Consider the following 121,896-nt stretch of genomic DNA (forward strand, 5'->3'; position numbering starts at 1 on the left):
CTATTAAAATTTTTTGCTTTAGTTGTATTTTAAGCTTTGAAGAGCTTTCTTCTCTGACTGTTCTTTTTTCTATCATATTGTCCCAAGATTACCATTTATGGCTTTTTTGTTTTTTAAATGTTCTTCTACTTGCTGTGTATTGTCGGTGTCTGATTCCTCTGAGTCCTTTTTTTTTTTTTCTGTTGGTTTTGACCTGTCTCTTTCATTTCAAATATCTGATGATCCTTCATATTTAACAGCAAGGAAGTCTTATAGGTTAGTGAGCATTATAGTAGGATGACTAGATGGCTAGAAGGTTGTTTTACTGAGGATCTTCAAGCAACATTTTGTGGAGATCTTTTCCTAGGAGTGGAGGATGTGGGTAAGGAAGAAGCTCAATCTCTCTAGAGAAGAATCTTCCAATTACCTGCCTGGAAAGGCAGTGACACTCAGTTGTTAAGTGTTCTGGGAGCAGCCAAAGAATCTGGGAGTCCATAGTTTATAATTTTAAAGTTACTCTCCCATTTTTCAAACCCTGCCTCACTGTCATGCTGTGCTGTGACTAGTGTCCTGGAGTTCCAGACCTGACTCAGAGCATCTCCAGGTCAACTTCTCCAGATAATAAATTTCTGGCCTCTTCCATGCAAAAAGAGAGGAGAGGGTGGCTTCCTATTGCTTAGCCCTGGGTCTCACCCCTGCTTTCTGTGTTACCTGGTGCCTTTAAGCATCAATTTTTGGAGATTCCATGGAGCACCCTGGTTCTCCCTTCTCATCCTACAGTTCTCTTGAATGCATGTGGGGTGTGACTTCCTCAGCTCTGTGCAGAGACTGCTCCTCTACCTACCTGCCCATCTATAAAAATGTTTGGAAGTCTTTCCTCCCCAGTGGTTGTCTTCTTATCCTTTTGACTCAACAGCTTTGTAATTCCATTATTAGTGGGTTTTTTTGTTTTGTTTTGCAGGAGGGTGAGTGAGGTGGGATTTGCAAAAATGTTATTCATTGTTACATAATATATCACGCCAAACTTAGTGGCTTAAAGCAACAATAATTTATGATTTCTCATGATTCTGGGAACTGACTGGGTGACTTTTGCTGTTTTCACCTGAGTTCACTCATGCAATTGCATTCAGTTAGCGTTGGCTGGCCTGGAAGATACAAGCTGGTCTTGTTCACATGACTGGTGATTGGTGCTGGCTGGTGGCTGGGTTCCTCAGCTCTCCTCCCTTGGCCCCTCATCTTCTAATATGCTCGACTAGCTTATTTAAAGGGTGGTCTCAGGGCCGTGTTCCAGAAAGTTAAAAGCAATATTACTTCCACTGAATTCTGTTTGTCAAAGCAAGTCAGATCAGATTCAAGACTTTTTCTCTTAATGGGAGAACTGACGAAATCACATTGTAAAGAGGCTTGTTTCAGGAATAGGAGAAATGATTGCAGTTATCTTTATGAAAAAATGTATAAGAAAGTGAGAAAAAATGGCCAGGCACGGTGGCTCATGTCTGTAATCCCAGCACTTTGGGTGGCCCAGGCGGGTGGATCACCTGAGGTCAGGAGTTTGAGACCAGACTGACCAACATGGAGAAACCCATCACTACTAAATATACAAAAATTAGCTGCATGTTGTGGTACATACTTGTAATCCCCGCTACTGGGGAGGCTGAGGCAAGAGTCACTTGAACCTGGGAGGCGGAGGTTGCGGTGAGCCGAGATCGTGCCATTGCACTCCAGCCTGGGCAACAAGAGCAAAACTGCATCTCAAAAAAGAAAAAAAAAAAGAAAGTGAAAAAAATAAATGCAGAATGCTAATTCACCACGTTTAGCAGGAGGTCTTCCCAGGCTCTTTGTATTGCCCCACACCACCAGGGTCTGTGTCCTGGACATTCATATAAGACCTTTTCCAGAATTTTGTTAACCAAACCCTCATGGCTTTAGGTAGTTACAAGCACATATACCATAACCTCATACTGGAGAAAGAAGCAGAGCACATTAATTCTCATTAAAGGATTTGGAATTGGAGAAACCTGGGTTCGGCTCCCAGTTTCACTACTTTTTAGCCCTATTACCTTGGGTAAGTCGTCTCTCTGAGCCTCAACTTCCTTAGCTATAAAATGTGTTTTTGCAGCTGGGCACAGTGGCTCACACCTGTAATCCCAGCACTTTGGGAGGCTGAGGTAAGTGGAATGCTTGAGCCCAGGAGTTTGAGACCAGCCTGGGAAACATGGTGAAACCCCATCTCTTCTAAAAATACAAAAATTTAGCTGGGTGTGGTGGTGTCCTAGCTACTCAGGAGGCTCAGATGTGAGGATCGATTGAGCCTAGGAGGTTGAGGCTGCAGTGAGCTGCCATCAAGCCACTATCTCTATCCTGGGTGACAGAGGGAAGCCCTGTCTCAAAAAAAAAAAAAAGTGGTTTTGCATATAATAAGCGAATTAACATATGTAAAACTCATACTTAGCACACTGGCACAGGGAAAGGAAACAAATAATAGTACCATTAAGTGTTTTATGGGGGGAAAATTCACATCTCCAATAATGTAACCATGGAGATGGAATTTGAGAGTCTAATTTAAATCCAGGCTCCGCCACATAATACCTTACAGGACTGCTGTGACAATCAAATGAATTCAAGCAGAAAACGCACGTAGAAGCACGCCTGGCACATCACAAATGCTCGGGAAGTACTTTGTGTGCATCCTTGATTTCTCAGGTCATGGCACCACACATGAGTTCGGCTCCAACAGGGCCATTGTGGTGAATAGCACCGGTCAGGTATGGCCCACAGGGACTGGCCGCAGTGTGAAAAACCATTTTGTCTTTTCTCTAGGGTTCTTCTACCCTTTCGCACACTGTCAGGCGGTCAGCTCCCAGGTGTGCCTGTCTCTCTACATCTACAGCTCTGGTTCTTAACCTGTGTCCCATGGGTGAGCTTCATGGGGCTAAGATTCAAGCAGGAGTCAATAGGATCTGAGAAAGCCAGAGGGGCTCTCCTGCCAGGGAGGTGGGTGTGCTTCACAGTGAATGACATGATGGACCCCATTTTACTGCCTAGCCACCTGCTTTTGCAGCCTAGAAAGGCAACCACCAGTGAAGGAGGCTGGTTCTCACCTTGTCTATGCTATAGATAATGAAATGTCTATCTGGCAGTCTGTGTGTCCTGAGCCCCATGTGAATTGCTGCATCTTAACCTCTGGGTTTGGGTATATCAAAGAAATCCCTCATATTGTCCCCGGGAGCAGATGGGGAAGGATCATATTTGTTTGACAAGTTGCAGTGACATCTGTCTAAGGAGATCACCTGCAATTCCGGAAGGCATTTTCTTACACTGGTTCTTCTCATACAGTCACATTTATGACCCACTTCTAAGGCTGGAGATTTTCTCATGAACATAGTGTTTTTTTTTTTTTTTTTTTTTTTTTGAGACGGAGTTTCGCTCTTGTTACCCAGGCTGGAGTGCAATGGCGCGATCTCGGCTCACCGCAACCTCCGCCTCCTGGGCTCAGGCAATTCTCCTGCCTCAGCCTCCTAAGTAGCTGGGATTACAAGCATGCACCACCACGCCCAGCTAGTTTTTTGTATTTTTAGTAGAGACGGGGTTTCACCATGTTGACCAGGATGGTCTCGATCTCTTGACCTCGTGATCCACCCGCCTCGGCCTCCCAAAGTGCTGGGATTACAGGCTTGAGCCACCGCGCCCGGCCGAACATAGTGTTTTATAGCTTTTAAGCGGGGGGAAAATATCAGTCCCAGCAGAACTGCAACATGTAAGCTAAATCTTCTTGCCCCTGAAGTTTAGTTCTGTATCATCATCCTTTCTTGTGACTCAAAGGCAGAAAGAAGAGGGTTCACTCAAACACTTTGAAATATCTGTTGGCTGACCCAGTCCTAGGGCGGGCTGAGAAAATGCGGTGGAAAGGGGCAGAAGAGGGGCCTGGAGCCTCACTTGAGCATCCTGGGACACTTGGTGGCAAGCAGAAAGGTAATTCTGGAGGCTGTGGCGCGCTGTGTGAGGTCTAAGCAGATTCACCACAGGCAGTACCTCCTCCCCTACTGGAGGCTGCCTGCCCTCCCCAACTATCCTCACCTACTCACGTCACTGGCCACTGTTGACCCTCTGGTGGGGAGGTAACCAGACCCAAGGCAGCTGGGGCCAGGGTTCCCCAGTTAGCTGGTGCCCCTCACCGCAGGGATTCAGTGACTCACTTTGAATGAAGCATCATAAATTTCTTCCTAATAGCACACTTGTCACTGAACCATTCCAACAATTTGGCAGGGCGAGCCATTTGGCTCAAGGCAGCAGAGGTAATTCTCTGTTTATAAAGTGTCTCCTGCCGAGCGCTGCAGAGGGCTGAGGACCACCAAGTTAATGTCACAATATCCATTTGGAGCTTGCATGATTATGCCCACTTTACAGATGATGGAGTGGAGTCCCAGGGAGATCATATGGGAAGAATTAGTGACTCAGCCCCTCAGGCCCATCTGGGACAGACCCTGGCAGCACTGTGGAGCGACTGGCAGCAGGGGCCTTTGCAGCAGACAGCTAGGGTTTGAACCTTGGTGCTGCCACTTCCAAGCTGGGTGACCTCAGGCAGGTTCCTTAGTCTCTCTAGTGTCTCCTTCCCTCATGTGTGCAATGGGGATAATGCTTAACTCATGGGGTTTGCGTAGAGATTAAGCACAGTGCCATGGCCCAGCAAGTGCCCCTGTGTGGCTGTTTGCTGGTGTACAGTCTCCAGGCAAGCATCAGGTGCCTCCCGGTGGCTGACTCGGCACCATTACTGGGTGCCCTGTGTCTTTCCTATGGCACTCTATCCTCTCATTGTTCTGAGTAAAGAAAGGTGGCCATCGACATTATATTATATAATACTCCCAGCTGGCATTTGTGGGAGGTATTGTTAGCCCTAGCTGATGGGTGGAAACTGAGGCTGACAGTTTGGGTGACTTCTCCAAGCCCACCAACACAACAGCTCCCAGGGGAAGCCCATGGTCGTGGACCAGCTGCCGCCAGCGAAATTCCGGATGCGGCCAAGTATTTCTGTCGCTGCATTCTTCCCAGGCAGCTTACTCCTTGGACTCTGGACAGTTGCCAAGGAGGTGTGAAGGGGAAGGCAGAAGGACTTCCTGTGGAGGGCGCAGGCCAGGCAGTGAGGGAGCTGAACTGTTGCTTCCAGAGCTGACATTGGACATCTTGTTCATGCATGCTGAGGGGCCCAGGGGCTCCCCAGGCGGCCTCCTGTGCAGGGCTCTGGAGAGCACCCGCTCCAGCGGCGGCGGGCCCCGGAGGCCACAGACCGCCCAGGGAGCCACAGTTGGGCTGTCCAACACTGCCCTGCGGCATCCCGGCCTATGTCACAGGATTTCAGAGCTGCTAAGGTTCTGGCCTCCTCTGCCATCACCGACAGCCCAGAGGGAGCCCCGCGGATAGGTGAAAGGTGTAAGCTTGGGGTTCCAGAAGCTAGTGTGGAATGACACGCCCTCCCCTGCACGCGGGCCGTGTCTTCCCTCCAAGGGTGACCCTGGGGAAGTCCTTTCACCTGTGGGCTGTCTCCTCACAGCTTCAGGACTTGTGACATGGAGGCCATGTCCCCCTCCCAGGGCTGCTGTAGAGGAAGGAGCCTAGAACTTGCTAGGCCTTCACGCACACGGGCCTGGCCTGGGAGCCTGGCCTCCCTGCGGTGCAGTCCCTGACACAGAAAAGGAAGGAATTAGCATAATCACCAATTACGCTCTCTCCACTAGCTTCCCTGTGAAAGTAATTTGCAGGTGCCCAGAGGCAGGGCTCCTCTAAACAGCCACCAGGTCGGGCGATGTGAGCCTCAGGGAATTGTGGAATCAAGCTAATTAAGTGGAAGCCGTGCTCCTGGGGCTGTGTGTTCCTGCAACTCTGAAAGCATCTTCTTACACACAAAAGCAGCTCTAGAAAATGCGGAGAAGGCAGGGAGGGATGCCAATGACAAAGATGATTAGAGGGTTGGAAAATGAGACGGATGTGAGGTTAAAGGTTAAGTAACCAGCAGTGTTTAGCCGGAAGGAGGAAAGAATGAGGATCGGCAACTTCATGTTTCATGAAGAAGATATCCCTCTGCTTCCCTCCCGAGGCTGTGCTCTCCCACCCTCACTCTCTGTATCTTTATCTTATGCATCTTTGTGTTCTATTCACTTTTCTTTGTTTTTTCTTCTTTTTTTTTGAGACAGAGCATCGCACTGTCACCCAGGCTGGAGTGCAGTGTCTCGATCTGGGCTCACTGGTTCAAGAGATTCTCCTGACTCAGCCTCCCGAGTAGCTGAGGTTACAGGCACAAGCCACCATGCTCGGCTGATTTTTGTATTTCTAGTAGAGACGTGGTTTCACCATGTTGGTTAGGCTGATCTCGAACTCCTGACCTTGTGATCCACCCGCCCCGGCCTCCCAAAGTGCTGGGATTACAGGCATGGGCCACTGTGCCCGGCCTTTGTTTTTTTTTTTTTTTTTCCCAAGACCAGATCTCACTCTCCTAGATTAGAGTTCAGTGGCATGACCATCACTGCTGCCTCTAACTCCTGGGCTCAAGTGATCTCACCTTAGCCTTTTGAGTAGTGAGGGCTATGGGCATGTGCCACCACACCTGGCTAATTTTTAAATATTTAGTGGAGATGGGGTCTTGCTGTGTTGCCCAGGCTGGTCTTGAACTCCTGGCCTCAGGTGATCCTCCTGCCTTGGCCTCCCAAAGCTCTATTTACTTTTCAATTCATTTTGACCTTATGGAGGATCTACTCTGTGCCAGACGCTTTGCAGGATTCTGGAGATAACAATGAGGAAAAGACAGGGTCTCTACCTTGCTGGTCAAGTAGAGAAATGAGTCCATAACCTCAAACTCCTCATACTGTAGGACCGTAGTGCTTCAGGTGCTGTGGGAGCTCTGGAGAAGTATGGGTTGTTCAGCCCTGTCTGGGCTTCAGGGGAATTTGATGAGATGATGCCCAAGTGGAGACTTGAAGAATGAATCTGGGAGCCAGTTGAGGACAGGTGGGAAGAGCATTCCAGACAGCAGAAGTCGCCTGAGCCCAGAACGCCAAACACAGTGTTTGGAGGCAACTACGGTTGGCCTTTACTGAAGCCAAAAGTAGAGAAGCAAAAGTGGGGTTCAGGGTGTGGCCAGAGGGCCAGGCAGGGCCCAGATCCCAAGGTTTTGCACCCTGGGCTAGGGAACATGGGCTTTCTCTGGAACCCAGCACTTCCCAGTGTTGAGTATAACATAAGTTACATCAGTGTTAATAAAGTTTCCAAAATAAATAAAAGGTGCTTCTTGGTAAAATAAGTTGAATTGACCTTGAGTTAAACCAGTGGTTCTCAACTCAGGGCTGATTTTGTTTCCTGCCCTCACCCAACCCAGGGGACATTTGGCATTGTCTGGAGATATTTTTGGTTGTTCCAATTTGGGGGTGGGTGCTATTGGCATCCAGTGGGAAGAGACCAGGGATGCTGGTTATCATCCTACAGTGCACAGGGTAGAACCCTACAGAAACTGCTTCTACCTCCTCGGGGCTCCCACAGCCCCTGCACAGGCCCTGCAGGTTGTTTGTCGCTGTACTGTCATGGTCTTTTCACTGGTTGGTCTCCCTGCTGGACTGTGCAGGTCCTAATGGCTGGGTTCAGGTAGCCAGGATTTGGAGGAGGGCGGAGGACATGTGGGAGAGAGTACATCCTGGCAGGGCTGGATGGAGGCCACACTGGGTAGAATCTGGCTCTTTGGGGATACTCCTGCCATCAGTGTTGGTGGTTGATTCTGGGGCTCTTTCCATCCTAGCAGTCCTTCACCAGCTGTGCCTCGGGTGTGGGGAAATTAGACCTGACCCCGAGGAGCTGGCCAGGTCAGTTAGAGTCAGGGACCTGCTCTGTCCTGGGCACTGTGTGGGTGCTTGGAAGACCATACTCTATGGCCAGGTTCTCTTCTGTTTAATTTTTCTTCCCAGAATCTTGTAACGTACCTATCTTTTAGTTGGTTTGACTGTCTCTTCTCTTTACTCCCCTCTCCACCTCCGAATGTCAGCCCCATGAGGGCAAGGCTATTAATTTTTTGTTCATGGCAGATTCCCAGTGTCTAGAGCAGTGCCTGGCATGTAGATTGTGCTCAACTAAAATTTGTTGAATGGACCAAACACAGTGACTCATACCTGTAATCTCAGCACTTTGGGAGGCCAAGGAGGGAGACTCACTTGAGGCTAGGAGTTTGAGACTAGCCTGGGCAACATAGTGAGACTCTGTCTCTATGAAAAATTTAAAAATTGGTTGGGCATGGTGGTATATGCCTGTGGTCCTACCTACTTGGGAGGCTAAGGTGAGACAATCTCTTGAGCCGAGGAGGCAGAGGTTATAGTGAGCTATGATTGTACCACTGTGCTCCAGCCTGGGTGACAGAGCAAGATTCTGTCTCAAAAAATAAAAATAAAAATGGTTGAATGAACAAATGTCTGAATCCCTATCCTTCTCTATGGCTGGCTCAGAGTGCCTGGTGCTGGGGTTAAAAGTCAACCACGGCAGGAACAGAAAATTCCCAGGAAGTTTCCTGCCTAAAAACATGTAGCACTTTTTCATTATCTGGAGTGATCATTCTGAAATTGCTTTAGGGGGAAAACATGGGAACTTCACACTCCCAACCAGGGTGCCCCTCAACAGTCTGGAATGAGGGACTAACCATTAGCTGAGGGAGGAGGGGGCAGGACAGGATGATGCAAAAGGCCAAGCCAGCCGACCGCCAAATGAAACTGTAGTCACTTGACAGGACAATGGCATGAGCAAAGGTCTCCTGCCTCCTGGAACTGTTGCCAAGCATTGTGACACACGGGCCTAACAGCATGAATACGGCACTGCAGAGGAGTGGCCCACGCGGCTGGCAGGGCTTCAGTCACTGCCTGCTCGCCTGAGGAAGCCCATGCATCACCATGAGGGCCAGCAGGGCTCCCCAGTTACACACAGGGAGTGAGGACCAAAGTGGGAGAGCAAGTGCCTACTGGTCCCCTTGGAAGCAACACAAGACAATAAACACATGTGGGTAGGAGCAGGTGTCCAGGCCTAATCAGGGTTGCCAGGGAATTTTGTGCTAATGGGGGTTCTGTTTACCCCTAAGGCAGCAGCTTGGGCTATGAGTGGAGCCAGGCTGTTAGAAGTCTGGGTTCAAATCTCAGCTGACCCTCCAAGCTGTGGGTTCTGAGCTGCAGAGGCTAAAGATGTCGAGCTGCTCTTTTGAGCTTTGTGGCCCCAGGAAAATAATCTATAAAAAGTCTGTGTAGATGAAGGCAGAGCGTGCTGTCTGCTCTGCTAAACTACAGGTTTATTGGGAGGATCAAAAAGATAAGGAAGGGTGGGTGTGATGGCTCACGCCTATAATTCCAGCACCTGGGAAGGCCAAGGTGGGAGGATCGCTTGAGGCCAGGAGTTCCAAACTAGCCTGGGTGACACAGCAAGACCCCCCCGCCACCCATCTGTACAATACATGAAAATATTAACCAGGCACGGTGGCACATGCCTGTGGTCCCAGCTACATGAGAGGCTGAGGTGGGAAGATCACTTGAGCCTAGGACTTTGAGGTTATAGTGAGCCATGATCACACCACTGCACTCCAGCCTGGGCAGAGTAAGACCCTGTCCCCAGAATTAAAAAACAAAAATCAAACATAAACAAAATAAATTGGAAAAAAGATAGAGCAAGAGGAAGGGCCTTAAACCCTAAAGTGTGAGGTGTAGGTAGGAATGGGGGGGATACAGCAGTGTCCCCCAGGACGGGGATGTGCATCAGAAACAATGGCAAGCTCCCCGGGGGTGGCCTTTGAGTTATGGGTGGAAACCAGCTGGCTTTCATGCACACTCTTCACCTGCAGGAGATACCTTCTCAGTCCCTGGGGTTGCTGGAATTCCACTTAAGGCCTCTTAATGAACAACTGCATGGAGGCCCAAAGATATCCAGGTCATATGGGCTGTCTGAATGATTGCATTATTAAAGTAATTTATTTAGTATACAATTTACAGTCAGCCTATAGCCATATAGCACTTTCAATTTGCCAAACTCTTTTCTACAAATGTAATTCTTTTTGTTTTTTTGAGACGGAGTTTCGCTCATTTGCTGGAGTGCAGTGGCGCGATCTCAGCTCACCGCAACCTCCGCCTCCTGGGTTCAAGCAATTCTCCTGCCTCAGCCTCCTGAGTAGCTGGGATTACAGGCATGTGCCACCATGCCCAGCTAATTTTTTGTATTTTTAGTAGAGATGGGGTTTCACCATGTTGACCAGGATGGTTTTGATCTCTTGACCTTGTGATCCACCCGCCTCGGCCTCCCAAACAAATGTAATTCTTAACACCAAAAGCTAGGAATTATTATGCCCATTTTACAGAGCACAGTTTTACAGAGGCTCAGAAAGGATGGGTGAATTTCCCAAAGTCACACAGCCAGTTAGTATTGGAGACAGGCTTTGAATCCGGGCATCTGACTGTAGGTTAGCTTGGTGTTTGCTGTGTATATAAGACTGTTCTCTCCTTCCATAGTTTCCTCCTCACCTCTTTTTTTTAGAGTCTTTGGTTTGGGGCCCACCTTTTTATTTGTGTTGTTTAACCACCCTCCCCTGAAAAATCTAAGTAGAACCCTCTTTCTGACGAGGGCAGCCTGGAATACAGAATTCTCTCTGGGACAGGCTACCGTTCCAAGAGCTTAGCCTGGGCAGCTTGCTCAGCTGGTGCCATGCCCTTAGGGTAGTGCACCTGGCTCCTTACCTAGTCTGTGCTCCCCCTGCCCAGAGGAGCTGCGATCTTCAGTAAGGCAGACATGATCATTCTAACCTGTATAGGTCTCCTGAGAAGGTGATTTCTGAGATCTGCCAGATATGAGACGATGAACACTCTCCCTCCTTAAAATAAGTACAGTTCACTCACTTCCCTGTGGAAAGGGAATTTTGCACTGGGATTCTAAATGCTAGGAATAAAACAAAGAAAAGAGAACGTTAGTTTACAATGAAGATTAAAATACTCTCTGATGTTTAAAATAATACTTCATATGCTACCAATTAATTTCATATCCATTACGACATTTATTCCTTACAATAGCCCTGTGAGGTATTATTAGCCCAATTTGAAAGATAGGAGAAGCTTTGGTTTAAAAGATCATAGATGACTTGTCCAAGGTCACAAGGCGGACACACAAGAGAGATGGAACAAAGACTTGGTTCTTCTAAGAGTCCAGGGCTTCACAGATGGCAACAGCTGTTACTTTCCATGGGTGAAAAGTTAAATCAACAATAAATTCAGGCTGGGTGTGGTGGCTCAAGCCTGTAATCCCAGCGCTTTGCAAGGCTGATCCCAGGAGTTCAAGACCAGCCTGGGCAACATAGTGTGACCCCATCTCTACAAAAAATTTAAAAATTAGCTGGGTGCATACCTGTGTTTCCAGCTCAGGAGGCTGAGGCAGGAGGATCATTTGAACCCAGGAGGTCGAGGCTGCAGTAAGCCATGTTCACACCACTGCACTCCAGCCTGAGGAAGAGAGTGAGACCCTGTCACAAAAAAACAAAAGACAAAAATCAAATGTTGATGAAAGGTAAGGACTTCTAATAAGAATTCCTTTAAATTCCATAACAATGTTACTTATTTCTTCTCCAAGAATAAGAAAATCAGGCTAAGGCATCTAATTGATGCTCACCACAAACCTATGATCCATATCATATCATGAAGTCGGACAGGAGGTACGTATTAAGAGACTCGTCAGCCACTGCTTGATGTTGGGTCCATGGGCATTGTCCAGGACTTTGACTTTAAGAGATTCCAGGCTGGTGTTGCCTCTATAAGTAGTTACAGAGCAATACTCTGTTTCTTACCCAGATACTCAAAGAAATATAAGAATAAGAGTAAATTGGCCAGGCGTGGTGGCTCATGCCTATAATCCCAGCCCTTTGGGAGGCTGAGGCGGGCAGATCATGAGGTCCAGAGATTGAGACCATCTGTCTAACATGGTGAAACCCTGTCTCTACTAAAAATACAAAAATTAGCTGGGCATGGTGACACACGCCTGTAGTCCCAACTAGTCGGGAAGCTGCGGCAGGAGAATTGCTTGAACCTGGGATGCAGAGGCTGCAGTGAGCTGAGATTGCGCCACTGCACTCCAGCCTGGCCACAGAACGAGATTCTGTCACAAGAAAAGAAAAAAAGGAGTAAGTGTAAATCACCACCTTTAAGGAGTTTATAGTTTGGCAGGAAGGTAAGATTTATTATGAAATCTTTGAATGGTCATGTACAAACCAGAATGGAATTGAATGCTCATCAGTTTCGCACCTAGTGTGAGGCGGCTTCATGAAGGAAACAGGTCTTGAGAATGGGGAAGACTTGGAGGGAGAGGAAGGAGAAAGTGTTTCCAACGTGGTGGAGGTTGTGGTACCAAGCAGCAGTAGAGTGTTGGGGATGCATGGCACCCAGTGCCATCCTGCCCACACTCCTGGCACTCTGGTCATTCTGCGTACATTACTTGGGTGCATGTACAAGCCAGGTTTTAACTCTCAGCCTGTGTATCTGCTATTTCCTTTTGGAAAGAGCTTCCTTCCCTTGTGTTTTTGTCCGCTATCTCTCATGCCTCATTTACCTGTTAAACACCTCTCGCGTGCCACTTCAACTTCAGTTCTACCATGATGAGACTGTCTCTGATCTCCTGTGGTGCTTTGTCTTCCTCCTTGTGGCACTAACTGTGTGGTGTGATGTTATGTTAATGAACCTGTGTCCTCTACCAGATCATGCCCTTGAGAACAGGGACTCCTTTCTCTTAATTTTTGTATGGCATTTGTTGAATAAATATAAATAAAAGATGAAAATATTGAATGAATGAATGAGTCTGCAAAAAGATACTCCTACTATAGGTTCACCTAGAACCAGTGGTGCCCTGGGCCACTGGATGAAGTATGCCTAATAAATCTGAACAGAGTTAATGATTCTGCAATGAAATATTGATGAGTTGACTGAGTTATATATACATGAGAGTGAAAACACATCATTGCTATTTAGCTGACTTGGTTGACATTTTGTTTTAGCCTTTTTCCTTGAAGTCAGTGAGGCTGAGACCTGGAGGATCAGGAGGAGTTCACTGAGGGTAGGGTGCAGAGCATGCTGAATGGCCTTGTGCAGAGCCTGGAGGAGAGAGCGTGGGCTCAATGCAAGTGGTTCAGCAGCAGCTCACAGGCTATGAGCAGAATCTGGAAAGGTGAGAGAGGAGGTCAGGGAAGGGAGCAGGGGCCAGAACTCTAAGCAAGTTTAACTGCTTCCTGAGGACAGTAGGATGTAGTTAGAACTTTCAATTTAAGCAGAGTGTGTTGCAAGACTTTTTGTTTCTTTAAAGAAAGAGAACCTTGACTGAAATGTAAAGAATGGTTGGATCAGAGTAATACCTGAGGCTGGGAGACTGGTTTTAAGGCTGTTGCAGAAACGTGGGCATGGGGTGGTGGGGGCTGGACTAGGGTGGCAGCTGTGGGGATGGAGAGGTTAAGGAGGTAGAATGGACACGCCTTAGTGACGGGATTGGTGGGTGGTGAGAGCTGCTGGTGCTGGGAGTGTAAGGAAAGGGGTCGACGATGATAATGCGAAGGGCTCTGGCTTGGGAAACTGGGCAGATTTCAACTGAGATGAGGGAATCTGTGGCAAGAGGTACAGTTGGGCTGAGAGGGAGGAAAGAATAAATTATTTCCAGGAATTTGTCTATAATAGGTTTTGTTGAGGGTCTTAATTATATGATATATAGACATATATATACATCTAGAGGCTTTCCCAATTAGTATAATTGCAGCAATTCAATTAAGTAATTTGGTTACTTAATGCAATTGAAATAGTATGCTTTTTCAATTAATGTAATGACTATCTTTCCATGCTATTATAAATTATATGCTCTTACAGAATCTTCACAAACATTAAAGGGCAACATGTAAATAAATATGTAAACTGTAAGAGAAAATTTGGGTCAGGTATGCTGATTGAAGGAGTTACCCCGCTGCCCTCCTGCAAGAGCAGAGCAGCCTCGGCAACTCACCCCCAGCATCTCCTGGGAGAGGCCTGTTCTCATTGCAGGCAGTGGGAAGAGCCTACAGCTGTACCCAGGAAGCCCCAGGAGCATCACTACAAAACGGACAGGGGACCCGGGGGACGTGAACCTCGGGAGTGAGGGACGAAGGGGCTCAGGGGAAGATCTGTGACTATGAAGGGGTTCTGAAGAAAATTTCCCCAACCAACTGGTGAGAGAAAATGACAGTGTCTTTGAAAGTATTCTGTAATCTCAAAAATGGAATATAAATTTAAGGAATTATCACTGTTATCCACAATCAAAACTATCCATTTAAAACTGATGGAAGTTTTCCCAGCATTCATCTGTAAAATAACAGGCGTTGTGAAGGAGACTTTTTTTTAAACTACCTTCTCCTTTGCACCTTTTGAATCATTTTATATATATATATATATATATATATATATATATATATATATATATATATATATATTTGCAACAGAGTTTCACTCTGTTGCCCAGGTTACTAGAGTGCAGTGGCCCAATCTCAGCTCACTGCAATCTCCACCTCCTGGGTTCAAGCCATCCACCCACCTCAGCCTCCAGAGTAGCTGGAACAGGTGTGTGCCACCATGCCTAGCTAATTTTTGTGCTTCTAGTAGAGTCGGGGTTTCACCATATTGGCCGGGTGGTCTTGAACTTGTGGCCTCAAGTGATCTGCCCACTTCCATCTCCCAAAGTCCTGGGATTATAGGGGTAAGCCACTGCTCCTGGCCATAACTATATATATTTTAAAATTCTGTAAATTGATGTAAACCAGTTCTCATATGCACTTAGGCATTATTATCCAATCTTATAAAGACAAGTCAGATCACTAGGATTTTTTGGCATCAAAAAATCATAGAAAAATCATAATTGTGTCTCACATTAACTTTACTCAATAGAAAAGCATGAGGCCCATGCCTAGGATAACATTAGATGATCACATATTACACTAAAAGTACATGAGTCAGAGTGGCTTTGCAAAGGGAGAGGGCATGGCATAAAATGTATGGGCTTTAGATTCTAGTTGGGCTAACCGTCTTGGTGCCTCAATTATTTTCACCTGTGAAATTAGTATAATGAAACTTTTATAAAGAATCATTATTGGACTCACCCGGGTTAACCTGTGAAAAGGCAGCTGGCCCCTGTGACCTACACCTCTCTATGGGTTTGTTTTGTTGAATCTTAGAAATATCAACTTCCATGTGCAGGAATTCTTTTGACTATGAATAATGAATAAACCTGACTAGATGGCTGTGATAAAGGTGGGCTTATTTTTCTCCCTGTATGACATGTTTCTTGAGTCAGTAAGTCCAGGGCTGGGTAGGGTGACCAATAACCAGATTTGCCCAGGACGATTTTTCTTTTAGCATCTTGGGAAACCTCCACACGGTCAGTCAGCCTAGCAGTAATGGTCATCAGTTCACCATCAGGAACCAAGGTACTTTATTCTTTCTCCCTGGACCAGTCTGAGTGTGGCTTGCTGCCTCGTGGTTGCAAGATAGCTGTTGTACCTTCCAGCATCATGTCTGCATTCCAGGTGGGAAGAAGGGGGATGGCAAAGGCGTCCAAGGTGTTCTCTTAGAGAAGTTTACCTCTTATTCTGGAAAGAAAGTGTTCCTTGAAGACCTGCACTTACAGCTTATTGGCCAGAACTTTCTCATTAGCTGCAAGAGAAGCTGAGAAATCGAGGTTTTGTGTCCACACCGGTAGAAGAATTCTAGGCGAGAAGTCTGGGAGATGCTTTTAGGTGGCCCCTCTGCAGTGTCTGGCCCAGCCCCTCCTCTTTCTTGCACCCAGCCACGGTGTGCTGAGTACCTGCTATGGGACAGGCACCGAGCTAGAATCTGTGATGGACAGAAAGAAGAATAAATGCAACCCCCAGCCCAAGTAAGCACACGGCTTGGTACAGAGGTGACTGTGGTCAGAGGGCAGCTGGGAGAGGGTGGGAGGCACTGTGCTGCCAAATTTCCTTGAGATGCAAGTGTGAATACAGGCTTGGAGGATTAGCTGGATAATAATGAACATGATGTACTTTCCAAGTAAAGATGAACCCCAAGATTTGAGGACAGGACTTGGCAATGAGAAAGCTCCAGAGAGGACAGCCAGGTGGGTGTGAGAAGGAGGAATGCATGTGTAGGGGTAAGTACCTCTCGCTCCTGAAAACGACCAGGCTGAGGGGCCTGCCATGGCATTAGGGAGCCATTGTGAATACAACAGAGTGAGGATGGAGATCTGGGTGACCGTGGAGAACGTCGGCAAAGAGCCGCAAGGCCTCCTTGTGGAGATGAGTCACCACACACAAATGAAGAGTCCAAACCTGCCCTTGAGAAAAAGAAGACCAAACCTTTATCCCCTGCCTGAGGATCCTGCTGAGTGCTCAAGCCTCACCCAGCCTGGTTTCCTATCCTTTTGGCCTCTGACGCCAGCCGCCTCCTCGCTTTTCAACCTCTCTCTACTTCCCCAGCTCAGTTGCTAAATCCACCGCAAGGCCCAGGTCTGGCCAGCCTCTGAGCCAGGCAGGCCAGAGGCAGCAGCCTCAGTTGCCAGCCAGGGTTGGTGCCTGATGCCAGCGACCTGCCTGGGTTCCTAAGCGAGCGGTAGCATGCTCTGCCTCCCCTGCACTGGTACTGGCTGGGTCATAGCACAGCTGCAGCTCTAACCCCCTCCCAGCAGCCTTAGAGCCTTGGGAGCAGACCTGGAATTGTCCTGCAGATGCTTCATGCAAACTCACGGAAGCAGAAAAAAAATCCTGCAAGGTGGGATAGTTACTCTCATGTTGCCCATGATGAAATGAGGCCCAAGGAGGCCAGGTGAGTGGCTAGAGGTTATCTGGACACTCAGAGGTCAAGGTGGGTGGTAAGGTAAAGCCCCAGGACTCCAGACTTGACCCTGTGGTTAAAGCAAACTCAAGAGCTGCCCCCTTTTTATTTTTTCTGAGAATGGGGAAAGATTTACTCAGAGCAAACCTGTCCCCTTCTACATCTCCATTGGTTCCTAAATTCTAGATCTGGACCGTATGAAAAACGCAAGTTCTTGAAAAATAAAAATCAATGCATATTACCTTTGGACATACACAGCTGTAAAAGCATTTTTTTTAAGATGGCCTCTCAGCCGGTTGCCGAGACTGGAGTACGGTGGTGCAATCTCAGCTCACTGCAACCTCTGCCTCCCAGGTTCAAGCAATTCTCCTGCCTCAGCCTTCCAAGTAGCTGGGATTATAGGCATACACCACCACATCCGGCTAGTTTTTGTATTTTAAATAGAGATGGGGTTTCACCATGTTGGTCAGGCTGGTCTTGAACTCCTGACCTTGTGATCCGCCTGCCTCAGCCCTCCAAAGTGCTGGGATTACAGGCGTGAGCCACTGCGCCTGGCTGTAAAAGCATTTTTTCAAAGGACTATGAGACTATGTACAAAGCTGATCGTATGTGGCACTTTTGGAGAAGGCCTTCTTCTCAGGGCCTTCTTCTGGGAACAGAGTCAATTCGCACAGCCAGACGTTCCTCTTTGATTTGATACCCAGCTGCTGGGCAATGGTTAGAAGTCTCTTCCCATTTCAGGCCACTAGTTCAGAAGGGCTCCTCCATTCCAGGGTACCCATCAAGTAGAGATTGTAAGGACATCCCAGAAACCACAGCTCTCTGCAAGGTTATGGCCAGCAGGGAAGAAGGGCCGGGTCCCAGGCATTGGGTTGCTCAGAAGCTCATCAGACAGAGACCCCAAGAGGCAGCCAGCAGGAAAGACCTTATTGTCCACTGGGAAGCCACGTTCTGATGACAATAAAAGACCACCCATGTGAGGGCCTGTAAGACTATAAGAGAAGAAGAATCAACACTGACTGTGCTCCGACTTATGCCAGGCACCAGTGGTACCAGGATGCCATGGCTGAGGAGGGGTGGTTTGAGGAGTAACAGCCTTCTATTACTTGGCAAACGATGGAAGCGGTGCGAACTCTTTGTTCACTGACAGCTGTTCCCCGGTCGCCATGTCTCACTGTGTGTGCACTTGATGGTCTCTGTGTCTTCACGTTGCATTCTGTGAAGAAACCTCTATTAAAGCATTTTTATAGTAAAAAAAAAGTTTATGTTGATCATCTGGTTTAATTTTCCCTAAAAACCTGCAGAGATGGGTACTATTATCCTCATAATAGAGATGAAGAAACTGGGCTGGGAAGATGGCCGCCTAAGAACAGCTCAGGACTTCAGCTCCCAGTGAAAGTGCAGAGGGTGAGTGAACGCCGCATTTACAGACGAACTCTTATTGCCCACAGACCAGGAGATACCCAGGCAGAGGGGTCGCCAGTGTCGCAGTCCCAGCCGGTGCGGCTGTTTTGGCCCCTGTGGGGCTGATTCCGTCCGCGCGGCTGCTGTGACCACTCCCTGTTGCTGCGGTTCTCCATACAAAAGCCACTGGTCTGGGAGCCCTCTTAGCTGGCGAGCAGAGCCCTGAGACGGCAGAGTGGGCCATTCATCTGAAATAGCGAGTCAGGCCAGGAGATTCATAGGCAAAAAATCCGCCAGGAGCCGGCGCCGCAGTTCGAGCCAACTCCGTGAGTCGCAGTACGGGAGATCCCGGCGCCTTTTCAACAAGCGACCGGAACGCGGGGTCGTTCAACTTAAAAGACTCTGAGTCAGGGAGCCAGGTGATCAGGCTCGGTTGGTCCCAGCCTTCCACCCCCAACAACAACGAAAACAAAAACAGTAATTGGAAACCCTCTGGGTTGAGCCCTTCAAACCAAGCACAGCTGAACCTGGACGGCCCGGCTCGGTGGGGGAGGGGCTTCCGCCATTACTGAGACTCTCCACCGCTAGGGAGGCAGGCCCCCGTTGCCGAGGCAACCCGCCGTTGCCGAGGCAACCTCCCACAACAGAGAGAGTCCGCCATAACAGAGGCGGGGCCACCGTTGCCGAGACAGTTCTAACTACGCCCATATAAAAAGGACTACAGGGAAGAGCTCAGGGCAGCTGGGCGGAGCCCACAGCAGCTCAGCAAAGCCCCTGCTGGCAGGCAGTGGCTAGGCGTGCTGCTAGCTGGGCGGGTCAGACCTGAAAGAAAAATCAAAAAAGGCAGTAGTGCAACGGAAACTCATAAAGCTCCAACTCCCTGGGACAGAGACAGACAACAGGTGGATAAACCCACAAAAATGGGAAGAAACCAGCGTAAAAAGGATGAAAACTCCCGAAACCAGAACACCTCTCCTCCTAAAAGGGATCACAACTCCTCACCAGCAAGGGAACCAGACTGGATGGAGAAGGAGAGTGATGAAATGACAGAATCAGACTTCAGAAGGTGCGTAGTAAGAAACTACAGCGAGCTAAAAGAACATGTTCTAACCGCACGCAAAGAAAATAGGAACCTTGAAAAAAGATTGGACGAACTGCTGACGAGAATGGACAGCATAGAGAGGAGTATAAGTGAATTGATGGAGCTGAAAAACGCAACGCGAGAACTTCGTGAAGCATGCACAAGCTTCAACAGCCGAATTGACCAAGCAGAAGAAAGGATATCAGAGGTCGAAGATCAACTCAATGAAATAAAAAGAGAAGGCAAGAACAGAGAAAAAAGCACAAAAAGGAATGAACAAAATCTTCAAGAAATGTGGGACTATGTGAAAAGACCTAATCTACGTCTGATAGGTGTACCTGAATGTGATGAAGAGAATGAATCCAAGCTGGAAAATACTCTTCAGGATATTATCCGGGAAAACTTCCCCAACCTAGCAAGGCAGACCAATATTCAAATCCAGGAAATACAGAGAACACCACAAAGATATTCCGCAAGAAGAGCAACCCCAAGGCACATAATTGTCAGATTCACCAAGGTTGAAATGAAAGAGAAAATGCTAAGGGCAGCCAGAGAGAAAGGTCAGGTTACCCACAAAGGGAAGCCCATTAGACTCACAGCAGATCTCTCAGCAGAAACCCTACAAGCCAGAAGAGATTGGGGGCCAATATTCAACATCCTTAAAGAAAACAACTTTCAACCCAGAATCTCCTATCCAGCCAAACTAAGCTTCATAAGCGAAGGAAAAATAAAATCCTTTGTGAACAAGCAAGCGCTCAGAGATTTCATCACCACCAAACCTGCTCTACAAGAACTCCTGAAAGAGGCTCTACACTTATAAAGGAACAACCAGTACCAGGCACTCCAAAAACACACCAAATGGTAAAAGAGCATCAACACAATCAAGAATCTGCATCAACTAACCAACAAAACAGCTAGGTAGCATCAAAATGACAGTATCAAAATCACACATAACAATACTATCCCTAAATGTCAATGGACTAAATGCCCCAATCAAAAGACACAGACTGGCAAACTGGATAAAAAGCCAAAACCCATCAGTGTGCTGTATCCAGGAAACCCATCTTACATGCAAGGATACACAAAGGCTCAAAATAAAGGGATGGAGGAAGATCTACCAAGCAAATGGAGAGCAAAAAAAGGCAGGAGTTGCAATTCTCATCTCTGATAAAATAGACTTTAAAGCAACAAAGATCAAAAGAGACAAAGAAGGACATTACATAATGGTAAAAGGATCACTGCAACAAGAAGAGCTAACGATCCTAAATATATACGCACCCAATACAGGAGCACCCAGATACATAAGGCAAGTTCTTAATGACCTACAAAGAGACTTAGACTCCCCACACAATAATAGTGGGAGACTTTAACACCCCACTGTCAATATTAGACAGATCATCCAGACAGAAAATCAACAAGGATATCCAGGACCTGAATACAGACCTGGAACAAGCAAACCTAATAGACATTTACAGAACTCTCCACCCCAAATCCACAGAATATACATTCTTCTCAGCACCACATCACACCTACTCTAAAATTGACCACATAATTGGCAGTAAATCACTCCTCAGCAAATGCAAAAGAACAGAAATCATAACAAACAGTCTCTCAGACCACAGTGCAATCGAGTTAGAACTCAGAATGCAGAAACTAACTCAGAATCACACAGCTTCATGGAAACTGAACAACTTGCTCTTGAATGTTGACTGGATAAACAATGAAATGAAGGCAGAAATAAAGATGTTCTTAGAAACCAATGAGAACGAAGACACAACATACCAGAATCTCTGGGACACATTTAAAGCAGTCTCTAGAGGAAAATATATAGCAATGAGTGCCCACATGAGAAGAAAGGAGAGGTCGAAAATTGACACCCTATCATCAAAATTGAAAGAGCTAGAGGAGCAAGATCAAAAAAACTCAAAACCTAGCAGAAGACAGGAAATATCTAAGATCAGAGCAGAACTGAAGGAAATAGAGACACAAAAAACTCTTCAAAAAATCAATAAATCCAGGAGCTGGTTTTTTGAAAAGATCAACAAAATAGACAGACCACTAGCCAGATTAATAAAAAAGAAAAGAGAGAATAACCAAATTGATGCAATAAAAAACAATAAAGGGGATATCACCACAGATTCCACAGAAATCCAAACCATCATCAGAGATTATTACAAACAACTCTATGCACATAAATTAGTAAACCTGGAAGAAATGGATAAATTCCTGGACACCTGCACCCTCCCAAGCCTAAACCTGGAAGAAGCCGAAACCCTGAATAGACCAATAACATGGTCTGAAGTCGAGGCAGCAATAAAGAGCCTACCACCCAAAAAAAGCCCAGGTCCAGATGGGTTCACAGCGGAATTCTACCAGACATACAAAGAGGAGCTGATACCATTCCTTCTGAAACTATTCCAGACAATCCAAAAAGAGGGAATCCTTCCCAAATCATTTTACGAGACAAACATCATCCTGATACCAAAACCCGGCAGAGACTCAACAAGAAAAGAGAATTTCAGGCCAATATCCATGATGAACATAGATGCAAAAATCTTCAATAAAATACTGGCAAACCGATTGCAACAGCATATCAAAAAGCTCATCCACCATGATCAAGTAGGATTCATCCCGGGGATGCAAGGCTGGTTCAACATACGCAAGTCCATAAACGTAATTCACCGCATAAACAGAACCAAAGACAAAAACCACATGATTATCTCAATTGATGCAGAGAAGGCTTTTGACAAAATTCAACAACCCTTTATGCTAAAAACCCTCAATAAACTAGGTATTGATGGAACGTATCTCAAAACAATAAAAGCTATTTATGACAAACCAACAGCCAATATCATACTGAATGGGCAAAAACTGGAAGCATTCCCTTTGAAATCTGGCACTAGACAAGGATGCCCTCTCTCACCACTCCTATTCAATATAGTACTGGAAGTTCTAGCCAGAGCAATCAGGCAAGAAAAAGAAATAAAGGCTATTCAAATTGGAAAGGAGGAAATCAAATTGTCTCTATTTGCAGATGACATGATTGTATATCTGGAAGACCCCATCATCTCAGCCCAAAATCTCCTGAAACTGATAAACAACTTCAGCAAAGTCTCAGGATACAAAATCAACGTGCAAAAATCACAAGCATTCCTGTACACCAGTAATAGACTTCAAGAGAGCCAAATCAAGAACGAACTGCCATTCACAATTGCTACAAAGAGAATAAAGTACCTAGGAATACAACTAACAAGGAAAGTAAAGGACCTCTTCAAGGAGAACTACAAGTCATTGCTCAATGAAATAAGAGAGGAAACAAACAGATGGAGAAACATTCCATGTTCATGGTTAGGAAGAATCAACATTGTGAAAATGGCCATACTGCCCAAAGTAATTTACAGATTCAACGCTATTCCCATCAAGCTACCAATGACCTTCTTCACAGAACTGGAAAAAAACACCTTAAACTTCATATGGAACCAAAAGAGAGCCCGCATAGCCAAGTCAACTCTAAGCAAAAAGAACAAAGCAGGAGGCATCACACTACCGGACTTCAAACTATACTACAAGGCTACAGTAATCAAAACAGCATGGTACTGGTACCAAAACAGAGATATAGACCAATGGAACAGAACAGAGGCCTCACAGGAAATACAACATACCCACAACCATCTGATCTTCGACAAACCTGACAAAAACAAGCAATGGGGAAAGGACTCCCTGTTTAATAAATGGTGTTGGGAAAACTGGCTAGCCATGTGCAGAAAGCAGAAACAGGACCCCTTCCTGACACCTTACACCAAAATTAACTCCAGATGGATTAAAGACTTAAACATCAGACCTAACACCATAAAAACCTTAGAGGAAAATCTAGGCAAAACCATTCAGGACATAGGTGTAGGCAAGGACTTCATGACCAAAACGCCAAAAGCAATGGCAACAAAAGCCAAAATAGACAAATGGGACCTAATCAAACTCCACAGCTTCTGCACGGCAAAAGAAACAGTCAGTAGAGTGAATCGGCAACCAACAGAATGGGAAAAAATTTTTGCAGCCTACCCATCTGACAAGGGGCTGATATCCAGAATTTACAAAGAACTAAAGCAGATCTACAAGAAAAAAACAAACAAGCCTATTCAAAAATGGGCAAAGGACATGAACAGATACTTTACAAAAGAAGACATACAGGAGGCCAACAAACATATGAAAAAATGCTCATCATCACTGGTCATCAGAGAAATGCAAATCAAAACCACATTGAGATACCATCTCACACCAGTTAGAATGGCGATCATTAAAAAATCGGGAAACAACAGATGCTGGAGAGGATGTGGAGAAATAGGAACACTTCTACACTGTTGGTGGGAATGTAAATTAGTTCAACCATTGTGGAAGACAGTGTGGCGATTCCTCAAGGACCTAAAAATAGAAATCCCATTTGACCCAGCAATCCCATTACTGGGTATATATCCAAAGGATTATAAATCATTCTACTACAAGGACACGTGCACACGAATGTTCATTGCAGCACTCTTTACAATAGCAAAGACCTGGAACCAACCCAAATGCCCAACGATGATAGACTGGATAGGGAAAATGTGGTACATATACACCATGGAATATTACGCAGCCATCAAAAAGGATGAGTTCACGTCCTTTGTAGGGACATGGATGAACCTGGAAACCATCATTCTCAGCAAACTGACACAAGAGCAGAAAATCAAACACCATATATTCTCACTCATAGGCGGGTGCTGAACAATGAGAATACAAGGACACAGGGAGGGGAGCACTACACACTGGGGTCCGTTGGGGGGAAATGGGGGAGGGGCGGGGGTGGGGAAGTGGGAAGAGATAGCATGGGGAGAAATGACAGATACAGGTGAGGGGACGGAAGGCAGCAAACCACACTGCCATGTGTGTACCTATGCAACAATCTTGCATGTTCATCACCTGTACCCCGAAACCTAAAATGCAATAAAATAAAATAAAATTAAATTAAAAAAAAAAAAAAAAAAAAAAAACCAAAAAAAAAAAACTGAGACACAGAGAGACTAGGTTATTTGCTCAAGTTCACCTAAACTCTTAACCACTACTCTATAGTTGCCCTGGAGAGAAACCAGAAAACCAAAAAAGGGTGGAGAGGAGAAAACAAACACATACATTCGTCTCAATCATTATATTAACACTTGAAGTTAGGGAGTATTACCCCACTTTACAAGTGAGGAAACTGAACTTAGAAAGCGTCCCAAGGTCACATAGCTGGTAAGCATTGCTCCAGGTATGGAGCCCAAGCTTGTCAGCTTCCAAGGCCCACAACCCCCTGACTCCACCCCTCTGATTCCCCAGTGATTTCCAACCAGGAAAATGGAAGAGGCTTCAGTATAGTTAGCATTGGAATGAAACATCAAGGAAGGTTCAGTGGACAGAGGTGGGATGGCAGGCAGGCCATGATCCACAAAGTCCTGGGGCTTAAAAATGCACAGTCTGTCTGTCAATAGAGGAATGGCACCTCATGACACATTCCATTAATACAGTTCTAATTGGACAATAAAATGCCACATCTGACTGTTTTGAGCTGTGAAAATGATTACAAAATAAATATACATTGAACTCAGAATATAAAACTCTATATACCAAGATGCCAATTTGGTAAAGAGGTGCGTGTGTGTGTGTGTCTGTGTGTGTGACTAGAATAAAATTCACCATCTTAAGTAGATTTTTCAGGATGTGAGACTCATGAATGATTTTCATTTTCTTGCTTTACTTTTCTGTATTTCAAACACATTTCTGAACGGCACCTTTACAGCTATGAAAAGAGATCTTATTTGCTTACAAATATGCAGGCATCACTTTTTCCTGATACCATTGCAAGGGAAAGGATGAACCTCTCCTTATCCCACTGACCTCCTCCTCTCCTGTTCATCCTATTATTTTAAAAATAAAATTGGCTGGTTGCGATGGTTCACGCCTATAATCCCAGCACTTTGCGAGGCCGAGGTGGGTGGATCACCTGAGGTTGGGAGTTCGAGACCAGCCTAACCAACATGGAGAAACCCTGTATCTACTAAAAATACAAAATTAGCAGAGTATGGTGGTGCATGCCTGTAATCCCAGCTAACTCATGAGGCTGAGGTTAAGAGAATCGCTGGAACACAGGAGGCAGAGGTTGGGGTGAGCTGAGATCGCGTCATTGCACTCCAGCCTGGGCAACAAAAGGGAAACTGTCTCAAATAAATATACAAAAAACAAAAAACAAACCTGGAATGTAGTGGTATGTAATGATAAAGCTGACTCTATTTACTTTCACTGTTATGACTTCATTGTCATACATTCCCATTTGTATTTGAAGAAGTTTATCTCAGATACTGTTATTAAAAAAAAAAAAATTCTGGAGCTAAGGAAAAAGAAATCATATACAAGGAATGGTCACCTGATTGAAACAAAAAAGTTGTTCCAGTTTAAAAAGCAGTCCTTGGGTTGACTTTTAAAAAGAATTCAAAACATCCCTTCCCCCTAGATTTAAAAAGTATCTCTCCTTCTCTCCACTCTGTAATTTTTAAAAGGTCTTAGGTTCCATTTTCAAAATAAGTTCTATATTTTTAAGGGTGACACATACCAAGTAACCAGAAACTGGCATTGGCTTGGAAAACCTCCCAGTTCTCATCAACATGCAATCACTAGTTCCTTTCAGGATGATGAATACTATTGATTGGCTCAGATCAGCTTGTGACCCAGCAGGGGTATTAGACATTGGCTATAAAACATCTCCTTATGAATTTTTTATTGGCTTGAGTGTCTGGAGAGCTGGGCAGCTGCCTGCCCGAGTGCTCTCCCTTCCTCCTTGCCCTCCCTCCTCCTTTCTGTGTCTCTGGGCTGATGATGCCACTCTGCAGGGCCACGTTATTGGATCAGAGCGATTAGCTTTACAGCCTATTTTTCCGAGTAGAATCCAATTTCTTTTTCAGGTGCAGTGGGCTTACGAGTAGTCATGTGCTTTTTGTTTTGCGATGGCATCACAGGATTACTAGAAGATGCAGTAAACTGAAGTCATTTCCCATTAGCTGTACTCCTCGGGATACTAAGACAATGTGTCACTCTGCACTTGCAGCATCACAAGCACTTTTCAGGAGAAAGAGTGCCTTCAGCAGCTCAAGGAGAAGCTGACAAAGAGTTGAGTTGAATTTTTCTTACTGTCCAGATCTAGATTATAGGAACCAATGGAGATGTAGAAGGGCACAAGTTTGCTCTGACTTTCCCCACTCTCAAGGAACATAAAAAGGGGGCAACTCTTGGGTTTGCTTCAGCCACTGGGTCAAGTCTGGAGTCCTGGGGCTTTATCTTACCACTCACTTCAGTGTGAGCTTGATAAATCCTCAGTAGGAATCTCTGCGAGATCACAGAGGCTCTCAGACCAAGAAAACCCTCAAGAAGCACCGTGGCAGGTACTGCCAAACACCTTGACTCACAATTCTCGTAATAACCCCAAGAGAAGAGGAACATGGCTTTTATGTTACATAAAACATCTACTTTTATGCTGGTGGAAACAGTAGCTGACAACCTCAGTAATCTCTCAGAGACTCCTACTGTGGATTTATCAAGCTCCCACTGAAGTGGGTAGTAAGGTAAAGCTCCAGGACTCCAAACTTGACTCCATGGTTGAAGCAAACCCAAGAGTTGCCCCCTTTTTATTTTTTTGAGAATGGGGAAAGCTTCACTCAGAGCAAACCTGTCCCCTTCTACATCTCCACTGGTTCCTAAATTCTAGATTTAAAAGACAAACACTACATGTTTCCACTCATAGGTGGGTGTTGAACAATGAGAACTCATGGACACAGGGAGGGGAGCATCACACACTGGGGTCTGTTGGGGGGGAATAGGGGAGGGACAGTGGGGGTAGGGAGGTTGAGGAGGAATAACAGGGGAGAAATGCCACATATAGGTGACAGGGGGATGGAGGCAGCAAACCACATTGCCATGTATGTACTTATGCAACAATCCTGCATGTTCTGCACATGTACCCCAGAACCTAAAGTGCAATTTAAAAAACATTCTAGATTTAGATAGTATGAAAAATGCAATTTCTTGAAAAATAAAAATCAATAATGCATATTTCCTTTGTACACAGATGTAAAAACATTTCTTAAAGGACTGTAAGACTACGTATAAAGCTGATTATACATGGCACTTAGGGAGAGGAGAGAAAGAAATGGAAAGGAGGTGGGTGGAGGTAGGAGTAATAATGGTATTATAGGAATGGAGCGCTCAGCTTTATCTCTAATGTTCGAATACTTTTTAAAAGGGGGAATGTGTTCACATTTAACATTAAACATTGTTTTAACAATGTACATAGAGAAAAAGCAAGTGTATCAAATGATGATAAATTTTGAATCATTAAAGAAAAATTCAAGTTCTCATGTTTAGAAATGGGCTTTCTTCTCAAAAACACTTGTATCTAGGTGAAATTGGGTTAAGATAAACTTCAAGCACCAACTTTGGGGAGAAAATAAATAACACAAGGTCATTGGGTAGCCTGTGGAATGGAGAGGTTAGTGGTGATTGGGTAGGGTGAATGACTGAGGGATTAACACACACACACACACACACACACACACACACACATATATATATATATATATATATATATACATAGTCTTCTCTCTGGTCCTGCTTCCCCTGGAAAACATGGACCACCTGTGAAAAACTCATAACACAAAGTGAGGAAGAACCCTGAGTCTCTATGGTTGACTATCCCAAATAAGTCTGACCTCCTAACCCATGGGTTCTGCATCTGTGGATTCAAGCAACCCCAGATTTAAAAAAAAAAAATCAGGAAAAAAGAAAGCACGCATGTACAGAATATGTACAGACTTTCTTCTTGCCATTATTTCCTAAACAATACAGTATAATAACTATTTACTTAGCACTTACATTGTATTAGGCATTACAAATCATCCAGACATGACTTAAAGTATACAGAAGGATGTGCTTTTTATATCTGAGGATTCTGGTATCTGCAGAGGTCCTGGAACCACTCCCTGACAATACCAAACATGACTGTATTTTGTTGTACCCTCAAAGGAGAAAAAAATAAAGTAAAGGAATCAGGAAACGTCATGTTGTAAATGAAAGTGAGAATTCTTCCTGGTTTCAGTTTCTGTTAAACTCTGCCTGGGAACCGTGGCTAATTTTAACAAAGTGTATCATTCGTCTCATTCACAGCAACCTGTATACCTGAGCCATGGGGCTACAGTTGCCAAAAACAGCTATGACAAAAGATACTGTTCTTTGCATCTCTCTCCAGAGGACTTACTACCATAGCACAACTACACCATTTGTTCTCCAGTCATTGATATAAATCGTTTGGTTAAGTCTGAAGAATTAAAAACAAATACATACCCACTTAGTCCCTTCTACAGAGAACAGTTGAGATAAGTACACTGAGATGCCTAAGAAGACTATATTGTTTCTGCTCCTAGATATTAGGCATTTTCCTATATCTGCTCCCTGATTTTATAGACTAAAACTCCCAAGTGAACATGAACTAGTCTATTTCTAGACAGAGAGCTTCCAAAAGCTGGTTTCCAAGTCAGAGTGGATGGAAATGTCATGTTGTGGATGCTTCAAACTCATGAGCCTGACCTGTCCATTGGAGTGGTCATGATTTTCCAGAGAGCAGCTGTTAGCTCATCCATTTCATGGATATTACAGTCTTTGGATGACAGGATCCTTTCCCATTCCTCTGTGAATATCTCATACCGATTCCACAGTTTCCAAGCCCTTGGGACTTTTCTGCAAATTTGTACTTATTAGTAAATTTTTAATCAGGGAAGATGTGCAAAATACTGCATGATTATCCAAGGATAATCATTCTGGAATATCATAGTTGAATTCCCACTGGTCCTCTAAATTGCTGTCTGCACCTACAGACCTCAGCCTCAGTGGATCTCTTTTTTCTGCTTCCCTTTATTTTGCCCTGAGGAAGTAACAACCCTCTGTAGAACTATAAAGTCACTCTATAACTGTGCTCTCCTTAAGTTTCGGAAGGTCTATTTTCCTTATATCTTCAGGCTTTTCATCATGGAGTAAACAGGCTGAGAATTAGAAATTAAGTGGCTCTTAAGAAAAGGGTCTGACATAAAGTGGTATTAAGAAGGACAAAGTTCAACCAGTTTCTTTAAAACTACAACTGTGATAAAGAGGGCTACGTGGCAGGAGAAGGTCTGAAGTCACATGTGTCTTTGAGGGACACCGTCCTTGGTCTCATGACAAAGATGATACAAGATGACAGGGCATCTGGGAAGGCTGTTTGCATCCGCCTTGCAGTCAGTGGGTGAGAGAGTGGGTTGATTCTGATGACGATGGTGAGCTTTTCCTTCCTCCTGTTGTAAAAAGGTGCGTGGCTGGATATTGCCTGGTCTAGAAAGTGCCCTTCACATGAATATCATACATTGTGAAGATCTATGAAGATTGGATCTTATAAAGATTGTATTTATTTATTTTATTTTGGTGGAAAATGTTTACCTAACTAGAAGTGTGATCACGACACAGAAGTCTATTTCCACCTCCAGCTCAGAGAAATAATGTGGGAGCAATAGAGAAGGAGCAGGAAATAAACTTTTTCTTCAGGCTTTAAGGAGGGGCAGCTCCCTCCCCAGGTCAGCGAATGGCTTTCAGGATCACTTTCGTAACCTCCTTTGCCCTTAGGGCTCTGCAGTCAGGCAGTTTCACTGCCCCCAGAAGGCAGTCCTCATGCTGGCGCTGTCTTCAAGTCTGTCCCCAGGCTGAAGGTTGCCTTCTTTTTCACACTCTGACTCCTTCAAGCCAACCTTCAAATTCCGCTTAGAAATGGATACCTCCCTTTTTATTCCAGCCCCTCATTATTCCAGTTTAGAACCCGTCAGTCTGAGGCAGAAGAGCAGCATTTGGAGACAGGGTACATAAGGAATTCCTAGAACTAAACCATATGGAAACACTTCAGCTCTGACAGGAAATATCCTCTCCATTTACATAGGACATACGCCGAGTAAAGAACTTTATAACTTCATCCTCTTCATTTAAATAGGGTGTACACCAAGTAACGAATGGAAACCTCTAGAGGGTATTGAAATCCCCCAAAATTCCGTAACAGGGCTCTTGAGCCCCTAAGCTTGGGCCTATTCCCACCCTGTAGAGGGTACTTTCATTTTCAATAAATCTCTGCTTTGGTTGCTTCATTCTTTCCTTGCTTTGTTGGTGCGTTTTGTCCAATTCTTTGTTCAAAACGCCAAGAACCTGGACACCCTCCAGGGGTAACAAGTAGACTGATATCACCATTAGGCAGAGACCTGATTCATCCCTCCCAGCAATTCTTCCTTTACCCAGATACCAAACCTGGCACAGAACAACGGTCGATGATGTTGGTGAACCCAGTTGATTACTTCTGACTCTGCCCTTGTCACAGTACTTTTCCTTCCTCCTGTTCCAAAAAGGTGAGTGTTACATATTTGTGTTTTCTTACCCCTCATATCTACACCTCTGCAACTCCTTCCATACTCCCAGTCTCCACTGCTGCTTTAGGAGGTCATTAGCAAGTGTTTGTTGACTGGCCGTGGAGAACGGAACATACACATATCATGAGAAGCTATGTGACACATAGATCCCAATTTCGACTGGTGTGTAGTTTCAATACTTTGGGCAAATTATTTACTTAATAATGGGTGTTTGCAAAAACAACAAGTCAGATAACGCTGTCGGTTTTTTCTCCTCCCACCCCTTCCCACCGAATTTCTTGAGAGAGTAATCTGTATCTACTGCCTTTATCTCATATCTTGTCCATTTAAATCTCATTTCACTTCACATGCTCCCTCCACACTTATGCAAACTCTGAAACTGCTCACCCCTGTGTAATAGCTTTTCCTGAATTTTATCCTTGCTACTCTTTCTAATGAGTTTGATGCAGCTGCTGACTACTTCCTTGAAAATTTTCTTCCCTTATCTTTGGAGCAACTGGAATACAGTTTGCCTCTCCCCTCTCGCTAACTTACTTCTCTCTCCTTGTTGACTCATCTGTGCCTTACTGAAAACACAGGTATGTCCCAAGATTTGTCCTCAACCCAGTTTTTCTTCATTTTCTGTATTTCTGTATTTCCTTTCTGATGATCTCAAGTACCCCTACTGTTTCAATTAACACCTCCATGCAGACGTTATCCTAGTCCAGATCTTTACCCCAGACCAAATCTTCTACAGAGTTCTAGAGTTTCATATTGTTTTTTCTTTTCTTTTTTTCAGAAAGGATCTCACTCTGTCACCCAGGCTGGAGTGCAATGGTGTGATCTTAGCTCACTAAAACCTCCACCTCCTAGGTTCAAGCCATTCTCCTGCCTCAGCTTCCTGAGTAGCTGGGATTATAGGCACACACCACCACACCTGGCTAAGTTTTGCATTTTTTTTTTTCTTTTTAAAGATGGGGTTTCACCATGTTGGTCAGACGGGTCTTGAACTCCCGACCTCAGGTGATCCACCCGCCTTGGCCTCCAAAGTGCTTGGATTACAGGCGTGAGCCACCACGCCTGGCCAATTTTTGTATTTTTAATAGAGATGAGGTTTTACCATATTGGCCAGGCTGGTCTTGAACTCCTGACCTCAGGTGATCTGCCCACCTCTGCCTCCCAAAGGGCTGGGATTACAGGCATAAGCTACCTCGTCCAGCCCATATTTTCTTTTCTTTTTGAGTCAGGGTCTTGCTCTGTTGCCCAGGCTGGAGTGCAGTGGCACAAAATGGCTCACTGCAGCTTCAACGTCCCAGGCTCAAGTGATCCTTCAACCTTGCCTCCCAAGTAGCTGGGACTATAGGTATATACCACCATGCCCAGCTATTTTGTGTTTTTCTTTTTTCTTTTTTGTAGAGATGGGGGCCTGCCATATTGCTCAGGCTCATATTTTCAATTGTCTCCTGGATGGCTTCATCTAGATAATTCTCCTAGTCTTTCAAATGCAGCAGTTAAAATGAGAACAAATAATCTTGTCCAGCTTCTCCTCCTAACTTCCCTATTAATATCTGTAAAAGAACACAAGCCACTAACATTGAAATAAGGTTTAAAACGGAATCATCTTTCACTCCTCCATCTCTCTCAAGCCCATATCTAATGACTTGACTATAGATTCAACATGCATTCACTGAATGCCTACTGTGTGCCTGATTCAGAGGATATAGTGTGGAAAAAATATAGCAAAGAGAGAAAAAGAGCAAGAGTGAGAGAAAGAGAGAAGAGAGAGATAAGGTCTTTCCCCTGGTGAGCTTATGGTCTAATGGGAGAAAAAGACACTTAGCAAACAATCTCACAAAGAAGTTTATGATCACAAATGTAAATAGTGCTTGAAAGACAGCTAGATGCTTCTCTGAGAACTTACTTTACAAGGAGGACAGAAAAATTATTCATTCACTTGATAAATATTTATTGACTACCTACCAGCCAAGCACTGCTGGATGTCAAGCCCACCCCTGCAGTGCCTCTCAAGGCTTCTCCAGCACAGTGTCGGTCCCTAGTCCCTGTCTTTCAAGCTTCCTTACAGACCCTCCTAACAGTCTCTCCACATTTCAACTCAGCCCAAATACTGCTATCAAATATTCCTGTAACACTTTCTTGTTTGGAAACGTTTGAAAACTCTCTGACAACAACTAATGTAGGATTATATTAGTTGCAGTAAAGAATTCAAGACCACGTCTGAGGCCTGGCCTCCCATCTTTTCTTCTGGTCTTACCTCCTAATCCCCTTTCATCTTTACCTGTCTTCTAGCCAAACAGGATTACTCTGTGTTCACAAACATGTCCCATGCTTTCTTACCCAAAGTCACTGGGAATCCCATGTAATCTGTTCATTGACAGCCTTCTTTCTTCTTTCGAAGTTCAGCTTAATGACTTAATAATTCAAATATTTGTGTCTTATTCTCCCTAATATCTTGCACTAATGGCAAGGACTGGGTTCTAATTATATTTACAGTAAGTCCACTCACCACTCCGCATACAACTTGCAAAGGAAACTTCTCATTACAGATGCTTAATAAGTATTTTCTTATTTTTGTCAGTAATAAGTGATGCATATTGCTGACAAATAACTGTTGTCAGAAATGTTTTTCTAGTTATTTCTCATGCATATATTACAATTTCTCTCTCCAACAGGATTGTAAATTTTTTTTTTTTGATTGAGTCTCGCTCTGTTGACCAGGTTGGAGTGCAGTGACATGATCTTAGCTCACTGCAACCTCCACCTCCTGGGCTCACACAATTCTCCTGTCTCAGCCTCTCAAGTGGATCAAGGGATCACAGGTGTCCACTACCAGGCCCGGCTAATTTTTAAATTTTTAGTAGTGACAGGGTTTCGCCATGTTGCCCAGGCTGGTCTCGAACTCGTGAGCTCAAGTGATCCACCTGCCTCGGCCTCCCAAAGTGTTGGGATTTTCAGGCGTGAGCCACCATACCCAGCCTGGATTGTAAAATCTTTAAAAGCAGAGAAAATGTTTTCTTCTTTTCTCTTTGTTTTCTCTGTAGTTCTTAGTACAGAACTATAAATAGAGGAGTAGAGGAGGAGCATAAATATTAGCTGAATGAACAAGTGACAAGATCGGCTTTTTAATAGGAAAATAAATATTAAATTAAAATCCATAGCTATATTCCTCAATTTAAGATTAATGCCATGTTTGGCTCTTAGGAAAAGAAAAACCTATAGCCAGTATAGGAACATTCATAAATTTCTTTTCTTTTCTTTCTTTCTTTTTTTGAGATGTAGTCTTGCTCTGTTGCCCAGGCTGGAGGGCAGGGGTGCAATCATGGTTCACTGCAACCTCTGCCTCCCAGGTTCAGGTGATTCTCCTGCCTCAGCCTCCTAAGCAGCTGAGATTACAGCTACACACCACCATGCCTGGCTAATTTTCGTATTTTTAGTAGAGATGGGGTTTCACCATGTTGACCAGACTTGTCTTGAACTCCTGACCTCAAGTGATCTGCTCAAAGTTAATCCCAACACTTTGGACTCCCAAAGTGTTGGGATTACACACATGAGCCACTACGCCTGGCCTCCCTATAATTTTTTAGCTGTATTTTGGCCTTTGTGTTTCCTAAGCAACTATTGCTGCTCTATAAGCGATCACTTTTTATCTGTTTATTTTATAACTGTACCTTGTTTAATTCCATCCTTAGTCCATTAAAAAAGTTATCTTAAGTTTTCCTGATAGATTATCATTATCTATAAAGAGAATTTTGTCTCTACTTTAAAATAGTTATATCATTTCTTTCTTTTTCTTATATTATTGCATTGGTTAGAACTTTCAAATCAGTATTTTTAAAATGGGAAGAATGGGTCTTCTGCATTAGTGGTTTTTTTTTAATTTTAATTTTCCTGCTAGTAATTATATTATCTATTGGTTTGAAATAAATACTTTTGAAAAGGATTTGTCTATTCTAAATCACAAGATCACATCTAATCTTTCATTTTTATATTAAAACTTTATTTGCACACTTATTAGATTGCTCTGTCAAACTGAGCTACAAAATTTAAGTGAAATGGAGATCTGGCAATTTAGTGATAGGATCAGTTACAGAGTGCCAAGCCAGATAACTTAAATCATGACTCATTTGGCCTATGTTTACTGACAAAATTATCAAGAGACCTGGTGAACCTACATTAGCCTTTGTGCTGTTTGGCATGAAATCTCTGGGATAAAGGTGACAAATATGAAAATGCTCATGAATTTGTCTATTCTTTCATTCATCATCTATTCATTCATTTGACAAATATTTATTAAGTACTGCTACGTGCCAAACACTAGTCCAGCATGAATAAATAAGACAAAGTCCCTATTCTTGTGGAGCTTTCTGTCTAAAGCGAGCAAACAAATAACAAGTTAACAAATAAGTGAATAAGATTTTTTTAAAAAAGATACTCACAGCCAGGCACAGTGGTTCACACCTGTAATTTCAGCACTTTGGGAGACCCAGACGGGTGGATTACCTGAGGTCAGGAGTTTGAGACCAGCCTGGCCAACATGGTGAAACTCTGTCTCTACTAAAAACACAAAAATTAGTTGAGTGTGGTGGTGGGTGCCTGTAATCCCAGCTACTTGGGAAGCTGAGGCAGGAGAATTGCTTGAACCCAGGAGGCAGAGGTTGCAGTGAGCCAAGATCATGGCATTGCATTTCAGCCTGGACAACAAGAGTGAAACTCCATCTTAAAAAAAAAAAAGCTACTAGAAAGATAATGAAATAAAATGATAATGTTAGAGAGTGACTTATGGAAATGGGATATTTCAGCCTAAGTGGTCAGAGAAGGCTTCTCCATGAAATGGTATTTAAACAGAGACCTAAGTGGCGAGAAGAAACCAGCTATGTAAAGATGACAGAGGCATTGCAGGCAGAGGAAATAGCAAATGCAGAGACACTAAGGTGAAAATGAGGTTGGCATTTTGCAAGAACAAAGAGAATGATGAGGAGCAGTGACTGGAAGGAGAACAATGAAATATAAGGGTGGAGTGGTAGGAAGACCACATGACAGTGAAGAATCTGGATTACATGTATGCATGAAAATCATTTTTAAGGATAGTAATACATTTGATAAGATGAAAGACATTTAGAAGATTTACAATGCAAATTATAAACATATAAAATTAACCGAATATCTTAAATAGGAAAAATGTCTAAATAAGACAAGTAAGCTCTTTATTACACCTCTCATATACTTATGTTTTGTTATTTTGAATGGCAGCAAAGATCTTGAAATGATAACATGCATGCATTCCTGGGGGCAAAATTGCTTATAGCAACAGATTGTGAGCCAAGACCTTTTTCAGCAGTTTAATCTATTAGAGAGATATGTTGTCCCAAACAATTAGTATGGGTTTTCCAAAGCTGAGGAATCACATCATCTATACTAGTTGCAACCTTCATGGTAACTCAAACAGAACCACAAGACTTAGTTCCTTTCTTTGTACTTTTATTGGAGAGAAGCAGCAAATGAAACACTTTTGGTGCCCAGTAATGCTATCCAAAAATAAAATGTGTAACTTGGGTGACTCAGGGTGGTCACCCTCCGTCTGTCTTGATTTAGAAGATGGAGCTATTTTTGGTTTGTCCTAACTGGTTGGTTGTTGTGGTCTCAGATCAGGCCCAGCACACTGGTCAAAGCGGTGCTTTGTCATGGCACAGAAGTTTGTACCCAAAAACCTGGCAACTTTCTGTCCCTTTGTGAAAGCAGAACATCGAATCCCAGTGTGGTTAGATTCTGCTGCGGCAGCCTCCAAAAGGCTGCTCATGGCTTTGTTACATTGGAGTTTTAAAATTTCACATAGTGATCACTTTTTGGAAAGAGCAACTCACCAGTGAGCTTTTCTGGGTTATGGCAGTTGTTGTGGTGATCAGACTCAGACAAAGGCAGGAGCAGGCTCCTCCACTCACACACAACTGGGACCTCATCCCTCCTTAGGCTGGCAAAGCACTGGGCACAGGACCTGGAATTAGAGTAACCCCTCAATGAATGTCACCTGCTTGATTTTGGATTTCACATTTATCTAACCCCCAAATGGATTCATCAGTGGTCTGCAGAGCTCCCCAACAGCAGTCCACAGAATTAGGCCTGTCCATTTTCACTGGTTTCCAGCAAAATGAGAAGAGACTGTATTTTAAATAATTGAGTAAACACTCACTCACACATGTGAGATGGTTAAAAGTGATCACTGGTCACTTCTTGTGAACTGCCTTGACTCTGATATTTTTGTTTTGCCTACCAGGTTTTTCTTAAAGTTGACACACTCTGTCTTTTAATAAAGAATGTTGTCAATATATGGTAGCAATTGTTGGTTTAAAATCCTTACATGGCAAAAGTAAGGGCAAAATATGCAAGGAAGCTTTTCTAGTTATCTCAATGCCAATCCCCCCAATTTTTTGAAATGTGACTGAGCCCAGCACGCTGAATCTGGAAACACCTAATCTAGATGGTTTCAGTCTCTAGTTTTCTGGCCTTTCTGGTCCCTATTGTAGTATACGGGATGGGTGAATGCTAACTCTGTAGTTTCTTTAGCAGTTTGCATCCTTTTTCTATGTAGTATCTTACAATTTAAAGCTGGAGACCTGAAAGAGACAGAAGGGGCGTGCTAAGGAAGCAAGAATAAATAATGGCTATTATTTATTTTATTATTCATTTTTTATTGTAGTTTATTTTTACTTGTTTATTTTTTGAGATGGAGTTTTGCACTGTTGCCACAGTTGGAGTTCAGTGGTATGAGTTCTGCTCTCTGCAACCTCCACTTCCCAAGTTTAAGCGATTCTCCTGCCTCAGCCTCCCAAGTAGCTGGGATTACAGGCATGCACCATCGTGCCCGGCTAATTTTTGTATTTTTAGTACAGACAGGGTTTCGCCACGTAGGCCAAGCTGGTCTCAAACTCCTGACTTCAGGAGATCTGCCCACCTCAGGCTCCCAAAGTGCTGGGATTACAGACATGAGCCTCTGTGCCCAGTCGGCTACTAGTATTAATATCACTAGCATTTATATTGGTATTACAGAGGGGTAGAAAATGAGGTCAAATAAAAGATACAGTAATGATAAATATAGAAGCAAGTTTTTCTAATAAATATATCAACTTGTGAGTGATTTGTTTTGTGATAATATGAACAAATTTTTAAAATTGCGTGCTTCTGTTCCTTCAACTTTTTCTGCCCTTAGTTTGCAAACGTAAGTGGCACTTTAGACATTCCTTTCAAAAAATATTTACTTCCATGGGGCAAATGTATATTTTCTATAATTAAATCAGTCTAAATCACTGTTTACATGATACAGATGGTAAATATGAATGTAAAATAACAAAGTGGCTATTTTTGTCTTAGCAGGACTTCCTGGCCACAGTATAGGACTCTGAGATGCAGGTCTCTAGTCAGCTAAGACACTGCTTTGCTATATCTCATTGAGAAATTGCTTAAGCCACCTCTGTTCCCTGTTTATGAATCTGAGGTAGTAAAATTTGTCACTAATGGTCCATCATCAGTGTGTTAATTAAAACAGATTATTAGAAACAATGGCCTTATATACTGGGAAGGCAGTTACCTGTGTAGTTAAAGGTTATATATCTACCAGATCATATCTATAATAAATAATAGCATAAGGAAGGGTGGGCCCGGTGGCTCACACCTGTAATCCTAGTACTTTGGGAGGCTGAGGCGGGAGGACTGCTTGAGCTCCTGAATTCAAGAAAGGCATAAGTAACATGCTGAGACCCTGTCTCTACAAAAAATACAAAACTTAGCCGAGCGTGGTGGCATGCATTTGTAGTCCCACCTACCTAGAAGGCTGAGATAGGAGGATCGCTTGAGCCTGGGAGCTGGAGGTTGCAGTGAGCCATGATCATGCTACAGCACTTCAGTTTGTGCAATAGAGACCACCCTGTTTCAAAAAAAAAAAAAAAAAAGTAAAAATAAAAAATACTAGCATAAGGAAAAACTAAAAATTTGGATTAACAGGTTTGTAATGCTATTAAGAACAGTTTTTATTTACCCTCCATTTATTATGTGCCAGGCATTGTTCTAAGTGCTTTATAAACATTGTATGATTGGCACTTTAGAATAAACTTGTAGGAAGGTACCATTACTACCTTCAACTTAAAGTTGAGGAAAATGGGGTTTTTTGAGGTAATTCTCCAAGAGAAACAAATGGCAGGCCGGAAATTCTCTTGGGATTCAGGCAATCCACCTGTTCCCATGGAGCAGAGTGACTCCCTCTGAATCTGTGTTGACCAGGCTGTTGAGTATGTACGTCCTCCTCCAACACCTAATAAGGCAATATTTTCCTTTTTCTTCCTCTAGTTCCTTATATAAAGAATGCTTAATTTCCCTTTGTCTTTTGTCATTTGACTTTCATTTCCTATTTTGGGTTTTCTGCTTCTCTCACACGGAACCTTCTGTTCTGCCCTGCTTCATTCCTCTTCTTGGTGGATTTGACCTAAGTTCCAGTTTTTGTGCCTTTTCCTCTGTGTTTCGGTTCCTTATGCAGTCTGCACAAAGTCAAATGAAGTTACCTTCTATGGCTGACATCCCTTTTTTGTTCACGGAAAGTATTCTAGTTTTCCTGTAGCATTCTCTTGATACATATATACTTATCTGAAGGGGGTTTTCTTTGGAGTCCCCTAGTTGGACTCCAAAAATAATTTTCTGATTTAAGTGCTGTAATGTATTAGAGTATTTTACCGAGAATGAAAAGCAGATATAAGAACAAGGTTAGTACCTGCCTGGGGTTTTTCTAAGAAGTGCAAAAGAATTTAAAATGAAAAAGTAAAACTCTTTATTCCAAACCACCAACAATATTTATCAGAGTTAACTACTATTAATATTTTCTTGTGTAGTTTTCCCGAATATTCTAGGCATATGCAGGACCTACTTTTTTTGTCATTAATGAGATTATGCCATGCATACTCATCTGTATCTTACCATTTTAAAAAACATTCATCTTGAAGATATTTCTATGTCATTGCACAGGGAACAGGCTTATCTGCTAAAGTTATTAAAAAACTAATAAGGATGGCCATAGTAGCTCACACCTGTAATCTCAGCATTTTGGGAGACTGAGGAAGGCAGATCAGTGGAGGTCAGGAGTTCAACACCAGCCTAGCCAACATGGCGAAACTCCACATCTACAAAAAAATACAAAAATTAGCCTGGCGTGGTGGCATATACCTGTAATTTCAGCTACACGGGAGGCTAAGGCAGGAGAACTGCTTGAACCCAGGAGGCAGAGGTTGCAGTGAGCTGAGATTGTGCCACTGTACTCCAGCCTGGGGGAACGTCTCAAAAAACAAAACAAAGCAAACACCTAAACGAGATAATTCTGTATCATGATTCAATACCAGATATGGGGTACATTCTGCTCTCAAAAAATATTAGTTTTCTTCCTTCCTTTCTTGAATAGAAGAGTCACCTGGATTTATATTGTGATTCTGGAGGAGTCTATCATCCAGGCATAGACATACATGTAGAAAGTCACAGAATCACAACAGACTTTCTGAGCGGATGGCTCTTACAGATTGCTTGGTTCAAGTGGCAGAGCCTGTACCAAAATCAAATCTTTGCTTTCAATTTGGGACTCCTTTAATTCTTTTTGTTTCTAATACAATTCTGACTTGTATTTATTATCTTAAAATTAAAGCATGGCATGTAATGGTGTTAAATGATGGTCATAAATCAGGTAGTATATACTGCGCAAAGGAGACAAATTTTTAATTTTCCTTTGGAGAGGAAGGTTTTAAAGTATCTATGTTGTTATGCAATGTTTGGTGTCCTTGTGTTTTACCTAGGAGGTCTGTACCTCAAAACCTTTAGAATCCTGGTGGAAGGAGTGGAGATCTAGCATTCAGGGTAGAAAAGAGGTGGGTAAACATCAAGAACCCAGGAGAATGCTCTAATACTGGAAAGGGAACAAAAGTTGGGAACGACTTGGGGAGGATAAAAGGAATTATAGAACGAGTTTGGAATACCATGAAGTGTAAACAGGGATTTTTACATTGCATTTGTTCCAAAAGAAATTGGTTTATTTGCATATAAGACAGGCAGGGGGAAAATCTGAAAAGTGAGATTACTCAATTTGATCTAAAAAAATTAGTAAATAACAGATTAAGCCAACATCGCAGTGATGTAGAATAAGCTCTTTTGTCCTGAGGAGTCTAGCTTGTTTTCCTCCTCCAAGGGAGCTAGCTGCCTAAGATGTGGTTAGGCAATCTATCACATGACCCAAAGTCACGCGCTCAGACTCCCATCTGAAAAATGGAAATTCTGAAAAACTCATGTTTGCATCATAATGATTTACTGAAGGCACAATACAGCAAAGCAAAAACAAAAAAGGTTTAAGGGCCAAATTTTGGCAATTCAAGTATTCTGTTATTTAAAAGCCATTCAAAGCATAGAACCATAGAATTGGAAGGAATCTTAAAGGTCATGAAGCATCTTCGCTTTACAGATGAGGAAACAAACAGGGACCCAGAGGCTACTCTAGCTCTCACAACAAGTCAGACAGAGGAGCATGGGACTAGAATCCAGATCTCCCCAGTCAGTGCCTGGGTTGTGCTATGGAGCCTTCCCCTGTGGGGTATTTATTTCTAGTGGTCTAACGTTTACTCCATCCCACAGCAACACTCTCTTTCAAAAAATGACTTAATATTCATCTTTTCTCTCTTCTAATTGTATGAAATTGCACATCTAACACAAAGGAATCAAAATCATGTATCTTTACCTGGGAAAAGTGTTTAATGGACATCTAAATTATGTGAAAACACTTCCTTTAGAAGTGGGGAAATTATGGCAGTCCTTTAAATCTTTCTGATACAAGACTATAAGGGTGGCATTGAAACATTCGCATCACACACACACACACACACACACACACACACACACACACGCCAAGCATATAGATAAAAACAGACCACGCCTATTGGGTATAAAATAGAGATTATAGGAGAAAGGATAAGAGCAGAGAGCCTTATTTGATTCATTTCAAAATGCTGCTGATTATAATTCACCTTTTGTAGTGATTTGCTAATCAGATTCACTCAACAAGAATTTACTGAGTGCTTTTTGCTTCCTAAGCACTAAGGATTCAAATATGAAGACATAATTTCCCACTCGAGGAGCTCACAGTCTAGAGGAAGCTATAAGTTAGTCAGGCACAAGCAGATTTGGTGGCATATGCTAAAAGTACAGTTAACTCGACAGTTGATTTTTAGAAAGCAAAAATTTTTTAAACATTGTACTTAGCAGTTCTTCAAATTTCCAGTTTCTAAACTGTTTAAGAGTATTTTGTTTCTATTCCATCCACAAAATGAATTTAACACTGAGAAACTAAGCTAGTCGAACAAGGAATAATATTGGTTCTCCCCATAATTAGACGATGTAAATATATACAAGAGTCTTTAGCCAGTTAAATTGAAGTTAAAAGTATTAGTATGCGCTTTTGAATATTGATGGAATTGTGGAAGGCAGTGAGTCTGTTTTTCGCTATTAAGATCCTATGGCTATAGATTTGCATGCAAGTTAACTAGTTTCTTTATTGATTTAAGTGGTATTTTGTACATAGCATAGAATTTGAGAGCTTCTGGATGAAGAAAATACAAGGTTCAAACAACTGAAAATTATATTCTTATTGTATAGATTTGTCCAAAGTCAAAACAGTCTGTTAAATTTGGGAATAAAAAGTTATAAAGAAAAAATGTCAACATCTGTGATATATTCTCACTTACAAAAATTATTTCAAAATTTATGACGGTTCCATTCACAGGACACATCAGTTAGTACTTCATGGATCATTATTTATAATCTTATCAAGTTTGAGAAACACGTTTTTCTGTTAAAGAGCTAAAAATTAACAGTAGTTACGAAAAAATAAAAGAACTGGTTACATATATATATATATATATATATATATATATATATATATATATTTTTTTTTTTTCCCTTTTTTCTTTTTTTGAGGCGGCATTTCACTCTTGTTACCCAGGCTGGAGTGCAATGGCGCGATCTCGGCTCACCGCAACCTCCGCCTCCTGGGTTCAAGCAATTCTCCTGCCTCAGTCTCCTGAGTAGCTGGGATTATAGGCACGCGCCACCATGCCCAGCTAATTTTTAGTATTTTTAGTAGAGACGGGGTTTCACCATGTTGACCAGGATGATCTCGATCTCTTGACCTCGCGATCCACCTGCCTGGGCCTCCCAAAGTGCTGGGATTACAGGCTTGAGCCACCGTGCCCGGCCTACATATGTTTTTATAGCAACACTAAATGTAAATTTAGCTGTGAAGAAATATTTTTACTGAATCTTCATTTCATTTAATACATAGTAATTTATTTCAGATCAGAGTGAAAATGTTACCACGAACTCTGTTGGACTACCATAGCATTTTCTACTCTTGGATATCAAGCATTTATTAAAGACAATAGAAAGTCTAGCACAGTAATATAAGTGGACCGTCATTGGCAGGCACGTAGTTTGTTACTCTGAAAAATAATAAGTTTCCTGGCAAAGAGAAGTTAATACTTTACAAACATAAATCTTTCAAGATTTTGAATTTTAGGATGTCAGGAGACTTAGCTATCAATGTGTGAATAAACGTAGCCTTCTAAGCACAAAAGCATTAATGGCACACAATTTTATCTTCCTAGAGATTAGTTCTAAAGTGATTTAAAAAGTATTAGGTTGATGCAAAGATTATTTCAGTTTTTGTCATTACTTTCAATGGCAAAGAAATAATATAATAATATTTGCAATGTCAGAGAAATAATATATTTCTTTCCAATGCTTATTTAATAACTAGTGAACTATAGGTTAAACAACGTCCAACACTGAATGAGTCAGAAAAATTATACTTGATTTTTCCAAAATTATTAATGGAAAGTATATCAAATGAAAGGGGTTGACTTTTTCAAAGCTGTACAGTAAATTCTCATCATTTTTTAGGGAGATGATATGTGACCAACAACTGAAAATTCTGATTAGTTGTCTAAACTTTATAGCATTTAACTAAATGCAATGTCACTTACCAATAGAAGCCTGGTTGCAGGAAATAAATGCTATGGCAGATTACTTGAGGACATGATAGGCTGAATGCTACCTGTGGAAGGAAAAGGGTCATCAGAAAGCGTTCCATTTAGATTGTATTCAGAATTGGATTAATGGGAGGGCCAAGTAATCTAATCTAAAAGTACTAAAACACTACTGGAAATGCAATACTTGAATAAATTTTATTTACCAAAATTTCTCTTCGAAATTAAAGTAGGAAGGTGGCTGGGTGTGGTGGCTCATGCCTGTAATCCCAGAACTTTGGGAGGCTGAGGTGGGAGGATCACTTGAGGTCAGGAGTTCGAGACCAGCCTGGCCAACATGGTGAAACCCTGTCTCTACTAAACATACAACAATTAGCCAGGTGTGGTGGTGCATGCCTGTAATCCCAGCTACTCAGGAGGCTGAGGCAGGAGAATCACTTGAACCTGGGAGGTGGAGTGAACCAAGATCACGCCACTGCACTCCAGCCTGGGCAACAGAGTGACAATCCACCTCAGGAAAAAAAAAAAAAAAAAAAAAAGAAAGAAATTAAAGTAGGAATATATACTCCAGTGAACCATTTGGGGTGGGAGAGGGTGGGACGGGGTGAGGCATGAGAACCCAAATGAACATGCTCCAATAACCAGACAGCTGCTAAGCTGTGCCCTAAGGAGGACAAGTGCAATGAAGGACACTTTGTTTTGCTTACGGGGGCTAGTTCGTGGCAAGAATGAAATTGTTCAGGATACTAGAGAGCCTAACCTGCCACAGCCATCCTCCTGCTAGCCTCCCATGAAGTCTATGGGGTGGCAAATCCAAATGACCTAACCAGCCATTCACACGTCCTTGGTCCGCCTCTGAGATCACTACTGAGTCCTTATAGAATTGCCTTTACTTAACAACGCTTTGGGGGCTATAATGGTATGCTACAAGAAACAGTACAATGAAACACAATAGTTGATTGTAGGGATAAGGCTAAGAGCAAAAGATCTTTTTCATAAGATCCAGAGGAGGTCTTTTGGGAATCAATTTGAAGATCATCATACAACTTGCAACTGGGCATATTTTCCCCTTGGCTTTGGATGTTAGGAAGCTTGAGAGATAGACTTGCCATCCAATTTTTGAAACTGTGTAGGCTCAGAGTATGCATTTATTTTCCTCTTATCTCTAGCTTCCATTATCTTACCTATTCTTTTTCTTTCACCATCTCCAACTTTTTATTTCACTCTTCCACATGACAAGTATTTTTGGTTATTCTCTGTTCTTTGGTAGCACTAGTTGAAGCCCCTGGTTCCAGCATCCCTGGCCTTCCTCTTTCTTGGTTTATTCCTTCATTTTGATAGAATATCTCCCCATCCTCAACCTAATAGCTGCCTGAGAAAGGACAAAAAAAGAAGCAATTTTTTGGACACCTGGCATATTAAAAATTTTATTTATTCTACCCTCACTCTTGACAGTTTGGCTGGGCATACATAGAAAATTCTCTTTTCTGTGTGCATTGGGCAAGAAATTTGTTTCATTCTGTTCATAATTTAGCTGCTCTAATACCATAGTACTGGTCAAATTACTTAGCAACTTTAGAAAATCAGAGCAGACGTACAACTTTGAGCCATTATTTATCAAACCTTATTAGTATGTAATATATCTGATTAACACTCTATACAAGTAAACGTTTGCATTCTCACTTAATTTTTTTCAAGCATTTAGATACAGATTTCCTCTGGGTTGTTTCTATAATTTCCTTAATCTTTTCCCTTTGTTCTTTTACTTTTTATTTTTGCAGATAGGGTCTCACTCTGTCACCTAGGCTGGAGTGCAATGTTGCTATCATAGCTCACTGTAGCCTCGAATTGGGCTCAAATGATCCTCCAGCCTCAGCCTTCCAAGTGGCTAGGACTACAGTCGCATGCCCACCATGCAAGCTTATTTATTTATTTATTTGAGATGAAATTTCTCACCACTGCCCAGGCTGGAGTGCAGTGGCGCCATCTCAGGTCACTGCAACCTCTGCCTTCCTGGTTCAAGCAATCCTCCCACCTTGGCCTCCCAAATAGCTGGGATTACAAGCACGTGTCGCCATTTCTTAATAGAGTACTTGACAGATTAACTAGCTTCCTAAAACATAATTGTAGCTCAACTTCTAAAAAAGGTGAAAGAAATTATATTCAACTGAACTAGATTTTTTACAAAGACTATCAAGAACATGGAAAGAGGTAATTAAATGATGGGTCCTCTTTACCAAGGTTTCAATAGAAGCAAATACAACCAAGAAACCATTTACAAAGAACTCACCCTCATAATCGCCTTAGAGACCAAAGTCACTGCCTGGCTTGCAAAAACAGTATCAAAATATACATGAAACTTCTCCCAACTTAGATTTCCATGCATCCTTGCTGGGAGCGGTGGCTCACACCTGTAATCCTAGCACTTTGGGAGACGGGGGTGGGTGGATCACCTGAGGTCAGGAGTTCAAGACCAGCCTGGCCATCAAGGTGAAACCTCATCTTAAAAAAAAAAAAAAAAGATTTCCATGCATCCTTACTTTCTACCCTCTGTTTTATTCTACCCAGATGTATCAAAATCAACCAAGCCCATTTAAATTTGGAGAGGTAACGTAATTCCAGGCCCAGAAAACGGTGGAACAAATGTACTATACAACAGGACGATCTCTCTTGCCTTGAATAGAGCAATGTAATTGTGGCAGATGTCATTTGTCAATCAAAAAATACATGCCTGATTTTTTTCTAATATGGAAAGAGTGAAATGTATTTTTATCTGTGGTTTTAATAAAAATACCCTTCAGTGTTATGGTTGACAAATTAACTTTTAGAAGGATGAAAAATATCTTAAATGACAACTCAATATGGACAACTGCAACAATTACCTTTCCTTAATGAAGCCCATCTTCCAAAATCCATATTAAAATTTTCATTTTTCAGAGCTAGACAGGCTAACCTGTATATTTTGAATACCAATAAAATCTGATTTTGTTCATCCATGTATTCTTTAAATGCTCCCAAATTTTAAAAAATTTATTTAATAACATGCAACAATGAACAATAGCATTAAAAAGTTGAAAGGAAGAGAAAGTGTTTAAAGAATCATTTCATTGGGAATGACTATGTTCTGGATAGTCAAGGAAAATTAACTTGCAAAGAACAAATGCTCTGAGGCTCTTTGTGAAAAAAATGCTGAAGAGGGTGGTATCATGACACTCAAGACATCTATATAATGTCATAACAGAACAGTGTCCACTAGGTAAATATTATTCTAAGAATTATTTCTAAAATTGCAATCAAGTATATTTAATAAACAATATTTATTAAGAGCACATAGATCATGGAAGTATTTTGAAATAGGCAATCTCTGTGATGTGGGTTCACAAGTCTGAATGCAACCAAGTGAAGTTCCTGCAGTGACAGTGCTTCTGTTGTGGGGTAAGGTTAGAGTTCTAAAATGACAGCAAGAATAATGGTAGGAATGAGTCAAGAGGAAACAGTAAGAAAGGTTGGTCCTAAGGAGACAGCTGAGAGATGGAAATCTCATGGACTCACTGAGCTGTATCATCTGGGCTCAATCCCCTACAAAGAGGTCAATGGAGGGAACTGGAACAAAGAGTTATGTAAAATTTGCTGGTATGGGAGGAATGTGTTCAAAGACTTACATGAATAAAAAGAAAACTTGGAGTGTAAGTAGAAAGCTGGGAAGTTATTCTCAGAAAGGAAATCGCTGGGTAATTGTGCTATTGGGAAAGGGAATTCCGAGTTAGTTACTTATATTTAAACACCTGCACTAATTAACTGTGTTCTTCAGGTATGAATGGTGTGGGGTTTGACAAACATTCCAGGTGAGGGAGTAAAAAGACTGGCGGTTGTGAACCCTAAAGTGGAGAGGAGGGAGACAATGTGACATAATTTTAAGACCAAGATCTTTAGAAATCAGATAGGGTAGTGTGACGGTTAATTCTGTGTCAAACTTGACTGGATTATGGGGTGCCCAGATATTTTGGTCAAACATTATTCTGGGGTATCTTTGTAAGGGTGTTTTGGGATGAGATTAACATTTAAATTGATAGAATGAAGCAGAGTGCCTTCTATAATGTAGGTGGGCTTTATCCAATCATTTAAAGGCCTGAATAGACTAAAAAGGTTAGCCCTCCCCAGAGTAAGAGAATTCTTCCGACTGCCTTTGAACTGTGACAAGGGCTTCTTCCTGCCTTTGGACTTGAACTAGAACTACGTCATCAGCTCTTCTAGGTCTCAAGCTTGCTTACTCACCCTGCAGATCTTGGGACTTGCCAGCCTCCACCATTGCATAAGTCAATTCCTTATAATAAATCATATCTATACACACACAGGCATGCCTCAGAGATACTGCAGGTTTGGTTCAAGACCACTGCAGTAAAATAAATATCACAATAAAGGACTCCACACAAATTTTTTGGTTTCTCAGTGCATACATGTTATGTTTACACTACACTATAATCTTAAGTGTGCAACAGCATTGTCTTTAAAATAAGTACATACTTTCACTTAAATATAATTTCTTGCTAAAAAAATGCTGACATAAAGTGAGCACACACTGTTGACAAAAATGGTACCAATTTGTAAGTAATGCATTATCTGCAAAGTGCAATAAAGTGAGACACAATAAAATGAGATATCCCTGCATATCCTATTGGTTTTGTTTCTCTGGTGAACCCTAATACAACCTGCTTTCAAATTATGGCTCTGTTTCTTAATAGCTGTGTGACCTTAACCAAGTTCCTTAATGTCTCTGAGCCTGTAAAATGGAAATAGTTCATTCAGCATAGCACTGTAACAAAGAGTGACTGAAATAATTTCACAAAGCATTGAGCACAGAGGCTGGCACAGAGTACTCAACAAGTGGACATTGCTATTATTATAGAAGGCTCTATTTTGAAAAAAAAAATCCAGATGAAATAGGGCCTAAATATGTATTCTTGGTGAGGAAGCTGATATTAAGGAATTGTCAAAGTTTATCTTAGCCAACAGCAAAAATGTCCTGTTTCTCCTTTCCTTCTGCTCTTTTTTCTTATCTCCATCAAAGTTACTTTCTGTGTTTCATCCCTAACATAACTCATTGTATGGGATATTTCAACTGTACCACTGTCTAAAATCCTAATTAAAATCTGGTTAAAAATCTTTCAAATGCAGATCACTACTTGCTTAATTAAGCACAGTGGATACAAAAATATGAGTCATCTTATTTAAAACTTTGCAGAGGCACCAGGTTATCAATGAAGATATTAATCACTGTAACATACTACACATTTATTTTAAATCTCTGATAACTTCTTATGCTGTCATTAGCCTTTCATAAAATTGACTGTGGCATCAATTCCAGTTTGCTGAGAATTCCTTAAAGCTTTACTATAAAGTCCTTCCTCTCTTTAACAATGGTAACATCTAAGAAAGAGAGTAAATAAAATCTCTTCATTTTCATTTTATATCCTTAAATCTTAGGGCATAGGCCATGAGGTATCACTGTGCGTAAATCACTTCTATTTCAAATGTAAACACCCTGTTTAGCAACCAGCACACAGAAGCAGCAGTGGTCTTGAAATTTCAATTTCAATGTTTTTTTTTTTAAAAGTAAAGACTAACTCTCCTGTGACAAAAATTTGACTGATAATGCCCGTGTGTGGATTGCATTCACAGCCTGGAGAGCTAGACAAACTTCCACCATCTTGAATCTAAAAGTATAGCATACTATTTCGATCCCAATAGAATTTTGAGTTTGGTTGTTGGTTTATTTCCTTTGTTTCTTCCTCATAAATGGTGGTGGTGGTGGGAGTTGGGGAGGGGTTAAGGTGGGTGTGGAAAAGAATTGTATCCTCTATGGTAGCAACAGAGGTCTGCAGTGCTAACCCTCTCAACTATTAAAAAACAAAACAAAACTCCCCCTTCTCCAAATGTGCAATCTTGTTCTGGAAACCCTCATTTATTCAATGAATCAAAGCACTAATTAAAAATTTAAAAACATGTAGCTCTTAGTAAATGATAGCACTGTTCTGGAAGTAAGAGATACAATGATAAAGACACTAGTCCATATAGCTTAGCCTAGTGGGAGAAATAAACATTTAAGCAAACAATCCCAACATAGTAACCAATAATTGAAAAAGACGTATGCTCAAAGCAAGCAGGTCCAACTGCGGGGAAGGGAAGGCTCTGCAGAAATGCTAACGGGCTGCCTGCAGGATGCTGGTGGCCCCCTCCAAGGTTAAGAATTTTTCAATTAAAAAAACTCAGTTTCTGGACTAAAAGCTTTCCTTTCTGAACATGAGAACTTGCATGCTTAGGTTCTTGCGCATTATATGCGCACAATAACACACAGGAAGAGAAATTCGCTGTTTAGAACTTGATTCAGCATCCTCATACCTGCTCAGTTTAAGACTCCATAAGCATCACATTGAGGAAAATACGTTTTTTCCCCTCAATGTGATGCTTATGGGGACATTAGGACAAACAGACCTTTGTTGATATATGAACAATAAAAAAAAAGTATGCATACCTCTGTATGTATTTGTTACAAATACCAGTATTAGACTGTAACGGCCAATCCTTTAAAACCAGTTTTAAGATGGATATGAAGCCCTAAAAAGCTTGCAGGTTCCACATTCACATCCGAAAAACTTCCAATTTACAAAGGCCAATGTGGTATTTTTGGAAAACAAATGAAAATGACACCAATTTCTGTCATTTATTCATGTCATAATCCGTAAAGTTACCTTTATTCCACAACTCCACCATTTTCCTACGGTCAGCTTTTTTTTTACGGTTATAGCCTTCAAAAACTTGAAACAGAAGATTTTAAGGATACAACCATTAGAAAACGTTCCCATACTACCATTTAGCATTCCCCATTTATCACTTTGTTGACTACCGTGTAATTTCCAACATAATCTAACGACGTCAAAGGCACTACCAACGCTGTTTCAGTCTACCTATGGAGGCAATGGCTGTGAAACACGCACCAACCACAGCAATGCGGCTCACTGCGACACGACGGATCCCTCCGCAAAGTCAAAACTGCAGTTCACTTTACGCGGACGGAGCTTCTTCCCAGGACCCCCACCCCCACCCGAGGACAGGGGCGTGCGGATTTCCCGAGGTGTCTGGCACTGCTTTCCTGAAAACGCAGCTCTCATCCGGTTCCTGGAAGATCACCCTGGTTCGCGCAGGGCCCGGGACCGGGCGCGCACCGGCTTCTCACCCGGTGACCTTCAAGGCCTCCGCGCCGAGCCTGACCCTAAAAAGGCCACCCGCCCCTCACGGCGGGCACTGTCCCTCCCTCGGCCCCGTGGACTGCGGACCCGGTGGCCCCAACGGTCCAGGACCGCCCCTGCCCCACAGCCGCGGCGCTGGCACCACGGTCGGTGCCCGAGGGCCGCGCCCCACTCTTGCTCGGATTTCAGCCCGCACCGCACCCCGGCCGCCAAGGAACCTTCCAGAACCCTGCCCCTCTGGCTTTCTCCCGAAAGCCCAGGGTCGCCGTCCAGGAGGGAACTTCGATTCATTTACTTAACGCCCACTGTGTCCAGGGCCGAGCGAGGGACGGGGTTTCCACGCGGAGAGAACCTCGGTTCCCGCCTCGGGAAACACCCGCGTTCCAGCACCTCTAGTCGCCCGCAGGCCCCCACCCCTCGTACCCGGCCCGGTCCTCGAGGAAGACCTACGGCGGGGCAGGAAGGGACAAGGAGGGACGAGGAGAGCCGCACTCCCTTGACTGCCTCGTCCCCTCCACCCGCCTTCACCTCACGGGACCCCAGGGAAGCCGCCGGAGCTAAAATTAGCAGCGCGCCGCGCGCGCGCACGTGAGAGCGCGTCCGGGCGGGGCCGGGGAGCAAGGGGCGCGGTCCGGATGAGTCACCGGCCCCGCCCCACTCGCCAAGAACGCGCTGACGTCAGCCGCTTCCCCGAAGGGTGACGTAAGCGCGCCAAGGGGAGGCTGAGGCTGCTGATAGAATGTTCGGAGTTTCGATTCCTTAAAGGGACCAGGCTTGGGATCGTGAAAGATCTGGGGAGATGACTCCACTCACCCACCTGCAGACCATCTTGTACCCCTTTGTACTTAAGAGAGCTGACTGTTGAGATGGTGATGAAAACTGGAGAACAACTGAGGCTAGTTGGAGGCTCTTTGAAGTCCCAGAACCTCTTCCAGGAAGCCCTCCTTGGTTAACCAGATGGACATCTCAGTTCCTTTCTGAGCCTGAGCCAAGTGTCAGGAAGAATCTGCTATGGTCCTTGACTCCCTAGCCCTTCGCTTATAGCGTCTCAGCTGTCTGATGCCTCTGCTGGCAGAGAAAGGCTGTAGTTTATATATTTATTTACGAATCCATCAACTTGGACCAATTAGGCCCATTTATCACTGTTTCGACTGTGTGTAAGCTGTCATTAGTGGTGTGACCAGAAACCAGTTAATGTCTCTCGGTGGTAAAATCGTGGACTGGTCTCCAAAGCCTCCTACTATACTGATGTTGCCGATTGAAGTTTCCAGAGGGCAGGATCCCTGGCCAACACGTGATGGTAAACAACATCACGGCCTTGCAGGGAACTCCCAATATACCGAGGTTTGCTCTGTGCCAGGTGTTTTCATGATCCTCCTCCCCCGCATCGTTTAATCCTCTTCTCTGAGGTAGGTGCTGTCCTCCCCATTTTACTGATGAGGACAGAAATAGAGGAACACGATTCAGCATGTTTCCCTGGGTCACACAGCTAAGGAATGGCGAGCTGGAAGTCAGTCCCAGGTCGGACAGACTCCAAAGTCCCTGGTTTTGGTGATGAAGGTGGGCTGTGAAATGTGTGTCTTATTCTGTGCATGTGAGTCTCCTAGAACCAGCTTTTCCACTTTGAACACGATCTCAGTGCCTTTCAGCAGGTAACCCATGCCAGGCCAGATGTCCAGAGACGGAGGTGGCGGGCCTCAGGTCCCAGACACGGGAAGGTGAATGAGGAGGCATCGCCTCAGGTGCCCACAGTGCCTGACCGTGGGCGCCACCTTCAGCTTTACACCTCAGGCACCTCACTTGGCTCCCCTTTGCCCCAGTCCTGCCAGGCCCACCCTTGACTCTGTTTCCTTTCTGGAAACTCCAGAGGCCATTCTACTCAGCGACCAGATCTGCCCAAGTGCAGAAGAAACACTTTATATTTCCTCTATCATCATCCCCTCTCAAGCATAAAACAGAAAGTTTCCTATTGGAGCAGCACGCTTGTGCCAAAAACAAATTAGAAACAACAACAACTTCTCAAAAATTTAAGCAAAATGATGGTGACTGTGTCCTGGAAATTGAGCCAAGTAAGTGAGCCGCTGTCACTGTTCCCTTCTGACAGTCGCTATTGGTCCTTGGCTAAGTATTGCAGCCTCATCCTCGGGCTACACAAACCAGGTGTACCAGAAGCACCTTCTGCCTCCAGCTCACTCCTGGGAGACGTTTAAAGCTAACTCCTCTCCCTTCCCAGTCTCCAGCCACCAGCAAACTCTCCCTTGCTGTCCCCAGCTCCTGCCCCTCATGCTGATAGAAGCATTGCCCACTGCTCTTCTTGTTCTTACAGGTTTTCTAGTGCCTGTGGCCAAACACCTTGTGTGTGCTCCCCAGGAGAGAAAACCACTAATAGCCTTAGGTACTGTTGGGGGCAAAGGGTATTCTGTGGGAACAGGAGCTTCTTCCTCTGTACTGGGGCTGGATACACAGATGTAGAAACTGACAGCTATATGCTACCTTCAGGCCAACCAGGCAAGCCCCTGTTTTATAACCAAGGTCTAGGTGAGGTGGCCTGCCAGGGGTCCCACGGCCTGTTAGGAGCAGAGATTCTTAGTCACCTGACTTCCAGCCCGCTTCATTTCCATGGATCACACTCACCACTGTTCTAAGACACAGGTAGGACAAAGGGCATGAACTTGCATGGCAAACTGGAACATTGGTCATATTTACGATGGAAGGGAAGACAGATCATGACATGAAGTAAATATAGACATGAAATCCTAGGGAAGAATTGTAGAACACGATTTCTTTCTCTTTTTTTAAAAATTTATTTATTTGACTTTAGGTGCATACTATATCTGGCATTTCTCCCCGTGTTATCCCTCCCCACCCTCCCCTCCTTCCCAACCCCCTGCTGTCTCTTCCCTACCCCCCTCAACTGCCCCCAGTGTGTGATGCTCCTCTCCCTGAGTCCATGTGTGGAGAACACAATTTCTGATGACCGCTGCCTATTCCCACTTCCCCTTTCCTTCTGCCTCCCACCTTGTTTGAAAACAGGTAAGGAGTTGTTCGTCCTCAGACCTAAGAATCATTTCCCAGTGGAATGACACAGTAAAGTGGATTGTCATTTGTAAACCTTCAGTAATAAAGATCTTGTGTGTCATTTCAGTTTTAATTTTTTATCTTCCAGTCTTTACTCTCCATCATTCCTTTATCCCAGAAGCCCCATTAAATATCATTAAGAACCATAAATGTCACTGGCCACTAATGTGGAAGGATTGTGATCTCCGGCAAACAGCCCCAGCAAGCAAAAGAGCAGGAATCCTGGGTCAGCTTCCAACTGTGCCTGTGACTCACAGTGTGACACAAAGCAAAGCTCCACTTTCACGGAGGGAGAGCCGTGGAGCAGCGAGACACACATGGTCTGTGCCCTGACAGAGGTGGAGGGGTTTCCCTGCGTGCTGGAAGATCAGGGGTCCCTGGTGGAGTCCAATTCCATAGTAACTCCTTAGCAATGGCCATGAGCTCTGCCTCCGATGCAGACACTACCATGGCTTGGGCTGGATTATGGCACTTGCCCTTAGTGACATCATTCTCATAGGTTAGGAATGCACGCTGATTATTTCTAACTCCACTTTAATAACTTGTTCTGGATCTGCCCTCCAGGAATTTATTTGAAACTTTTCTTTATTCTATTTATATTTCAGCCTGTACAGCCTTTTCAGGCAATAAGTAGATTTACCATTTATGTAAAAACACTTGAGTTCTAAAACACAGGAAGTGTTGCATAATTATTTGTTTTAAGAATAATCAATAATTTGATAATTTGATATCTATAATGTTATACATAACAAATATTATCTGAAAGTTTGATGATAATAATTATTCATGCAGATGGCCTCACAGGCATCATATTTTCAGTCACTCACTGTCTTTGTGTTTATCTCCCGACCCACCTCTCTCCAACCCCAATGAAAAAGTATCTCCTGGCTGGGTGCAGCGGCTTGCGCCTGTAATCCCAGCACTTTGGGAGGCTGAAGCAGGAGGATTGCTTGAGCTCAGGAGTTTGAGAACAGCTTGGGCAACATAGCGAGACCTCATCTCAATTTTTAAAGAATTTTTTAAAAAAGTGTCATAGTGAAGATAAGGGGCGGGGGAAGCATTTATTAATGGAATGAGATGCTATAATGGGTGCACCTCTGCCCAGAAACTTACCTGAACAGATTCAACGTACTCTAAGGACTTGTTATCTAAGATCAATATAAGGCAGGTACTTGTCTGAGTCAATTTGGGCTGCTAAAACAGAATACCAAAGACTGGGTGGTGTAAACAACAGATATTTATTTCTTACAGTTCTGGAGCCTGGGGAGTTCAAGATCAAGGTGCTAGCAGATTAGTGTCTGGTAAGGACCGGCTCCCTGGGTTGCAGACAGCTGCCTTCTTGCTGTGTCCTCACGTGGCCTTTCCTTGGTATTGTGCCTGTGAAGAGAGAGAGCTCGCTTGTCTCTTCCTCCTCTTCTAAGGGCACTAATTCCACCATGAGGGAACCATCCTCATGACCTAATCTAAACCTAGTGATCTCCCAAAGGCCACACCTCCAAATGCCATTACACCTGGGGTTAGAGCTTCAACATACAATTTTGGAGGAGACACAAACATTCATCCCATTTATTCATTGCTCAATAAATACTGGATGTATGAATGGATGGAATAAAAAAAGATAAACCTATGTGGTAATTGGATAGAAAATACATAGACATAGAGTCAAGCACCGCATGATGCTTCAGTCAATAATGAACAGCATATACAACAGTAATCCCATAAGATATAATGGGCTGGAGCGGTGGCTCACCCCTATAATCCCAGCACACTTTGGGAGGCCCAGGCGGGCAGATCACTCAAGGTCAGGTGTTCAAGACCAGCCTGGCCAACATGGTGAAACCCTGTCTCTACTAAAAATACAAAAATCAGCTGGGTGCAGTGGCACATGTCTGTAATTCAAGCTACTTGGGAAGCTGAGGCAGGAGAATTGCTTGAACCCAGGAGGCGGAGGTTACAGTGAGCTGAGATTGCACCACTGCACTCCAGGCAGGGTGACAGAGCAAGACTCTGTATAAAAACAACAAACAAACAAACAACAGAAAAAGATACAATAGAGCTCAAATAATCCTGTCATCTAGTGATATAGTTGTCAGAGTAGTGTGACATACTAACTTTTTTATGTTTAGATATGTTGAGATACATAAACACTTACCATTGTGTTACAATTGCCTATAGTATTCAATACAGTAACATACCGTATAGGTTTGTAGCCTAGGAGCAATAGGCTATACCATACAGCCTATTGCTGTGGTATGTATCCTACTAGGTGTGTAGTTGGCTATACTACCTAGGTTTGTGTAAGTACACTCTATGATGTTGGCACAACAATGAAATCACCTAACGATACATTTCTTAGAACATATTCTTGCTGCTAAGTGACGCATGACTGTATATGACATTCTGGAAAAGATAAAACTATGGAGACTAAAAGCTCAGTGGTTACCAGGGGTTGAGGAGTGGGGATGATGAACACATGGAGCACAGGATTTTTAGGGCAGGAAACTGTTCTGTATGATACGATAATGGTAGATACATGTATTTTAAAATCTGGCCAAACTCATAGAACGTACAACACCAAGAGTGAACCCCAGTGTAAACTATGGATTTCAGGTATTAATAATTTGTTAATTAGGTTAATTGATTGTAACAAACATACCAGTCTGATGGAGGATATTGATAAAGGATGTGGCTACACAACTGTGGAAAGAGGAAGTACATGGGAAATTGAGTACTTTCCACTCAATTTTGCTGTCAATCTAAACCTGGTCTACACAGTACAGCTGATGTTTAAAAAAGCCAAGTGAGGTGGTAGCACCTTTCTGTGGAGTTAATTCCACTGAAGGGTCACACAGATTTGACTTGGAATCTGAGCCAAGCTCTGTAACCTGGGGGAAGTTACTTACCCCTCTAATCTTAGTCTCTCTAACTGCACAGAGATTGTAATGCCTTCTTCAGAGTGTTTTGAGAACTAAATGCAAAACTGTATGTAAAGAATCCAATCTAGCACCTGGCATATAGAACATGGTAAATATACGCAGGCCTCCCTATTCCTCCCTAAGGACTGTGATTCTTACATATTCTGATGGCTACTGTTTTTGAAGTCAGGCCAGGGGAGGAAAGCTGCCTTAGGTGAAAGTGTCTTCTCCTAGGAAAGGAATCTGTATATGCGGGGCATTTGTGTCCTCAGTCACTCGAGTGTGTCCTCACAGGTGCTGGCTACACAAGGCCAGACGTGCACTGGAGCCCCAGATCAGTGTTGAGCCCCTCACTCGGCTTTCTCCCGTGAAAAGGTCAGGATGATGGAAGGCCGTCATATTTAGATGATGGCTCGCAGGGAAGCCTTGGTGGGTTAGTCACCTATGATATGACATCATATTGCCACTCAATATAGTAACAGCTGTTGGTTGCTCTGGGGGGCGGAGGTGGGGTTAGCTTTAGTTGACCAACCATGCCTTGAGGATAAATTGGATGGGATCAGATGGGAAGATGTGACAAGAAGAGAAATTCTCCTCTAAATAGGATGCTCTGCAGTTTCCTAAGGATTTTCAGCACCTCGTCCCAAAATGTGAGTCTTGACTTTTCTCTGGCTTTTGGGGAGAAACGGGGAAAATGTTACAGGAGAAATGTGTTTGGTCGGAAAGCCTCCAGCTGGGGAAGTACCCATTGTGGCCCTGCTGGGTGGGCGCCACACGGAAGAGAGGTGGGAAAGTGAGCAGTTCGGTGCATATGGCAGGCACCCAGTGAAGTGATCTGAGGGGTAGGGACTGAAAAGTCCTAGAGTTCAGGTGCTGCAGAATCTCCAGGTTGGATTAAGCTTTGTATTGACCCCTCTGCAGTTTGCATGACACCTGTGGGACCATATCAGCATCCCAGCGAGGCTGTGGTGTCGTCTCGATCTCATCCTGGATAAAATCGTGGTTTGGGGATACCACTAGTCAGTGCTGTGGTCAGTGTGGGGTATTGATTACTCATAATGGGAAGCCACTGGAGTTGGTTAACCCCTTCCTTCTAGTGTGTTCTCCTCCTTGACATTCCTACCTCTTCTGGGGCCCTTGTGTTTTGGGAATAGAACGCTTTGTGTCACTGTTTCATGGATAGGTTAACTGGATATGGGCTGGATATGGGGAGAGCTGGCTCTTCCTGTGTTTAAACTGGAATAAGTCCAGAGTGAGGAAGTAAAGAGGTTAGAGAGGAAGAGCCCCGGAGTAGGGGGTCAGGAGGTCTTGTTTGACAGGGGGTGTCCTTGGACAAGTCATTGTTTCTCTTTAGATTTTGGTTACTCGTCTCATTTGTAAAACCGTGTGCACTTGGGGTTCTTCCAGCTGCCCTGGTTCTCTTCTGTCCTTTAGGTGTGGACCTGTGGTTCTGTTGTTGGCAGACCAGAAAGGGCACAAGTTTGTTTGAGTGTCTGGCTCTGCCACTTGCTGTGTGATCTTGGAGAAGGACAACCCCTTCTCTGAAACTCAATTTTCCCATTTATAAAATATGGGTTATTGTGAGACATCAGTGAGGTAATGAGGCTGAGAGCCTTTTCGGAGGCACGATGTGGATGGAAAGCAACACGCTGAGTTTGGACAGGGCAGAGGGGGTAAGGCAGGCTGAGGGGCGATGTTTGGGGTTACTGGCAGGCTGAACTGTGACCAGGGCGTAAAGGGGGTGGAGGTCACGGCCAGCCAGGTCATAGAAACGTCCGCCTCTGTCCTGCTCAGTTCCTGTGTTCCTTTCCCAGCTGCTGAGGGAGGGGAATCACTTGAGAGGTTATAAATGATGCTGAAAACAGCTCACAAAAATGGCTGCAAACTGTCTGAGGGGGTCATGCCTGGGGAGCAGAGCATGTGCTGTGAAGCCCATCCAGGGTCTGAGGACCCCTGCAATTTGAGCAGCCTCCTGCTTCCTATCGGTGCCCATGAGGATGCACCTCCTGCATTGCTTGGCATCACTTCCTCGGAAAGTAAAAATGCCTAGTATGGCGACTAATGGATCACGCCCGAACAGTGACCAGAGTGATCTGTCTGGAGCCGTCTCTGAGGGAAAGTCACAGATTCCCTAGGGAAACTCTCCAAATTCCTGTTTATTCTTCACATAAACAGATTAACCTAGGGGTAGCGATTTTACTTCAACTCTTCCTTTCATGTTGCAGTGAAAGTGAAATTGGCCACGTCTTTGAAGCTGTTCTTTGAGCCATAACTATAATTTCTCTTCCTGCCCACAGAAAGGGGTTTTCTTTTTCTTTCTTTCTTCCTTTTTTTTTTTTTTTTTTTTTTTTTGAGGCTCCAGGCACTGAGACGTTCAGAGGTTGGCAGGAGCTGAAGCTGCCATAGGAGCAGCATGCTGTCCCCCTGCTGACTCATCTGACATTAACATAATTATGTTTCAGGAGTCAAAGTGATTTTCAAACTATGAGTAATGCAGGGGGTTAGCGAGAATGTTTACACGGCAGTGGGCATTTCAGCACACTGAAGTAACCAGCTGCTGCTAACAGCTGCAATGAGTGAAGGAATAAGAAAATACTCTCAGGAAAAACAACCTTTCTCTCTCGTCTCTGTTTCTGTACAAAGGATTCAGGTGCCATGAAAGGCAGGTTAACTTAGAGTTCCCCAGAGACCAATCCAGATCTAGCATTGTTATCTGAATGCCTTGATGTCTGATCTTTTTATAAGAAAAAAATGTTTTTATAGCTTATAATTCATTTACCCAACTCTAGGGAAAGGTGGATTTAAAGACTTTAGCAAATTATTTATGTTTTATAATGTTACGACTATTAATGATCATAATAGCCTAAGGTTGTGCGAAGAAAGGTGCTGCTGCCTCTAAGACTGGAACAAGGACAAAAATCATTTCCCCCAGTTTTAAAGATGAGGGCAGAAGCCCATGGGGAGGGAGACTGAGGAATGCCTTCTTAAAACTCCTTTGTCTCATTATTATGGGAAAAGTTATGAGAGCTATCAAGTGGAGTGTGCCAAGTATTTAGACCTCAGGAGAGGAAAAACTGGGCTCCAGTCCTGTTCCAGAACTGAATATTGGAATGGAAATGCCTCAATTTCTTTATCTCACAACGAGGATATTAGTAATAGTTGCTCTGCCTATGTCAGAGGAAGAGCCTTGAACTTTTTTTTTTTTTTTTTGAGATGGAGTTTCACTCTTGTTGCCCAGGCTAGAGTACAGTGGCACGATCTTGGCTCACGGCAACCTTTGCCTCCTGGGTTCAAGTGATTCTCCTGCTTCAGCCTCCTGAGTAGCTAGATTACAGGTATGTGCCACCACACCCTGCTAGACTTGAACTTTTGTAGGACAGAGACAGTGTCTGCCCACTACTGTAGCTCCAGTGTCTAACTTAGAGCCTGCCCTTATTATTTGCGGAATTAATGAATGAGATAAAGCTATAAACGCCCGACCTCTGCTCTTGTGGTTTATTATTGCATCTAGCAAGGTGTCATTCACATGGAGAGGGGTCAATAATTTTTTAATGTGTTAATAAAAAAATCGCGAACTAATTATATATTCACTTATACATAAGTTATTTATGAACAAATCTATTATGATTTTGGGGTTACTAAGCTGAATTACACACAAAAATATTCCTGTTTGCTTAAGAATGTCTGATGAAGCAACACAAATTAATTTTATTAAGCCTTGTCCCTTGAGTATACAACCTTTGCATGCTCCACATTTGCATCATAGAGAAAGAAGGAGCCCCAGAGAAAGAGCACACCAAAAATGTCGACCTACCCTGAACTAAGGGGCTCAGGTGTGTCTTTGTGGACTCCTGTATTGAGCGATCTCTTCCTCCTGGACCCATTTATAATTATTGTTCGGCTTATTTCAAGCAGTAAATCTAAGCCAGTCTGTTCATGGCAAATCAATCCAAAATGGCCATCAAGGAGAGTCAGGATCTGTAGTCCCATCCCAAGTATTTGAAGATGATGCCAGAAAGCAAATTTAGTGTGTTCTCCTGGTGACTGTCGTTTGGTATGTCTGTCCTAGGCAGACTTTCCAATGGGGGAAACACAGGCTCCGGCATTTCTAACGTCTAAACCTCCACGGCTCTCTTTCTCTCAATATTGCATGTCCAACACAGTTGTAATTTCACCTCCCCAACTCCATCGTTACTGTAGGTTCACTAATGTGTGTTGGACTGGGCATCCTAACCTGAGTGTGGATGACTGTTCCTTAAAGCATCTCAAGTCAAAAGGCTCCTCACTTCTGATCCTGGTTTATTTTGAATATACTTAGAAAAAATTTAATAGTGTTATTAAGTTAGTAGCAGGTTGTTGAAGGATCCAAATGTTTAACATATATTCTAAAATAAACTTTGGCTGTTTAGAGCCCTCATAGAATAAACTTATTTGAATTTTTCCCCTGGTGCCCTTTTCTTAATTTCTTCTGCTCTTTCTTCCTTCCCCTTTTCCATCTCTCCCTCCATCTTTTTCCTCCCTGCCTTCTTTTCTTTTTATTTTCTTGTGTTTCATTTGTTCGTTGCTTTTGGTAAATGTCTTTCTAAAAAGTATGTGTGGAAGGAGAAAAGAGAACTGATTAAAAAGCCTAGGATGAGGTGGAAAGACTTTTCATCACATGCACTTTCTGACTTTGAATTTGTAATCATGGCAATATTTTTCCCCAGTAAAAAAGTTAACTGGAACAGAGTTGTACACCCGTCTTGTTCTCATTTTTCCACTTACAATGCGAGCCTATTTCCTCCTTACTAAGATGAATGACAGGAATGGCTTCCAAAGGGAAATGGGGAGAAGAGAAGGATGGGAGTTGACTGAAGCTGAGTGCCTGTGTGTCCACAGTGGAGACGCGGGGGAAAGAGCTAGTGTGGCAGAACCAAGGATTTTTTTTTTGGGGAGGGGAGCTTTCTTTTTTCACTCGAAATGTAAACATCTTCCCACCTCATTCTTTCTAGCTCATAAGAATTATTATTCTTCGACAACATAATTTTTAATGATTGTACAGGGGCCCCAAGTTAATGTAATATTTTTGTACTGTAGTTTACCTTACTAATACTCTATGTTAAATATTCGGGTAATATCTGATTCATCATAATTGTAAATAGTACTCTAATAAGCATTCTTGTAGCTAAAGCTATGTTCATGGTAATTCTTATTCACTTTAAATACATTTCCTCAAAAAGAATGGACTTATTTCTCAAAAACAAATAAACCAAATAATACACGAATCATAGAGTCTTTGATATGTGTTGCTCTTGACGTAATTTTAATTTCTGTAAACACAAAGACATTTCCCATGTTTGTTAACAAGTTTATTTTCTGTTTATGAATCTTCTGTTCAGAGCCTTTGCCTGTACATCTGTTGGAATCTTAATATCTGCAATGATTTAAAATGTTTTATGCATATATAAAATATATCAACTTATCTATTATTTTTAAAAATAATGATTCCCTGGCTTGATGTTTACATTTGAATGTTAGTTATATTTATATATTTTTGGCACAGAGAGATTTTTAAGATTTAAAGTAATTGAATCTATCTTTTTCCTGGAGAATGACTTTTTTCCCATATAGAACTTTTAAAATTATTTCATATTTTCTTCTAATAAAAAATAGCCTTTTAAAGGTAAACTTTACTTTAAATAAGTGTTCTATATAAATTGTATCTATAGACCTCTTTAAAAAATGGAAATTACCATCATCCCGGAAAGCTTCCTTGTGTTCTCTTCCAGCTGGTCCTCACTCCCACTCTACTCATAGGCAACCACAGGTTTTAGTTTTTTCATCATTAGTTTGGTCTGTTTTTGACCTTCATATGGAATGGAATCATACAGCATGAACTCTTTTGCATAAGGTTTCTTTCACAGCATAATGTTTGTGAAATTCATCTGTGCTGGTGAGCTTCAGGAATTTGTGTTTTTTTGTTACTAAAAGTAAGCTTTCATTATAGTATGTCTATATGACAGTTTATTTATTCATTACTCTATTGTACACACCTAGGCCGTCCCCAGTTTGGGGCCATCATGAATAATGAAACTATGAACATTCTTGTAAATGCCCTTTTATTGACACATACTTTCATTTCTCTTGGATAAACACCTATGGGTGGAATTGCTGGGCATAGGATAGATGTATATTTCATTTTAAAAGGAACTACCAGACTTTTCTCCAAAGGAGTGATACCATTTTACACTCCCACCAACAAGGCATGAGAATTCAGTTGCTCCGAATTCTTGTCAACATTTGGTGTTGTCAGACTTTTTAATTTTAGCCATTCTGTTGTGCGTGCAGTGGTAGCTTATCGTAGTTTTAATTTGCATTCCCTTGATAAAGTGAGCATTTTTTCCATGTGCTTACAGTTTTTGTCTATTTTATTTTAATATTTGTGTATTTTATATCTAACCATATCTCTTTATCCATCAAAAGTTATTTTGATTATAAGTTGAGGTAAATCTCTACATTAATTTTTTTCTAAATAATAAATTAACCCAGCACAATTTATTGAATAATATTTTTATTCTTTTTTTTTTTTTTTCATACTAGAGTCTCACTCTGTCACCGAAGCTGGAGTGCAGTGGTATGATCTTGGCTGACTGCAACCTCTGCCTCCTGGGTTCAAGCAATTCTCCTGCTTCACCCTCCTAAGTAGCTGGGATTACAGGTGCCCTCCACCACTCCCGGCTAATTTTTGTATTTTTTAGTAGAGACAGGGTCTCATCATGTTGGCCAGGCTGGTCTTGAACTCCTGACCTCAGGTAATCTGCCCGCCTCAGCCTCTCAAACTACTGGGATTACAGGCATGAGCCACCGCGCCCGGCCAATACTTTTATTCTCCACTAATTTGTAATGCTTTATTTATCATAGATTAAGTTCCTATATGTACTGTGGTTTCAGAATATCTATTCTATGTCTTGATCTGTACATTTTTACACTTGTTCTTTTGTCAGTTTCGTACTCATTGATATTTGCTTTTTAAAATGATTTAAGAACTGGCAAGGTCACTGTCTTATCATTCCTTTCCTTTTCATGTTCAACATTTTCTTTGCTGTTCATACTTAATTATTCTTTTGGTTAAACATTAGAACGATTTTATGAAATTCTGAAAAGAATACTATTGAGATTTTTATTGAAAATATATTGGCCATATAAATTAATTTGAAAAACACTGATGTCGTTGCCATAAAGCTTAGTATTCAAATCTTCTACATTTCTTAATAGCATTTTACAATTTTTATATATGGGTCCTTCACATTCTCTTTATAGCTTTTCCAAGGCATTCCACAGGAGTTTCCAACGTCATCATTGCTGATTTTTGCTATTGTCATTTTATCTTTTCTAAAAGTTATATTTTCTAATTGGATAGTAGTTCTATATAGAAAAGCAATGTAGCAAATTTCTATATACAAATTTTTATACAGAAAATTTGTATACACAAAAGATACTGGCTTTTGTATCTTTTTTATATTTAGCAGTTTTCTTGGGCTCTCATATCAATTCTAATAATTCTTAGTTGAATTGTTCTTTTGAATTTCTGGGAATGTAATTATATCATGTACAAATAATTACAAATCTGTTTTCTCCCTTCCAGTGTTTGTGAGTCTTATTTTATAAGTGCCCTATTTCATTGGTTAGAACTTTCAGGTCAAAATTAAATAAAAATGGCAACAAACTGTATCTTTGTTTGGTCCTTACTTTAATAATATTGACTTAGTACTTCATTCTTAAAGATGACTTTGACTGTTTGAAATAAACACCTGTTGTTATGTTAATAAAAGTTCTTAAAGTTGTACAGTAATTATTTTCAATAGGGATGAGCTGTTGAATTCTAATGTAGTTCCTGCATCAATTGAGAATCTTACTTGGATTTTCTTTTTTAGCCTGTGGATGTAATATATTATACTATTGGATTTTAAAGATATTAAAACATAAAATCTTTTTATTCTAAATTAAACCCTCTTTGGGTTATTTTGATACTGTTATCTGAATTTGGATTTCTTTTTTATGTTCATAATTTAAATAGGTCTATTATTTTCTTTTTTTGAGCTGTCTTTTTCAGGATTTTACATTAGGGTTATCTCTGTTAAGTAAATTAGATAAATTTTCCATATTTTTCAATGTTTGAAATTACTGAAACATGGTGATTATGTATTTCTTCAGAATGGAAAGATTTTTTTCCTATAAAGTTTTCTAGGCCTAGACACATTTTTTTCCCTGAAGGGAAATCTTTCCTTTTTTTCTTTTTTAGGTTCTTCAGCTGTGATTGGCATATGTAGGTTTTATACATATGCCAATTTTGCTAATGTATATATTTTGAGACTATTCATTTCATCCAGGTTTTCAGATTGATGATTTATAATTGTGCAAAGTATTGTCTTATACTTAAAATATTTTCTCCTTATCTGGTGCTGAACCTCCCCTTTTTATTTCTAATTTTATTACTCATAAGGTGTTTGTGTGTGTGTGTGTGTGTGTGTTCTTCAGTCTCTCTATTTTATTATTAATCAAATAGTTGTCTATTTTATTGCTTTTTAAAAGCAGTGCTCTTTAATTAATTCTGTTAGTTTTCTATATCCTAACTCAGTTAGTTTTGATTTTACCTTTAGTCTTTTCTGTCTACTGATTTCTTAGCGATCTGTTGTCATTGTTTTTATAAATCCTTGGGTTGAATGCTTTAATTTTTTCTTTCTTTGAAAATTATAAAAACAAGTAAGATTTTAACTTCAACTTTTAGTAAAACTTTGATAATATTTCACCCCTTTTGATATATTGTGCTCTTATTTTAATTATCTTTTAACTGCTATGTTTTTATACTTTAATTTTTAGTTTAAGTTTTGTTCTGTCCTTAAACTTTAATTATTTTTACTTTAATTTCTGTTATTAATAGCTGCACTGTCATCAAATAATCAAGCTTATATAATATTTGTTTCTTAAAATCTCCCATTTGGTTATACTCATTGCAAATACTTTTTTCTGTTCTATATGTGCTGTCAAAGTGAGCACTACTTTCTCCTATAGTATCTTTTCATTTTGTTTATATTGTCTTTTTTAACATATAGTTTTTTTGTCTTAATGTAATCAAATATATCCCTCTTATTTTATTGTTTGTATGTTTGTATCTTATATAAAAATATTTATGTACTTGCTGGTAATGAATGTGTCTTCCTAGATACTGTTTTTTCTCACGGTTGCAAAGTTTTGCTTTTCACATCTGTGTCTTTAATCTTTATGGCTGATGTGAGTGAGAATCTAATTTCACTCACTCCCGTATGGATAACCAGTTGTCCCAGCCCCACGATTTCCCCCCATTGCTTTGTGAGGCTATTTCAGTCATGTTCAGAGCTTCCTCCTGTGTATAGCTTGTTTCTGGACTTCTGTTCAGTTCCATTAATCTATTTCTATTCACTATGCCAATACTACCACAATCTTTTCGATAAGTCTAAATATCTAACAAGACAAGCCCTGCTACTTTCTCTTCTTTTTCTTCCAAATTTTCTTGGCTCTTCTTGTCCTATTCACATGAATTTTAGAATTAGCTTCTTAAGAATTGTGCACACACACACACACATTTTGGGGATTTTCAATATTAAGATTTCATTAAATCTATAAATAAATATGGAGATGGCTAATATTTCTATGGAAATCTTGCATGATACCACTACACCAGGGGTGCCACCAAGATGGCTATCATTTTTATGTTACTGAGTACTCTAATCAATAAACATAGTGATTCTCTCCATTTATTTAGGTCTTCTTTTATTTTATTCAATAATATTTTCACAGTTTTCTTCTTAGAGGTCTTTCATACCTTTGAACAAATTTATTTCTAGGTGCCACATAATTTCTGTTACTATTATAAATGGGATTTTTAAAATTGTATTTTCTAATTGGTTATTACTATTAAGAATGCTTTGATTTTTGCATTTTTTTTTTGTATCTAGCAACCCTCGATGAACAGTTTTTAGTTCTAAGAGTATGTGAATGTTCTTGAGTTCTCTATGTAGACAGTCACATTTTCAGCAAACAGGAACAGTTTATCTTTCTCTTTTTTCATTCTTTCATATGACATCTGTTAAGAACTTCAGTGTAATGCTGAATAGAGGCTTATAACTTATACCCTCATGTAATTTCTGACTTTAATGAAAATGTCTCTAAAGTAGTACCAGTTAATATAATATTTGCTTTAGAGTTTTAATATATAGCCTTTGTCAGGTAAGGAAAGTTGCCTTCTGTACCTAGTTTGCTTAGATTTTTAAAACCACGAATGAATGCTACATTCTGTCAATGCCTTTTTTGAATTTATTGAGATACTAAAAAGATAAAGGAAAAAAGTTTTTGTTTTTAATCTGTTAATTTAGTAGGTTTTCAAATCTTGAATTATTCTTTCATTCTTGAGGTGAAATTCCACTTGGTCATGATATTTATTTTCTTTAAGATTTTGTATCTACATGAAAAATGAGAGTAAGTAACAATTTTCCTTATTTGGACTGTCCTTGTCTGACTTTAGTATCTCAAAAAATAAGTTAGGAAATTCTCTTTCTTTTTCTTCTCATCCTCTGGGAGTTTTTGTCTTTTAAGCAGGACTTATCTATTTCTTAAAAATCTGATAAACATTTGGGCCTTGTGTCTTTGGAGATGGAAGAACTTTTGATTAATAATTTAATTTCTTTAGTGGCTAAGGCTTTATTCTGGTTTTATCTGAATAAATTACCAAATTTTAATTTTTTTCTTGAAAATTATCCATTTCTTCTAAATTTCTATATTTATTCAGATGCAGTTAATAGTATTCTTTTATGTAGTTTAAAATCTCCACTGTATCTGTTTCTATCCCTTTTTATTTCTACTTGCTGTTTGTGTTTTTCTCTTTTTTGCTATTTTCTGTAAGTTTTTTTTGAAAAACTAACTTTGTTTTTATTCATCTTCCCTACATAAAATTTTTCTTTCTTCTCTTATATGATTTTCTTTTTTCTAGTTTAGATTTCTCTGTTTTTTGTTTGTTTGTTTTTTTTTGCCTAGTTTCTTAAGTTGAATAGTTTACTTATTTATTGTGCTGTTTTTGTTTTTTCATTTTGTTTTTACTGATTTTTTTTCTTCAGTAGGATTTTACTTGTCCTTTTGACCACAGCAAGGATCTCAGCACTTTAAAGTTACACGTGGACCCTGCTCCCCATCTTATTTTTATTCCAGAATTATAGTTTTTAAAGATAAAAAAGTTACTTTTTACAATCATGTAATGATGTTTATCAAAATAAAATATTCTCTCATAGTTCTTTAAGTGACAGTCTATGGCTGGTAAACTCTCATCTTTGGATACCTGAAATTCTTTATTTTTCAGGGTATAGAATTCTAGACCAATATTTATTTTCTCTCTGCACTTTGAACATACTACCCTTATTATCTTCTAGAATCTATTGATCTCTACGAGAAGGCTGTTGTCAGACTAACTTTTATTCCTTTGTAGATAAATTCACTTATCTCTTTAATCATTTTTTAACTGACAGATAAAATGATATGTATTTATAGTGTACAATGTGACATTTTAAAGTAAAATTATAACATGGAATGACTAAATCTAGCTAATTAACATGTATATTACCTCACATAGTTATCGTTTTTGTGCTAGGAACAGTTAGCATTCACTGTTAAGCATTTTTCAAGAATATAATATATTATTATTAACTATAGTCACTATGTGGTACAGTAGATCTCAGGCTTTTCCTCCTAACTGAAATTTTATAACCTTTGACCAACATCCCCCCAACTCACCAGCACCACCCCCATGTCACCCCCACCACAGCCTCAGCTGGTTACCCTCGGTAACCACCGTTTCACTCTCTACTTCTGGAAGATCAACTTTTTTTAGTTCCCACATACGAGTGAGGTCATGTGGTATTTGTTTTTCTGTGTCTGGCATAGGTCACGTAACTTAATGTCTTCCAGATTCATCATGTTGTGACAAATGACAGGATTTGTTTCTTTTTTTATGGCGGAATAGTATTTTACTGTGTACATATACCACATTTTCTCTATTCATCTGTTGATGGCCACTTAGATTAATTCCGTATCTTGGTTATTCCGAATAATGCTGCAATGAACATGAAGTGCAGCTAGCTCTTTGACATACTGTTTTCATTTCCTTTGAATATGTTACTCAGTAGTTGGATTGCTGGATCATATGCTAATTCTATTTTTAATTTTTTGAGGAATCTTCATACTGTTTTTCATAATGGCTGTTCCAGTTTACATTCCTACCAACAGTGTGAAAGGATTTCCTTTTCTCCACATCCTCACAAACATTTGTTATCTTTTGTTGCTAATAGTCATTCTGACGTTTGAGGTGTTACCTGTTAACTTACGATTATCTCTTTATCCACAGTGTTCTGCAATTCAGTTGCAATGTATTTCACTTCCAGAAAATTCTCAGCCATTATCTCTTTAAATATTGCATCACTGTCATTTCCTCCTTTTTCTTCTTTCAGAATTTTCATTACATGACGGTTGGTATCTATCAGTCAATCTCCCATGTCCCCTCTCTGCCTGTATTGTGTGTGTATTCTTTACTTTCTCCTCTCTGCCTGTATTCCGGGTGTGTTCCTCCACACCCTTTTCCATTTCACTAATGCCTTCTTCAGTTTTGTCCAGGCCAGAAATTTTCTGTCTGGTGCATTTAAAATTTCCATGCTTATGCTAATCATTTCTGAGGTTTTTAGTTGGCCCTTTTTTCTACTTTTAACCTGGAGTAGAATCCTGTCCTAACGATTCACTTTGTTGGCTGTCTTCCTCAGCATTAGATTTCTTCATGTGTTTTGGAAGCTGGGTTTGCAGGCTCATTTCAGGTGAAAGTGACTTTTGTTTTGTTTTGTTTTCTGTCTTTCTCCCTCACTCTGTGCTCATCCCTCCCTGTTCACTATTGCAGTGGCCCACTCAGCCCTCCAGCTCCCCAACCCAGAACCAGAGTTTCTGGGGCCATTTCAGGGTTACTGCTGGGATGATAGGCACAGAGCAGACCCAGTCACGAGCTCATTCCCAACCACCAGGCTGTATCTGTGTCCTCCCACACCCCTAGGCATGCAACTTCTAGGAGCTAGAGCCCCAGGCAAGTCTCTGGAGCCATTTTTTTTTTTTTTTTTTTTAGAGAAGGTATCTCTCTCTGTCACCCAGGCTGGCATGCAGTGATGCAGTCTCAGCTCACTGAAACCTCCGCCTCCCAGGTTTAAATGATTCTCCTGCCTTAGCTTCCCAAGTAGTTGGGATTACAGGCATGCACCACCGTGCCTGGCCAATTTTTGTATTTTTAGTAGAGATGAAGTTTCACCATGTTGGCAAGGCTGGTCTCGAACTCCTGACCTCAGGTGATCCACCCACCTCGGCCTCCCAAAGTACTGGGATTACAGGTGTGAGCCACTGAGCTCAGCCTTCTGGAGCCATTTTTTTTTTTTTTAGCCTTCCTTTCCAAACTTGGGAAACTCAATTTCATACACCTCCCCCATCATAAAACTCTAAGCACCACAAGGAGAGGGGCTGTATATATTTTTGTCACCAACGTATCCCCAGTGCATAAAATAGTGCCAACACATGGTAAACTGAGTGAATGAATGATGGCTAACATGTCAAAAATTGAAGGACTGGACCTTTGGAGTTTAACCTGGAACTTTGTTTACTCCCAGCCCCTCTGGGGAATAGTCAGCCTAGTACACAGCACAACTTTTATCTGTAGAAGAGAAGAAGCATTGGTGTGAGAGTTAAAAGACCTTGGTTTCAGGGCTGGCTCTGCCTTTGCTTAGTTAAGTCACCTAATCATCCTAAACCCAAGATTCCTCTTCTATAAAATGAGCATCTCATGGTAGAATAGCAATGCTGTATCCAGATGTGATGGCTGCTTCATCAGCCTGGGCGCCCAGAAAAACAGGGCGGATCCCAGCCAATATGGAGTAGGGTGAATGAGAAATAAACTACCTTGGTTAAGAAACAGATTTGTAGAGTCGTTTGTTACTCTAGCATAATTTACTAGAGCATAATTTAAGCTATCTTGATGGATAAAATTACTTACTTGTATCCTTCTCTATAAAGTGTGAGCTCTATCAGGGGAAGAATGTTGTCTTTTTCACCACTATGTTCTTTCAAATTCTCATTTCTTTTTTTGAGGCGGTGTCTTGTTCTGTTGCCCATGCAGCAGCATAATCTCTGCTCATTGCAACCTCTGCCTCCCAGCTCAAGTGATCCTCCCACCTCAGCCTCCCGAGTAGCTGGCACTGCAGGTGCACACCACCACACCAGGCTAATTTTTGTATTTTTCGTAAAGACTGAATTTAACCATGTTGGCCAGGCTGGTCTTGAACTCCTGAGTTCAAGTGATCCACCCACCTTCAGCTCCCAAAGCACTGGGATTACAGGCGTGAGCCACCATACCCATTCACTTTCTTATGCAATATATGATAATTATTCTTCACTCTATGTTCATTGCTAAGCACAAATATATTAAAATCCAGTAATTATTCTATATTTGCAGCACTCCAATTTTCTGAGAAAATTGTGACATTGCCTAGGATTCTCAAAACTGCAGTAATATATTTGGTTTGTTTGCTTGTTTGTTTATTTTGAGACAGTCTCACTCTGTTGTCCAGGTTGTAGTACGGTGGCACAATATCAGCTCATTGCAATCTCTGCCTCCCGGGCTCAAGTGATTCTCCCGCCCCAGCCTTCTGAGTAGCTGGGATTACAGGCCTGTGCGCCACCACGCACAGCGAATTTTTGTAGTTTTAGTAGAGATGGGGTTTTGCCGTGTTGGGCAGGCTGGTCTCGGACTCCTGGCCTCGAGTGATCCGCCCAACTTGGCCTTCCAAAGTGCTGGGATTACAGGCGTGAGCCACTGCCCTGGGCCATATAACAGTATCTTTAAAGTGCTATGGTACCTTTTCCAGAGAGGGACGGGAAGACAAAGCTTTTGGCTTGGACATAGTTTAAATTTTTCATGAGGACATGCAACACGCTTATGTGCCTCCGTTCCACGGTGTGGCATGAGGGTATGCGCATGCGCAGGTTGCCGGCCCTGCAGGCTTCTTGGAGTTCTGGGTCCTGTATCTCAGTGCAGCTTCTGCCCTTATGCTCTCGGTGCACCTGACTCTAGTGGAACTCCTAGCCACCTTCCTCGTTTGGGCCCCTCCACCTGCTTGAGGTGGAAAGTCCAAACACCAAGAACTTTTTGAGTAAATATCTAAGAACAGCTCATCAGTCCCCTGAGTGAATTGCATGAATCCCATGGCATTTCTTATGGGTGTTGTAGGAGTTTTATTTTGTTGTTGTCATAATAAAAGCTTGGCAGCATTTTGGTATTTGAAGTTTTCAGCTACATGGCTTCCAGATAAAGGATATAATTTTATATTCTTAATGAAATACAGTTTTATTATTTTTGAGGACATAGATGTTAGAACTCAGTTAATAGGATGTTATTTAAAGCCCTCTTTCAATGAACGTATAAAAGCAACGTATAACAAGCACATTGGTTTCTGAGTGAAATAAAGCTTCTGAAATGCGTGAAGCATGCTTGAAAACAATGTTTGGAAGCCAGTGAAACATCTCCCTTCCCCTCGCTTACGTGATTACCAGATTTAGCAAATGAAAACACACCAGGACCAGGTAAACGTGAATTTTCAAATAGAAACGAAGACTCTTTAGTGTACTATATCCCAAACATTGCGTGGGACAGATGTGGTTTATATTTGTGGTTTATCTGGAATTCACATTTGCCTGGGCACCCTGTACTTTATCTTGCAACCCTTCCCACCTCAGATGTTAACCTTCACTGTGCACCACCCTTTAGAAAGGAACCAGTCAGCCTCTGCCCAACACCCTGTAAATTCTGTGTTGGTGAGCTCGTATTAATGCATTTTCTTTTGCACATTTTGAGGCTTGTAATGAGACTGAAGTCACCAACCGCTTGCTCTCAAACCCATTGCCCCCTTGCAAAGCAAAGCAGGGCGGCCCTCCGAACTTCCCCAAGGGGAAGGCTGTGCGGGCTCTCCCCCACAAAGCTCTATTTTAGTCACAGTCATTAGTGCTGGAGAAAACACACACTGGTCATGAGGTTCACCTTTTGCCATGTCACAAGAAAGTCAGTAAAACAATGCCTGAAAGAGGGCTTGGGCTTCCATGCCATGTGCTGAGCACTCTGGAAGCCACCTTCTGAAACATGTCTGTGCGTTTTTTTTCAACAAAGTTCTTGACATCTCTCCCTCCAGCGGGATCGCGCTGCACTTTTTAACCAGAGACTGAGTGATTTCAGGTAGATATTCCAGCTTTTCCATTAGACCTGAATTTAGGAGAAAGGAGGGGAAATGCCAACTTTACTGAGCTCTTGATAGAAATACATTTGCTTATTTAATCCTCATTCACTCCCTTTGAAGTATGACTCTCGGTTTACACACTGAGAAACAAAGGCTCAGAGAAGTCAAGCCCTTCGTGAGTCACAGAGCCAGTAGCAGAACTTGGATTCCAACCCAGGTGTCTTGGGCTGCGAAAGGCTGAGCCTCATTTCCATGCTACCACCCTTCATCTCTCTAGGAAAAGGGAGAGTGCAAAGGATGCCAGGGTTATGTAATATTCTAGAGGCGATCATAGACTGTCATGGGGCAGGCTCATTCCTAACCAGTTTTTGAGAGAACATGAGGTATAACAAAACGGTGGTTTGCTGTCTCCAGCCCCCCGTCACCTACATCAGGCATTTCTCCCAATGTTATCCCTTCCCAACCTCCCGCCCCCTGCTATCCCTCCCCTAGGGATACTGGGTCCAGCATGATTCTGAGTCATTCTGCTCCCATCCCCCAGCAGACCCCAGTGTGTGATATTCCCCGAGGAGGGAATATTTTACTGGATCCTGTTGAAAGCCGACATCATGGACAAGGGCCATCTGACAGGGGCCACAGTCCTGGAGAAACACAGCCACTGTCAGAACCACACCCTGGAACAGATGTCCTAACCTTGACCTCTCTCTTTCCCTAGCCAAGAGCTCAGGTTATAAGTCTGTAGAGTTTACCCCTCAGGGCACAGAGGAGAGCAGGAAGTGGATGGAAGGGGTGGGGCACAGTAATCGGAGAATAATAACACTCCCACTGGGCATCAGTTTCATTTTTTTTTTTTTAATGGGAATCATAATATCTACCTTGTGGCATTGTTGTAAAGATTAGAAATACACTACTGACGCACTCAACAGGTATTTACCAAGTACCTACCATATGCTGGGCTCTCTCCCACAGATACAGTGGTGACCAAAACAGACCATATCTCTGCCCTCATGGTAGGTGAAACACAAGAAAGCCAGACGTTACATAAGTATTTACAAGACGGAGGAGATAAAATATCACCTCTCACACACATGGGGTACTCACAGTACTTATAAACAGTAGCTATAATTATTTCTTAAGGTCCCCCCAAAGAGACCTACGCTGCACACCACTTCTTGATTTCTTATGCCAATATGTATTTATGAACAACCTTTACCATCAGGACAGATTTTCTCCCACTGGAATACAAAGTTCTGAGAGTCCTGAAAACAGAAAACAGCTGTTACTCCTGGGGCTCTCCAGGGAAACAGAACCAATAAGATGCATGTATATAAGCGATTTGTTGTAAGGGACTTGGCTCATGCAATTATGGAGGCTGATGGGCCACGAGATCTGCAGTCAGCAAGCCTGGGGAGCCAATGGTGCAGTTTCAGTCTGAGGCTGGGAGGCTTGAGACCCAGGAGGAGCTGATGGGTATTTGGATGACCTTAGCATTTAAACTGATGGAGTGAGTGAAGCAGATTGCCCTCACGTGCACGTAGGCGTCATCCAGCTGGCTGAAGTCCTGAAGACAGCGCGAAGAGGCCGAGTAAAAGGTAACTCCTCCTGCCTGTCTGTCTTTGAGCTGGGACATCAGTTTTTTCCTGCCTCCTACCACCCCCTCCGATGTAGGGGCGTCCCTCTTTTTCACTACCTGTCTGCCTTCCTGGAGAACTTAAGAAGATGTGTGGTTTTACAGATTTATTGGTGTGTGAAGCAGGAGCCGGTTTCATAGACCATATACTTATGTGTACAAAAGTGTAATAGGTTATATTTTGTAATTCTTAATTTCTGAACCCTGCCTCTGTCACAGAAAACAGAACCTTCTTCGGTTACAGGGTCATTTCGGATTATCTACGTAGGCGGATTTTCTCCCATTCTTCCTGGGTGGGACGGGCTGTCAGTTCTAGGGGTGTGTGTGTGTGTGTGTGTAAAACAGGGGGGTTACTTTTGCCCTGGTGCCAAGAAAGAGGCACCTGCTTCACAGTTGTTGCTCTTTGTCCACAGTGGCTTGTTTTGAGAGGTGGGGTCCCCTTGGCCTTTAGACACTGGCACCCCTCCTCCTGACTTCCTCCCAAGTGACCTAGGATCTGTTGTGGTCTCCAATAGTCTCGGCATTCTCCTTTTCCCACAACTATTGGGTCCGCCAGCCCCTCTCAACCCTCTGGGTCCTGCCCGTGGGCAGGGGAGGTCCTGGCTCCTCTTTTCGCACCCCGCTATGAGTCTGTCCTCAGCCCATCCGCCTGGATGCCTCCCTCAGCCATGCCTCTTGTACCCTCATGCACAGGCTTCTTGGGGAAATTACCTGTGGAAGGGGGCTCAGGTCACCTCCATCCTGGGGGTCCCTAATTTGTGGTGAAGTTTCTGTTATCTCTTGACACAGCTTAACTGGGGAAGGGGGACCCACATAGGCAGCTCCGCTATTTCTCCTTCTCCCTTTTCTTCCTTTTCTCCTAAGCTGGCAAATTTTTATTTGGGGCAAGTCAGTGGGAGGGAATACTCTTCTTAAGACATGGCGCTTTCTTCCTCTTTGCTGCTCAAAGTGTAGAGTTAATGATGTAGCAGTGACTCCATGGGGCATCTTCCACACCAAGCGCAATGCCTGGCAGGCAGTTTAAGCACTAACGGAGTATTTGGTGAATGAATGGATGACTACATCAGTATGAGTTTGCCATCTTGAATGATATTTCTGCCCTGAATAACTTTGGAGAAAGTGCCAAAGAACCTAATTTGGTGAGAGTTTCCAATGTCACCACAAAGTAGCTGTCCCCTGTGCCTATGAGTGACAGCATGAGCCCGCTGGAAGCCAGGCATGAATTGACTTGGGAGAAAATGAACATGTGAAACACTGAGCTGGCAACATGCTCCAGTTACCTTTAAATTTTATGGGAAGGCAAAAAATAACCAAAAGTTATCATGTTAAGCCTTAAAAAGTGACTTTTTGTTCAGGTCAGTGCTGCAACCTTAGGAATCCCAGAGATAATTGATGGGGAGCCAATTGCCAGTTTCACCCAAGTCACTGTGGGGCCCTGGGGAAAGCACAATGAGCAGCTTCTTACTGTGAAAGTGACCCTGGGCTGGGCCCTCCTCAGCGCAGAGGAGCCCTTTGGGTGCAGAGAAGCTCTGGGGACTTTCTGTCTCTGACAAATGAATGTTTTCACCAACTCTGACACAAGTTTTGCCTTTTTCTCTTAAAGTGGAATGGGTGAATTAGAGGGAAGGTGGGAGGAGAAGATTATATTTTGGAAAAGAGCTGACCATTTGGAAGTTAAAAACAATAAAAGCTAAAAAATGGAGGAAAGTGGTATATTAAAAGATTGTGTTTGACAGGATCCTACAATCATAATGCTTAGCTTACACATACATGCTTGGGATGACTACATTAATAAATGAGGAATATTTGTACCTATGAGTTTTTATCTGCATTAGACAGACATTTTGGAAAGCTGACCTGAGAACTAAAATATTCCTTTATGATATTGTTTCTATGGGAAAATATGTTTTGCATTCCAAACAACTGACTTGTGAATGGGCTTTTGCAGAAGTCAGGGTTGCTGGCATGGGGGTGGGTTATGTGACGCAAACCACAGTCTCAAGTCTGTACCTCTTGTGACCAGCCCACATGGTTAGAAGCCCACAGGCTGGACTCAGGGAAGCTGCCATTGGCCAAGGGACAAAGTTTTGCTAACACGGAAATACCCCAGAATATGAACTGAAAACAGAGGGCAGAAAACAGCCAATACAATCCAGCCTTTCCATTTTAAAGTCAGTTGTAACCTCAGTTCAAACGAAGCATTAACCATCCACTCACTCACTCATACATACGTGTGTGTGTATCTCCTCTCTTTCCTCCTAGGTCCCCTGAAAATAACACTGAAGGGATTTTAAAAATGAATAATCTTATAAGGACAAACAGGATAGGAAGACAGATAACAGCCGACAAGTGATGTCAACAGAATTGTGGAAAATGGGGAGTGTGGGGGAGGGTGCCTGTAATAAGTTTAGCAAAGCAGTAGTCCAAGCAAGAAGCCTGCTGGGGGGATGCAGTCCCTCTGCAGACCCCAGTAAGGCTCAGCATGTCAGGTGAAGGTGATCGTGGGAGGTGAGCGAGAGGGGAGATTAGCTATTCAGTCTGAATCAAGAAGGCGGTCCTCAGTAGCCTCCTCTACTGCAGCCAGGTGTCTATCCTTTTCACCTTGAGAAGGTTGTTTTATGGAGAAATTGAAACCCAAGAGTAGACGCTTAGGACTAGGGGACTCCAGGCAGGGTGTGGATTGGATGAAAACAAGAGGATTAAGTGAAACTGCAAGTTATTGACTCCCCACCCTGCTCATAAACAGCCCTAACCCGGCATGTTTCCACCAGCCCCCACCAGGCACGTAGAAACCCGTTGGCTCATAGAGCAAAGACAGGATTGCCTACATTGTGTCTACCAGTAAAGAATCGCATCTCATCACCCTGAGGTGTCACCACCAGGAGACACGATTCACTTCACACAAGGAGCTTCCAATTCTCTTTTCAGCGGCTCATTCCTATCAGGTTGGGGCAGCAGTAATTGCCTTGTGGGTGGGATGAGAAGGACAATTGCTTTCTTTTTAAATTTAAATTTCATTTTTATCAAAGTAATACGTGTACAAAGTTTAAAAACTGAAAAAATACTACTATAAGGCTTATAATGAAAAACACAACAGTCTCCCAGCCCATGCAATCCCACCCCTGATTCCCACTCCCTGAAGGCAATTGTTTTCAATTGTTTTCACCATTTCTTCTCCATATTTGTAAATCACGTGTGTATACTACTCACTTCCTGATTTTTCCATTTGGACATTATCTATTTATTTCTCATTTTGGACATTTTGAACTTTGCTTTCTTCCTCCACCATCCACATAATCACTCCTTCAAATGCTCAGAATGATGCCATATTTTAATCACCTTCATACTTGGCAATAACTTCCTTTTCAAAAATATAAGTAATACATGCATATACATTTTTCTGTGAATATGAAGACATATTTATATTTTTAAAACAAAATTGTTCTCTCAATCTGAAGCCATCTAAAATATAGCATCACTTTGAACCTTTGAACCCATGTCATAAGAGAGAGTCTGTTTTTCTGCTTTAACTAGGCACATTCTCTTTGAAGTGGCCATGAGTGGTGACTATGGCCGGGTAGAGAATGTGGTCCCAGCATACTCCTGGGCATCCTAGCAATCCTGAGTTTACATAGTCATAATAATGCAAACCTTGCTAGCTCTCCACTCTTAAAATCAACCTCCCCACAAAGCAAGGAAGACATGAGAAGGGAAACAGAGCTGATTGAAAATGTTGTCATTTTGATGCAAAATTAAAGGTACAAATTGGAGATAATGGGAGCAGGGGAGAGACAGAAAGAAGGGCACTGTTTTAATATCCTTAGCTAATGTACTAGGGAGTCAAAAGTTACTTTCTAGATGGAGGAAGAAACAGAAGATTAAGTATATTACATTAGTGTTCAGAGGGAACCAAATTCAAAAAGCTGGGGGAAGGGAATAGGAAGTTAGGTCCTATTTTAGAGAGGTGAGTCCAAAGAGAGCCTGTAATCCCAGTTACTCAGGAGGCTGACACAAGAGAATCACTTGAACTAGGGAAGGCAGAGGTTACAGTGAGCTGAGACTGTCCCACTGCACTCCAGCCTGGGCAACAAGAGTGAGATTCCATCTCAAAAAAAAAAAAAAAAAAAAAAAAAGCATGTCTTAAACCGATCAAGAAACTGTTTTTAAAAAGTCACATAAACATATTTTTTTGGAGTTAGGAAGTTCACCATTCAAATAATTTTTAAATGAGGCCGCTGAAGGTAGTAGTCTCTGGAAAGAGGCATGCGTGTGGGGTGAGCCCTGCTAGTTTTCAATATAAACAGTTCCTTACTATCCGATTTCTTTTATCTTGTGCATATATTACTTCAAGTTTTAAATTTTTTTTGGAGAGGGAGTCTTGCTCTATTGCCCAAGCTGGAGTGCAGTGGCGTGATCTCGGTTCACTGCAACCTCCACTTCCCGGGTTCAAGTGATTCTCTTGCCTCAGTCTCCTGAGTAGCTAGGAGTGTGCGCCACCACCCCAGGCTAATTTCTTGCATTTTTAGTAGAGATGGAGTTTCATCATATTGAGTAGGCTGGTCTTGAACTCCTGACCTCGTGATCCACCCATCTCAGTCTCCCAAAGTGCTGGGATTACAGGTGTAAGCCACCGCGCCCGGCCTACTTCAATTTTTAAAATGTAGCAGGTGGAAATACTGAAAAGTTGAATTCAGTGTGAACACAGGAGCCATAAATGCAGATAATCATTTTGCAGTGGCCATCTGGGTTATTGAGCCATCAGAAATTGCACATTTCCCTGGCACCACTTTGAATGGTAATATAAGCTTAATGAGTCTCCTGTCGAAAGACTTAAAGTTAGCATTTGATATGGGCAGCATTAGGGGAGCAGAATAATGTACTGTCATGGCTCTTACTATAAGGTAAGTGCGTCAACCACTTAGATGAGGAGGAAAGACTGCACAGAAATGAAAAAAACATTCCTCTCTGATGGGCCTGGTTTCTTGTACATCTTTGCAAAGAACATGGCCCTTGGTAGGCTCTCAGTTTGTTGAACTAATACAATTCATAGCAAGACAAACAAGACCATCTACCATCTGATCCCAACTTTCCCAGCTGCCCCTTCCCCTGTATCTGGTACCAGGGACATGTGGCGGCTCTCCCTTTCTGGAGGGAGCCACACTCCATTATACTTGCATGTCTTTGCATATTCTGATTCCTCTACTTGGGATGCTTTTCCCACCTTCTTAAGTGCATGTGTCAAGACCCATCTTCTGATGGAGCCTCCTGCACCGCAGTCTCCCCAGGCTCCTTAGACAGAGAGGACCCCTCCTGAGTGTTCCCGCCAGCCTGTGCCATTCTGTTCCTCAATTATATTCAACAGCTGCCACCAGGCTCCTCTTGCAAGGGGGAAAATCTAAAGTGATATCTTGACTTATATCTGTGGAAAAAATATAATCCGGAAGCTCAGAAAACCAGTTGAGAAGGTCATTGAGATGTTGCAGCAAGGGCAGATGTCGGGATGCAGTTTTGAAAACGTATGTGCCCTTTAGACACTGATGGCCAAGGATTGGCCACGGGGAATGCCCTCCGTCCCCTGCCCCCACCCATTGTGTGTACTCTTCCAATCAGCTGGGCTCCGCTATATTTGGGGGCAGATTTGCAGTATATTCATTTATCCTTGATAGTAAGGCATTCTGCAGTCATCATTTTTAAACGTTTTCATCATGGGAATCTGCAAACATACACATGTAAATCCTCATATACCCGAAATCCAGCTTTAACGATGATCAATACTTTGCCAATCTATTTCATCTCCCTTCTGCACACTTTTCTTTTATAGGGTGGTGTGGTAGGGTGGGAGTTTTTTTTTTTTTTTTTTTTTTTTTGAGAAAGGGTCTCATTCTGTTGCCTAGACTGGAGTGCAGTGGCGCGGTCTTGGCTGACTGCAACCTCTGCTGGGTGGGAGTATTTTAAAGCAAATCATAGGCATCTCAGAGTATGTTTCTAACAGATAAGGACTTCTTTTAAAATGGCAGTACATTGGGAGGCTAAGGCAGGTGGATCACAGGTCAAGAGATTGAGACCATCCTGGCCAACATGGTGAAACCCCGTTTCTACTAAAAAAACAAAAAATTAGCCGGGCGTGGTGGTGCGTGCTTGTAGTCCCAGCTACTCGGGAGGCTGAGGCAGGAGAATTGCTTGAAACTGCAAAACGAAAGTTGCAGTGAGCCTGGATCGCGCCACTGCACTCCAGCCTGGCGATAAAGCAAGATTCTGTCTCAAAAAAAAAAAAAAAAAAAGGCAGTACAGCCTGGCAGGGTGGCTCACGCCTGTAATCCCAGCACTTTGGGAGGCCAAGGCTAGTGGATCACTAGGTCAAGAGATCAAGACAATTCTGGCTAACATGGTGAAACCATGTCTCTACTAAAAATACAAAAATTAGCTGGGCGTGGCGGTGCCCACCTGCAGTCCCAGCTACTCTGGAGGCTGAGGCAGGAGAATCACTCGAACCTGGGAGGCGGAGGTTGCACTGAGCTGAGATTGTGCCACTGTACTCCAGCCTGGTGACAGAGCGAGACTCCATCTCAAAAAAGGAAATAAATTTCGGTACAATATACATAATATAAAATGTTCCATTTTACCGTTGTTAAGTGTACAATGCAGCGGCGTTAAGCACCTTCACGTTGTGTGCCACCGTCACCACCATATGTCTCCAGAACTTTTGCATCATAAACCGAAACCCTGTACCCATTAAACAATAATTTCCCACTTTTCCCTCAACCTAGTCCCTTGTAAACACTATTCTACCTTCTGTCTCTGAATTTGACCCTTCTGGACACCTCATCTAAGTGAAATCATACAGCATTTTTAAAAACCTGGTTTATTTGACCTCCGTTTTCAACGTTTATCTAAGAATTTTGTGCCTTTTAAAGACTGATAAAGGCTTATAAGATATGAATCACAACATACCTAACAAATTTAATAATAATTTTCTAATGTCATCTAATTAGCTAATCTACGTTCACGTTTCCGAAAGTATGTCTTTAAATGTCATTTTATAGTTAGTTTGACAGAATTGGGATCTTAACGAGGGCCACACACTATATTTGGTTAATATGTCTTTTAAGACTATTTCAATGTATCATATTCTTCCTCCTAATTTTTCATGCTATTTATTAGTTGAAGAAATGAGGTAATTTGTCCTGTAGAATTTCCCTCATTCTGGATTTGGCTGATTATGTCCTCCGCATTGTTTAACCATTTCCTCTATCCTCTGAATTTCACATAAACAAATGGTCAGATCTAGGGGCTGGATTTCATTCAGGTTCAACCCCTTTGGTGGGCTGTGCACTTTCTATTACATCATAGCAAGAGGCCCTTGCATCTGGTGGTCTCATTTCTTGAGATATTAAAACAGATCTATGGGTTTGGGTGCTGCCAGCCTGAAGCATCCATTGATAATATGGCATTTAAAAATAAGTGTTCTTGGGTATGGTGGCTCACAGCTGTAACCATAGTGCTTTAAGAGACTGAAGTGGGAGGATGGCTTGAGTCTAGGTGTTCAAGACCAGCCTGGGCAACAAAGTGAGATCCCATCTGTACCAAAAAAAAAAAAAAAAAAAAAAAAAATTAAAAAATTATCCAGGCATGGTGGCATGTGCCTGTAGTCCCAGCTCTTTGGGAGGCTGAGGCTGGAGGACTGCTTGAAGGTCCATACTGAGGGTATCAGGAGGTGCAGGAGAGCTTGGGTCTACAGACAGAAATAGAGCATGAGCCAGGATGCTAGCTAGACTCCAGATCAGCTATCCAACAGGAATAAAATGTGAGCCCACAAATGTGAGCCACATATTTAATGTTTAATATTCTAGTAGTCACATTAATACAACTAAAAATAAACAGGGGAGATTCATTTTATTTTGTTTTTGATGGAGTTTTTGTTCTTGTTGCCCAGGCTGGAGTGCAATGGCGCGATCTTGGCTGACTGCAACCTTCACCTCCCGGGTTCAAGCAATTTTTCTTCCTCAATTCTCCTGAGTAGCTGGGGTTATAGGAGCCCACCACCCCTCCTGGCTGATTTTTGTATTTTTAGTAGAGACGGGGTTTCACCATGTTGGCCAGGCTGGTCTTGAACTCCTGATCTCATGATCCGCCCACCTTGGCCTCCTAAAGTGCTGGGATTACAGATATGAGCCACTGTGCCCAGCCGGAAATTCATTTTAATAACATTTTATTTAATTCAATATACTTAAAATGTCATTTCAACATGTAATTAACATAGAAATTACAAATGTGATGTTTTATGTTTTTTTCATACTGAAGTCTTCAAAATTTAGTGTGTATTTTACACTGACAGCACATTTCACTTTGTCTGAGCCACATTTCAAGGCCTCGGTGGCCACACGTGCAAAGGGCTATCACAGTGGCAAGGGGCTAGCACTGCTCCAGATGTTGCTGAAACTGCCCAGACTCTTCATTTCAATCTCCCGTCTGTGAAATGGACATGATGCGCCCTACCTGATCCCTTTTTAGGGTTGTGGGAGATGCGGAGGAGCTAATGGGTGTGAACGTGCTTTGTTGGTTGAAGCTACTGGGCCCCTTACAGGCCTCCAAGTCAGGGGAAAGAAGAGAGTGTTGCCAGTGCCTGTGAGCAGCATTAACCCAGTGGTTGATCGCCTGGCCATCTGGACTTGGCATGTATTGAACTGAAGATATGTGCAGGGGCTCACAGCCATTCCGATTTTACAGATTGGTTAAGTTTCACAACAAATATTGGGGAGCATTGCAGGGTTGTCAATTACTGCTTTGTCATCTACGATTACAATTCTATTTATTTAAAAAGTGAAACAGTATTTTAATCTCAACCACTGAGGTTGGTAAGATGAGCAAAATAGGATATTCACCCCCAAGGAGCTGATAAAACTGTAGGGAAACACATGTATAAAAATATGTATATAAAGACCAAATAGATGTGTAGCCCTTAGGAATCTCGCTTATTAGAAAAACCAGTACCAAATGGCTTAAACAAAAAGTGGGGATTTGCTGTTGATATAACTGAAAACTCAGCAGAATATGTGACTGCCACTCAGCTTGATGTAGAGCCTTCTGGCTCTGTCCTTTCTCCCAGTTGCACATGGCAACCTCAGCAGTCCCAGGCTACAGCCCCCTGCCTTCAAGTCCAGCTAGTGAGCTGCCTCCAGCAGCCCCAGCTCAGTGCTCCAGCAGCGCATTGGCTCTAAATGGATCCTGAGCCCCTTCCTGGACCAACCGCAGTGGTCGTTGGCCTGGTTTGCTCTGACTGGTCACCCAGTGCATAAGGACCAGGAATGTGAGGGGAGCGGCTTTCTCAGAGGAAAACTGGGAAACCATGACTTGAATTGAGATGTTAGATGCTAAATGAAGAAACAAAAATATCCACTAAGAACTGTGGGGACACAGAAAATGTGTGTCCACGGCTAGCTTCATAAGCCGGAAGGCCTGTTCCATCCCACCCTTAACAGGTTTCACATGGCTTAATGCTCTGCTGTCACTGACCTGACATTCTTAATTTCTGAACAACGGACTCCACATTTGCATTTTGTAATAGGCCCCGCTAACTATATGGCTAGTCCTGGATGTGACTAACATTATATTATCTACACGAGGCAGTGACTTTGAAACTGGATTTTGAAAGATAAAATGAAATAGCAATTTTACAAATGGGAAGGGTTGGGTGGCAGGAGGAGGAGGAAATTCCGTCATAGGCAAGAATGTTGGATAGAAGAGGCCTGATGAGAAAAAAATAAAACCACTAGCGCCTCAAGTGGTTGGGGCTTAAAGTGCCTGTGGGGTGTGGCCCCAGCGGAGTGGGAAGGACAGAGGTAGAGAAGCTCTCAACAAAATATTCCTTCGATGAATTAATAAACACAAGTGAAGTGAAATTTAACATGAAAAAAAGAGTTTATATTTTTAAAATCTCCATGATTCCAAATGGCCGTTACAAGGTTACTCCTGTTTTCCAACTCTCCCACTGCACACTAAGGCTAACTTTCCCCTGTGTAACAGAAGTGCCTACTGATCTTTATCGCCAGCCTGATAGCAAAGTTAGCATTCCACTTCTGTGATCTCACCACCCAAATATTTATGAATCAGAGAGATGTTTCTAAGAACATGTTTTCAAATTGTTTACTTTATAACAATAATAGTGTGCTTTAATTACAAAGATGACGTTTTACAACCTAAATAGAACAAGCCTCAGTTGCGTGGGAGTTCATTGCTTTGGTGATAAAGAGAAACACAGACAGTGACTCAGGTGGAACATTTGTTTCATTTTCATTTTGTGTTTCCTTTGGTTCTACATGTCAGGGCATGTAATATATTGAGCCAAGGCAGAAGAGTGCTGTGGAGAATGTGAAAGTTAAAGCTAAGGCTCTATATATCAGAAAGAAAGGACAAGGTCCCCTCTCACCCACTGGCTTCCCTTTCAAGGCCAATGCGAAGAGGGAAAAAAGATGGTGGCTTCCCTCTAGCACATAAATGGTGAGCTAGTAGCAGTCAGTGTTTTGTTCCTGAATTTTTTTTTTTTTTAATGAAAGAAAGAAAGAGAAAGAGAAAGGGGGAGAGAGAACAGGAGTCTTGCTCTATTGCCCAGGCTGGAATGCAATCTAAAAATAGGTATTAAAAACCTCTTTTATGCCAATAATTGTACTTAACAGCAGAGACAGGAAGGAATAAGGGAAGAAAATAACAAACAGCCAACCAATATTTCATTTAAGTCTGTGAAATGCTATGCAAATGCTGAAGAGTGATTTACTTCCATTTATGTGGTCACTTTCAAAATAGGTGTAATGTGATACTGAAAAAAAGGTATGTTCTGTGGACCTGGGGTGAAGAATTCTATAAATATTCACCGAGTTTACTTGTTCCAGGTCTGAGTTCAAATCATAAATGTCCCTGTTAATTTTCTATCTCGTTGATCCGTCAAATATTAACAATGTGATGTCAAAGTCTCCCGCTATTATTGTGAGGGAGTCCAAGTCTCTTTATAAGTCATTAAGAACTTGTCTTAGGTATCTGGGTGCTCCTATACTGGGTGCATATATATTTATGATCATTGACTCCTGTTGTTACATCGATCCTTTTACCATTATGTAATGTCCTTCTTTGTTTCTTTTAGTCTTTGTTACTATTAAAGTCTATTTTGTCAGAGACGAAAGTTACAACTCCTTTTTGTTTGTTTGTTTGTTTTCCTCTCCATTTGGTTGGTGAGTCTTCCTCCAACCTTTTGTTTTGAGTCTTTGTGTGTCCTTGCTTATGAGATGGATCTGGATACAGCGTGCTGATGGGTTTTGACTTTTTTTTTTTTTTTTTTTTTTGAGACGGAGTTTTGCTCTTGTTACCCAGTCTGGAGTGCAATGGCCTGATCTCGGCTCACCACAACCTCCGCCTCCTGGGTTCAGGCAATTCTCCTGTCTCAGCCTCCTGAGTAGCTGGGATTACAAGCATGCACCACCATGCCCAGCTAATTTTTTTTGTATTTTTAGTAGAGACGGGGTTTCACCTTGTTGACCAAGATGGTCTTGATCTCTTGACCTTGTGATCCACCCGCCTCGGCCTCTCAAAGTGCTGGGATTACAGGCTTGAGCCACCATGCCCGGCTCGGGTTTTGACTTTTTATTCAATTTGCGTGTCTGTGTCTTTGATTGGGGCATTTAATCCATTCAAATTTAGGATTAATATTGATATTTGTGAGTTTAATAGTGTTTTTAATGCTAGCTGGCTATTTTGCCCATTAGTTGATATAGATTCTTCATTATGAAGATACTCTTTACCTTTTGGTAAGTTTTTGGGATGACTGATACTGGTTGTTCCTTTCTGTGTGTATTGCTTCTTTCAGAAGCTCTTGTAAAGTAGGCCTGGTGGTGATGAAATCTCTTAGTGCTTGCTTATTCATGAAAAATTTTATTTTTCCTTCATTTATGAAGCTTAATTTGGCTGGATATGAGATTCTGGGTGGAAAATTCTTTTCTTTGAGGATATTGAATATTGACCCCCACTCTCTTCTAGTTTGTAGGGTTTCTGCTGAGAGATCTGCTGTGAGTCTGATAGGCTTCTCTTTATGGGTAACCTGACCTTTCTCTCTAGCTGCCCTTAGAATTTTCTTCTTTGGGCTGGGCACGGTGGCTCAAGCCTGTAATCCCAGCACTTTGAGAGGCTGAGGTGGGTGGATCACGAGGTCAAGAGATCGAGACCATCCTGGTTAACATGGTGAAACCCCATCTCTACTAAAAATACAAAAAATTAGCTGGGCATGGTGGCACGTGCCTGTAATCCCAGCTACTCAGGAGGCTGAGGCAGGAGAATTGCCTGAACCCAGGAGGCGGAGGTTGTGGTGAGCCAAGATCACGCCATTGCACTCCAGCCTGGGTAACAAGAGCGAAACTCCGTCTCAAAAAAAAAAAAAATTCTTCTTTATTTCAACCCTGGTGAATCTAACGATTATGTGTCTTGGGGTTGCTCTTCTTGAGGAATATCTTTGTGGTGTTCTCTGTACTACCTGGAGTTGAGTATTGTCCTGCCTTACTAGGTTAGGAAAGTTTTCCTGAATAATATCCTGAAGAGTATTTTCCAGCTTGGATTCATTCTCTTCATGGCATTCGGGTACACCTATCAAACATAAATTAGGTCTTTTCACATAGTCCCATATTTCTTGGAGACTTTGCTCATTCCTTTTTACTTTTTCTTCTCTAATCTTGTCTTCTCGTTTCATTTCATTAAGTTGGTCTTCAACCTCTGATACCCTTTCTTCTGCTTGATCAATTCGAGTGTTAAAACCTATGCATACTTTGTGGAGTTCTCGTATTATATTCTCGAGTTCCATTAATTCATTTATATTCCTCTCCAAATTGTCTATTCTCGTTAGGATTTTGCCAAACCTTTTTTCAAGGTTCTTAGTTTCTTTACATTGGGCTAGAACATTTTCTTTTAACTCACAGAAGTTTCTTATTATCCACCTTCTGAAGCCTAATTCTGTTATTGGAACACTTTCATTCTCCATCAGGCCTTGTTTCCTTGTTGATGAGGGACTGTGATCCCCTGCAGAGGGAGAGGCATTCTGATTTTGAGTATTCTCAGCCTTTTTATGCTGGTTTCTTCCCGTCATTGTAAATTTATTCACCTGTCATCTTTGTAATTATCGACTTTCAAATTAGGTCTCTGAGTGGATGTCCAACTTGTTGATTCCCAGCACTGAAATCTGAGCAACCCACTGCACCAGCTAAAACAGCGGCGTTAAGATTCTTGGTGCTTTTCTGCCTGGGAATCTCCGGTCTGGCTTCCCTCTTGAGTCCCTTTTTCAATCAGCTGAATAGGCGACTCTGCCTTCCCGGAGCTCCAAAGGTCGACCAAAAGGGGACCCAGTCCTGTTTATCTGCACCAAGAACCGCCACACTGGCCACAAGAGTCGTGCTGGCGACCGTGGGGCTCCTCTGCTGGGAATCTCCTGGTCCGTGAGCAACAAAAATTCGTCTGAAAGTGTGGTGTCCTCTCGTTCTCTGCACTTTCACTGGGAGCTACAATCCTGAGCTGCTAGTAATCGGCCACCTTGGATCTCTCCCCCTTGTTCCCGACTTCTTTAAAGGAATGCTGAAGGGATAACACTGGTTCCTCTGAATTGAGAATCTCTTTGAATTTCCACTGCTGGCTTCTTTCCATTTAAATTAACCTTAAGAGGAGAAATTAATGTTGAGGTGTCTGCTAAGTGCCCCGTGTGAAGCCTCTGTCTGTCTTGTTCATTCTTGGATTTCTAGCTCTTTGAACAATACCAGAATGTGGCAGGCACTCAATACATGAATAGCTGCATGAATTTATTCCTCACAGCACTTGTATGTGAGGAAGATGCGGGGGCAATGTTTCAGATAAGAAAACAGAGACTAAATGCTGGAAATTGAGGGACAGAAGTGGTGTGTCCAGCAAGTCACGTCCAACACGAAGACAAGACGGGGCCTCCTCAGTGACTCACTTTTATGTGGCCAGGTACATTTCTCTTCTGTAGAACCTTGGTCTATAGGGAATGACAACAAGATAAAAGGGGCCCTTTGAAAATAATGTCACCATCATGATCATCATCATCATGATCATCATCATTGACTGTAGACACAGAGCTTAAAATCATAGAATTGAAGAACTGTAAGGAATTTCAGAATTTATAATAATAGAATCTCCCATTTACTAATGTGTTGTTACATTCTGGGTATCGAGCTATCTATCTATCTATCTATCTAGTCTATCTCTAGCTAGCCAGCTATCCATCCATTCATCTGTCTAGCAATCATCTATCTTTTTACCCCCTGTCCCATATCAACCCTGCAAGGTGGGTCACACTAGCTTTATGTTCACTGTCCCAGGCCAGCAAGTGGCAGAGGCTGAGACTCTTGCCGCCTTCTGGAGCCCTTCCCTTAGCACAGCCTCCTTGACTAACACAGGAGGAATTTGACCCTCAGGGAGGTACCTCGGGTTGCTCAGCTGGTGCAGAAGCAGAACTTGAACCTTAGCCTGGCGTTGTTTCCACCTCACACGGTGTTCTCAGTCTAGATGAGGACACTTTGGATTTCCTTCTGTTTCGCTTATATAAGTCACCATGAGGTTTAGCAGGACAAAAACTGAGCTTATTGAAGATTAATTAATCATTCCATCTCCTACCTTAGAAATGATTTTCTTCTTTCCTGGATGCCATTTCGTCCCCTGGCACATGGTAGGCATTCAAGGGGTGCTTGATACATTTGATTAAGCCAGAATTTGACTTGGATGGAATCTCAGTCTTAAGTACCCCTTAATGGCAGGACTAGAGAAAAGTAGGCAAATATACCCTTTGAAAGACACACTGTAATATTAGTTTTTGCCTTCATAAAAACTTTAACTTTCATATTTCAAGAATTAACACATAGCCACTACAGAACAATTGGAAAATTCAGAAATGTGTAAGTAGAAGAGAGAAAAAGTTACCCACCATACTTCCAACAATGAAATACTTTGAATATTTTATGGAAATTTATTTCCTCTACCCCATGTATTTTGTTTTTTATAGCTTTTATTGAGTTGTGAGTGTTTTGTGTTTATATACATCTTTCTAAATTTTATTTTTAATTTTTATGGGTACACAGTAGGTGTGTATGGGGTACCCGAGATATTTTGATACAGGCATACAAGGTGGAATAATCACATCTTGGGAAATGGGGTATCCATCCCCTTAAGCATTTATTCTCTGGGTCACAATCCAATTATACTCTTCTAGTTATTTCTAAATGTACAAGCAAATTATTTTGACTTCAGTCACCTGTGGTGCTGTCAATAGTAGGCCTTATTCATTTGAACTATTTTTTTGTAACCCGTTAACAATCCTCGCCTTCTCCTACTCCTACTACCCTTCCCAGCCTCTGGCAAGCATCCTACTCTCTATGTCCATGGGTTCAATTGTTTCATTTGTAGAGCCCACAAATAAGTGAGAATATGTGATGTTTGTCTCTGTGCCTGGCTTACTTCACCTAACATAAAGACCTTCAGTTTCATCCATATTGTTGCAAATGACAGGAGCTCATTCTTTTTTATAACTGAATAGTACTCCACTGTATATAAGTACCATGTTTTCTCTATCCGTTCATCTGTTGATGGACATTTAGTTTCCCTCCAAATCTTGGCTATTGTGAACAGAGCTGCAACAAACATGGGAATGCAGATATCTCTTTGATGTGTTGACTTCCTTTCCTTTGGGTATATACCCAGCAGTGGGATTGCTGGGTCATACGGTAGCTCTACTTTTAGTGTTTTGAGGAACCTTCAAATTGTTTTCCATAATGGCTGTACTAATCTGCATTCTCACCAACAGTCGTACAAGGGTTCTCTTTTCTCCACGTCCTCACCAGCATTTGTTATTGTCTGTCCTTGGGATAAAACCATTTTAACTGGGGTGAGATAATATGTATCTTGTACCTAAAACTTGCAGTATCTCTACAGCATTCCCTAAGTTGCAACCTCTTTGTGAATATCTTTTTAAATAGTGGCATAGCGTTGAAAAAAAGACGTACTTAATTAAGTGTCTAGTTTGTCAATTCTCAATTGTCAGTCTCAACTACATCAGGCTGAGGATCACTGGCTTTTCCTGGTTCTTGAGAGACCACTCCTGGTCCTCATTAATTACTTTATCAGAAAGCTAGCTGGGGTAAATATTGTGATCCAAAGCCTGAGGGAAAGCACAGATTCCAGCTATGAACTGGTCAGGTAGATTTTCATGGTACTTGGTAATTAATAGTAAATTTCCAATAGTCCACACTGACTCCTACATTGAGCCTTAAGACCCAGTCTGGCTCTCCTTCCTCCCTCTCTCTTCTCCTCTGAGTCTATTACTTTGATATCCCCAACATGCTGATACCTAGGGGCCATTCCCTTCTTTGACATCCCACTGCTAAGCATTTTGTCCCAAAATGTACTTATTAGTCTCTTCCCACTTCTACTCCCTACAATACCCAATCAGTTACTTCGCACTCCAGTGCTATGCTCTATAACATCTGAGATAGGGGAATTCTTCCCCTCTCCATCTGTCCTAACACCCAGCTGGTGCCAAAATCCAAAGATGTCTCCCTGGAAGTTTTCCCAAATCATCCCCTCTGGTTCCCCTCACCAGCCCTGCCTCAGGTGAGGCAACACTGATGCACTCCCAAGACTGACCAGGCACCTGCTTAGGGTATTTGTAATGGGGGGGGTCCCCAAAAGTGAGGGAAGCTCAGCTTTAATGAAGCAATTCTGAATTTTGCAATGAAAAGATCCAGGGGGAGAAGGCCATTTTAATTTCCGTACACATAAGAGCATTGTGTTTCGTGGATAATTTTTATTTTGAATGAACAACATGAGAGTGAGGATACCACTATCTTCTCAGTTCATCTGGCCTCTGATGGCCTCACCTGACTGGTGTTGCAGCCTCCTGATGCCCGTCCATGGGCATCTTCCTCTCCCATTCAGCCCACCCTCAGCCCCTTACCAACAGGTCTTCCCGAAAAACATCTGCTTGTGTCCATCTGCCACTGACAGACCCTGTGATCCCCTTCCCTTTGCCCCTGGGGACATAGTCCAAACTGATTATTGCATCTTCAAAGCCTATCACAGTCTGGTTCTTCCCCGACGTGCCTCCCTAACTTCCCCTCCCATACTCCTGCTCAGCAATTGCCTCCCTGTTCTCCAAACATGCCGCATGTTCTCTTCATTCCATATTTTCATTCACTGAATGCACATTCACTATAAGTCTGGTATGTCCCTGGAACTGTGCAGAGAGCTGGAAATAAGCACAGAGATGAGCAGGGCACAGCCCCTTCCTGGCACTCACAGCCTCTTCATATGACTTTCTCTATGCCTGGAATGCCTGTCCACTTCCCCTGCCTAGAAAATGTTCAGCTCAACATCCAGCTCGAAAGTCACCTCAGCCATCAGCTCTTGCCAGCTCTCCTGGGCAGAGCTGTCCTGTCCCACTTTAGCCTTTGCTGCATCGAGCTGTAACTATTTGTTGTCAAGTCTGTTTCCCCACGAGCTATGAGCACCTGGAAGGCAGATATGCATCACTTTGTACCTGCAGCTTCTGACACGGTATCCAGCACGTAGTAGATGCTCATTAAAATGTTGGAGGACTAAACATAGATGTATATACATATATTGAGTGCCTCCTATATTGCTGGACATCTGCTTCATGTATAACAACTTGCCACCTCAACAAGATGTTAAACTCCTCAGGTCAAGAAATGCTCTTATATTGCCCTTGTAACCCCAAGGTGTCTAAGTAGACTGCTGAGAGCAGTGTCTGGCAATAGGACACAATCTGATGCCTTGATTGATATGCATAAACTCACTGGAGTGACTCACTTTGCCCTTGGCCACTCTAGTTTCAAGTACAAGTTCATCATCCGATGATTCAAGTTCATCATATTTTGAGAAAAGCATAAAAGTCCAAAAAGCCCTACTCAGTTTACTCAGTCAATAACAGGGCTTATGTTTGTGGTTAAAACAAATTATGAAATAATTGCAAATTTGGCAGAGGGGAAAGTATCCCTGAGGGCACAGGGATCTGGAATTTGTTAAGCATGAATCTTCTGGGACATCAGGAGAAAGAATTTTCTGGCAAGGTCAACTCTAGAAGCATCTGTGCATTCAGTAAGACTTTGGTAAAGCAAGGGTGCCCATTTTCAACAAGGCAGGCAAGGCTAAAGAAAACACACATCATGCTCTCTAAGATTTTGAGGATAGTATCGCTTAATATAAGTTTTGAAATAAGTTAGATCGGTCTTGAAATCAAGTGCCTATGAGCAACTTTCTTAACCTTTCTGTGTTTTGGTTTCCTCATCTGGAAAACCGAGATTTAAAAAACCTACCTCACAGGTTATTATAGGGATGAAAGAAGATACTGGGTATTTTTAAAAGTGCTTACCATTGTACCTGGCATGTAGTATGTGCTTAGTAAATAGTAATTACTAAATATGATCTGGCCACACATCAAGTTTTTTAAAATTTATTTTCAAAGTAGTCAGTGAGCCTGAAGGATGGAACTTTCCATGAGGGTCTAGGCACTTTGGTGTCTCTGGTTTCCATATGACTTGGTAGCTTCAAGGGTAAGGCATGGAGAGGGAAAAAAGGAAAATTTATTGAATGTCACTTTTGAGGGTGCACTGTTTTTTTAATTTGAAGGATATATAGTAGGTATGTATATTTATTCGGTGTGTGAGATACTTTGATACAGGCATACAACGTGTTATAAGGGTGTATTGTTCCTTCATCCTCAATACCACCTTGTGAAACAGATATTATCCTCATTTTACAGGAGAAATTGAGGTTATAGGACCTACTCAAAACCACATAAGAGGTGGCAGAAGGAGGATTTGAACTCAGTTCTATCTGACCACAGGTTCTTTCTGCCATTCCTGGCTTCTACCCTGCAGCATCTCCTTTTCAGCCCCAAGGATAGTATGCCTGGCCAGCCACTAGCTGAGGATGCCCCTGAAACGTTTTAGGGTGCTCTTGTTACAATCAGCTCTTTTTTTCACCTTGGCCCTAATCTTAGCAAATGCAGCATCTCCCTGGGCAGAGGGCAAAAAAGGAGTTTAGGAGTCTCAGTGGCTGCTAAGGTACCTTTTGGTGTGAGAATTTATGATTCTGACCCCATGGAGAGCCACATTTCCTCCGTGAGCTCAGCTTCCTCATCAATCAAATGAGGGCCCTGAACTGCATCAGAGCATCCCAAGTTTCCCATGAGCATTTGCCAGGAGGTAGTATGTATCATGGTTATGCACTCAGATTCGGAAGTCACTCTACCTGGGTTGAATCCTGCTCTACTGCTCACTAACAAGGTACCTGCTGGCAAGTTATTTACCCTGTCTATGTCTCAGTTTCTTCATCTATAAAATAAAGATGTTTACAGTCCATTAAAGGGTGGTTACAATAATTAAAAGCATTCACAGTATGTAAAGGGCTTAGTATATAGACTGGAACACCCTGAATGCTACATAGTAGCATTTTACGCTTAGGAAGAATGGAGGCAATTAATCCTCTCAAGGTCCCAGGAATATAACTTTTAGCGGCTTATGCTAAACCCAAAATGTATTTGACATCTCTCTCTTTCCTTAGAAATCCTTGTATGACTTACATTCAAATTCCACATATCTATATATGTTTAATATAACACAATATTTTAATGATTTTTTATTTCTTTTTTTGATTTGGAGTCTCACTCTGTCGCCCAGGCTGGAGTGCAGTGGAATGATCTCGGCTCACTGCAACCTCCGCGTCCCAGGTTCAAGTGATTCTCCTGCCTCAGCTTCCTGAGCAGCTGGGATTATAGGAGTGCGCCACCATGCCCAGCTAATTTTTGTATTTTTAGTAGAGACGGGGTTTCACCTCGTTGGTCAGTCTGGTCTCAAACTCCTGAACTTGTGATCTCCTCGCCTCAGTCTCCCAAAGTGCTGGGATTACAGACGTAAGCCACCGCACCCAGCAGGATTTTTTATTTAAGGCAGACACCCCATTAAGATCCCCTCTGTTTATCTCATGGCCCTGGTACACCGTGTGTGCTCATGTCCAGTTTGAGAAAGACAGAAGTGAATACTTCTAGGGTCCTTTTGGCTATGGTGTTTTTCAGTTCTCAGAATCACTGCCAAACATCTGCACCTGCTCAGGAGAGACTGAGGTGACCAGATACGTGGTAGCAACTCACATCACCAAACTGGCATAGAGATTCCAGAGCTGCCTGAGCTACAGTGAGAATTTTGCCTGAAGGCACAGGGATAAGCACAGCCCGGCTGCTCTACCTCTGTACCACTAGCCCACGCTGCAGACTGCATTTTCTGTTCCAAGGTGGATGAAGAGAAAATAAAGGAGGATGGGAAAGTAGAGAGGGGTGGGATTAAAGGAGATGCTCCATGGGAAAAAGCACCTGTAGGGCCTTTTGTTTGGATGTTAGACAACAAGGAAAATGCACAGGTAATCACAATCTTTGGGGGTCCTTCCATCTTCCACCATATATACGCCCCGTGTAGCATTTTGAAGGAAGACATCAAGACTCATTCTTTAACCCCATTTAAGCATCCTGAGCAATGATGGTATTTAATGCCCCTTCCCTTATGCAAAGATTTAAATTTGTATAGCATTCAAGCAAAATATTAGCAACACACTAAATGCTAAAAGTAGGGAAATGATTAAGTAAATCATACAACATCCACTGGCAAGTTATGGTAATAAGAATCAGGATAGTGGTTACTTCTGGGAGGCAAAGAGGTCTACTTCTTGAGTGAGTTCCCAATGTGTTTTATTATTAAAATGTGTGTGTGTGTGTGTGTGTGTGTGTGTGTGTGTGTGTGTATGTTCTATGCAATCTTTTGTATATGTGATATATTTTTAATAAAACATATTTGTAAGAAGAAAGACCATACACCATTTTCGCGTAATAAGCAAAAGAGCAAATTTCAAAGGTGTGTGCAATCTAAAATCATAACTATATTTTAAAATAATATACATTAAAAAAAGATTGGAGGGAAACACACCATAGTGCTAATAGTGTTGAGATTGTGGGTAATATTTTTCTATTGTCTGTTTCCCAAATTTTCATGACAAAAAAATCATAGCAAAACTTTCCCCAAAGAAATCTTTAGAACTATGAATCTTTTAATGATTTTCAAATCACTTTCACATCTATGATCTCATTTGTTTGTTTCTTACAACAGTTTAAGGGGAGTTAATGCTAAGTAGTTCTGTTTTATAGACTGGGAAACCAAGACATTGTGGTTATGACTTGTATACTCACTCAGTTGACTGAAAGTAAACCTGTGGATGGATCCCAGGTCTCCTGAGTCCTGCTAATCCCCTGATTTCCAGGACTCCATCTTGGATTCTGGGGTCTCCAGGATTCAATCTCTCAAATGGGAATATCTGCTACCTGGGTTTTGGCCCAGTGGACCAAGGTAGAAGTCTATGGCTGTGGATGATGGACTACACGCTAGAAGTCCCTAAAGATGCAATCCATGCCTGGGGTGCTCTGCCACGTCCCTCTCTCACAAGGCACCTAGTCCATGGGGGTGAACACTCTTGGAAATATTGGAGGTGGGAGAAGGACAGGCTGTGTCTGAGATTCAAGTTGGACAACATTTCTTAATTCTAGATTTTGGAGGGGAAGAAAGGTTGCAGAAATGGGTCTGTCCTTGTGCTATTATTCAGTGCCTTGCCTATGATGTCTTCTCTCTCCCCATTTCTCTTAGGGGAAGTTGCCAGAGGCTCACTGGGTGGCTTTGGCAGAGGGTCTGCATTCAGGACTGTCAGAGCTCAGCCCAAGGTTCCTCACTTCAGAGAAGTTGGGAGCCTTAGACAGGCGGAGTGCCTTGCTCAAGAATACCAAAGGCAGAACCATACCAAACCCAAATCCCCGGCTCCTAGCCCAGGATACTTTGCAGGGCCACACAGCATTGAGGAAAGCCCCAGGTGTGTGGTGGAGTTGCTGTGATGGAGAATGAGGATCGTTCTCATCATCTGCCTGGGCTCTCATTCCCACATTGTCATTCCTGGATATCGCTTGACTTCATCCACTCTTTGCCACTGACAAGGGGGACTGAATGAGCTCCTGGAGAGATTCAGGGGTACCTCAGAGAGCTCTTCCTGATTCCTAATTAATGATACCACCACTGAGCGCTGACTGGGTGCCTGATCCTCAGATGAATGTCACAACCACCTTAGGCATTAGGCGTTGTTAGTGCCATTTTTCATTTGAGGAAATGACTTACTTAAGGTGACACAGCATCTAAGTGCTGAAGCCAGAATCCAAGTACCTTCCACACTTTGGTGCCTACTGGGTGATGCTGCCCCTGTTTCCTGACAATGCCTATTTTGGACACTATTAAACTAGCAATCCCCACATTCAAACTGACTTTATAGAAAGAGTGAGCTTCAGAAACATAATAAAATGTAAGAAAATTGATCCCACTCCCATTCCACGGTGAAGACTGTAAGTTGAGCCCGGCGGACGGGGCTGTCTCTCTGCTGGATTTTATCGTGTGTTTCTAGAGTTCTGGGCACAAACACAGTCTTAGGGTTTGGAGAACAGAGTAATGGGGCAGAGGAATGTGGGAAGAGACTGTGTACTGAACTAAGAAACTGCTAGAACTTTTAAATATCTTGAATTTTTTTGTTTTTGTTTTCTGCATTTGGCTCCCTGTAATGTTTTTATGTTTAGATTTGGTTGCCACGAGTGGGCTGTTTTTAGTTGCCTAGTTCCTTCCCCTCCCTTTTTAATTTTTTCCCCTTCCTTTTGCACATGTCCCAGCATGAAGTCTCCAGTTCTTATCTCACTCAGCAAAACATACCAAAGCTGATCTGAATGTGGATTCCCCAGGCAGTTCACCAGCATAAAACCTCAGCAATCTTCAAGTCTCTGCTTAACGCCCTTTCATTGAGGATTAACCCCTGAAATCACCCTAGCCAGGGCTTCCTTCTAAGGCGGAAGAGCCATTCTTTGGCTCGTGTCAAGAAATGTTTTGGTGTGGGAAGCTTTTCCGTCCCCTCCTCTGCATGGCACTGCCTGTGTGTGTGCTGAGAGTGGGCACACTGGACATTGGTGGCATTAACTTAAGTCAGGGTAAAATGAGGACGCAAAGGACTCAGATGTTGATCACTCTCCTGTGGCAAAGACTTCAGGGGCTCTGCCTTGCTCTGTTCTTTTCCAGTCTCTCAATTCAGCAGGCATTTCACGGGTTCTCTTAAGGGCTGAGGGGAGGGAGGCAGGCAGGAGGAGTTTTTGTTTTCCTTGGATAAGAGCTTCATTCAAGTGGGGGTGGACTTAGTTCTCTGTCAAGATTCGTATCACTTTTAGGGTTTAGAAAGTCAGGATCAGACTTCTGTGAACAACTGAGAGCATTTCTAACCAGGTGTAACTTGGAGATTCCAAACTCAGAGTAATTAGAATGAAGCAAGATTGATAAAAGGAACTGGAGGCACAATGGTAATAAAACTAACCTGACCAGGGTGCGGGGGCTTCCCCTGCACCAATTACCCTTCCCTTGCAATTGTTTTGTGGAGGCCAGTCTGTTTGTTTACTTGACGCCCTAAGTTGAATTTTCCCTTAAGGACAGGACCAGATCTCCACAGATCTGGCTTGGGTGCATTAATGGAATCACAGTTCAACCTGTAAACTGGTCAAAAATTTCTGTTTCACAGCCGAAAAATAGTAAAAAGCTTCACGTGTTCTCCCTCCTCTCCTTGCTTCACTTTATAATGGTGCTATTTATTCCAGGGCAGTCTATACGTAGATAAAGTAGCTAAGTAGAGATTCCAAATAACTTCATTCAAATGCACAAACACTCCTCCGTCTACTCCCGCCCGGCGTTCTCCGGGGTTGCTCCGGCACGCCCGAGGTTTACCTGAGCGCACTCCAGCTGGAAGGCGGATTGTGGAGGTGTGCAGCGCAGAGTGCGGGGGTGAGGGCGTGGGAGCGGAGGGTGGGGCCGGGAGAGCCGTTACCAGGGCGAAAAGTAAAGCGAAAACATCGCCCTGCACTTCCCGCGCTACGCCGCTGGAAATCGGGTCAGGTCCAGAGCAGGATCTCCAATGATCCCGCATGGAACCCTAGGGGTCCCGGGCCCACCGGGGCGCAAAGACTTCGGAAGCAGCTCTCTGCGTGGACCCAGGCCCGTGGGGAAGGGGGTGCTCTGAGGTCTGGCTTGGCGGCGAGGAACCCCGATGCGGGGAACTGGGGACTTCAAGTGAGATCCGGGCTCTAGACACCTTTAGTTTTTACCTCAAATTACTAAACTATGATCTTCGGCCGCCTCGCTCCCAGAGGCAGGTGGAAATGAGCAGGTGTTTCTGCCCTTGGCTGTCTCCCCACACCCTGCGGCCGCGCAGGTCTCCCTTCTAGGCAGGTGCGAAAGTCCCGGGACACACTTGTGTCCACAAAAAGTCATCCTCGGGCAGTCAAGAAGGTTCCTGGTTCTGCGGCTCTGAGCAGAAATTGTTGGGGTCGGGAAATAGGAACCAGGAAATAGTTTTTAAGGTTCAAACCCAGTGCTGCTGAGGTCTCAGACGGAATCTCGGGCCATGGGGCCCCACCTTTCCCGCCACCCTGGCTTGAGGGCAGAGGGGATTTCTGCTGCGGGTTCCGCCTGTGGTCAGTGGGTCCCCATTCCCGGCCGTCCAGTCCCAGCCCAATCGGCTCTGGACGCAGAAGAGCACATGAAAAGTTGAAGATGGGTTTTCCCTAAATATTGCCTGAGAGCGGGGCGACGCCCAGGCCTGGGCAGGTTCACCGACACCAAAGCACCTTCTCTTTCCCCCTCCTCCTGGCCTCTGGCTTCAACCCCCTCCTACCCTCCCACCGGGTTGCCTCTGTCTCCTCTGGGACTCTTATCTTTTCCCTCTCTTGCTGGTTTTACTGAGACGTTCTTGTCAATTTAAAACGCTTTGTGATTATTAAAAAAAAAAAAAAAATCGAACCGCTACGGTCCCACCACTCGTCTTAGCCTCGGAGCCCGGAGCCGGTCTGCGTGTGTGCCCATGTGGAGTGTCAGGGGCTGCGGGCTCAGGCGCACGGTGCCAGCCGAGGGCTGCCCTCCGCTTTTGTGTTAACCGGCCGGCTTCTCGCGGTCCCCAACGCGGAGGTCACACTCGGCGGGTAACGGCGTGGATACACCGAAGAGTGACTTTGGACACCTTCCCCACACCACACTAACGCTTCTGCCCTACTCTGCCCCCTGCTAGATAAGTAGGAGGCCAGCGGGGGAGGGGAGTATTTTTCTGAAGCTCCAGAAAATGACCACGCATTTTAGAGAAAGGTCGTGCCCGCTTCCCAGCCTCACCTAGTCTGGGCTGGGGCCGGGATCCGCCTCCCCACCTTCCCCGCCCCCCGCTCCTCAACCTAGCGGAGGGAGAGATGCCAGCGCGGTGGAGTCATGCGGCTGGCCTGGGCACCATTGGTCATGCCTGGAACACGCAGCAGCGAGTACGCACATCTGGCGGCTATCCCGGGCAGCTTCAGTCCTGATATGGAGAGAGAGGGCGGGAGGGTGAGCGTCTCAGTGAGCGAGGCTGGGGCATCGCGCCCCGGCTGGCTCCGCCCCGAACTTGCATCACCACTGCCCTCCCCCCCGCACCCGCCTTTCGCCCCGCCTTGACCCCTCCCCCACCCCTCCTTCCTCTGCTCGGTTCGGCCGGTTCTCCCGGGAAGCTATTAATAGCATTACGTCAGCCTGGGACTGGCAACCCAAAGTAATCGACTGCGCCGCCACCCTATAAAAGGGGTGATGCAACGAGCTCCAAGCCGCAGTCGCACGCAGCCAGGCGTACACTGCACAGCACTCTCCCCTCGCCGCCGCCCGAGCGCACCCGCCAGCCCGCGCGCCGGCCGTGAGTCCTTGGTGCTCGCCCGCCGGCCGGACCAACAGCCAGCCCGACCCCGTCCCGACCCTGCCCGTCCTCCGGACCCTGGCCGCCCCGAGCGGAACCTGGAGGTGAGCGCTGGAAGCCGAGGGACTGAGCGCGACGAGGGTGGCTCGCCTTCGTTCCCTTCGCGCGCCTCTAAGTAACCAGTCCCGCCGACCCCTGACTCACCCCCCCCACCCGCGCCCCCAGCCTCCGGTTTGGAAATAACTCTGACTTGAACTTCTTCTAAGTCACGGCTGCTCCCCGGCTCTTCGGAAAGTTTCTCGCAAAGCGAAAGAAGTAACTTTCTCTTTTGACTTGGGGAGCGAAAGGTCTGGCGTCGCTCTGCCGCCTGCCTCCAGTGCCGCTTCTCCGCCAATGGAGCTGGCTTGCCCGGCTGGGAGAGGGCGTGAGGTGGGTGGGTGCACAGGGGTGTCCGAGGCTGTCCGGCTCGCCGTCCCGCTCCATCCCTCGCTTCGAGACCCGGCAGTGCCGGAGCCGATCCTTCCCGCGGTCGGCAGAGGGGCGCGAAGGCCGGAGGCTCGCGGGAGCGCTGCCCCACTCACCGAGAGGAATGAATGGGGAAGGGGGCGGGCAGGAGGGCGGCGTCGTGGGCGCGGCCGCTGGGGGTCGCCCTGGGCACCCCGGAGCGCTGGCTGCAGGACCGCGAAGGCTGCCCCGAGAAAAAGTTAGCTGGATAAGTTTGGAAGTGGCGAGCGCTGGTGCCGCGCTGTCCCAGGGTGGAAGACCGGGAGGGCTCCCGGCGTCGGCTGGGGTCGGGATCCCGAGCCCGGGACTCCTACATACCTGGGACTCTCACTCTGGCTTTTCCTTCGGCGGGTCCTCGGATTTCTTGGCTTTGCATCCATGGAGATCCACCGTGGCGGGGAAGCGAGGGTGTGGAGCCAGTTGCGGAGATATTTGAGAGAATGGCTGTGCGGTCTAGTGCCAGGATTCTGAGCGCCTGCACTGCAGTCGATGTCGTTGAGCCTCAGTATGTCCAGCCGGGAAATAAGGGCACATGGACAGTGCTGGCCCCCTCTGCGTGTTGGAGGGCACAATGTAGTGGCTGGATCAGATAACTGACTGCTAAGGTCCTTTCCATCTGGAGATTTTCAGATCTGGAAAAATCTTTCAGAGTTGTGGAAAGAAAAGGAGCCAGTGAGGGGACTTGAATGGGGTGGGTCTCTATCTAATGTCATTCACCAGTGTCCACACAGTGGGGAAAGGGGACTTTTCTGCGAGGTATCTCTTCCCTCCCCAGCTTTCTTTCCACCGGATTCCTTCTCCTTCTCTGCTCCCCCCAACCCTCATTTTCGTCTCTCCTCTACTTCCTTTCCTCCTAAACATTTTCTTTTCTCTGATTTCATTGCATAGGTCACGTATGCTTTCTTTACACATAAAACTGTTACTAAATCCTTGATGACGCCAGAAAAAAGGAGAGCCAGAAGATCTGACGTTCTCTCAATGTGCCCCTTTTGGTGTAGATGACAGTCATATCTCCTGTTTGAAGTTTCTGTCTCTGCAACTTAAAGTGAAGGCAAAAGATTGGTATTAACTGTCCCGTTGTTTTGCAGTTAGCATTGGTTGTAGAATAATGCTATAGCATCCAGGCTTCTGCTTTGAGGATATCCTGGACAAAGATGGGGTGTGGTGGGGATTGCACTTACTGTCTGAATGGTTTCAGAGACAGCAAAGCAGACAGCACTCCACGCCCACAGTGTGGATAAGATACAGCAGCCATCACTCCCTCTCTCAGTCCTGTCAAAGTCTCCGGTGGTTGGTACCAGGTGCCAGGACTCTTGACCCCTCATCTGCCTGGCTAATGGCTGTGTTCTCTGGTTGCCTTGGTGGTTGATCCCTTGAGGTGATGGATCCCTATTGGTGATGGAACGAAATAAGCAGTGGGTGGGTGGTCAGCGGCTTGGCACGGGCTGGGCCACTCACCAGCTTCATGACCTTAGGCAAGTCATTTTTACCTCCCTGGGCCAACGTATTCATTACAAAATGAGAATCTGACCTAGATGATTCTAATATTGAATGTTGTATGATTTCCATTGGAGAGAGTTCATGATTCCTTCCTTTTTAAAACTGGCTGGGCATGGGACAGGGTTGGTGGCTTCTAGTGTTACCCATCCAGAGGAGAAGGAAGGACATAGCCATGATGCCGCAGAAGCTTTCCAAAGGATAAATGGTTTGTGTGTGAAAATTGCTTCTCTTTCAAATATGTTAATGGAGAAATGCTGGTGTCAGCAAATAGTGGGGTGGAACCTACCCGGTCTGTCAAGAACCTGGGGTCAATCAGTACAAATGAGGCTCTGGCTGACCTGACTTTCTTGAAGGTTCCAGTTAATTCCTCCCTAATAGGGCTTAACTGAATTGATAACAACAGAATGAGTTTCTCCTGAAAGGGAGAAGATGGAGTCACAGTAATAATGACTACCCAGTGTGTATGTAAATCTCATATGTCCTCCTCAACAGCCCTTTGGGGCAGGCAGTTTTGGTGTCATATTACAGACAAGAGAGTGAGAGGCCCAGAAGGCCTAAGTGATTTGTTGGTGGGTGCTCAGCTTGTGAGTGGCACTGATAGGCTTGGAAATATTGTCTCTGGCCCTTGAAGCCTGGCTTTGCACCTACAATCTTTAAGAGGTCTGGGAGGAAGATCAAGATATGAAGAGTTAGTGAAAGGCCAGTATTGGCGTCCTAATAACATAAGACGGTTAGTGAGCAATGCTTAGTGGAAAGAGATGAAAATTAAAAGTGAAAATTCAATGTAGTTGTGGCTATTAGGAAATAAAAATCTGGGAGCTGAATTTCCAGTTAAAGAAGTACGTGAGTAAAGTTTCACTTTTTTGAAAATGATGAAACTACCAATGATACAACATGATTTCTGATGACTGGAAATCATCAAGCAGAAACAAAATGCAAGTTCTTGGTAGCAAGTCTGTACAATGATATGATCAGCATAGAAAGTGAACTCTGATCTGAGGCCCCCAAACAACTTTTTTCAACGACCAGGAGGTTTGAGGATCTCAACTTTCTGAAAAAATTGTCTGAAGATTTAACTTAATTTCCTTGTGGGGACACAGCCCGAGTCTAGGCTGAATCATACCTCAAGAGACTGAGTACATGAGTAACTAGAAAATATCCCAATAAGTTAAGCTTTAGCCTAGTGCGGAGAAAACCCAGATCTCTACAGATACGTCTGTTTTATTTTCTGAAAGGCTTTTTAACATTTTTACAACCATTTATGTACCCAAGTAAGCCCACCCAATGCTTTTCATAAAAGCATTCCATACCACTGACATTCTTTAGCTTCTTTCATTGGGACTGCTGACTTTACAAATAAGAAGAAGGGTTGGGGATTGGAGTCACAAACAGCAGACCCCAAGCCCTGAGAGCTCATTAAACTTAGCTGGGTGGCAAAATATAACTACACTGTGCTGCAGTGGAATTCAAAGTACCCAAGTAGAAGAGAGCCATCCAGGCCTCCAAAGAAAGACCAGCCCAGTGGTAGCTCTGAATGCCATCCCTGAATCACTGGGTTTTTAATAAAGTTGGAAAGGGAAGGGAAACATGTATGCATGGGAGAATCTTAAGCCTCTGGCTTTAGAAGGCTAGTTTCTCAGAGTTTATCACCTGACAGCTACAAGTATCCTCCCAGCATCCTAAGATTATAGGATTAAATTGAGAGAAGAACTTCAGTTCTGACTCATGACACAGGGCTTTGGTAAAAGAATTACATACATAGTCTGGGTTTCTTTGACTAGTCAAGAGCAGCATTCATTGGCCTGGAATTCTTGCCTCCATTGGGGTGTGTTAGATCTCCAGGGGGAGTCTGAGGCAGGGTGTTCTATTCAGAAGACTTTGAGATCAAAGAGGTTGACCAGCTGCCCTCCCACCTGGACCCCACAGAGCCTCTGTCAGAGAGCCAGCCCTGGGCTGGAGAGATCTCTGGGAGGCTTGGTAATCATGGAGCTCCTGGCTGAAGAATGTTTTCCAGGGCATACTCATGTATTAGTTCCTCAATTCCTCATAGGATATTATGGAAAAATAGGGCATTGTTATAAGCCTTCTTTAACAGAGAAGAGAAAGCCACTGGGAGGTATAATGATAACACATAACAGAGTAAGTGGGCTTCAAATCTTCGTCTTCTGACCCTGGTCTGGAAATTTTGTGAATAAGAGACCCACTAATTCACCCTCCCAGAAGGCAGGTAGCAAGCAGCCTGGGTAGGTACCCTGACATAAAGATTAGCAGTTCATTAAACAGAGCTCAAGTTTTCCCCAGGAATCTTTACTTAGCCTCCCCTTCATCACTTCATTTCCAGGCCCCCCACCAACCCCAAGGCCTGCCCCTGCAAAATTTGCTCTGTTTTTTTATTTGTGCAATATAACATATTTATTTGTTTTTGTAATATTGAATAATATTTGTTCATTTTTACAATGTATAAATTAAGGGCATGAGTTCTGGAGCCAAACTAACTTAATTCTAAATCCTGATGCTGCCCCACATTAATTCTGTGACTCTGGGCAAATGACTTAGTTCGTCTAAACCTCAGTTATCTCATCTATAAAATGGGGCTAGGTCCTAACTCACTGGGTTCTCATGAGGATTAAATGAGATAGTGTCCATCAGGTTTTTGGTCTCAAGGAGGCACTCCTTAAATGTCAAGACTTGCCAGAGGGCTTCCTCTCTGTCTGGACTGGGCTAAAGACTACAGATCCCCGGTTGAGAAGACTGCCCAGATCACACTGATCCTACACTCATCCCTATACTCATTGCTCCTTGAAAACCAGCTGCAGGGAGGAGGGGGAATGGTCACTGCTGGAGGGAGTACACAGCAGGCCAAGACTCATGGGGGGCTCTTCCAAACTGGGGCTATGGAACTGTCACTCTTGTCATCCTTTTGAGCTCAATGAGCTACAGAATAATATAGGGAGATGGGACCTTGGACCATGGGGGCCATGTGACTTGATGACCCCATCCCCATTTCATTTATTCAATTGGCCAATGAGGCATTGCGAGGCAGGCGCTGGGCCAGGCTCTGGGTAAAGCAATGGTGGAGACTCAGTCCTTGCATTGAGGAGCTCTCAGTCATTTACCAGACACAGACTGGGTTCTAGAGAGCTGAAGTGACCAGCTCAAGTCACTGCTCCTCAGTGCCAGAGCCAGCCCCAGGCTCCCTGCCCCCACACCCTGCCTAAGTCTATCCCTACACCACAGGCCCGAACAACTCCCCGACAATACCCATGTCTTAGCACCTCACTTTTCTTTAAGGCCTTTTGCTTCACCAACCTTAACCTTAAGAATCCGTCTCCCCATGCCCTGCCAAAGTCTAGGGTGAAGAAACGCAAGTGGCTACAGTTACCTTTCTCATTACCATTGCTTGGGTCCAACTTCCCGGGGAGAAGCTTCAGCAAAATGTATTTGCTAAATTCAAGGATTCCTTACATTTTGCTTTTACTTCCACTCATTGATAGTTTCAGCTTGATGTCAAGCCTCTTTGCAAAAGAGGCTGAAAATGAGGTTACAGAATGGCGTCATTGATTTTTTAAAAAAGTTCTTCCTCTTTCAGGACTGTTTGAGGCCACATTTGCACATAGGCACACCAGCCAAAACTCAATCTTGTGAGTTCAGAGTAGCCTGAAACATCAACCCTTATAAACGTCAAATAGGCATTTTGTTCATGTCACTGAGCTGTGTGTATTTTAAGAATCTCTTTTACTCAAGATGAGGATGGCATGACATGAAAACAAAACAGAAACCTAAGGGCTTATGGGACTTTCTTCTGAGGGTGGGGTTCTGGTGTTGGAGGTCTGGTTGAGGAGGAGGACTTGATCCCATGCCCCAGAGCCCCTGAAACAGTTTGGATTTCAATGTGTCTTTCAGCAAAATGATGCTTCAACACCCAGGCCAGGTCTCTGCCTCAGAAGTGAGTGCTTCTGCCATCGTCCCCTGCCTGTCCCCTCCTGGGTCACTGGTGTTTGAGGATTTTGCTAACCTGACGCCCTTTGTCAAGGAAGAGCTGAGGTTTGCAATCCAGAACAAGCACCTCTGCCACCGGATGTCCTCTGCACTGGAGTCAGTCACTGTCAGCGACAGACCCCTCGGGGTGTCCGTCACGAAAGCCGAGGTGGGTTCTACCACAGGTGTTTATTTTTTTAGCACTTGTTTCTCTCACAGGCACTGTGTGTTAGGTGTGTTCTAGGCAGAGAGTGGTTGTTGAGAGTGAAACAAACAAAACTACTGCCCTCAGGGAGCTTACCTTCCACTGGGAGGAGACAGGCAATACATCACATACGTAAATATAATATGTAAGAGATGGGTGCAAAGGAGAAAAACATAGGGAGCGGGGCAGAGAGAACAGGTAGGGGTGGGCTTGCTGGATTTAAAAAATTTTCAGGCTGGGTGTGGTGGCTCACCCCTGTAATCCCAGCACTTTGGGAGTCCAAGGTGGGATTATCACTTGAGTCCAGGAGTTTGAGACCAGCCTGAGAAACACAGAGACCCAATCTCTATAAAAAATATTAGCTGGGCATGGTGGTACATGCCTGTAGTCTCATCTACTTGGGAGGCTGAGGTGGGAGGACCGCTTGAGCCCAGGAGGCTGAGGCTGCAGTGAGCTGTGATCACCCCATTGTGATCATGGCTCATTGCAGCCTCAGCCTCCTGGGCTCAAATGATCCTCCTGCTTCAGCCTCCCAAACACTGGGATTATAGGTATGAGCCATTGTACCCAGCTGGGGTTGCTGTTTTAAATTAGGAAGTCAGGGAAGGATTCACTGATAGTGACTTTTGAGCAGAGGTCAAAAGGAAAGGAAGAAGGAAAGAGGAGAGGGAAGAAGCCATGTGGGTATCTGGTAAAAGAAATTAAGGGCACTGAGGTGGGAGTATTGGTGCCTGGTGGGCTGTGCAGAGGAGCAGAGTATAGGGGCGGGAGATAAATAGGGGCTGGTCATATTGGGTCTTAGGGACTATTATAGTATAGATGCACCCCTGTTCTGAGAGTGAGATGGGAAACCACAGAATTTTTGGGCAGAGAAGCAACAAGATTTGACATATATGTAGATATAGATATAGATTTTTTTTTTTTTTTTTTTTTTTTTTTTTTTTTTTTTGAGAGAGAGTCTTGCTCTGTTACCCAGGCTGGAGTACAGTGGCATGAGCTTGGCTCACTGCAACCCCTGCCTCCCATGTTCAAGCAATTCTTATGCTTCAGCCTCCTGAGTAGCTGGGATTACAGGTGCCCGCCACTACGCCTGGCTATTTTTTGTGTTTTTTTAGTAGAGATGGGTTTCTCCATGTTGGCCAGGCTGTTCTCGAACTCCTGATCTCAGGTGATCCGCCTGACTCAGCCTCTCCAAGTGCTGGGATTATAGGCATGAGCCACTGCACCCAGCCTTGACTTATGTTTTTATATGATCACCTTGGCTGTCATGTTCAAAATGGGCAGTAGAGGTAAAACAGAAGCTGAGTGCACAGAAAGGAGGCCGTGGCAGGAATCCAAGGGAATGGAGGGGCCTATGGCGGGAGGGAGCAGTGCGGGTGCTGAGAAGTGCTGGGCTTTGGATCTGACTTGAAGGTAAAGCTGATTTGCTGATAGATTGGATGTGGGTTATGAGAGAAAGGGAAGACTCAAGGGTGACTCCGAGTTTGCTGCCAGCAGAGCTGTAAGAATGGAGTGTCCATTTGCTGCCGAGATTCGGAACTGTAGGGAGTAGGGTGGCGGCAAGAGCAGGAGGTCTGTCCTATTTTGAACCCTGTGGAGATGTCAAACAGGCAGTTGAATATGTGGGTCTGGAGTTCAGAGGAGAGTCTGGGCTAGAGATAATAGAATTAAAAATTGTTGGCATATAGATGGCACTTAAAGCCGTGAGTCAGGATGAGGTCACCTTCTGTGTCCCATTGTTCTGAAGAAGCGTGGAATGTGGTGGTCCCTTGGTGGTCCCCATTTTTATCACTACTAGGACCCAAGCACCCAGACAGTAGAGCAAGGACCAGCCAGCCAGCCTCACCCTTCCCTGTAGCAATGATCACAGCCTTGGGACGAGGTGTTGCTCCAGGTTCGCTTCTCTCTCACATACTTGCACTGTTCCACACTTGACAACCTTGCTGAAGACCCCTGGAATAATCAACATGGTGAGAAGTCTGGGAGGCAGCTTCTGGCAATGCCTTAGTGGCTTCAAGATGTCAGAGCTGAGGTTCCACCATTTTGCTGGCCTTTCCCTCATGGTGGCAAGTGGAAGTGTTTCAAGCTTAGTTAACTGGCATATTTACAGCCTCTAGGCAAAAAGTAGTGGAACTGACCCAAAAGATGGTTCTAGTTCACCACTTGCAGGTGGCACCCCAGCATGGGCTGATTAATGCCACTTTGGTTGGAATGGGCTTAGGTGTCTTTTCTACAGGAGCATCATGGGCTTCTCCCAGATTTGGGAAGCTGGTGCTATGATGCTCCAGGTGAAGACAGAGGTGAATGGGTTTGCCCTTCGGTCTTGAATCGAAAAAGAGTCTGGGAGAGGGTGGCTAGGTGATAATCCTGAGGTCATTCCTGATTCTCAAAGAAAGGACATATTTACCAAACAGAATCTGTTTAAGCTTTAAATGATTACAGTGCGTACCGATAGTTATCAACTTGCCTATCATCCTCAACTCAAAATCCAAATGCATTTTAAAAATTGGCCAACTTTTATTAATATATTGCCAGTATAATTTTAACTTTTTGTTGTTCATTCATGTGTGTATGTGTATGTGTATATGTGTATGTGTGCATGCGTGTATGTGTGCCTGTGTGTGTATGTAGGGGTTTCACACAAAAGTCTAGAGCTTTATTTTTGGGGGGTTCTTCAGCGCTAGGACTGCCACTGTCTGCCAGTTTTTGCTGGCAGTGACAGGCAGTGTATTTGAGGTAGGTGGCATTTCCTACTGCCCTTTAAATGTGACCATTTTGGATCTTATAGGTAGCCCCTGAAGAAGATGAAAGGAAAAAGAGGAGACGAGAAAGAAATAAGATTGCAGCCGCCAAGTGCCGAAACAAGAAAAAGGAGAAGACAGAATGCCTGCAGAAAGTGAGTGCCATCTAGCCTTCCCCTTTGCTGCTCACGCCTGTCCCTACCAGCCTCATGTTGCTATCAGAAGGTTATTTAGAAAGTTAGAAAACTCCCTACCTGGCCATATTTTCCCAAGAAGGTCCTGTAGCTCGTAGCAGAAATGCCAGTTGCGGAATGAGGAGGTGGCAAAGCAGTTAACACAATGGATCTGACTGTAGATGTATAAAAGCAGGTGTGTGAATTCATCTGGTGCCCAACTCCCAGCAGCCTTGGCTGGTTCATACATGTCCAGCAGCTTCCAGGCTGTAGGACATGCCAGCCCAGTTAAAGAGGCTTCACTTGACTGTTTTCCTGAGAAAAGGAAGCTGCCAGCTCTCATTTGGCTCACTATGAAAAGCCTTTCATTAATCTCTTCAAACAAGTTATTTCCTTAATCCACAAGCAGTAGCTACACTTTCTTTGCATTCTTGTCTAGTTCCTAACTCTGCAGCCCTTCTCCTTGGCTTATCCAGCAAGCTGAGTCCCTGGCTGCCTTCAGCCAGCCCACCTTGAGAGACACTGGAGGAATGGCCTTTGTGGGTGGGCAGTGGTGCCCAGCAATCTTTTCAGTGGCTGTGTCCCTCCTCCAAATGTGGACAGGCCAGGGCAGAGTCAACCCAGGTCTCACAGGTCCCCAAAGGTTCTGTTGATTGCTTCAGGAGGGTCAGTGAAAATTAGGAATTTTGTATGTTGCCATATACACTTTTTCTGGGGAGGTGAGCTTCTCATTGAGATCTGTGACTCAGAATCGACTAAGCCACCATGAGTCTGGATTTCTCCCCATCACCCAAGGCCCTTTTGGGTCCAGCAGACCTGCATATGGGCTGTTAACTCATGCAAATGAGGTATCTGAACTGTTGGTTCCTCTACAGCTTCAGTACTAATTGACTCACAGGCCACCTCTGTGGCATATCCAGGGCTTCTCTGAAGGAGCCTCCATGTTCAAAGACTTCTCCAGGGTCGACATTTTCCTAAACCTAGTGCTGCTCTCCCGTCTCCTATTTCCCTCTCCCAACTTGATGAGCCCCAAGGTGTCCCAAGTACACCCCGCATCCAGGCAGCATCCCAGGCCACCCCTTCCTCACTGACTCTCGGTTCCTTTCTTAATGCCTCTATGGCTTGTCCCCCAGGAGTCAGAGAAGCTGGAGAGTGTGAATGCTGAACTGAAGGCTCAGATTGAGGAGCTCAAGAATGAGAAGCAGCATTTGATATACATGCTCAACCTTCATCGGCCCACGTGTATTGTCCGGGCTCAGAATGGGAGGACTCCAGAAGATGAGAGAAACCTCTTTATCCAACAGATAAAAGAAGGAACATTGCAGAGCTAAGCAGCCGGGTATGGGGGCGACTGGGGAGTCCTCATTGAATCCTCCTTTTATACCCAAAACCCTGAAGCCATTGGAGAGCTGACTTCCTGTGCACCTCTAGAATCCCAGCAGCAGAGAACCATGAAGGCTGGAGGGCCTGCGGTGACTCAGCGGGGCCTTTCCATTCTGCCCCAGAGTGAGTCTTGGATCAAGGCAAGTGCATCTTTGCCTCAACTCCAGATTTAGGCCTTAACACACTGGCCACTCTTATGTTCCAGATGGCCCCCAGCTAGTGTCCTGCCCGCCTTTCATCTGGATTCTACAAAAAACCAGGATGCCCACCATTAGGATTCATGCAGAAGTGTCTGCCCCTTGGGTGGGAGGTATGGGGCCACTCCTTCACCATGGCTACCATTGTCACTCGTAGGGGATGTGGAGTGAGGACAGCATTTAGTGAAGTTGTGCAATGGCCAGGGTTGTGCTTTCTAGCAAATGTGCTGTTATGTCCAGAAATTCTGTGCAAGAAAACTAGGCAATGTGTTCTTTTGATGTTTGTGTCACACACTACTGTGACTTTTGTATGCTTTTTCTCAGCTCTGGTTTCTAAGAGTTTTGGGGGAGGGGCGGGGCTGTCACCATGTGCAGTATCTCAAAACATTCAGGTGGCCGGAGGAGCTTGTCCACCCCTGAAGAACAGAATTCTCCCAGTGTTAACACAAGATCCATGGGTGGCATGATGGCAGGTCCTCTGTTGCAAACTCAGTTCCAATGTCACAGGAAGAAAGCAGAAAGTTCAACTTCCAAAGGGTTAGGACTCTCCACTCAATGACTTAGGAGTTGTGTCTAGGCTGGAAGAGCCAAAGAATATTCCATTTTCCTTTCCTTGTGGTTGAAAACCACAGTTGGTGGAGACGTGGTTGAAAACCACAGTTTGTGGAGACATGTTTGAAAACCAGTTAGTGGAGCCTAGGTGGTGCCCAGGCGCTAGCATTATTGGATGTCAATAGTATTGTTTTTGTCTTGTAGCTGTTTTAAGAAATCTGGCCCAGGGCATTTGCAGCTGTGAGAAGTCACTCACACTGGCCACAAGGATGCGGCTACTGTCTGTTAAAATTCTGATGTTTCTGTGAAATTCTCAGAGTGTTTAATTGTACTCAATAGTATCATTACAATTTTCTGTAAGAGAAAATATTACTTATTTATCCTAGTATTCCTATCCTGTCAGAATAATAAATATTGGAACCAAGACATGGTAAACGTGTGTTATGCTGGTTTCTGTTCATTTAAATCTGTTGGTTGTTGAGATCCAGTGATTCTCTGCCCTTCCCTCTCTATTATGGGGGGTGCCTGACTTTAAATTTCTCCGGATGTCATCCTTTGCTCTTTGGGGCATCACTAGATGGGGTAGTTGACTTCCAGTCCTGTTCCTCAGTCCCGGGTGCCTTATGCTCCATTTCTCATTGACAAACCCTGAAACAAGGTACCAAATATATCCTTTAGATTAACAGTTTCGTGTTTAGAATTTTGATATAAAATCTGAATTGTTAGATACCTTAAATATGTTTTCTCTGAATATACAAACACCTAAAATCTATACCTGTTGTTCAGCTTGAACCTTTGATCCCTAACTTTCTGCCACAGAACTCCTCAGTTACTTGCGTTACATCTGTTACCATTTCTAAATGTGTGTCTCATTGTTGGAAATATATATCAGAAAAGAATGGGAAGAGGGACCAGAGGAAGAAAGAGAGTAACTTTAGACAGCATGGGTGTGATAATTCAAAGAAAGGTATTCCACTGAAATTCCTGGAATTTCCAGGGCATATGATTCCTTAGGCCTGCGAGAGCCAGGCCCCCTTGCTCTTTGTGCTTCTCTGTAACAGTCACAGGCTAGACATAAAAACTGGCCACTCGCCACGGGTGCCATTCTTCAGAGACACTGCCTTCTTCAAATGTCAGATTCATTCATGAATTTTGTGCCTACTTTCTTTGACCTCATGTACGGTTTCTTTAAATGATCACTTGTGACACAGACGTCCTCATTTTACTCTTTTAATTGCACAGCAGGGGTCTTTCCTAATCTGTCAAGAGCCATCTGGTGTTAATACCATTCACCACTTCTTTCAGGAGATAATCTATGTTCCTTATCTTGGTGGAGGGGAAAACATCCCTTGCATTTACCTTCTAGTTGTGGGTAGAGGCACCAGCCACCAGCCATTATGAAACTCAAGACAATTTGTAAGCTGTCAAGGACAACAATGGATTAGAGAGGAAGGAAGCTGGGGGTGGGTGGTGGTTACAGCAAGAAAACTTGATGTATATGGTAAGTGTAAATGAAGTTCTATCACAAATGCATTAAAAATAGTTTTGTTTTATGTAGCCAAGTTTATGTTTTGATACTTTAATTTTAAAAAGGATGACTGCATTTATTGTCAAGTCATTTAGTTTTTTTGTTTCGCATTTGAAGGAGAGGGAAGGTAGGGGGATCTGAGGGAATCAGCTTAGGTGGCGCCACCACCAATGTCAAGCCCCCTGTTTGAGTGTCTGCACTGAGCTCTCTCCTGCTGGCAGTGGTGGTGTCACACTGCCAGGGTGTGGAAAGCCACCCTCTTTCCCCTCTCTTGCCTTCCTCCTGCCCCTTTGGCTTTCCCTGAGAGCTGCCTGACACCTGTTTCAGAGTCAAGAGCTTTTAAAGGGTTCTGGCCCAGAACAAGTTCTGGAATTGAATCTTTCCACTTTCTGTTAACTAAAATACTATTTTCCATTTGTATCCTAATTTCTCCCATGGGCTTTGAATAAACCCTCAACACTCCAACCCATATCAAGCTTTCTCCTCTCTTCCCTGTTCCATACCCTTTGGTTGGGTTCATGTACTGTTTTCTCTCTGGAGTGAACATGTTTCCAATTAGAATCCACCTGAAAGGAGGTCACATTTGCCTATTGAGCATCCTGTGTTCTTGTGGTGGCTCTAACTCCAGAAGCTTTCAAAGGTCTCATCAAACACTGCTTTCAGGAAGGAATTTACACTGAGGTTAAAAGGATAACACTTTACAGGTGTTATCCCATTTAATCCTCAACAACTGCTATCCCCATTTTACAGATGAGGGCGTGGAGAGCTCACTAGCTTGCTCGAGGTCTCACAATGGATCTTTCCAAAGTTGAAGCCTATTAGTTTTTTCAACCACAATGGTTTCAAACAAGAGTATATACATTTGTGTGTGTGTGTGTGGTAAAATATACATAAAATTTGCCATTGTAACTATTTTGAAGTATACAATTCAGTGACATTAGTACATTCACAATACTATGTAACCACTACTATCTAGTTCCAGAACCTTTTCGTTGTCCCCAAAGGCAATCCTGGATCCATTAAGGAGTCACTCCTCATTCCCCCTCCTTCCAGCCTCTGGAAGCCACTAATCTGTCTCCTGTTTCTATGGACTTGCCTATGCTGGATTTCATGTAAATAGAATCATACAATATGTGGCCTTTCACAATTATGGCTGGCTTCTTTCACTTAGCATAATGTTTTGAAGTGTCAGCCTATAGTATTATGTAATAGTACCTTATTTCTCTTCATGGCTGAATAGTATTCTGTTGTATGGATACTCTACATTTTGTTTATCCATTCGTTAGTGGATGGACAGGTGTGTGTATGTTAAGAAAGAGCTAGCCTTTATCTTCAAGGACTGAATCTCTAAGGTAGGATTTCGGGCCTAACATCAAATTGGGAGAAAAGAGAGTTGGAAGCAGGGACTCCTTGTCAGAAATTCAGGTAAGAGTTTGGAAATTACTTATTCCTGGGCTAGCTCTGTGGGTATGGCAAGGCAGGAGGTATAGTGGCACCTGTTCCCCATTGGTGTAAATGGTTTCCAAACTACTTCTGCATGGTAGACAGGTTAGTAGAGGGGGGCCTTCGATAGGCTCCTGGAATGTAAGCTCACATCTTCCATCCTACCCTTTTCTCCCCGCATTTCACAGGGTAGGGGGTAAGAAGAGTGGGAGGTAAACACGAGGTGCTTTGAGAGAATATCTGGACTCCCTGACACAGGATATTGGTACAAGCCGGAAGGGAGGAACAGAGGTGGCCCCCTTAATTTAATCCCCAACTCAGCCCAGCCCCTTCCTGAAGTGGTTGTCCTGGATTCTCGGTAACATGCATACACACGTGTGCGTGTGCACGCACACACACATGTGTGCACACACATGCAGAGAATTAATTATGCAACTATTTGGCTTCCCCAAGCTTTTTGTAAGTTCTGTAGTGGTTCAGAAGAAAGACTTTAAAAGTAGCAAGACCTGTATTCAAATAATGCCTCCATTGCCTAGGAGGTTATCTACAAATGTAGTTAAGTTACACAATTTCAGTTTTTTACACGTAAGATCAGAAGAGTTGCAATAGTATCAAACTGGAATGGAGTTTGATACATAGTATGCGGCCTAGGAGAAGCAATCTCTCATGTTACTATTAAAGGTTATTATGAAAGATGTCCATCCTTAGCATGAACTGAGATTTTATGGAGGAGTGGGCTGAGAACCAAGACTGCCAATTCTAGGTTAAAAAAAAAAAAAAAAAATTAAACCAGCCCTGCGTGGTGGCTCATGCCTGTAATCCCAGCACTTTGGGAGGCTGAAGTGGGCAGAGCACAAGGTTAGGAGATGGAGACCATCCTGGCCAACATGGTGAAACCCTGTTTCTACTTAAAAAAAAATACATACATTAGCTGGGTGTGGTGGTACAGACCTGTAGTCCCAGCTGCTTGGGAGACTGAGGCAAGAGAATTGCTTGAACACGGCAGGTGGAGATTGCAGTGAGCTGAGATTTCACCACTGCATTCTAGCCTGGAGACAGAGTGAGACTCCATCTCAAAAAAAAAAAAAAAAAAAAAAAAATTAAACCATGTACTCAAATGTTCAAATGTATCCCATCATCTTGCGTTCCTATTGACCCCATGTAGTTGCTGAATCTTTTGAATTGGGGATGAGGAAGGGAAGCAACCACACAACATTTTCTCACTTGAAAAATGTTTATTTTGGCACCCACCCAAGTATCTGGCAGTGAGGGGCTGTCCTTTATGAGGGCAATGGAGTATCAGTGAGAGGATGGTGGCCCTGGCCTGGGGGATGAGAACAAAGGGGTATGTGACAGCGACAGGTCACAAAGGGAAGCAGAAGATAAATATGGCTGCAAAGGGGGTTTAGGCAGAGAGGGTGATCACTTCCTGTCACTAGGACTACAGTTTGTAGACTCAGGGAGAGTCTGAAACTCTCGCGGAGAGTCTACAAACTGTAGTTAAAAAAATCAGAGGCAGAGGTGAGGGGGTTAGACCCAGAAGAAAACCTCTCTGGAGCCCACCCTGCATCTCTACATCTTGGAAGAGTCTGGAGTCCAGGTATCCTACAGGATCCCGCACAGCAATCATCGTGCTCCCACCCCCACCCCAGCCTCTGGGAGGCTCTGAGGCAACGGCAGGGGCCTGTGGGGTGGGGTGGGATTGAGAGACCAGCTGCAGAGCCATCTTTATGACCCAGGGGCATCACTGGTTCCTCATCTGCCACCAAGGCCAAGGAAGACACAGAGACCTGCCTCACCAGCGCTGCCCTTGTGCTGAGACAGCCATGAACAGTGATTCTCTGCTGCCATATTATACGGCCCAGAGTGGCTCCGGCATGAGCATGTTCAACACCACCATGGGGAAACTGCAGCAACAACTTTACAAGGGAGAGTATGATATATTCAAATATGCACCAATATTTGAGAGTGACTTTATCCAGATCACCAAACGGGGAGAAGTGATTGATGTGCACAACCGTGTCCGTATGGTGACCATGGGCATTGCGCGTACCAGCCCCATCCTCCCACTCCCAGACGTCATGCTGTTGGCGCGACCGGCCACTGGCTGCGAAGAGTATACTGGACATGGCAAGGCCACCAAGAGAAAAAAACGCAAGGCAGCAAAGACCTTAGAGCTCACCAGGCTCCTCCCCCTGAAGTTTGTAAGGATCTCTGTTCACGACCATGAGAAACAACAGCTGCGCCTGAAGTTTGCCACTGGCAGATCTTGCTATCTGCAACTGTGTCCTGCTCTCGACACACGGGATGACCTGTTTGCCTATTGGGAAAAGCTAATTTACCTCTTGCGGCCACCCATGGAGAGTAACAGCAGTACCTGTGCCATTCCAGCTGAAGACGTGATGTGCATGCCTGTGTTTGAGGAAGAGAGGAGGAGTCTGGGAGCTGTGGATCTTCAAGGAAAGGGGGATCCGGACCAGGTCAGCATCCGGAGCCTCCACGTGGTCTCTGAGGTATGTGGGGCCACCTCTGCTGCTTATGCTGGAGGGGAGAGACTCCAACATGACTTTCACAAACTCACTGACAATCTCAATGTATCTACCCCTAAAACATCTACAGAGCTTGCTGAGGAGACAGCAACAGGGGCGACTAAAGAGGCAGCAGCAGCAGGGGCAGCTGCAGGGGCAGCAACAGGCAGCATAGCAGGTGCCTTGAGTGTGGCAGCAGCCAAGTCTGCCCCTGGACAGGTGAGTGCAGCCATTGCCGGGGCGGCCACCATAGGTGCAGGAGGAAGCAAAAGCAACGTGGCCCTTGCAGGAATTGCCAGCATGGCTCCAAAGAGCATGGAGGTGGCTGTGGCAGGGGCTGTAGGCAAGTCCTTAGAGTGCATTTCCAGCGCATCCACAAGCCTTTCCCCAGAGGGCAGCGTGACTCTGGCCATCGCAGGAGTAGAACCGACCAGCAGGACTGCTGCAGAAACAGACACGGATGCAGCAGCAGGACCTCCCCTCTCCACCCAGCAGAGCAAGAGCAACCTGAGTGGACAGCATGGAATGGAGCGAACCCAGGCCAGAGCTGAAGCCCGCAAGGAGAGGAGGGAAAGAAAGGAGAGACGGGAAAAGGACAGGGCTCTCAGACGGAGTTCCCATCGCCGCAGGACAGGTGAAAGCCGCCACAAGACAAGGGGGGACAAGACTGCCCGAAAGTCCTCCAGCAGGTCCGCATCCAGCCACAGAGCCAGTAAAGATGACAAAAAGAAGAAAGGCCATGGCAGCCCGGGGAGCGGCAGGCATGGGGGCTCGCATAAAGGCACCAGCCACATGCCCATCTTGAAGGAGTCCAGGACCTCTCCCAAATCCGGGAGGAGCTTATCGACCACCAGTTCCGGTTCTGGCAAGAGACTCGGCAGGATCAGCTCTTTCCTGAAGAACGTCAGAGCCAACCTTACTACAAAAGCAGTGGGTGCACCACATGGCAGAGATGTGGACATCATGGCTAAGACGGTAGAGAGGAGCACCATGGTGGCCATTGCCGAGACAGCAGAGGGTGGCCAGGGGCAGGAGGTGGTTGGTTCTATGACATCTGACATTATGGAGACAGTGACCTTTGAAGCCCATTAAATAGGACCCTGAGCTGGAAGCTGCAAAGTGGTCCAGAGCTCACGGGAGTGTCCCTGGAAAGCCTATTCCAGCATTCTTTACTGCCGTTTAAATAAAGAACCATACATCTGAGAATGGCTTCATGGCTGAATTTTTGTATCCCGCAGCCCAGTAGCGACCTCACAATGGATTCTGTGATGTCAACTGTGCTGCAGCCTAAGACCCCAGGAGCCAGTCAAGGCGAGCCCCACCTCACACTCATGCTCAGCAGAGCCCAGATGAGTGCTCCAGCTTTCCTAACCTCTTCCTGGCTTTGGTTCCCAGGACTATGGTCCAGCATCTCCCTATCCTTTTTATAAACTTGCCGCCCCCAACTCCGGAAGATCCATAGACAAAGCGAGAACAGAACTCTTGCCCCCTTGGACTATTGAGGGGAGGGAGTAAGGGAGCAGCAGCATGTGCTGGCAACCAGAGCAGGGAGGAGCATTGCCTAGACTTAGCAATCCCACTCCTAAGTATACCCCTGAGAAACACACATGTTCCAGCAGACAGCCATGAGGATGTTTATAGCAAAATAATACTGGAAACTGTCTAAATTTCCATGAACAGAACTGAGAAGGTTATATGCAGCGACAAATCAATGGCAGCTACACAGTTAAGCATGGATACATTTTGCTTATCACGTTAAAAGTTTTTAAAAGAGCAAACTGCTCTTTTAAATAAGATATAATTCTAAACAACAAGACAAGATCAAATACAAATAATATGATACATGTTTGGTAAAGGGGAACAAATCGGGACAGTGGTTTTCCCTGGGGTGGAAAGGCAAGAGATTGGACGAAGGAGGCGAACACAGGCTTTCACTGGTGTCGGGAATTGTTTCAGTTCTTAAGCAAGGAGGTAGGCACAAGGTTGTTTATGATTTTGCTGGGTTTTGTATTTTAATACCTCTGGAATCAGAATGGTCCTACAATCACCATGGCAATTCTGATTGCCCCAGACATATCTTCACCAATTCCTTCTCCTTAATCCTTTCATTTTTATGTATGCACAAAAGTGATCTAAGCCTGAAAGGCTCATTTTGTTAAGGTTCACAGGTGAATGCCATTATTATAAAAAGCCTTGGGAAAGAAAGAATGGTATTCCTATTTTACAGAAAAGGACATTGTGGCTCAAGAGGATAACTTGAGAGGGACAGAGAGGGACCTTTGCCCACTTCTTAATGCAAAGGCCTGTCTCAGACGTGGGAAGGAGGCAAAGCCAGCAAATCCAAGGAGAATTGGGCAACGCAAACGTAACCTGAGACTTACCAGGTTCCTACCACCGTAGTTTAAATCTGTATGGAGATGAGCACCAAAATTCCTGGATTGAGAGGAGGGGATGTGGGGGCAGGGGAGCTGCCTGGTGGTGAGCCGCTGTGAACTGGCTTTGGAACTTCAATGAGCTCATAGTCCTTAGCTGGCCTTATCTCAAGAGTGTCCAGACCACCCTTAAGCCGTGTCTGGCTCCCAGGCTTCGCTCCCCAGCTTCTGCCTCAGCTATAAACAGACCTCCCTCCTGGAATTCCAGGCCTTGCTCCCCACGAGGGATCGCTTCTGACGGGGGTTGCATCTCTTTGCAGCCCAGTCCTCCCTGAGCTGCTAATAAAACGCTTAAATGTCAGGCTCAGAATGGTTTCTCCATACCCAATCTTCAGGAAATTTCTTCTGCTAGGATTCCAAAAGCAATTAAACCACACATGAGGGGGTTATGGGTTAGGTCACAGCATCCTTACTACTTGGACCTCCATGGTTAATTCCTAAAGGTACTTTTGAGAAAAGTCATAGACTTCATTACACAGGTAAGGAGAGGTCTCTTCTGTCCATAGAGGGAATCGTAGGCATGGACTGGGGGCAGGAATCCATGAAAGAAAGGGGGTTGAGACAGAAAGAAGGCCCGAGACCTACACACAACCACCATTTCCTTCTGCAAAACAAGGCTCCTGACCCCAGGATGAGGAATTGTTGGAGTGAGTCAAGTTATTCTTAAGAAAGGGGGCAACATGCCAAAGATTAGATATGAATTGGCTCTGAGGAGAACCACCTCAGAATCATTAACCCAGAGCTCTAGAGAAGACAAGGGGGGCTGCAGGGAGGTGAATTAATGGCTTACTCTTGGCCAGCTTTTCCCTTGAACCAAGGTGGGGAAATCACAAAAAGATCACATCTCATTCCTTTAATCTTCTGATTTCCACACAGGCAAGTGTAGGTAAACACTAGAAGACAAAAATGCAATAAAAATATTTGTACAGCCCCTAGCAGTTTATAATACCCTTTCATTGTGTGTTCTCTTCTGATTCTCACATCTCTCCATTTTACAGATCAACAAACTGGAGTTCAGGTCATCGAAAGGACTTGCTTAAGGTGGGAGGTGATGGGGCAGAGGGAGCGACTCCAGTGCAACAGCTTTCGGGCAGCACCGACGTGTGTTGGCCACAGGTCCCACGTGAAGGTACAGGGCCAGTGGAGGACACAGGACAGGCGTGTGTGAGTAATGACTACAATTCTGAGTGACAGATACAATGAGAGACACATGTTAAGGGAACAGGATTTGTTCAGAGGAAGAATACTGGGACCCGGTCAGGAAAGGCTTTGCAAAGGAAGTGGCAGTTTTGAAGGATAAATAGGGCTGTGCCTGGTGACGAAAGAACGGGGAACAAGGGTAAAGGTGGAGGAGGGGTGGGGCGAGGGGTGGAGAGAGGGAATTGGGCCATGGAGAAGAATGCGTGCAAAGTACAAAGGCTTGAAACATCACAGTGTGTTGGGGCGATTTCTGGGTGGGAGGGCCAGGGGACAGGAGGGACACAGGGCAGGAAAATCAAGCAGCTGGATCTTGGGGCCATGGGGTGCTGTGTGGACGTCGGGCTTTTGGGAGCCATTGGAGGCTGATGTTGGAGGGAGTGAGGGCTGTCTGGCTCCAGGGTGGAGACTTGATGGGCAAGGGGCTCCCTGGAGCCCGGGACCCTTCAGAAAGCTGTTGCACTAATCCTGGCCAGAGATGGGAGGCCCTGAACCTCGCTGGCTGTGGGGAGACCAGGAGGAAGAGTCAAGAGGTGTTGAAAAGATGAAACAGGACAATTGTCCTTTCCATGCCCTGACAGATGGGGCACACAGAGGGTAGGCCTGGCACCCT

The 121,896-nt window shown here is 43.6% G+C and overlaps 2 protein-coding genes and 1 long non-coding RNA gene across 20 annotated transcripts; 2 read left to right on the plus strand and 1 right to left on the minus strand.

The window, feature by feature from the left end:
- Positions 1–3,678: 3,678 nt before the first annotated feature.
- On the minus strand, positions 3,679–51,733 carry LOC104651754 (uncharacterized). Of its 17 annotated transcripts, none has more exons than XR_012513550.1 (7): positions 45,049–51,525; positions 43,862–43,932; positions 39,878–39,970; positions 38,627–38,727; positions 36,671–36,801; positions 11,377–11,491; positions 3,679–10,914 (listed from the first exon to the last, which is right to left on the minus strand). It is a non-coding gene; the product is annotated as an uncharacterized LOC104651754 (long non-coding RNA). The 17 variants fall into 17 exon arrangements; XR_012513544.1 differs by lacking the exons at positions 3,679–10,914; positions 11,377–11,491 and adding exons at positions 14,528–15,860; positions 16,164–18,051; XR_012513545.1 differs by lacking the exons at positions 3,679–10,914; positions 11,377–11,491 and adding exons at positions 15,867–18,051; positions 51,535–51,733 and having other exon boundaries at positions 45,049–50,679.
- A 5,882-nt stretch (positions 51,734–57,615) lies between these two features.
- Positions 57,616–112,585, plus strand: ATF3 (activating transcription factor 3). Of its 2 annotated transcripts, none has more exons than XM_074385158.1 (4): positions 57,616–57,754; positions 106,830–107,073; positions 109,898–110,005; positions 111,157–112,585. In XM_074385158.1, the coding sequence occupies exons 2-4, from the start codon at positions 106,834–106,836 to the stop codon at positions 111,352–111,354; spliced, it is 546 nt and encodes a 181-aa protein (XP_074241259.1). In that variant the 5' UTR covers positions 57,616–57,754; positions 106,830–106,833; the 3' UTR covers positions 111,355–112,585. The 2 variants fall into 2 exon arrangements, with proteins under 2 accessions (XP_074241259.1, XP_010339266.1); XM_010340964.3 differs by lacking the exon at positions 57,616–57,754 and adding an exon at positions 100,827–101,026 and having other exon boundaries at positions 111,157–112,584.
- Positions 112,586–112,738: 153 nt separating this feature from the next.
- GARIN4 (golgi associated RAB2 interactor family member 4) lies at positions 112,739–121,411 on the plus strand. The gene has a single exon (XM_074385157.1). The coding sequence runs from the start codon at positions 116,857–116,859 to the stop codon at positions 118,744–118,746; it is 1,890 nt and encodes a 629-aa protein (XP_074241258.1). The 5' UTR covers positions 112,739–116,856; the 3' UTR covers positions 118,747–121,411.
- Positions 121,412–121,896: the final 485 nt, after the last annotated feature.

Source organism: Saimiri boliviensis, chromosome 14 (assembly GCF_048565385.1).
Source record: "Saimiri boliviensis isolate mSaiBol1 chromosome 14, mSaiBol1.pri, whole genome shotgun sequence".
Lineage (NCBI taxonomy): Eukaryota > Metazoa > Chordata > Mammalia > Primates > Cebidae > Saimiri > Saimiri boliviensis.

Excerpts from the sequence above, each read along its gene's own strand:
- ATF3 (XM_074385158.1), top strand. The coding sequence starts at position 106,834 with ATGATGCTTCAACACCCAGGCCAGGTCTCTGCCTCAGAAGTGAGTGCT. Across the intron at positions 107,074-109,897 it reads TGTCCGTCACGAAAGCCGAG|GTAGCCCCTGAAGAAGATGA; the intron begins GTGGGTTCTACC and ends TGGATCTTATAG. Across the intron at positions 110,006-111,156 it reads AGACAGAATGCCTGCAGAAA|GAGTCAGAGAAGCTGGAGAG; the intron begins GTGAGTGCCATC and ends CTTGTCCCCCAG.
- GARIN4 (XM_074385157.1), top strand. The coding sequence starts at position 116,857 with ATGACCCAGGGGCATCACTGGTTCCTCATCTGCCACCAAGGCCAAGGA.